Genomic DNA, 121,896 nt, shown 5'->3' with positions numbered 1-121,896 from the left:
TGGGGCGGATGGAAACCCAGTGGACCCTCGCAGTCGTTCCCGCGGCTGTGTGGTGGACTCAAGGTTTCGGTCCAAGGCCCGGTTCGTGAGCGCCCCCTGCTGGAAACCGCTTGTCGGGCGCAGAGGCTGGGGCAATGGTAGCCGGAGGCTGGAGCGCCGCCCTAAGCCCTGCGCTGTCCCTGCTCCGAGGTCCAACTGGCTAGGGGCTCCTTACCCAAGGCACAGAACCTTTCCTTCTCACGCCCACCCAGTCTGCGTCTCAGGAATATGCAAATTCCTCTCCTCTGCCCAACACCGCCGCAGCCCCCACCCCCCCCCCCACCCCGCTTCGCACCCCAGTGTGTTCCCTGCACCCAGGGCACAATAGACAACCTCAGAGACCCTCCTGGGAGGAAACCTTCCTGTGTGCCTTCCTCACCAACAACCGACCCACCCACCCATCCCGGGCGGGGTGAGCCCTTCCTCTTTGAGACCTGTAGGAGGGTTCTAGAACACAGCCCTTAAGTCTTCTGATTTTGTCAGGAACCTAAAATGTCGAGATCTTGAAAAAGAAAATCTGTTGGCTCTAAGGTGGGGAAAAAAAAACCCTGCGAAATCGGAAGTCATAGATGCTTAATGAAAAGTTCCTGACATACAACATTGTGTGAACGATTCAGTTGGCGACTGGCATGTGGGTGATTTCAGGGATGTGGGAAGGGCCTCGGAAAGTCATTACATGGGCATCAAATTCTCAACGCTTGGCAGCAGGCTCAGGAGATCCATCCCACAGCTGCACTCCCACAAGATCTCTGTAACACTCAGAGCTCCCACCTTGCAGCTCTGCACTTTGTCCCCTGGCCTCCCAACACACCTTTATAGTGTTCCCACCTCTCTCCCTAAGAAGCTGCTTTCTTTCCTAATTTTCAGCAGAAAGCTCACCCTTTTGGGAAGCCAGTGTCAGTTTATGATAGTACCCCCACGCCAACCCATCCATCTCTCCCTCCCCTCCTACACACTCAATGGAGTGTTTAGGAGGAAGGGTTTTAGCATCAGACTTCACCAGGTACTAGCTGTGTGACCTTTGCCAAGTTACGTAGCCTCTCTGTGCCTCAGGGAGAAAAAGATCATAAATAAGAGTATCTATTTTATCAGGTTGCTGTGAGGATTCAGTGAGTCAATGCATGCAAAGCACCCAGTACTTGGCACTTAGTGCTCGGGAAGGAATTATTATTTTTTTAACAACAACCAGAATTAGCCATTATTATTAGCTTCCAGAATTGGGTACAGATATGATGAGAGGTTCCTTGTGTCCTGCCTCCCCCACAGGGAGAAGGACCTTGGCCCTGCCCCCAACATGTCTCTCCTTACTCCCTCCCTGCCCCACCCTCCATGGCATAGGCAACAATCAGAATACTGAAACTCAGATTCTCACGCTTGTAGCTGTCACCAGTGTGCCTTTTTGGAAAGAGAGACCTGCAGCTGCAGCCCTGGTGGAAGGTTTTTAATTAAAACCACAATCTGTTTAAGTATTTATTGGGCACTGTGACTTTAATTATTTTCCAGGGGAAACCGACAACAACAAAAAATCCACATTTGCATTTGGGAAGGCTGTGGATTTCAGAGGGAAGTAGCAACTGGTGGCAGTTTGCTGGAGGCAACTGGGAAGAATTTCCTAAACGGTTCAAATGAAGCTCGACATTATTAATAATCTGGGATCCAGTCCACAACCTTCCTCCTAGTGCTTTCAGGAAATTAGCTTAACGTGCCGGCAAGGCCCTTTATTGCCATCAAAATTAACGACAGCTCTTCCAGTGGCATTTCATGTAATTATCTGGGTCTGTGCTTGTCTTGCTGAAGATGGGGAACCCCTGCCTCGAAGAGGCAACACTCCCATGGGTGAGGGGCAACATGCTTAGCTGTTCTGCCTGGCCCAGGCAAGAGTGGATCTCCCCAGAGTGGGGAGTGGGGCCGCCAGCCCCTCCATAGTAGGGTGCAGCGGGTGAAGAAGGGTTTCAATCTGCAGATAACAAACTTCCCATCATGAAGTGTTTTAAACTCTGTGGGTATCATCTTGCAGGGAGGAAGCAGAGCTGGCTTCTGGTCTGGTTGGTTCAGTGGCGCAGTGACATCAGCAGGCCCAGACTCTCTTTCCTCTGCCACCCCTAATGGGGCTTCTGCCTGAGACTCATGTCCCTTGATGCACTGGAAGGCTTCAGCAGCAGCTGGGGTGACATGTTTGGTGGTAACAGACTCGTAGTGGAACAGAGAGACTGGATTCCCTTTCTAGAAGCCATAACCTCTCCTTAGGTCTTATGGACACCTATTGGCTTAGGACTTCTCATCTCTGAGCCAATCAGTGGTCAAGGGGATTGAATTGATTGGCTGAGAGTAATCATCTAGCCCTGAAATGTATGTTGAAGAGTCAGTCCCAAGATTATCTATAGGCAAGAAATTCCCTTTAAAGAAAAGTGCTGGGGGGAGGGGTGGCATGAGAGAGTAATCTACTATTGTGTTAAAATGAATTGAAATGAAACTGACCATAACTGTAATCAACCATATTGGACACCATGTTAGACAATAAATCGCAAGAGACACCTTATCTGGAGATCAGACCGTCTACGTCCAATGTCTGTGGCTAAGATCAGGGCACAGTGTATGACCAGAATATAGGGAGCTCTCTGGCGGTAAGGATCCATAAAGCTAGAGAATTCTCTGCTTTCACAGAATTCTTAAAATGATAAAAATTTGTTCTTGGAAATGCCTGTGCTGGGATCCAAAGCTATTTTGGGAGCCGTGGAAGCTTGAGTCTTCAGTTGGATATTTATGAACAGGAGACGTTTATGAACTCAGAGATGTTCCTACATGACTTCACATCCTGAGTACGTTGCCCAGTCCCATGGCAGGGAAGACAGGCCTTTGCTGTTGAGGTGGAAGACAGGAGGAAGAATTGTCCCCAGGTCTTCTGAAGAATGTGGAGGCAGTGGAAATCTTCCACAGACTCCTTGTATGACCTTATGTGACTCCTGTCCTCTCTCCTGCTAGGTCTCCATGCTTGTAAACGTAGGAGCTTGGGCTGGGTGAGCTCAGAGGCCCTTCCAGTGCTGCTGAGTTCTGAGACTCTGGCTTCCTGCAGGAGGAGGTCTTTGGAAGGTCTGGGAACCACTGCTTGCCTTCTTCCTCATGTCATTGGACGATTTCTTTGTTTTCCCTCCCATGGTACTGCACCTGCCTCATCTTTCCAGGTCATCAGCACACCTGGGCCAGGAGCTAACTGCCCCCTCCCCAAACAGCTACACATTGTTCTGAGGGCAGGGAGAGTCCTCTTGCTACAAATTACAGCTTGAAGGCCCTTCACATTGTAGGGTTCAGGGCCTGTGTGTATGTGTGTGTGTGTGTGATCATTAGAAATTAAATCTGATCACTGAATATTTCAGAAGCCTGGTGTGCAGGCCCAGGAAGAAATGCTAAGGTTGCCAGGGGCTCCCTGACCAGTGGGTGCATGTAGAAGCAAGACCAGGACTCTTCTTCAGTTCTGGCCACTCCTCTCTGCTCTGCGGCCCTCAGTTCTCCATTGCCTGAGGCCATCAGTGGAGAGAGGTCATAGTAAACACCTATTTTGAGACCCCCTCTTGAACACCCATCAGAGACCACAAGGGCAGGGTCCGGGGGGTGGGGTCTCCTCCTCCTTCACCCTCCAGGCTGAAAGCTTCTGGAGGGTCACCCAGAGCCTTCTCCTCTATGGTCCCCACCAAAGTCAGACCAGCATGGATGGGGCACTTGATAGCACAGAATAAATTAAATTTCCTCCTGGGTATCTTTAGTCTCTCACTGGCAACAGGCTCTTCCTTTGTTTCTGGAAAGAGTTTCCTAGAAGCAGAGCTGCAATGGGGATTCATGCACAAGCCATGATTGAGGAAATTTCTTAGCAGAGACTGGCAGGGCTCGAGAAGGGAAGTGGGAGATGAAGGGGAAGAAGCCAAGCCAGTGTGTGATTTCAGGAAGTCTCCGCCACAGAGGCCTGATCCCAGGGAGTTCTAGGCATAAATCACACCTCAGAGAGATGCACAGCAGTCAGACATTGGCTAGGGGCTGCCTCCAGGGATGGAAACTTCCAGGCACTTCCTCCTCTCTGTGTCTGTGGGGAGTCAGCTCCAGTAGCCGAAGGGCAGGCCTAGGAAGAAAGCCACAGATGTGAGCTGTCAGAAGCCAAGCCCGCAGAAGCCAAGGGAAGGACGTGCAGAAATGGGCCTGCTATGTCCTTCATCCCACCGGCCAGAATCCAGCCTCCCCCATGTTGCCAGGCGCTCTGCTTGGCAGAGGGACAGCTGGGAACCAGGCGGATTCTGTCTCTGCCCTCCCCAACCCAGCAGGTTCAGGTATCTTCAGAGAGAGGAGGTTAGGAGGCTGCTTAGGAGGCCCTTGGACCTCTTAGGCAGAGGTGGCCTCTCTGATGGCTGTTTCTGGGTGGGAAATGTGCCCCCATGCAGGTCTCCTATACTCCGCTCCAAGGCTCCTGGGCACCCAAAGCAGAGCCCTACCGTGTCTGGGAAAGCCTGAGATTGTGCACTTGACTAGACCATGTCCCGATTACTGACAGCATGTCCCAGAGAGGGACAGCACCTCCTGGCAGGCAGCTGGCTGGGGCAGAGATTGGGAAGAAGGACATCCCTCCCTCAGGTGGGTCTTGGCAGGTCTCCTTTTGCACCCAGGCGAGGCCAGTTCTAATGGCCATGTCTTGGGGACAGCCAGGTACAATTCAGTGTAAGGGGGTCCAGAGCAGGAAACCAGGGAACAGGGGGCTGACCCTGCTTTTCCACTGACTATCTGTGAGGCTTTGGGAAAGTCTCTCTCTTCTTGGCCTCAGTTTCCCTTCCTGTGCCATGGGACTAGACATACCTCTCCGCCTTCCTGTCTCAGCTGGGACAGGAGGAGCTTAGATCTGTCACATTCTTGCTCCCAGCCCTGTCCCTACCAATCTAAAAGGAGGAAGCATCATCTTTCCAGAGCAGCGACCTCCCAGGAGGGACAGCCCCCTCCCTTAGTTCCTAGCAGAGTCCTCTTTGAAGTGCCTCAAATAGGTTTTCCCTGGAGTCAGTGAAGCCTCAGTCTCATCTCCCTGAGCCCTTATCTCCAGCCCCAGCTGGAAACTTGATGTATTTATTTGCTTCTCCCAGGACCTCTTCTGTCTGACCCATGTCTCTGCTGGTGCCGCAAAAAGTGATCTTCCTGCAGACGGCTATGTCTGGTGACCAGGTGGGGGCTGAGGAGGGAAGGGAAGGCAGTAAATCCCTCCAGACGCCAGCCTGCCGGTGACCCCATTGTCATGGTCATCATTGTTGTCGATCTGTATCCCAAGGGTAGAGGAGGCTTAGAGAGGTGGGGACAGAAGTACTGAGAGAAGTAGTTGGGGACAGGGTCTCTCAGATCTTAAATGGGTTGGAATTAGGAGAGGGAGAAAGGGAGAAAAGGGGGGAAGTGAAGGAGAGGGGAGCAGGGAGGGCAGGAGAGAGAGGGAGGGCGGGAGAAGGGAGGAGGGGAGAGGGAGGGTGGAAGGGAGGGAGGAAAAAGAGAGAAGGGAGAGGAGGAGGAAGGGAGAAGTGGAGGGCAATGACAGGAAGAAGCCCACAGGACTTTCTGGGGGTCGGCACAGGGTCTTCTCTAGGGTACTGGAGGTATATAGACTTATATTTCATTCAGCGGTGACAACTCACAAAGTTTAGGGCTTTATGTATATTACCTCATTAGTCCTTATGGTTTCCGAAGTATGTATTATCACTTCCAGTTTGCCTATGAGACCCCAGAGGCTAAGTAGCTTGTCCAAGGTCACACATAGGATTCTGAACCAGGTCTCTCCAAAACCTGTGTCCTAACCACCTGGCACCCTTCCCAGCTCCCGAGTGGACTCAACCAGGGCTCCACCTCTGGCCCAGCCTCCCCGCCCTCTGCCTCTTCCTTGGGTGATCTGATTGACTATAGAATCAGTCTGCTCTGGTGTCGGCCTGGGCCATATGGCTATAGAACTCCAGAAGAGAGTCTTTTGGGAAAATTCTATCCCCAGGCCCTCTGTACTCAATCTGGTCAACAGTTTCAGACACTCAGACAGGTGACATGGGATTTCTCGGTTACGTCCTCTCACGCTTGTTGGGCTGCCTAGCTTCGTGGAAAATTTCCGAGGTTAGCAAGCTAGCTTTTGTGATCTGCTTGGCTATCAAGTTTGCGATATTTATATTTATAAACTGACTTTAGTACAGTCCAGGCAGCTGGTCTTTAAAGAATTCCTCAGGGCTGAGTTTAAGGAAGTTCCCTGAGCCAAGAATGAAGGAATTTACCCTCCACTTGTCAGTAAATGTGTTTCGTAAGTGTGGGTAGAGACTTCAAACTTTGTTTTGTTGTTGTTGTTGTTGTGTTTCGTTTTTTGTTTTATTTTGAGAAGGGATGTCTCAGTTGAAATTCTAGACCCTTCTCTCAAAAGAATCACCACCGGCATTAGCTTTATTCAAGTCTGAAAGGTCAGGAGCTGACCTCTGGATTTGGATACAAAACTAAATGATGGGCCTGCCCTCATTTCCCCCAAGCCTCAGGCTCATCCCAGTACCAAGGCTACTCCAGGGAAGTATGTCCTTACAGATCTCTGCTGTGTTCCCTACTGGTTTCCTGCAGCCCCTTCCCACCTCATTCCCACCTAGGAACTGAGCCACAGGTGGGGTTAATCCACCCCCCCCTCCAAGGACACTTCCCCATTGTAACTGGGGCTGGGGCCTTACCCTAAATCACACATTCTCAGCAGAGGAAATATTACCCTATAGAGGAGTTCCCACTAACAACCTTAGATATGTTAATGGTTCCTGACCCTCCAAAGGACCACGGTATATAAACAAATAAACAGTACATGCGTGTAAGGAAAAAGTAGAATGATCTTTATTTGCAGATGACCTGATTTTGTATGTAGAGAATCCTAAGGACTCTATAGGGAAACTGTAGTATTAAAATTTCACTGGGAGGGTGCGTGACTAGGTAAAAATATGTCTAAAGAGGTTCCTTATGGGGGTAATAAAAATAAAAAGGTTTGAGAAGCACTGCTGTAAAAGAAAAAAATAGAAGTAGTAGATATTTAAGTGCTGGAACCAGAATGTTGGGATGTTGGCTTTCTAAAGGTTGAGTTTCACATCTTGTCAGACCAACAGACCAGGAGGGTGCGGGAAGGAGAGGGCAGAGAACCGCCTCCGCTCCTCTCCTTCTCCCCCCACTTCCCCCCCCCCCCAAAGAGGCAATGCACCAGGCAGCTGTGGGTCACAGATGGCTCCAGTCTAGACACAGGTGCCCCGCTGGGCCGACCCCAACTCAGCATGTACAAGTTTAATGACCTTGAGCAAGGTGCGTGACCTTCCCGCCCCCCACTCCCACCTTGTGTTTATCTGCAGAAAGAGGGCGATGACATAACTGCAGAGGGGTGCTGGCGAGACTGCAGGAGGTTACTTGTGCTGGGAAAGCATTGGGAATACACGGTTACCTTCCAATTGTGTCCGCTGGGGGCAGTTATCAGCTCCCGGCTGGAGGCTCTGGCTCCCAGATTGGCCATGGTTGTGCCTCTCCACCCAGGGGTTCAGTGAACTCAAGAGGAACCCCTGCGGTGTGCTTTTATTTTATTTTAATTTTTAAAAAGATTTTATTTATTTATTTGAGAGACAGAGCATGAATAGGGGGCACGGCAGAGAGAGAGGGAGAAGCCTACTCTCTTGTTGAACAGGGAGCCAGACATGGGGCTAGGACGTGGGGGTCCAAGGAGGGGCTCCGACATAGGGCTTGATCCTGAGACCCTGGGATTATATATGACCTGAGCTGAATGCAGTCGCTTAACCGCCTGAGCCACCAAGGCAGCCCTGCCGGGTGCTTTTAGAAGAGGATGCTGGGGAGGGAGGCAGGCCACACTTAGGGTGCCATATGAGAGTTTCATGGACTCTTCAGCTGCCAAAGTGACATAGGGAGCCTCAGGAGGGACTCTAATTCTGTTCCTTTTGATTCTTAACTCCGTTGCTAAACTTCATCACCAAATATGCCCCTAAATTTGATATACCCCCAAATCCTAACCCGAGGCTTTACTCCAGCTTCTTCTTCTTCTTCTTCTTTTTTTCTTTTTTAAAAGATTTTATTTATTTATTTGAGAGAGAGGCAAGCATGAGGGGAGTAGGGTCAGAGGGAGGAGCAGACTCCACCAAGCAGGGAGGCTGATGCGGGGCTCCATTCCAGGATTCCAGGATCACAACCTGAGCTGAAGGCAGTCCCTTAACCAATTGAGCCACCCAGGCACCCTTTACCCCAGCCTCTAACCCCAGCCCATCCTTACCCTAGTTCTAACCTGGGCCCTGACCTTAGCTCCAAGCCTCATCCTAATTGCACTTGTAGGTAACCCAGGATTTCCCCACATGAAGCCACAAGTTTTGCTATACCTGTGACCCTCCTCAGCTTGTGGTTACCTAATTTTTTTTCTTTTCTTTTCTTTCTTTCTTTCCTTTTTTTTTTTTTTAGATTTTATTTATTTATTTGACAGACAGAGATCACAAGCAGGCAGAGAGGCAGTCAGAGGGCGGGGAGGGGGGCCGAGGGGGAAAGCAGGCTCACCTCCGAGCAAAGAGCCCGATGTGGGGTTCGATGCCAGGATCCTGGGATCATCACCTGAGCTGAAGGCAGAGGCTTTAACCACTGAGCCACCCAGGCGCCCCCTAATATTTATCCTTTAATTAGACCTTTAAATAATTTCACTTTAGCCTCATTCTGAGCAACTATATTCCAGAGATCACCGTTTTGATAAGCTGGCTATATTTTTTTCTGATAGATGTTAAAATAAACAAAACAGGGTTAAGGTTTTTGAACTGCTTCTCCACTCACGATCTACCTGAGGCTACTTCCCATACCACCCGCAGCATGCGGTGTTCTCGGGAAAAGATGGAGCGCTATGGGAGCCTAAGCCTCACGCTGCTCCACACCTCATCTAAGCGGAGCAGCCGCCGTAAAGCCCGGCCACGCGGGGCTGCAGCGCCCCCTGCTGGCCGAGTCTGAGAGCAGCTCCAGCTTGGCTCCCTTCCCGGGGGGGGGGGGGGGGTGGGGGAGATAGACACAAGGGCTGGGGACACATGCGGTGTGGGGTGGGCATAAACCTGAAGTCAGAGGAACCAGGATCAGGGGCTGGGCCTGCTGGGAGCTGTAGGGTGTCGGGTAAACCCTGAGAGAGGGAGAATTGTCTGGGTTGGGACTAGCGGTCAGGGCGAGTATGGGTAGGAATAAGGATGAAATGGGGCGCGTGGGGACTGGAGGAGAAGGAAGGATGGGGGAGGGGTGCCAGGTAGCAGCTGGGTGTTGTACAGGTAGAAGGAAGAGCAAGGTTGGAGTTAAAGCAGATTTCTGAGCAACGTTCCTGGGGATGTGAGCCCTTGGGCCTCAGAAGGAGGCACCAGAGCAAGCAGGGCTGGCCAGGGCTGAGCTGAGCTGTCACTAGAAGGCTCTCTAGTGACAGAGAGGCTGAAGCCGCCCCCCCCATTTGGGTGCGTTGGGGACACAGAACCACCCACTTCTCAGCCACTCCAAGGTCAACTTCCCTGCTCTCTTCCCTGACTTCCTTGGACTCCCACAATTGTCTGCTCAGCTACAGATCTTGCTTTTTATTCCCCGAAGCCAAGCCCATGTATATTTCTTGCCAAAAGCTAAGATCTATTAATTTCTTGTAACTTATGAAGAAATAAAATTGTCATCTGGTTGTTTGTGAAATAAGATCCTATATTTGTGTGGTTCTTCACATATTAAAAACCTATTTCCACATTATTTCTTTGGTTCATGCAAGAGCCTGTGAGGGAAAAATGATCGATGAGATCCCATTTGACAGAGTCAGAGCCTGTGCATCAGTGAACACCAGACAAGTCAGAGGCTGTATCGTGAGGACTGAAACTCAGTTCCCAGACTTTGAGCCCAGCAAGTTCATGGTTAGCTGACATGGGTGAATCTGAGATAGCATTCTGAGGCACAGAGGACACATTTGGATTTGGTTCTTAGAGACGAAAACTCCCCGAAGAATTTGGGTATCTGCGGCATGTAGGTGGAGTTGGGGTGGTGGCTCCAATCCAACGACATCACTGGGGTGCTCACTCAGGCCAGGCGAGGGCCACTTCCCCCACACTGCCTGTGCCGTGGGAATCGCCAGGCATACTAACGTGGATTCCATCGGTGACACCCTGGACAGCGGCACATTAATTACAGTTAATCACACATGGCTAATGTCCTGGGCTCCCCTCCCCCTTGCTGGGGGTTTTTACTGTCTCTGACTCTGGAGACACACACAGAGATGCAAGATTACCCAGCACGGGGCAGAGGTGAGGTTCTTAGTGACATCCCTCTCTGGCTCCAGACGCCCTCTAGGGGGTGATTCTTGAAACTAGTGCTTCTTTCCCTCCATGTGGCTCTCCTTTGGGGAGATGATCCTTGACAGGCCCACCCTGGGTCTCCCCCTTTGGAACGGGGGAATTCACATCTGTGAGGCTCTCAGCACTGAACAACTAGGGGCTCTCAGCTCTGCCGAGTCCTGAAAGGATGCGACAAAGGGCAGCTCTCCTATGTCCAGGAGTGTACCCTCTTCCCCAGGCAAGAGGCTGCTTGGTGGCTCCTGGGGTGGGCTGAGCAGCACTGGATTGGAGCATCAGACTTCGAACATTCACATCTTTTATTAGAGACTGTGTAAATGGAGAGAGGGCAGAACGGCCCTTTGTTATAAACCGTGTGGTCAAGAACTCTGCAGGTAGCAAGCACGGTAAGGGCTGAAAGCCAGTGGGTGCTGCCCAGGTCAGGGCAAGGTTGAAAGCTGAGGATCTGAGCAGTGGCCCAGGTGCTGCCTTGCAGGTGCCAAGATGGTCACCACAGCCAGGCTGTGGCCCCACCAACCTGCTCCCACAGGAGCTTCTGGGCCAGTACTTGCTTAGAACATGAATCCTAGTTTGTTTGTTTGTTTGTTTGTTTGTTTATTTATAAAGGTTTTATTTATTTGACAGAGATCACAAGTAGGCAGAGAGGCAGGCAGAGAGAGAGGGAGAGGGAAGCAGGCTCCCTTCTGAGCAGAGAGCCCAATGCGGGACTCTATCCCAGGACCCTGAGATCATGACCTGAGCCGAAGGCAGCAGCTTAACCCACTGAGCCACCCAGGTGCCCCCGAATCCTAGTTTAAATGCATCAGAGTTCACTGGTCGACTGGCATTCCCACTGTGGTATCCAGTTCCCATGCAATTCCTCGGGGTATCTCCAGGGCACCTGCTGGATGGGGGTTGAGCTGTGGGCGCACAGACCTCATCCCTGTGAAAGCTCAGGCAAAGAATGTTGGAGGCCTGGGCTGTGTCCCAGTGGCAGGAGCCAAGGAAAAGGGGAGAGGGGAGCAGTGTGGGGGCAGTGGTTCTGCTGGTCAGAGGGCAGGCCCTGACCTGCCTCTGTTCTGCTCCTGACCTCTGATGTGACCACAGGCTGGGGGCCTTGGCTTAGGACTGAGAGCTAGGGTTTAGTTGAGAACCGTCCTGCCCACTGTCTTGGTGGCTGCAGTCCTTGTCTAAAATCCCAGAAAGGCAGAGCTGGATGGGAGCCTATTTAGCAGGTGGGGGGATGCCGGAGCGCAGAATGGGGTCTTTTCCTAGGTTACCCTCCATTTGCCCAGTCAGGACCAGGACTGGTTCTGCCATTCCAGCCTGCTGCGTGTTCGGGGAGCAGTCTATCAGAGCACTGGTTCTAAGTATTAGCAGGCTTCAGAATCATCTGGAAGACATGCTAAGGCAGCCCGCAGGGCCCACCTCAGAGAAGCTGATTCCAGAGGTCTGGGCTAGAAGCTCTCAGGGGACGCCAACGCTGTGCGTCCCTATGTAGCAGGCAGCACTGGGTTAGAGGACAGTCATCGGTGGGGCTGAGGTGGGCAGCGCAGAGAAAGTGAAAGCCATGCTGAGCAGGGCTGGTGGCTGGAGGACGGAAGAGTGTGACTGTGAGGAGGTAGGTCTGCGTGGCTAGAAGGAACACGGCAAGTTTGGAAGAGGGACAGATGTGGGACAGAAGCTTCTGTCTCTGCAGACAAGAGGGGTGAAAATGCATTTGTGTCCCCAAAGAAGTGACCAGAGAGTGGCCTTCAGATGGGCAAAGGGTGGGAGAACCCAAACTCATGACAGCGGCTTGGTTTAAAAGGCACTTGGGTACCCGTGGGGTGTTCTGGGCAGTATCTATGGGGCCTGTCAGTGGGCCCACTAGGGCAGTGAGCAGGGGTCAGGGAGGGGCTGCAGGGACACTCATGGAAGTAGCAGGTTGGGTGGCTGGGGGCTACTCAGCCCAGAGGCTGGGCCTTCTTTACTCCTTGGTTTTGGCTCCTGGAGAAGAGGGGCCAGGTCTCGAGGGAACCAACCCACGGTGCTCCCAAGGCCTGAAAGGGGATCTGGTGCCCCCCAGGGGGTTAGGACTTGGGACTTGCTTGGATTCAGAACCTTCTCTGTGGGGGTTTTAGAGCAGGGTAGTTTGGTCCCAGAGAACTGATTTCAGAGCAAATGACAGCTGGGTGCTGGGGAAGAGGACCCACCAATGCACTGAAGGGCAGTGGGGCAGGGGGGCTGGCTCAGGGACCCCATGACCTTCTAACCCCAGAGATCCCGAGCCAGTCTGGGCCTCCTCTCAGCTCTGCTGGCACACCCGCCCCGCCAAGCTGCGGCCAGCAACAGGGGCCATGAGGCCTTCTGCCCGTGCCGGGCTGGGCTCCCTGGACAGGCTTCCGAAGTAGGTGCTCAGGGCCTGCAGGGGGCTGGTGCCCTGGATGGGGGGCGATGAGGCAGCAGACGGGCTCAGGTAGCAGCTGTACCGGCGCAGTCCCCACTGGGGGTCACGGCGGTGCACGGCCAGCAGCTCGGTGAAGCTCACTTTGTGCAGGGCCAGGAGGCGGGCCTGGGCACGGGACAGGACGGCCGCCTGCACCAGCGGCTGCAGGGATGCGAAGCACTGCAGGCTACTGAAGCAGTAGATGTGCTGGGCTAGCTGGGGGCTCGGGAAGATGTCCAGGAGCCGGAACAGGTCCCGCAGGGCCAGCACGGCGGCCAGGGCGCTGCGCTGGCTCATGCTTCTTGCCAGGTAGGTCTCTGCCAGACTCTTGAGCTTGAAGCTGCTGGCCCCGGGCACCAGCTCCTGGAGGAGGGGCCGTGCGGCCAGGAAACCCGAGATGACCTGCTCAAACTCCCATAGCCTGTCCATGTCCTCCAAGACCTGGAAGAGGTTGGGGAGGCCGGGTCCCCACAGCTTGTAGCAGGCCAGGATGGGGCGGTGCAGGGAGCCCAGAAAACCAAGGAAGTGCTGCAGCCCCACCTCCAGGGAGACAGCCTTGGAGTTGGTGCCGAAGAAGGCCTCGGGCCGGATGAGCACGCGGAACTCACTCTCCTGGTTCACTGCTGCCAGCTGGCTAATCTTCTGGGCTGGGCAGGAGAGAAGGGCAGGGTGAGGCCCCAGAGGCATGGGGGACACAGGGCAGGAGCAGGGGGGGGGGCTGTTGTCCCGCCACACAGAGAACCCACCGTGGGACCTGCTGGTGGGAACCAGACATCAGCCTCTGAACGGCTCTGCCCTGGCTCTCATGGGGACAAGGGTCAGAAGGGGAGGGCTGGCTGCTCTCCAAATACACCCCCCCCCACCACCTGCTGGGAGTCCAGCAGTCCCCTGCCCCTGCCACCTGCCCCAGACATTGCCAAACAGTTTAGATCCAGGTCCCTCCTGCCTGCCTTCGGTTACCCTCACCCACCAACATCAGGGCCTCTCTTTGTGTCCACTGTATCCTCCGCTCCCTGCCCCAGCCTCCAGTCCCATCGGTCACTGAGCCAAGACTCCTGGCCAGTCACAGCTTGGGACACACGGCCCACTGGCCCAATCTACTCCATTCAGAGCTGCCCTGTGGTCTGCCAATGACTTCCCTGTCCTAGGGCAATACACTACTTCTGCCTGGCTAGGCTGGCCCCACGCTGGGGCTGTGCCACAGGGCAGCGAAGGGCACTGCAGGGAAGCACCGTGGGGAGCTGATGGGCTTCCGGGAGAAGGGGTCCTCTTTCCCCGTGGTCTTGGCTGTCAGCCTCCGGGTGCGGCCCACCTGTGGACCGGGCTCTGTACTCAGAATTCTGCAGCCATGGCCTAAGGCCTTGCTTGGATTGCTGGCCTCATCATGGTACTTCCCACATCGTGTTGTTTCTGTTTAGAGGGGCACTGCCAGGGTTCTCTAAGAGAAGCGCTGGTCAAAGAGTTCATGGAGGCACATGCCTCAGGCTTTCAGGCGCTGGTCGAGACAGAGGTCTTTATTCCATCAGCCAAGTGGGACAGCCAGAGTCCCAGGGAAATGCAGCACCCTGCCTGCTCTCAGGCCGCGGTCACTGGCCAGAGCTCTGGGCTCTCCCGGGCCCAGGACATAGCTCTGCCTGCACTTATCTGGGGGACTTGGAGACTAAGCTAGAAAAGGGTGCGAGGGGCCAATGGAGAACCCACTTTCACTGTCAATCTTGAGGTCAAAGAAAACCAGGGGCCTGTCTTCTGCTTGGGGGTCGGCGAGGCTCTCGTTCAGGACCCTGAGGGAGCTGGGGCCCTCCAGCTGGAGGTCACTGGACCTGCTGCTGCTGTCATCCAGCTCTCGGGAAGACTGCAACACAGAAAAACCAACAGGTTAGGGGGCCGGAGGGCGATGGCGCATGTTGGGAGCATGAGCACATGCCCGTGAGCAAGTGTGTATGTGTGCATGCGTGTGTGCGTGGGTGTGCGCAGCGTGAGTGTGGGGACACGAGCTAGCTGGTATGGCTGGGGGCATCTGCACGCACATGGGAACAGCAGGATATTGGGAAGGGGAAGGCGTGTGTCTGAGTGTGTGTGCAGGGGGACGTGTGCACACGAACGGATGCGTGTGTGTGTGCGTGTGAGGGCCACAGGTGAACCATGCAGTAGTGAGTAGGAGTGAGAGGTTGAGATCACACAGGCGAGTGTGTGTGTGTGTGTGAAAGCACGAGTATGGGAAGAAATGCAAATGTCAAATGTGTGTATCACGTGTGAATTTGTGAACCAGTGCTGACAAGTGTGTGGGCACGTGAGCATATGTGAGTGAGTGTGCCCATGGGTGCGTGGTGCTGGGCCTCGAAGCTCAGGGAAGGGACCGCTGCTGAGGTGGTTGGGGCTGGAGGGGTCTGCTGCTCCCTTCTCTCTGAACACTCAGAAGAAACACTATGAACTTGGGACGAGAGGAAGGAGGCTCATCTCAAACCTCAAAAGTTTCTCTGGAAGGAGCCAGGAGCCTGGCTCTCATCCCCATGGCCAGCCTGGGCCCTAGTGTCCTGCACAAAGTGGGAGAGGAGGGCTGCACAGCCTCAGGAATGACACGCAGAGCCGGGAAGCGAGAGCCATGGAGAGAGAAGTCTCAGGGCCTGAAGGCCCTTTGTCATTTGGTATTCAGGAGCCAGCTGCTCCGGGAAGCCTCAGGCCCAGGGCTCCTCTAGCCTGAGCACCCAAGGCCCTGTTCTCTCCAGCACCCAGGCCAACAAGTTTCGAAAGGCCTCGGGTGGGAGAAGGGCTCCAAGTCTGTGGGGCTCCCAAGGGGCTGTGGCTGGAGGGTGGGAGAGCCTCTCCCTAAAGTGGACAGCTCATCGTCTGCCGGCTGCCTCACCCAGAAGATGTCTTTGGTGGCCTGCTCAGAACTTCCTGGGAATGCCACCTGGGGCGGTTAGCCAGAGCCCAGGAGGAAAGGACACGGCCGATGCCAGGTGTCACAGGGCTGGGGTACTACTGGGACAGAGTCTAGAGCAGACCTCAGGTCTGTCCTACTTCTGGACCACCTCTGGCAAGGCGATGATATTGGCCTCCTCTGGGGCTACCTGAAGCCTCCAAGAACAAACTCTGGCTTCTGGCTAATGCCCCTGGCTTGGGAGAGAATAAGCGTGGGTTTAGGCCCTCTTCCTCTCCAGGTGAAACATTTTAACAAAACTTCAGCCAAGAGCAAAGTCATTACTAAACACTGGTACGATGTGTGGGATTTTCCTAGGAGTGCCTGATTTCTTACTCTTTTTGCTTTTCATAGCCCTACCCCCAGGCTCACCAACTTCCTCCCGGTCACTGATTAAAAGAGACATTTACTATGTATCCATCTAAAGCTGGGCTTGCTTACAGAAGCCTGGCAGTGAGGGGATTCTACACATAAGGTCCTGATTAAAGTCTTCGTCAAACGCCTGGCACATCCATATCCCTGATTCCACCATGCAGCAAAGGTTTCTTTTGCATGCCTTGCCTCGCCTCTGAGTCTTCTGACTCCTGATCCCAGCTCCCTTTCCTCCCTATAAGGAGCCCTCTATAGGTGTCCTCCTCCAAGTTGCTGGCTGGTGAGCCAGAGACGCCGCCTTCCTCCCCCGAGGGAAAAATCCAGGTGTTTTTTTTAATCTTCAGCCTTGCAGACCTTGCTCTTGTCCTTGGGCTGGTGGAAAGAGCTGGACTCCTCTTGCTGTGTCCTCCCCAGGGCTGAAGAGCTCTTTTCCTGAGTCGTCTCTGTCACCCACCGACATGGCACACCGAGCTTTCTCTTCTTCCTTCCTCTTTTGCTCCCAACATAATTGCAAAAGCCCACGCAGTGGCCCTGAGTGCCTCCACCTGTCTCCTTTCTGGAATGACTTCTCAGGCCTTAGAGCCATAGTCACCTTTTCGGATAATCCTCTTCCAAGATTTGAGCTCCCCTGGAGAGCAGCAGAGCTGTCTTTGGGCTAAATCCAACTTCATACCAGAGTTATTTATGATGGCCATCAGAATCTCATTCTTAAGGCCTCCCATTGTCCTGGGGTCATTTTTTCTCTTACAGTGGTGCAACATCTTTCGTCTGGCTCCCTTAAAGAAGGGACGCTCCCCTTATGCTGAGCCAGTCAACGGCGGGAAGGCTGGAACTTCCAGCCTGGCCTCTTCTTCAAGTTCTTCCTCACCCTTGGGGACTCTTGCCAAATGCAGCTGGGACACAGAAATGATCTTGCCAGAATGCCTTCTACTGAACTCCAGCCGGCCCATCCACTCAAGCCCTCTCCCTGCCTTAAATCCCAGCAACGTGGCCAGGAGGTACCGGCGCGCTTGCAAAAGGTGTTTCTAGAAACCCAGGTTTAACAAAAGGACAATCAGCACGAGAGGCTCTGGTGCAGATGTTCTCCTGCCCCCCTCCTGCTCACTAGGGGAGCACCACTGCTGGGCTTCCATCCACAGTCCGGGTAACTGAGTTGTGCGGGTGGGGAGCATAGAGGGATAGTAGCAGAGAGCCGGACACAAGCCAGGAAGAGGCTTTTTGTTGGAAAAGGCTTGAGATCTGCTGGGAAGGGAAAAGGAATGGTGGAATGGGAAACGGAGCGGGGAAGATGAGAGCTCACGTGCACAGCCTGGAAAGCGAGAAGGAAGAAGCTCCAAGGAACTAGCAGGTGGGCAAGAGGGGAGCCGAAGAAAAGAGGAAGAGTGCTTGAAGATGCGCTGCTGGGCCGGGAATCAAAGCCCCTTTGATACTGCTTGCAGCGCAAGGACACACTAGGTTTTATTTCTTCATTACACTCGGTTAATGGACTGTGTTTCTTTGACTGCAGAACGGCGCTCAGACGGAGCCACGGGGAGCCCACGAGGTTTTCAGGATACACCTGGAACTAGGAGACACATGCAGTCCAGCTCGTGAGCTACAGTTCACTGGTCTCCAACACAGATCAACTCAGCGTGACAACTGCGTTGCAAATCCACACAGCGGGCCTCCCGACCGCACCAAGCATACCCGCAGGAAATGCGGCTTGACGTTTTCATCACTTTCCACCAGTGTAGGAGGTTTCTCTGGGGAAGACCCCGCGTCCCCCTCTCCCCTGCTGCATTGCATCCCAGGATGTACGGGTCACCTCGGTTCAAGGCTAACACATACGGGAATCACAGATGTGCGATCGAATCCCCAATTCTGGGGTTCTCCCCTTTCTGGCCATGCATTAGCGATCTCAACAACTCCAGGTGCCCGGGTTGCACCCTAGACCAGTTCAATTACAGTCCCTGGGGGTGGGACCCAGGAATCTGTCATTGGTAACAGCCGCCCCCCCCCAGCCCCCCATTCCCGGCCCAAAGACTCCAGTGTGCACCCAGGGCTCAGAACTACTGTCCTCCTAACTCACTCCACGCCGGGTCAGCAGCCACTCCGACAGGAGTCAGACTCTTAGCATCCGGCCACCTGAGGTTGTCTAGACTGTACCTGCCATTCATTCTTATCAAGAGTCTCCAAGCTCCTGAGGAACTTTCTCAGCACCCAAGCTTCAGCGACAGGTGGGATCAGTTTGGCAAGACATGTGTATTGCTCTCTCATGCAGACACAAAGCCCCAGCTTCCATACTTTGCTTCCCAAAGCAAAGTATGGAAGCCCCAAAATATCTCCCACGTAGCTGTGGGCTGGGTCATCCTGTCCGCTAGCCTGTGGCCCCTGCTGCCCTCCCACTCCATCCCCACGGATCGGCTGTCCCCTCGAGGCCTCCCTTCTACTGCTGGGCACCACTGCCACGTCGGTCACGGACCACCCCCTCCTGCTTCCACTTGGTCCTGCTCCTGCTGGACACTGGGGCCAGTCACCTGTCAGAAGAGTGGGTGGGAGCATTCTATTTTTTCCTGCCTCGGACCCTAACCTGGGGATCACGGCAGAGGCACTGTGAACCCCCCTTGTATTCAGTTGTGTGCCATCAGGCCTGGCCTGGGCTCTCCACCGCCTCTTCCAGCTCCCAGATGGCTCTTTTCGCATAAGCAGTATCTCCCTGAGCTTTGCCCGCCCAGCTGAGCCTGCATCGAAGTCCCCAGGCATGTCCCGCTAGCTTCCAGCAACTAACACAGGGGCAGCCTGCAGTGGGCGCCCTTAGGCACCTCGTACGCTTGGAAATGTGCTGTCCTTGTAGGCCAACTTTCCCACATGGCAGGTGGGATGAAGGCCATAGAGCAGGAGTTCGGGGGGTATTCAGGAGCCTGGAGCACCTGGCGAAGGATGCCCTGTTCCCCGACCAACTTGCTGTGGATACCCTAGGAGCACCAGGGACTGGAAGAGGGCACAGGAGGTAGGTGAGCCATGCACGAAGGGGGCCTCATTGGTTTTCTTTTTAAATATATGTTTTATAAAGTTTGGGACTCGTGATGGTCAATTTAGAAAACAGCATTGTCTAGGGATGCCTCGGTGTCTTAGTCAGTTAAGTGTTTGCCTTTGGCTCAGGTCATGATCCCAGGATCCTGGGATCGAGTCCCACATCAGGTTCCGTGCTCAGCGGGGGATCTGCTTCTCTCTCTCTCTCCCTCTATCTGCTGCTCCCCCTGCTTGTGTTTTCTCTCTAACAAATAAAATCTTAAAAAAAGAACAAAAAAAACCATGCCGACCGAAGAATACCAACACAGAAGCAGTGGTCCTCGGGCTCTCCCCCGACTCCACAGCTGGTCTTCAAAAGTGAGTGGCTGCTTCTAATTATTTTAACTCTTCACGACCTAAAATGAGCCTCCCCTTCCTTTCTTGAATAACTGCAGACATCAGCGAGCACTTCCCTGCAGACAGCTGAGGCTGGACTGACGCCCGCCCAAGACTGCTGGTTTCGATGCCTGCACCCAACTCCCGCGAAGTCTGGCGAGCACTGGCACGGCCATCCTTTCTCAGAGTTTCCTTCCCAGGCTTCTACCTCTGCCCCGGGTCTGTTCTGTTTTGGGGGGGTGGTTCCGGGATAGAAAGAAGTGCTCAGGGTTCAGAGGAACGTAGACTATGGAAAGGTTAAGACTGAAAAACTGACGGGCGCTGAGGAACGATCGGGAGGGGCCTCCGCTCAGGTAGCCAGGCTGGCAGTGTAGTGGGCTGAGAAGCACACAGATGAGTGTGACGGCTCTGTGGAGGCAACCAGTGCAGACACTGCAGGGCCACGGGCTATCTGTCCTAGTCTGGCAGCGAGGGTGCCTGGCTTCAGCAGCCGCGGGCATGGCTGACACCACAGGAAAGGACACACTAGGAAGAGAAGAGGGGTTGTCACTGGAAGAACAACATGGAAAAGAACAGAGGCCTGAGAGGAAGGAGGACAAGGAGCAGCCACCAGAGCTGTGGAAACTGGGGTGAGGAGGGCAGGGGTTCCCGAAGTACCTGAGAGCTCAAGAGACAGGAGGCTGTGGTCGGAGACCCTGTGGGCCAATTCTCAGTACGGTGAGGTGCAGGGGGTGGCCATGGGGCTGAGGGCTGCAGTGGGTGGGGTGAAGACCCTAGAGAGGCCGGGGTGCTGGCTGTTGAAGTCACCCAGAAAGAAGGCTGGCCCTGGCTCAAGAGAGGACCCCTGGGAGGCAAGGGCTGGCGGCTTCCCTATGTGGGGGGAGGCAGGAGGAGGCATGAAATGATCTGGGGAAAGGGGCGTTCCCCCCTCAAGACCTGGAACCTCAAGGCACAGGGGACCTTTCCAGATGGTGGGACCAACACAGCCCAGGGGGCACAGAAGGTGTTGACGCACTATGCTGAAGCTCACAGGCGGAGGGAGAAGGGGGGGACGTGGTCACCCCACCAAAGAACCAGTTGCAGCGCCAGGAAGACATAAAGCCATCGGCAAGAGAAGAGCTAAGTCCCCCGGGGAATGTGATTGCCATGGAAGAAGGGTTTGCAAGGGCAATATTTCAACACATATTTATTGAGCAGCTGTATCTGCCGGGTCTTGGGATCGACGCGGTCCCTGCCCTCATGGGTTCAGGTCCCGGCAGAGGGCCCGTGGAAAGCCCTGGGGTGGTGCAATGGACAGTGGGAGGTGCAAAGGGCGACAGATGCTTCCTAGTTTTGGGAAAAGAGGCGTGGGAATGGGAGGAGCGGTGACCCAAATCTCAGTTGTGCCCTTTCTGGGGAAGAGGGCTTATGTCTCCCTGCTGAGTCCATGCAGCCTTTCCTTCCTGGGTCTGCTCCCTGACTACAATACACAGGATGCCTGCGGTGCACAGGGCCTTGGGTGCGTGGGCTGGGCCAGGCTGCGGGGTGGAGCAGGGGCCGCTGAGTGGCTACACAGTGCCGGGAATAATTGCATGGTGGCCAACAGCTATAGAGGACGGAGGTGCTCGGGGCTCTCAGAGGCCTGAGGGAGGCCGGGCTGGCTCGGGAGCCTCTCCAGAGGGCAAAGGAGGGGGAATGCAACGGCAGAGACCTCCAGTGGAACCTGGGCTACCGGGTTCTCCAGAGGGCTGTGTCAGAATCCCTGGGGGAGATTCCTGCCCTAAGAGTCCAGGGGACTCTGTCTCCCTCCATTCTCCCCGCTGACAGAGGGGTCAAGCTGGGCAGCCACAGAGGAGAGAGGAAGGGCAAAAAAGTTGTTGAGCCACTGGGCGACAGGGGAGCCCCGGAGGGAGCAGCCGACAGAGCGCACTGCTCCTCGAGCCCGGCGGCGGTTGCGCTGGCCCATGGCCCTCTGGAGACGGCAGGGACCCTCCTGGGCACTGGCAGGATGGCTGGGAGGCCCTGTGGTGGCAGGGGTGGTGGCCTGGACCTCAGGGGGAGGATAAGTCCACCTGGGTTTACAGTACACTCTGAGGGGCAAGCGGAAGATGCGATGAAGACGGCTATTTCTTTGTGCTCTACGTGGCAGGAAGCTGGTCCCACGGCGGTGGCAGATGGCGGCGTCCTCCTGGTGACTAGCAAGCTGATGGGGAAACTCGGCCTCAGAGACTGCAGCTTGCTCGGCGGGATGGCGGGAAGACCAAGCTGGGGGGCGGCATGCGCCCGGTGGCAGACGGGAGGCCCGGTAGAGGCGGTAAGCTCCTTGTGCCCTTGGCAAGGGGTGGGCTGGCGAGGAATGCGGTACAGCAGTCTCCGTGGGCTCCGTGCACTTTCCAATACAGAACCTCAGACTGAGGGCTGGAAGGGACCTCGGGGGCCACCCAGTCCAACCTTTCACTCTGTTCACATCCCCTCTGCCCCAGCCTCCATTAACCAACCTCCAGGGACGGAACAGTCGCAACCCACAAAGATAGATGTTCCAACGGGGGACGGCTTTAACGTTTTTGCTTATGGAGTGCAAACTCGCCTATTTGGGTCCCACACGGTGCTTCCCATGCCCTCATGGCCCTGCACTGACCCTCACTGGCTGTGGGTTAACTGGGGTATGAGCTCTTGGCCACCCTCCTCGTTGAGGACTTAGAGGTTAGAGAACACAGAAGGAAGCTCCAGACAAAGGCATTAGCTAGTCCAGAGCGAGACAGGGCTCTGGAAGGAAGCACACTAGCAGCATCTCAGAGGACGGATGGTCAGTGAGGGCTCCTGCCCCCGTAGGGAGGGAAGGAGGAATGGGGTGGTCCAGGACCGCAGCTGGCATCTGGAGTCTGTCCTCAGGACAGCTCAGGACTCACTGCCTCGCTGGAGGACTCCTCAAGCGCAGGACAAGTCTGAGAGTCACCTGCTGTGGCTGTGTCCCCTGGGACATAGAATAGGGGGAGTCAGGAGTCCAGGGCCGAACTTCTGGACCACTCACCGAGTTTTCAGCATCTGAGTCTTCCGAGCTGCTGATCACCACGACTCGTTCCTCTGAAACCGGGTAGAGGGAACAGTGTTAAGGCCCTGCCAGAAGGCCCAGTGGGTGGGGCCCGGGTGTGCTCCGTGGGACTCCCTATAGACCAGTGGATGAGGTAGGCCATGTGTGCCCTGCGAGGGGGTGGATGGGAACATCCACCGAGCATGCCGGTATGGATGTATTCATTCAAAAGGGCTTTCCGTCACTGCCCACTGTGCCCTGCAAGCACTTAACTCAGTTGTCGGCCCTGAATTCGGAATCTGCTCCCTGTACAGGCTGCTTGGCAAACAGCCCTGGTTTAGAACCTCCTGCCATCCTAAAGAAACACATTGGTTTGTTCCAAGCCTCAGCCTCCTGAGCTGAGGTGTTCAAATTAAAAGATACTTTATTTGGTTAATCAAAATCTTTTGATTACCAATAGCATTGTGAGCAAGGAATGTCGGTCAGGGCTCAGTGTGCAAGAAAAATCAGGGCCCAGTCTGGGACCTAGAATGAAAACAAAGGGGGCCTCTGGGTGAAGCAGATCTCGGAAGAATGGTCTTGACCATTCCAGAATTCCATTAATTAACTTGAGCTCATGCCTGAGGACTCCCTATCTGGCAGTGTCCGTAAGAGACACCCAGGAGAAATGAGCTCTTTCATGCAGGTGACCTCTGCAGACAAATTTGGGAAGTGGTAGATGTGGACTTTCCCCCCCAGGTCTCTCTGGGCCCGTGCTACGGTCCAATACACACTTCCTGGGGAGACTCGCCTTGGGTGGGAGTGCAGTGCTGGGCATTGCAAGGGTGTGTTGGGGGAGGGAGCTACAGAGCCCCTCAGGCTCCTCGCACTGGAATCCCAGCGAGTCACTTGGTGAACTGCACCATTCTCACCCCCCAGGCAAACCGCGCACTTTCCCTGCCCCACCTGGTGGCAGCTGAGAGCCCCACACACAGGGGATGCAGGGGGTGGGCTGGCGAGGAGTGCGGTACAGCGGTCTCCATGGGCTCCGTGCACCCCGGGCACCGGCACTGGGCTCCCTGGGAGGGGTGAGGATGTAGAAGAAGGTTCCCATCCCACCCCCGGAGGAGAGCTCGCATGCCGCAGCCCCTTCTGCCCAGCTATCTCCCTACCTGCCTCACCAGCGTCGCTGGCTGCGTGGTTGTTGTTGGGCAGAAAGCCCTTGCTTCCCACAGTGGGGCCTTCGGGGCTGGAGGGCCCATCCAGGTGGGGCGGCGAGACTGCCTTGGAGGTGCTGGGCCTGGGCTGCTCCGGGGAGCTCTGGGCCAACCGTATCTCCCTCTCCTCCTCAGACTCCATCTTGATGGCCTTTCTGGGGCACTCAGTCTGGCAGGACTTCCTCTTCTGGGGCGGGACTGTGTTGCAGACCTCCTATGCAGTGGGGAGTCACAGGGCCAGGTTAGCAGCTTTGAGGGGTGCTGGGGGGTGAGCGGAGACGCGGACCTGGGAGGCAGGGGCCTGTGGCACTTCCCCTTTGCTCTCCTGCCATGCAGATCGCGTCTCTCTCCACACAGGACGCCCCCTGGGCCACCAGGCACACTGGCTGGCTGCTGACCACGGACTCTGCCTGCCCTGGAGTGGCTCGTGCTTACAGGGGAGCTTCCTGGCAGCGTGGCCCGGGCGAGGGAGAGAACAGAGTAACAGAGTAGGTGTTGATTAAGGCCTGGATTCTCAACACCGCCCCCCTCCACCCCTGCCACCACCCTGCCTGCCTGATGGGATCTGGGCCTCCAGGGATGGAGGGGGGTGGTAGAGAGACCCTTACCTCTCTGCAGGAGTCTTTGATGGAGTAGGCGTGAACCGGCACTGGGTGCACCCCAGGCACCGGCTGGACCAAAGTCATAGGCTGGGTCTCAGCCAGCTCCGAGTCCTGTGCCAGTGCCTTCTGCACCTCCTCTGGCTGTGAGGTCCAAAAACAAGAGAGATGTTAATGAGCAGGTGGCGGTGAGCCCTGGGCCAAGAACCTATGCCTGGGGTGACCCAATCCCCAGGGCCCCCTGGGGACCAGGAGTCCTCCTCACGCCCTCCATGACTTCCCCTCTTCCTGACCTTGAGGTGCTGGCATTCAGGGTCACTTCAATTCCTGGCATCCTAAGTCCCCTCCTGAGACTGTAGGGACCAAGAATGCCGTAAGGCTTACTCAACAATAGCTCCCCACATAGTGCTTGCTCCTGACGGAAACCACTCCCCTACAGGTACAAAGTTAGAATGGTGAGGAGACCCTTCCAGGGCACTTCCCTGTGACCTGCACTCTGCCCCTGAGCCTTAATGCCACCTGGGTCAGAACAGCAACTATACACCTTGGACCCATCACTGAAAACTCAGGGCTTGGTCCCCCTCTACAGAATGGGAATACCAGTAACCTCTGTCACCGGTAACATCTGTCTCATGGGAACATGCGGATGAACTCTGCTGTGCTTGGAGGAGCAGCTGACACTTAGCGTCACCAATGACACTGATGGTCAAGACTGCCTTTAGAGTTATGCTGTGCCAGGAGCCGTGTGAAGCACCTCCTACACCCAAGCCGAAAGGAAGGAGGGAAGGGGCAGGTCCTCAAACACAGAATTTCCATATGACCCACCAATGCGACTCCTAGGCAGAGGCCCAAAGGGCGGGAAACAGAGGTTCCGATGGAAACATGGCACACAAGAATTCACAGCAGTCAAAAGGTGTCTATCAACCACTGAGTGGATATGCAAACGTGGGACAGCCACTCAGTGGAGCATTATTCAGCCGTAAGAAGGAACGAAGCTCTGTATTTGCAACCGGGATGAACCTTGTACGCTACGTGAAATGAAAAGAAGCCAGCCCCAGTAGAGGGCACGTTGTAGGGGTCCATTCAAATGACTATCCGCAAGGGCTGACCGCATATGGACAGAGAGCGGGTAGGATGCCGGGGAGGAAGTAGGGGAGATGGGGAGCGGCCACAGCATGGGGACGAGGTCCCCTTTCCGGATAATGGGAATATTTGGGAACTAGGTGGGTGGGGTGGTTGTGTAAGATTGTAAGCATACTAACTGTCCCTAAACTGTACCCCCTAAGATGGCTCAAATGGGGCATTTTCCTCTATAAATTTAACAGAAAAAAAAAATTATAGTTAAAAGAAAGAAACAGGGACCATCCTTGATTATTGCCAATCTACAGAGAAGCATCAGAGGCACGAGAGGTGAAGTGACTTGTTTCCCAAAGTCCTGGACCAGGGTTGGAATCTCATGTTTCTGAAAACAGCTGGAGGGGGGTGTTTCCCCGAGCCCAGCTGCACTGGAGAGAGCAGGCGCCGGGCTGTGGGATGAGGAGGCCAGGGGTATCTTTCCTCACAGGGACAAGCTCCGTCCCTCCGGCGTAGTAGAAGAGGGGTCAGGCCCACCTGCACAGGGGAACCTGTGCTAGGGGCAGGCAGGGGAAGCCCAGCACAATGGGGACCCCCTGTACTGGGACGAGAACCCCCTAGAAGGGGCTCCTCTCGGTATCAAGCACTTTGATGTGGGATGTGGGCTTCCACATCATTTGCTATAACGGATTGACTTCCTTTCCCCCTCCTTCCCTCCTGGGTTTCTTTCCCTTGACTTCTGTGCAGAAAGGAAGGAGGGTTGTCTCTCTGGCTCTGAGCGGAGTGGAGCTGGGAGGGAGGGGGGAAAACAATGGAGCTCCTGGGCCTCTAGGAAAGTATACAATCTCTGCCAAGTGCTCCACGCCAATGGTTTTCAAACTATAGTCTGTGACCCATTAGAGGATCAGGAAAGCAATTCAAGCACGACTCATGTAACAGGTGTAATTTATCCTGCAAAACTTCCATTTCAGCTACAGTTATGCATGGGCATATCCTGTAGACTAGATTCAAAATGTATTTCTTTACAATGGGTAGTGGTCAAAAATCAAAGCCACCTCACACCCAATTTGGACGGTTATTATTGAAAACTGGGGTTGAGATGTAGAGAAAATGGAGACCACTGTTAGTGGGACCATAGCATGGCGTAGCCAAATGTGGGAAATTGCATAGTGACTCCTCAAAACGTTAAAAATAGAATTAGCATATGATCCAGCAATTCCACTGCTAGATAAATTTTATGTTATGTGTATTTTATCACCATGAAGAAATTTTTTTTTTAAGTTGTAAAGATCCTTTTGTGTCTGGATTTACAAGTCCCTGGTAGGTCAAAGACTATCTCCACATGGGCTATGGACTCCCCACAGGTGGGCCTGGGTTCCTCTCTCTGCCTCTGTCCCATCCATGACACCCCCAGTCCCAGGTTCATGAAGCAGGGGACACACAGGAGGGCTCAGTAAAGACAAAAAATCATGATGACTGACTTTCAGTTGTTTTACAGCTTTAAAGTGTTTTATTTATTTTTTTTTCATTAAAGTATTTTAATGTCATTATAGAAAGAGCCAGTCCTAGTCAAGCCTACTGCTGTTCTTCTCATCGCCTCTGTGTGAGCGCATGACCCCAGTGAAAGTAAACCAACCATTTCAAGAAGGATCAAGGGCTGATGCTGGAAGCCCAGCTCCTGCCTCCTAAGGCGGGGCTTTGGCCCAAGAGTGGCCTTTCTCCGGGCACAGCTGATGGACCTTTCTCCGGAGACTGCCTAACCACGCCTGCCTCCCAGCCTTGCTGGAGCTGCTCCACTGGTCCCTTGGGCTCACAGTGTGAAACCTGTTCCTCTTCCCCAGCTCCACTGGCCTGCATGTCCCCTCCTCCAGCCGGCTACCAAAGCGAAAGCAAGATGCTTTGCAAAAAAAGGAGCATTCTTCTCATGCTCCAAGTTCAAACTGCATAGTAGTGGATAGGATGATGAGAGGTAACAAAGACCTGGCAAAAAGCTGTTAATTAACCAGCGACTGGCACCTGGAAAGACAGCCCCTTTGCACAATTATTCAGAGGATTTTTTGGGGGACATTATTCATCCTAGCATTGTAATACCAAACAACCTAAATATGCGTTGGCAGGAAACTGGCTAAGTGAAGATGCTACATCCATACAACAGGCCACGGTGCACGTGCAAAAAGGCAGCAGGAATCTCCCTACTACCCATAGTGTAAGAATTCCAGAAGATTCCAGAATACTTCCTTGGGTGAAAAAGCCCGGGCACAACACTCTGAATATAGGGTATTATGCTACCTTTGTCCCAAAAAAGAATGGAAAAACCGATGACCTGTGATCATATTTGCTTGTAATGACATAAAGAAATTCTGGAAGGATACATAAGAAATAAATAAAGATAGGTATGTGGGCATAAGAAGTGGGAAAATAGGGATGAGGTGGGGGTGAGACATCATGTATCTCTTTCTTTCTTTTTCTAAATCCAGATCATGTATGTGCAGGTTCGGGGCAGCAAGGTGCCACATGTAGTGTAGTATGTGGAAACACAGGTTATGCACCATTAGTCTTTTTCGCATTACCTAAATTGTTGCAATGCTGACTAATGGGAGAGCTCAAATGAGGAATGGGCTAAGGAAAGATGGTAGGTGAGTATCCTTCCCACCTCAAAACAGTGGTTCTCAACTGAGCCACAAATTATTGTCACCTGGGGATCAAAAAAATATTTTAGGTCCAATTTATATACAGTGAAATGCAGAAACTGTAAGTGTACACATCAATGACATTTTAAAAAACTGTAGTTTTCACTTCCTTATCACTTTGTTTTTCCTTCTGACCATGTGATTGTATGACTTATCCAAAAACCAAAATACAATGTCCTTCTTTACTTGTCAAGCTATGTATACAGGGATGCAGTACCCAAAGCAGTTAGGGGTGGGCTTCTAGTCCTACCCCTCGCTTGCCGTGTCATGTGGCTCTGAGTTAAGTCACCCTCTCTTTGGGCCTTAACTTCAGCCTGTGCAAAAGGGCTCCCTCATAGCTCCAAAACTCTCAGAGCCTAAATCCTGCCTCTTCCAGGAAGCCTGTCCAGATTGCCTCTGTCTCCTCAATCCTAAAGGCCATGTATGGTCAAGCCAGGAAGGCTCACCGCCTGACTGCTACCATCAGAAGATCTGCTTTCCATGGAGGGCTGATCAGTCCAGGGCCCACATCCTTGACAGGCAGGCACATACAAACCTGGATGACCATGCCTCTTGGTCTAAGGAGGAACTCTGGAAGCTTAGTCCGAAGAAGACAAGCACCCAAGAGGGCAAGTCAGAGGAGTGCCACTGCAGTTTCACCCTGGCAAGCAATCTAAGAGCAGTCCAGAGATGGGAGTGGCTGCCTCAAGAACTAGTGAGCTCGGGGCGCCTGGGTGGCTCAGTGGGTTAAAGCCTCTGCCTTTGGCTCGGGTTGTGGTCCCGGGGTCCTGGGATCGAGCCCCGCCATCAGGCTCTCTGCTCCCAGGGAGCCTGCTTCCTCCTCTCTCTCTGCCTGCCTCTCTGCTTACTTGTGATCTCTGTCAAATAAATAAATAAAATCTTTAAAAAGAAAAAAAAGTGAAAGAACTAGTGAGCTTCCTGTTCGTGGAGGTGTGTGTGTGTGTGGATAGCCACAGGTCAAGGGTGCTGCAGAGGGAATGCCATCATTAGAGGGGGCATGGACACCACCCAATCTTGAGAAATTATGGTCTTGCATCTATGCTGGTCCTGAAATCACACCAGTGAAACCCCAGGTGCTGGGACTGAGGTCTGACTCCAGGCCCTGTTCTCCTCTCCAAGAACCACGTGTTGGGGAAGAGGAGGAGAAGGCCCCTATGGTGATTTCAGGAAAAGGCTCACATGTCTGGGGTACAGAATAAGGGAGAGGTCATTTACTACATCTGTCAGAGCCACCCACCAGTGACCACCTTCTTGACCTCCTGTGCACCCCTTCCCGAACCCATTAAGTGCATTTAGGAGCCCAGAACCAGTCAGTTCGCCATCCCTTCCTATATTCCCTCCCACCAAAAGCTCCAGTCCAGCCACTCACTATTCCTCCTGGGCACTCTCCCTCTTCTACTGCCTGCAGACATAGGGACAACAAGACTCAGTTTCCCTCCTGCCAGAGGGGAACCTGACTACCCTGCTGGATCCTACCGCCTCCCCTTCACACCTCAACCCATCTCACCAGCTCAATGTCAAGAGAGTCCCTGGGAGAGTTGGTAGCCTCTGGGCTGGCTCGCTGGGGTAGAGTTGCATCTGGAGAACACAGAAAAGGTTACAGGCAGGTCAGGGACATCCCTGGTGAGAGGCATCTTGGATGGGACAGTGACCAAGGAAACATCCCTTCTTGTTTTCCTAGAAACTCTTGCTTCAGGGCCTCTCATAGCACTGGGGGAGCTCCATGGAGGGGCTGTCATTTGGAAGGACAGCTCCCCGACTGCAGGGAGCATGAATCCTGCCAGGGGGGAGCAGTAGAGTACAAACCCCAGGGGCACCCTCCGTCCATCTCCTGGCCACCGCCAAGGCAAAGTGTGAACAATCCTAAGGTTATCATTGCTCACTGACTTCCCTGCATACAGTGAGAGCTTCACAATACTCTTGTGATCTACAGCCTGATTTCTATTACATCTAATCTAAATTTTTCACGCTTTAGAAAAGACCTCCTTGCCCCTCCACTGCCTAGTTACAATACGGAAGACAAGCTGTTTAAATCTGTTGGTGTCACTTCCTGTGTCCAGAGTAATATTCACTGCCTAGGTGGAAAATGCACAAATCCATGTGCACTCTAGGATTATACTTTTACAAGACCACTTCCCTCAGCTCTGAGGGTAGCAGTGACGAATCCCTGATCACTGGCCCTTGCCCGGACACCTTCCGATTCTGTTGCTACCCACCCCTTTCCTGGAAAGGGCATCCTCACACCAGTTTGTCTATCTAGAGCTCAGAGTTCAGTTGAGAGGTTCTGTCAAAAAGCTTTTAAAGCTTCTTCACCCTGGAAGCCCTTTTGGGCACCCCCTCCCCAGGGTCTCTTGAAAGCCCCCCCTGATGTTACCAGCTCACACAGAGCTGCTACAACTCCAGCATTTGGACTGCAGAGCCGAGCACTACCTTGTTCTCCAGCTGTGTGATGTGCTCCCATCTGTGCCCTGGTTGGGCTGGACAGCTCTCGAGTTCAGGAACTGGTCTGCTGTCTACTTCCCAAGGGCCCAACACCAGGCAGGGCCCACAAGGGTGGGCAGCTGGTCCAGATGACTGGCCATGCTGGAGGCAAAGTATCTTCTCCACTGAGCCAAACCATGGTTTTAGGTAAGCATCTGACCACCCGAGGGGGTTTCCTCAGCCCCCTTCTGCTCTAACCTCAAGTTCCATTTGACTTCTCTGTTGCTAGATAGAGTGCTTAAGCGAACTTCCTAGAGTGGTTACCCTTTGGGGCTAAAATGCTAGTGGGTCTGGTTCTCTGCTTTGTATTTTCTTAACTTCTCCGAGGGTCACAAGATCACAGCTAATCCAAAGGGTCTTGCAAATTAGTAAAATACGCCCCCTCTGGGAGGCTGCAGACTCCACGTCAGGGCCTACCCTCCTTATTCCGCACTCCAGAATCGACGATGTGAGCAAACCCTAGACTTAATAAAACAAAACCCAAAAAACCCAGTTTCCTTTCCCGTCATATGTAAATGACCTTTTCCTGCCCCTCTCCCCCAGGGAGGAAGGGCAAAGCAGAAGTTCTTAAGTGGTAAACGGGCTGGTCACGTGGTGGCTCGGGTGCTTACCTGTCCCCTGAGTGATGCAGGAGACGAGTTCCTGCAGGCGCACTTTGAATTTGTCGAAGCTGTCGGTGCGCACAGAGGTCTGCAGGTTCTGGGGCTCCTCCTGGCGCAGGCGGCCGAGCGCTTCCCGCAGGAAGCCATGAAGGTCCAGCACCTCCTGGTCGGAGGCATAACGTTTCATCCTCTGCACCAGCGAACCTCCCAAACGGATGCGCTGCAGCACAGCTTCCAGGCGGCCCAACTGGCCCGCAATCTCCTCGTAGCTGCGCTGGTACTGCGCGCTCACCCCCTCTAGCAGCGCTTGCTCCTGGGCCAGCACGTGCGTCACTAGTTGGCGCACGCGTGTGTGGATCAGCTCTTCGGTGTCTGCGCGCGCGCGGTCCAGCTGGCTGACAGCCGAGCGCATGCGCGCCTGAGCCGCCCCGAAAGCGCGGTCCTGCTCCTGCAGCGCCTGCGCCATGGCGTCCAGCTCCTCCTGCCGCTGCTGGATCTCGATGCTGATGTCGCACTTGAGCTCGCTGTGGATGTTATCCAGGAGCGCGCACGAGCAGCACAGTGGCTTGGAGCAGCCCCGGCAGTAGATGCTACGGATACACAAGGCTGGCTTAGTTTTGGGCTCTCCTGTTCTCCCTTCAACCCCCCCCCCTTAAACTTCCGTAATTAAAACACCTCTTCAAAAATTACAAAACTTTGAATCACGGTATGTTTCTAGGTTCGTGGTCTTCCCGATTCAGAGTGTGTGTGTGTGTGTAGTTTTTAAAGATCTTATTTATTGATTTGAGAGAGAGAGAGAGAGAGCACAAGCAGCGAGGGAGAGGGAGAAGCAAGGCTCCTCGCTGGGCCCCATGGGGGTTCCATCCCAGGACTCTGGGATTATGACCTGAGCTGAAAGCAGACTTAACCGACTGAACCACCTAGGCGCTCCTCAGTTTGTGGTTATGGTGCTAGCCTCCAAATTACCAATAAAACATTAGAACATAAAAAGTTACTAAAGCAACAACAGCTAGCCTTCGTCTGTGGAACAAGGCACAGATACACAAAAAGTTAATCATCTTCTCACACCACTTCTGAATTTCTTTTCCTTTCTTCTGAGGCAACTAGATGAGCATCTGGGTGCATCCTTCCACAACTCTTCACAAACCACTTTACGCAAATAGCCAGACAATGAAGCTGCTTGCAGGATTTTAAGGACTCGATACATTTCATCCCATGTAAGTCTTGGTAGAGTTTCCATGGGGAGAATTATCCTTATTCTCATTTCACAGATGAAGAAACCTAGACATTCAGAGGTTAAAAAATTGGCTCGAGGATCCACAACAATTTTGGTGGGTTGATGCTTGTTCCTCAAAACAAAAACAAGATCATGCTGTGAATGAGGTCAGGAGTAATGACTTTGCAATTTCCTCCTCTAATTTAACTTTTTTCAGGACATTCCTGGAGGTTTAATAAATATAGATCTTACTGTATTCTTACATATATTCTTTTTTAATAGATTTTATTTATTTACTTGACAGAGAGACAGAGATCACAAGTGGGCAGAGAGGCTAGCAGAGATGGGGGGGAAGCAAGCCCCTTCTGAGGAAAGAGCCTGGTGTGGGGCTCAATCCCAGGTGCCTGGGATCACCACCTGCGCTGAAGGCAGATGCTTAACCAACTGAGCCACCCAAGTGCCCCTATGTATTCTCTTTACTAGCTCCTTTAAATTCCGTATGTACCACAACTGATCAGTCATTCTCCTGTTAATGGACATTCCAGGGATTTCCTATTTTTTATTTTTGAAGATTTTATTTATTTATTTGAAAAAGAGTGAGCATGAGTGGGGTGAGGGGCAGAGGGAGAAGCAGACTCTCCGCTGAGCAGGGAGGCCAATGCAGACTCAATTCTCCAACTCTGGACTCGTGACCTGAGGCCAAGGCAGACACTTAACTGACTGAGCCACCCAAGCATCCCCAATGCTCTCCTATTTGCACATTTTTTGTTTCTTTTTGCCAATACAGACAATGCTTTATGTGGCCTAACTCATGGATGCTTGTTTCTATGAAATAGGTTACAAATAATAGGAATGCTAAATCAAAGAATAAAAATAAATTTATTTATTTATTTAATAGAGTTTAGCTAACAGACACTTCCATAGCATTTACTATGTGTCAGACACTATTATAAGCATTTGAGAAATATCAACCCTTTTAATCTTCCTAATGCTCCTACAGAGTAGTAATTATTATATACTCATTTTAAGGATGAGGACACTAAACAAGAGGTACAATAACTTGTCCAAGGTCACACAATTCATCAGTGATAGAGTCCCAAGGCAAAGTGTGGTAGGCAGAATAATGTACTAATTCCCAGAACCTGAGTATGTTACCTTATATAATGATAAGGACTTAGTCCATGTGATTAAGTTAAGGATCCAGGATAGGAAGATTATCCTGGATCATCTGGGTGGACCCAATGTAATCACAAGGGTCCTTATAAGGAAAGAGGGGGAGGCAGGCAGGTGTGAGGAAGAAGATGTGATCACGGAAACGGAGGTCTCGTGGTGCTACCTGCTGGCTTTGAATATGCAAGGGGGCCATAAGCCAAGGAAAGAAGGCAGCATCTAGAAGCTGGAAAAGGCAAGAAAACAGATTGGCTCCAAGAGCCTCCAGAAGGAATGCGGCCCTCGATTTTATCTCCATGAGACCCATTCAGACTTCTGACCTCCAGAGGTATGTAGTAACAAACCTTTAATGTGTGAAGCTCCTGTATGTGTGCTAATTTGTTACAGCAGCAATAGGAGACTAATATAAGACCCCAGGCAGTCTGGCTCAAGTCCCTGGTCTGACACACCGCAACACCCCCTCTTCAAACGCTCCCAGAAAATATTGTTGATCACTTCCTCAGAAAGTTTGCTGTGATTTATTCTCATTAGCAGTGATAGTCAGCCCACTTGAAGCCAGGAGAAAGGATTTTAGCTGGAGCCACTCTGGCCTTAGTTACCGAGATCAGCTTGTCCTGTTGGCCAGCTAGACTCCAAAAACTGCCACCAGTTACCAGTCCTCAGCTTTGCCAGCTCCCAGCCTCCCCAGATCAGAAGAAGGCAGGGCCTCGAGCCTGAACCTCTTGATCAAACACAAGACACTTATTCCAGGCCAGCAGAGGTTTCTTGGAGAGCCCTGAGAGTGAGGGAAGCATGCGGGCTGCAGCTAGGTCAAGGGCATTCAGATCCACCAGCCTGAGGAAATCTAATGTAAGTGACAGATCCCCATTACCATGAGGCAGGGCCAGGGACTGAGGTTAATTGGCAGCTGAAGCTGAGAAAAGAGTCAGGCAAACATGGATCTGACCTGGGCTCTGTGCCCTTGGCAAGTCACTTAACCTCTCTACACCTCGCTTTTCTTATCTGTAAAACAGGGATAATCCCCAGCTCATACTGGAGTGCCACAGACGATCAAATGAGAGAGGTGCTACATAAATATTCTCAACAAAGGCTGTGATGACTGTAATTGACTGAACTATTAATACTCACCAAGATACTATTAACAAGAAATGCTGAGCAATTATGAAAAGAAATCATTGCAGAGGGCAGCTTGGCAACAGCCATCAAAATCAGGAACATATTTATCCTCTGACCCAGCAATCCCTCTCCTACGCGTCTATTCTGTAGCTCTATCTCTAATTTACAAAGTAGCATCTGTACAGTGCAACACAGTATGTAAGAGCAAAGAACAGAAACAAAGGTAGGCAATGAGTTTCATAAATTAGGATTGTATTCCATACAGTGGAATGCTATGCTGCTGTGAGAAATTGAGGACGCTCTTTATATGGAAAAATCTCCATGGCAAAATGCAGATAATAATAGGAGAAATAGAAAGATTAAATGAGTGTGTGTGTGTGTATATATATATATATATATATATATATATATATATATATAAATAAAAGATTAGACTAGTGATTAGCATATAATGAGTGCTCAATATTTATTATTATTATAATGCATATTTTAAATAAAATTGGGGTGTCTGGGTGGCTCGGTCTGTTAAGTCTGCCTTTGGGTCAGGTCACGATCTCAGGGTCCTAGGATTGAGCCCTGAATTGGGGAGAGGGGAGTCTGCAGCTCCCTCTCTCTCTGCCCCTCCCCCCGTTCATGTTCTCTCTCTCTTTCTTTCTTTCTTTCTAAGAAATAAATAAATAAGTAATCTTTTAAAAAGAAATAAATAAAATAAATAGGATGCCACCTATTGGGTAAGAATGAAGAAAAGTAAAAATACATTCACATTTGGTTGTATCTGAATAAAAGCATCTTAGAAGGACACACAAGTTAATAAAAGTGATATGGATGGGATGGGGGAGAGGTGGAGTGAGACACTTCACTGCAAGCCTTTTAAATTGGTATCATGTTTGGGGCACCTGGCTGACTCGGTCCGTTGAGTGTGTGTCTCTTGGTCTCAGGGCTGTGAGTTTTGAGCCCTACGCTGGGGGTAGAGATTACACTAAAATATGTTTTTGTTTTAATGAAATCCTGTGATTGCTTTCATTTTAGAATCTTTTGAATGTGTCACCTATTTTTTAAATGAAACAACAGAATACTAATCAACATGGGAAACTATATAGCATGTAGAAATATAGGAAGAACTAAGTAAAATCTGCAGTCACTTTTCTGGCTTTGGACCCTTCAGGCTGAGTCTGAAGGTAGCCCCTTCCTTAGAAAGAGTGTTCCAAGCCTGGGAGGGGTACACCTAGGATAGCCTGGCTGGCGGGAGAGCAAGACCTTCCGGGTTGACCACAGTCTCCGCTAGGCCCTATTCCTGAGCCCATCTGTCCTGAATGGGGTGTCCCTAGGGAAAGTGGCCACCGCTCCCCGACTGGCTGGAAGCATCCCTGTGGGATGGCTGGCCTAGAGCAGGGCGCTTGGGTCTGAAAGCCCCTAGCCTTCTAAGAAAACTGAGGTGTGGACCATAAAAAGGAGTGAGCCATCAAGGGGATCTCACCTGGGACCAGGACCCAGTTCCTAGGCCTAGGGTTCCTTCGTTCTCCCTCAAGGAACACTCATGGAGCACCAATGGTGTGCCTGGATGTGGGAGGCAATGGTAGGTTGGCATGTGCCCATGAGGAGCTCCATGACAAAAGCCCAAACTTACCACAGACATAGAGAAGACTAGCTCTAAAGCAAAATGACAGTTATTTGCTCTCAAAAGAATGAACTAAAAATAGTACAGAATTAACATGAAGTTGCTCCAGAAGGTGGCCGGAATACACCAGAATGAAGAGTAGAAAACTGCTTAATTCTATCCCAGCAGTACGAACAAAGAGAAATATGGAAGAAATTTCCAAGCTCTCATTCACAAACAGCAATTTTCAAATGCTTAAAAAAAATGTAGACATAATCTTACAAAAAATATACATATGGGAAAAAAGACAAAACTCCATTGAGAGAGAAAAGTCTAAAAAATAGAAAGATGTGGGGCGCCTGGGGGGCTCAGTGGGTTAAGCCTTTGCCTTCGGCTCAGGTCATGATCTCAGAGTCCTGGGTTCGAGCCCCGCATTGGAAGGTCTCTGCTCAGCAGGGAGCCTGCTTCCTCTCACCCCCTCGCCTACTTGTGATCTCTCTGTTAGATAAATAAATAAAATCTTTAAAAACAACAACAACAACAACAAAAACAGAGAGATGTACCCAAGGTCCCAACTGGAGAGGCTGAATATTAAGATTAACAATTCTTCTCAAGTTAATATGAAGGTTTAAGGCAATTTGAATCAAATTACAGATGAGAATTTGAAACTTCACCAACTGATTCTAAATTTCACAAGATGGGAAAAATAGGATAGGACAGTTATGAAAATTTTGGGAAATCAGGATCAAGAAGGGGAATTTTCTCTGCCAGATAACACAAGAGAGAATGACTGTTTTTAAAAGAGAATGTGTGGGGAACCTGGGTGGCTCAGTTGGTTAAACATCCAACTCTTGGTTTTGGCTCAGGTCATGATCTCAGGGTCGTGAGATCGAGCCCTACGGCGGGCTCTGTACTGGGCATGGAGCCTGCTTAAGATTCTCTTTCTTCCTCTGCTCCTCCCCCCAAAGCACATGGTCTCTCTCAAATAAATACATAAAACTTAAAAAAAAAAAAAAAGATTATATGTCATGCTAGCCTCAGAAAAGATAAAGATCAGCAGAACAGACCACATAAAATCTGGCATCGATAAGACGGTGACAGTTTATGGAACAAAGAAAGCATCCACATTAATGGACATTAAACAATTTCATTCAACAACCGGCATGGAGAAAACTGGCTACCAGGGCAAAAGGCAAGTTAGAGCTTGCTTCACACATCACACTACAACACATTTCTGATGGGTCACGGAGTTAAATGTGAACCGTGACACCAGGGATACAATAGTTGACTATTTACTTATGATGGTGAAGACCTTATAACCACTGAAGAAATGGGAGAAATCCCACAATCAACAGATGCAACTACTGAAAATTCAAAACCATGTATTTTCTGGAAAGACATTCACAGCTTCCTACCATGAGAAAAGCAAGTTACGGAATGCTACATGCTGTTCATTTCATTTTAGATGATTATAGAGATCGCAAGAAGGAGAGGAAAGTGTATATTGGTGGGAGTTAGTTACTTCTTTCTCTTTCTCTTTCTCCCTCCCCACCTTTTTATCCATTTAGATCTCCCCAAAATTTCCATAATTGCTTTGAAGTGAAGGAGTTCAGACTTTAAATGGGAGGCAATGGAGACCTCAAAAAAACATTCCATCTAGGAATTACAAAGTTCTTCCTCTTCCTCCCTGAGACTGATTGTTTCACTTATCTGTTTATGATCATTTGGTGAACTGACTATGTTGTTGGTATTTTAATAAAAGCCTCAACATATTTCCTAGGTTCTCAGTCTCCCTATAAACTGCTGTACCAAAGGCCATGTGATAGGAGGAAGGGTATGGGTTCTGGAAGTGGAGAGCCATGGGCCAGAATCTGAGCCGTTCCGTTCCTAGTGACAAAGCCTTGAGTAAATGACTTTCTCTCTCTAGAGTCTGAACTTCCCCATCTATAAAATGGGGATAGATAAGGACACCTCTCATGGACTGTTGCAAGGACAAAGATGGGCTTGTGTATGTGAACTCACCTGAATAGTGGCCAGGTCCACATTGGATATTCTGGAACCATGAAAGAAGGGGAGGCATGAACTACCCCCGTACACATGACAGGCATAGCCCTTCTATGGGTGTGTGAAGCTCTTAAACCCGAACAGTAAGGAAACATCGCACTGAGTGTGGTCTCTGGGCTGTCCCCTTCCCACTGTGGTGAGAGCATCCTAGTGCAGCCACACCTCCCACCAGAGACCAGAGCGGCATCCACTTCTGCTGTTCTAGGAAACAGGGTAGCTCGGAAATGCAGGAGGCAAAAATCCTATGAAAATGGGAGCTGTAGAGGAGAGCTGGCCCCAGAGCAGGACTCCAGGGCGGGGCCCGGCTTTGTAGAACGGCAACCAAAAAACTCTCTCCTCTACCACCCTCCCTCCACAAGAGGGTGGGTGGGGAGCTTTCCCTTGGGTAGTGTTAGCAAAAGGAGCAGCCTCCTTGGCAGACTCAAATGATCAGCTGGAGGGCAAGTAACGGGACCCATCAGTTATTTACACAGGAGTAGGAACTCATTTAATCAGACAGGTTTCCTGCACTCTGCTGGGGAACAGAGTTGAGGAAAGATTTCTGAAGCTGGGAGCTGGGTAATTGCAGAACCTGGGATACTGACAGTGAAAGCATTATTCCTGGTCACCTCCCCTCCTCCAACCCTTCACTGGTTGAGAAGGTGGTGGCAGAGACGGGAGAACCTGAGGGCTCAGAGAGGAAGATGCTAGAAAAGAAGGAGCAAGGAAAGGAGAGAGGAGAAAGCCTTGTCTGTTTTCCACTATGGTCTTACGCCAACCCCATACCCAAGAACGACGAAAAGGAAGTTTGTGCTTTTCCTTCCCCACTGGTTTCTAGGCCATCCCTGCTCCCAAGGCAGAGGGCTGGCATATCCATGGTGGACAGCGTTCTGAGAGGTCACATCGCTGCCCTACTTATCCAGAGAATGGCACTGCCATTGAAAGGCCACTCAAGCCAAAGACCAAAAAAAAGACTATTAAGCACCAACTGTATGCAGGCATTGTGCTAGGATATAAAGGTAGAATCCTGGTTCCTAAATTTGTCCCATCAGTTCCCATTGCTACCACCTTTGTTCTTGCGGCAGTCGCAACTTATCTACTTTGGCGCTGTCCCCTAAGGCCTTTCTGCTTCTGGTCTCTCCAATCAACCTTCCCCAGTGCCACCAACACGGTATTTCTACAATGTGAGGACCATCACACACTCAGAAGTACAGTCAAGACAGTATCAAGCACAAGTCATTTTTAAAGCATCTTATGAGTTATGTGTTAATAAAGGACATTCAATTTTTGGAACACTGTGAGATAACTTGGGGGAATTCACTGAGTTTTGTAACAACACACTAGAATTATACAGTATTGAATACTAGCGAACTTTGATGAAATAGGAATTTACGTGCCCAGAAATGTTGCAAGACAGCAAGACAAGGTTTATCACACAGACGAGTACGGTGGACATCAAACTATTTAAATCTGATCTAATTTGGGGTGCCCAGGTGGCTCAGTCAGTTGGGCACCCGATGTTTGGTTTCCGCTCAGACCAAGGTCTCAGGATAGTGAGGTCTAGCCCTGCCATTGGGCTCTGTGCTCAGCGGGGAGTCTGCTTCTTCCACTCATCCTCTGCCCCTCCCCCTGCACCGTGAGTGCTCTCTCTCTCTCACAAATAAATAAATACATCTTTATATCTGATCTAGTTTCAGTAAAGGAGATGGCAAAAGAGATGGAGATAGCTAAAACAATCGATTAATTAAAGCCATGAATGAGAAAAACATTATTTGATGATTAAGTTAACACTAACTTAACACCTGTTATTAGTTAGATGGCATATGGTATAAAAAGGCAGCTCTTTTACGGAGCCATACCGATCTTGAAATACTTCTCCAACTCTAACAGCTTTGGCAGAACAAATCCAAACAACAAAAGATGCCAAAGCAGGAATTTGTTACAAAATTCAAAGACCAAAGTTAATCATTAAATGTTAATAGAATCTGGTAAAATAGAAAACAGACAGTAACTCCTTACATATAGGAAACAATTTCAATAGTCTCAAGTACTTTTATCACAATGTGTACAAAGTGATTTTATGTAACTCTGAATGTATACTATGGTTCTGATCATCATTACTCATTCAATGATCATGAAATAAATCAGTTTCCCCCAAACTGTAGTAATACTGTTAAGATTATGAATTGGGAAAACCTGGAAATAATAAATTAATGATTGTAATACCATAATGGTGATAAAGGTAAATGAGGAGGAAAAGGAAGAGGAAAAAAGAGGAGTAAGAAAATTTCACTGACATAAAGAGACTTTAATTATTATTATTACTATTTTAGTCTCTACGATTTTGTTTATTTATTTATTTGAGAGAGAGAGAGGGAGTGACAGCAAGATGCATAAGCAGAGGGAAAGAATCCCAGGCAGATTCCATGCTGATTTGGAGCCTGACGTGGGGCTTGATCTCTCCACCCCAGTATCATGACTTGAACTGTAATGAAGAGTCAGATGCTTAACTGACTGAGCCACCTAGGCCCTCTGAAATAAATAGATTTTTAGATTGAAGGAGCCTGCCAGGTTCCAGAATAATCTGATACAAAGTGCTCAACACCAAGACAGTTTGGTTAAATTAATAAACTTCAAGAAAACATATCTTTAGTCATCAAGACAGAAAAAGCAAATAAATTTGGCTCAGTCCTTTCCTCATGAACATGGAATGCTGGAAGACAATGCAGCAGTCTACAAAATTCTACAGGCAATGGCGTGTAGATTACATTATACCCAACAAAGGTATCACTCAAGCAGAAGAGCAACTGATACACATTTTCTAGGAATTTGGACTGCTTACTGACAACATCCATCCAACTAAAAGCTTAATCAAAGTAAAGAATTTGCAAGAAGGAATGCCAGAGTAAAATGGCCAGGGCCATGCCTGAGAGCCATCTTAACACAGAATCAAGACAGGTAGATGGCAGTGGTCCATCCTATTTTTCTCAGCAGAGACTCTATTATAAAAACAAGCTACAATTACTCCAACCTCTTAATGTATTAGCAACATATATATAGTTTTTGCTTACTGTTAGATATTTTAGGAAACATTTTAGGATGAAGAAGTAGTTCTTTGAAGTTTAGTAAGTCCAATTTTACTTCCATATCTTTTGCTTGTGTTAAAGTCAAGGGAATTTACATTTATCATTGCTAAACAGCATGCTTCCTTTTAATAATCCACTTCCAAGGGAAAAAACACTCTGAGTTTAAAAAGCAACTTGCTGGGGCACCTGGGTGGCTCAGTGGGTTAAGCCTCTGCCTTCAGCTCAGGTCATGATCTCAGGGTCCTGGGATAGAGAGCCTGCTTCCCACCCCCCCCCGCCCCGCCCCTGCCTCTCTGCCTACTTGTGATCGCGGTCTGTCAAATGAGTAAGTAAAATCTTTAAAAAAAAAAAAAAAAAAGCAACTTGCAGAATCCCTTTTTGTACCTCAGCCTGGTTATGAGTTGCAGATTGCCTGAATGCAGAGGCCAGCAGTGCCAGGAAAGGCACACACAGTCTGCAGTCAGGAAGCCCTGCACCTGTTTGGGCCTTAGCTCATACAACATCTCCTATTCGGGTGAGCTCCCATTAGTGCACCGGACTCTCGCCTCATTTATACAATGGGAACAGTTATCTGTTCCTCAAAAATCTTTCAAGAAGGTATGAGAATGAAGACGACAACCCAGGGAAACCGGCTCAAAAGACAGGAAAGTACGGTTGTATTAACAATTTATGTATTAACTCCAACCAGAAGAGCCCATTCTCTGCCCACAGAGGAAAAGGGAAAGCTTTCTGTTGGAAGGGGACTGCCCAAGTGCCAAGGGGTTAGGGAGCTTCCCTTGAGGCTGGCTTCCAACCTGTCCAGCTGCACAGACAGCTAGCTGATCCAATCACAAACACCACTCAGACTAGGCTTAGAATTTGGGAAGAGATTTTTGCTCCTTCCCAGTGGATTTAAGGATGAGGGCATGTACAAGCGACTCTGGAACTGCTGTGTGCATCTGGCAAGCAGTAGGGAGAAAGCCTTCTGTGAATGGAGCTGACTGGGAGGAAAGCCACGTCCCAAGAAACACAGAGAAAATAGGTCCTGGTGACACAATTTGAATACCTAATCAAGTCGGGTCAGAAGGCAGCCACAACCTTATTCACCTCTTACAGAAGCCATTCATTCATTTTAGCTTAAGCCACCAGATAAAAATTTGTTACCGATTTACAGATTTGTTTCAGCTGTAACTCATACAGAAGACCCTCCTCACATGTCCCTGTAGCCACACATTCAACCAAATCTACTTTAGAGCTCCACCTCCCCTCCCACCTGCCTCCATGAAACGAAAAGCAGTTGCTGTCGGTGATGGAAACAAGTCCCCTGGGTGAGTTCATAGGAAAACATAGAAACGGAGTACTTGACCGTGCCCTTACTCCTGGCAGCAGCCTTCTTCCTGCCCACGTGGTGCTCCTGGGCCAGCTCTCGATCCCAGTTAAGACCATCATTCCCCAAGAAGATGCAATTTACTGATAACTTCTACAGAGGGTACCAGGAAGGCCCCAGGTAAGGCTGGGACTAGGAGGCCAGCCAGACACCAGCAGTGCAAACTTTCAGGAGGCACTTGCTTGGTTCATGAGGTCAAGGGGGCTCCTTAGAGGTGACGCCTGCAGCATCTGGCCTTCCTCCCCTGAGCCCTGACCCTCAGTGGGCCCATCAGGATGTCTCTTCCATTCCCTTCTCAGTTAGCAGCCCTTCCTTGCCATCAGCTCTGCCGCTGCACGCTGTCTGCCTCGGCCCTGAACTTTCCCTTGGCCTGTCCAGCCTGCTTCTCCCTGACCTGTTGTGAATCATGCTAACTTTCGGTCTTGGGAACTCTATCCCCAGTTTATGATCTCATCACACCTTTCAAACTGGATTAATAGGTCTTTCGGTTTTTTTCACTCAACTAATTCAAATGCTTTCTGGCTATAAGCTTTGATGGCCCTGGACTCCTTCCCCTACCCCATCCAGCCAAGCTTTGGGATCTGAAACCCAGATATGGGTCTCAGTTCCCACTCCTGGCCTAGACCCATCATACTCTTGGGTTGAAGGCACTCCCTAGCACTCCCAAATACACATGATGGAAAGGCTGGCAGTCACCTTGACCTCCAGTTCAGGCAGGCCCTGGGAGTGTGAGATTTGGACCTTTTCTCCAGCCTTCCATCTCTCCATTCTTGCAGGCCTCACCCCCGCCTGGACCATGGCCTCCATCTCCTAGTGAGGCTCCCTTTTCTCTGGTGCAGATTTGCTTCAGTCTCTGCTGGCCATTCTCTTCAAATTCTTTGTGGAATGGGGTGATATATAAAAAAGCATGTAGCCAAACAAACAAAGACGGCCCTCCAGGTCTCCCAAATTTACCCACTTTACAGAACCGTGGTACAGAGAGGGAATCTGATCCTCCCACCCTCTGCCTTAACATCTGTCAGTGGCTTCCAACAGAGCCCCAGAGCCCCCCCACCCCACGACCAAGAATCCCCTTCAAAGTAAGTTCTATAGGCCATTCACTGGTAAAACAAGGACTGCATGAAAAAGGAGCAAGCTGAGAACATTCTATGCCCCAGAAATGACAGGACAGAGTCCTAACTCCAAGCCCCCCATGTCTGACTCCAGCTCCCCCTTCCAGCCCCTGCCTTCAGGCATACTCTTTACTTACAATTCCTGAAATGCAGCAGACTTCCACGTGCCTCTCTGCCTTTGTACCTGCTGCCCGGCCCACCCCACCATGCCCCTGATGCCATTTGTCCTTTTTTATGTATCAGGCTAAATGTGACAACCTGTTGGAAGGAAGCTGCCTTCCCCAGCCAATGCCTTAGTTTCTAAGATGATTCGCTTTTGTGCCTGTGCGCCTCCTCCCTTCTGCCCTCAACAACGGACAGAGCATAAACACCAAGGTCAACCCTGTGCCAAGCAGGGACAGAGTTACGGGACCGTGTGAAATTATGCAAGCCCAGAGTGAGAAAGTTTCCTGTTTGCACTTGACAGCCCTGACGGTTAGTTGTAGATCTGGTTTTTCTACCAGACTGTGACCTCACAGAGTGCCAGGCCTCTATCTGTTCACAGTTATACCCCAGTGCCAAGCGGATGGCCTGCCACATAGAGGAAGCAGGCTGAAAAAATGTATAGATCAATGCTAGTGGCCCCAGGGCAAACATTCCCAGGCTGAGTTCTAAGTCTAAAGTCACCTCTGGAGCTGCTTCCCAGCCCGAGTCCTAAATCAGCTCGGCATCAAGGGATGGAGTGCTTATTACTGCACTGTGACCTGAAGAAAGCTGTGGGTTATTTATGGCACTGAAGTTTCAGGCAGAAAACAGAAGTTGAGGGTTTCCAGTAACCACTGACTAATTGTGAAACAATGTGAATTGTGAGTGTCTGTGTATGATGTTCAAAAAAAATATATATATCTTTTTTTATTTAGCGAGTGAGCGAGAGGGGGTGTGCAGGAGAGGAGGTGGGGCAGAGGCAGAGGGAAAAGGAGAAAGAAAATGCCAGGCAGATTCCACCTTGAGCGCAGAGCCCACAACCCCAAGATCACGACATGAGCCAAAACCAACAGTCAGACGTTCAACAAGTGAGCCACTCAGAAGCCCCTCTGTATATGATTTTTAGGCATTATGGTCAGGTTTTTGAAGCCATCCACATTGCTCAGGGGACTGGAATCCTGCCCTCTTGGCTGGACCAGCCTTGCCCGTTGTACCTAGAGAAAAACCCACTCCACCCCCTACCTCGGACCACTCATAAGCCACTAAGAAATAAGAAATAAAGGGGGCGCCTGGGTGGCTCAGTGGGTTAAAGCCTCTGCCTTTGGCTCGGGTCATGATCCCAGGGTTCTGGGATCAAGCCCCACGTCGGGCTCTCTGCTCTGCAGGGAACCTGCTTTCTCCCCTCTCTCTCTCTGCCTGCCTCTCTGCCTACTTGTGATTTCTCTCTGTCAAATAAATAAAATCTTTAAAAAAAAAAAAAAAGAAAAAGAAATAAGAAAGGGGGAAAAAAAAGAAAAGAAAAGAAAAGGGACATCATTACAGTTGTAAAGGAAATTTTTAAGAATGCAAGATGAACTGGAAAATTTTCCAGAAAATCTAACCCAAGACCTGTAACAGACCAATACCAGGGAGAAAATCTACTCTTCAAAAAAAGCACGAGTTTCAGATAGTTTTTTAAGAAACTTCTACAAACCCAAACTACGTATGTTCTTCAGTTGTTCTAGAACAGAGCAGAGAAATTACAGGAACTTAATGTTGACTTAGAACTTAATATGTGCCAGGCACTGTGCTAAACAATTTGTGTGTGTGTGTGTGTGTGTGTGTACCATGTTCAAAAAAGCTTACAAATTCACTAGAAGAGATTAGTAGAAAATAAGTCAAAAACCTTGAAAGAAAGCATATGTATTCATAAAATTTGATCACACTTATAAATACAGACAATAGCCTAAATAAAACAGTATTGAATGGAATTGAGCTATGAATTAAAATAATAGTATATCATGACCAAATAGGCTTTTTCCTCCAGGGAATTTAAAAAAATGGCTCAACATAAATATTGCTATATAATTCATTACACTGAAAGGTCAAGGGACACTTTCATAGAATCCCAAAGAACACCCATTCCTGAGTTAAAAATAAAACAAAATAGTAGCCACAAAAAAACTGTTAAGCTAGAAGTGGGAGGCAACTTTCTGAACGTGATTTTGTAAAGTTACCTAAAGGAAGCCAGCAATAAAGAGCACAGTATACAAGAAAAATTCTCAAGAAAGATAGGAATAAGATAAAGTAGTCTTTTCTTTTCTTTTTAAGTTGTCTTTTCTAACCACTTCCTCTCGCTCTTCAATGTTATTCTGAGGGTTCTAGCTAACAAAGCTACAAGGAGGTAATATGTATAAATCCTGGAGAGAAAAAAGTTTTTATTATTTGCCAATGACATGATTTGTTTACCTAGGAAATCCAAAAGAATCAATTGGAGAAACTTACAAGAATAAAAGAGCTCAATCAGATGGCTGATATAAAAAATTAGGAGGCTTAGAGGATATTAATGATAACCAGCAAGAAATGGTAATGGAAAAATTTTATTCACAGGGTCGTTAAATATTATAAATTTAACTATAATTTAAAAGTCCAAGAGGTATAGCTATAAAACTATAAAACTCCAAAGATATAACCAGAGATGACGACAACTCTCCCCAGATTTCATACAGTGTCAGTTAAAATCCCAATAAATATGTAAGTTCTTTTTTTTTAAAAAGATTTTACTTATTTATTTGACAGATAGAGATCACAAGTAGGCAGAGAGGCAGGCAGAGAAAGACGGGGAAGCAGGCTCCCTACTGAACAGAGAGCCCAAGGCGGGGCTGGATGCCAGGACTCTGGGATCATGACCTGAGCCAAAGGCAGAGGCTCAACCCACTGAGCCACGCAGGCGCCCCGGAATATGTAAATTCTGAAACTGCATCAACTCTAAGAACATAAGAAAAGCAAAAGCCCTCCTGAAAAAGAATGGGAATTTGGCCCACACAATTTCCTATGGCAGTAAGGATTAGCATAGCAATAGTCGAATCATCAGCACAAAATAGGTATTTACAAACATAGTGATTACTTGGGCATTTAGTACAGGATGGAATGGGCATTTGAGATGAAGGCAAGAGTGGATTATCCAATAAAAGTTGAGAGGAACCAGCTTTCCATTTGGAGAGAAAAGCAAAGTGAGGACTCCTACTTTATACCACCAAGAAAAAGAAATTCCATTCGAATTAAAGATTCAATTATAAACATAAAATCATGAGACTGTTAAAATAGAATATAAGAAAATATTTTTAACATTGGCCTGGGGGGCGGGGAATCTTCCCTAGCACAATCAAAGCAGGACACCATGCAGGAAGACATGAGGTATTGGAGGCTATAAAATGAAAAATTTAAACACAATCCCTCATTGGAAATGAAATGACCAAGGTGAACAAGGGAAAACTTTTGGACTGTTATTGGCTCTGAAATTAGAGGCTAATTTCTTGAAGAAAAAAACCCAAACAGGCAAAGGACCTAAATAGGCAATTCACAAATGAAGGAAAAAAACAATGGCCAAGAAACATAGCAAAAGCCACTAAAGCTTAACAACAAACAAGAAAAATCTAAATTCTAATGTCTGTCTGTCCAGGAATCTGCACAAGAGGCATTCTGGGAGAGCAGGTGGTACAAGTCCAAGCAGAGCCAGAAGCAAGCCACAATCAGTTTTAGGAGGAAAGCAGTTCTGAGTGTGTACCCAGTGGGCAAAGAATGTGTTAGCCATGCAGATCTCCTAAAGAGGGCTGCTAAGAATCTTATAGGAGCAATCTCCTTACAGCAGCAAGAGTTCATGTAGGTATGTTACCTTTCTGGCTAAAAAAGGGAAATTAGGATTTATAAGACAATATACCCCTACCTGTGCATATATTCATAAAGAAACTCTGGAAACATTCAAAACTGGTAACAATGGTGAACTGTGGGTAGAGGAGAAGTGGGAGGAATTCAGCAGATGGGGACAGAGTGACATGGAAACTTTGGCCCCTCTCTTTATAAACTGTGTAATTTTTTAAACCATACAAATGTAGTCTCAAAAATGCTGAATTAAAAATCCTGTACTGTTCAATAAAAATAATTTTAAGTGGATTCAATGGTTTGTTTGTTTTCCATATAGACATTCTGAGATGGCAAGTGTTATGGTTTTGACTTTTCAGACAGAAACTAAACTACCTGCATCTCATTGAGAGTCTAACCATATACCCACACTCCCTGGCGGTGACATGGGAAAATTCCACTTTAAGACTTTCTAAAGGGCAGTTTGGTAACATGTATCCAAGTGTAAAATTTTCATACCCCTGCACTGCAATAGCATTTCCAAAATTTACCCTGTAGAAATGACTGGATAAGTGTTAGTAAAGATGATTCTGCGGCATTATTTATTACAGGGGAAACGGTTAACGATTACAATCCACTTGCATGGGATAACATAAACCGTGGGCATGGCTCCAGATGCTGTCGATCTGCGGACCACACTCTTGAGTTGCAAAACCCTGGGAGCTCCTTATCTCACATTTCCAGCCGTATGACCCTTTGGATCTCTCTTCACCGCACCATCTACCCTGCTCTAGGAGGTGCCACCCCCACCCTGGACCAGCGGGCTCACCTCGTCAACATAGGGGGGCAGTGGATGGGGTTGGAGCAGAAGATGCTGTTGGACCTGCGCATGCCATCGAGGAACTCCTTCGCTGACTGGCCGCGGAGCTCCGCCAGGGGCCGGACCTCATGCTTGACGAACCACTCGTGCGCCTCGAAGCACCTGGCACAGAGGATCTTCTCACACTCGAAACACCAGAAGTCCGCGGATTCTTTGCAGCGGTTGCAAGTGGCCTGCACATCCACGATCTGCCTGTACACCGACAGGCGCCGCTGTAGACTCTCGAAGAAGACGTTATCCAGCACCAGCGAGTCAGCGCCTAAGGGCCCGGGCAGCTGGCAGATCGGGCACTGCATGTTTGGCGCCTCCAGGCACCCTGAGCACAGCGTGTGCAGACAAGGCAGCAGCTTGGGGCACTTGGCTTCTACCTGGCATGCCTGGCAGCGCAGGAATTGGAATTCCTCTTCCAGGGCTTGCTGGGGGACCAGAGAGGTTGGGGTGAGCTGAAATCCAGGAGTCCCCACCCACCAGACCGGCTCCTGAGGCTGGAGGCTGGGAGTGGGACTCCATATTCCATTCCCGGCAGTCATTGGATGATACAAAACCCAGACTTCCCAGGACCACACTCCCCCACTTACTCAGTTCTTCCTGCTCTCACTCCCCAATGGACTGAGCATCTACTTCCCATAAGACACAGTACTGGCCCTGAGATCCATGGATGAATAAATCCCTGCCTTCCTGGGACTCCGTGTAGAAAGGAGATCCTTTAAGTATATCTCATATAGCATCACATAAAGTGCATCCCGTGGTTTGGTGGCTCCTCAGAGAGTTAAATACAGGACTACCATATAATCCAGCAATTTCATTCCTAGATATATTTCCCCAAATAGCTGAAAACAAGTACCCAAACAGATACTTGCACACCCATGTTCATAGCACCGTTAGGCACAAGAGCCAAAAGGTAGAAACAACCCAAGTGTTCATCAAGGGATGACTGGATAAACACAAGGGGTCTACACGTGCAATGGACTATCATTCAGCTTTAAAGAAAGGAAGGTGGGGGGTGCTGGCTGGCTCAGTTGGTGGAGCATGTGACTCCTGATCTCCAGCTTGTGAGTTCAAGCCCCACCTTGGGTGTGTAGAGGTTACTTAAAAATAAAATCTTTACCGATAAATAAATAAAATGAAAAGGAAGGGCCTTCTCATACATGCTATGAAAACCTTGAAGACATTATGCTAAGCAAAATAAGCCAAACACAAAAGAACAAATATTGCACGTCCACTTATATTAAATATCTAGACTAGGCAAATCCACAGCAACAGAAAGTAGTTTAGAGGTTACCAGGACTTGGGACAAGGGAGTAATAATGAGCTACCACCTAAGGAGTACAGTTTCTGTTGAGGATGATGAAAAAACTTCTGGAAACAGATGGTGGTGGGTTACCCAACACTGTGAGATACATGTTATGCCACTGAGATGTACGCTTAAAAACAGTTAAGTTCTCGGGGCGCCTGGCTGGCTCAGTCGGTGGAGCAGGCAACGCTTGATCTCAGGGTTGTTTTTAAGTTTGAGCCCCACATGGAGAGTGGAGATTCCTTACAAAAAATAAAATCTTTAAAAACATGGTAAGTTTTATGTTATGGATATTTTATAGCAAAAATAAAAAGTGCTTACTATACAGTACCTGGCCCATGAGGAGTGTTCATAATTAAGTAATACTACTTCTAGTTCTAATAATGCAAATTATAAAAATCACTGCAACCTGGCTTTCACGAAGGGGAGCCCAAAGGGCCTGGGAGAACATAGAGCAACGGATCTAAGTAGCTCCTCTCGGGGAGGAAGGCAGCCGGGGAGTTTGTCGGAGAGAAGGCTGAGGCAAGTTTCCGGGAGGACCTTGTAAGCCCCTTGCGGGGGTGGACTGGGCATGCAGCATGCTCCAAGAAAAGGATCCTGGAGATACTCTAGCGGTGAAACCACCACAGGAGCTCTGAGGCCTTAGCCAGGGAACGTCTCTCATCTGGGCCAGTTTTCCACTTTCTGACCTGGGAAGTTGGGTTTTGGTTTTCCACACCTGGGACAGGCCCCCGGCTCCAGGCCTGCGCATTAGGGCTCCTCCCGCCCTTCTCCCGAATCCGTGCACCTTCTCCCGAATCCGTGCACCTTCTCCGGAGGCAGAGGTTTAGGGGGCGGGTCGCCAGAGTGGGCAGACAAGTCCAGTCCCAAGTGTCAGGGACCCTCAGCGTCTTGCCCCCTGTTCATGGCGAATCCCAGCCGAGAGAGGCTCCCCTAACTCATCCTGCTGCCCTTTTCTACTCTCATGTACCCTTACCCCAGCCAAAAGGGTCAGGACCCAATACCTGGTTTTCTCTCTGTGTCACTCTTTAAGGTACTTGGTCAAGTTGCCCTCTCCCTTCCCACCTCTACCCGCACCGTAGCGAATCAACGAAGCCTAAACCCCATCTCCCCAAACCCAGTAGTACCTCCGCGGGGCTGGGGCTGGGCTGGTGGCCTTCGGGGACGGACTCCGGGGGAGGCATTGTGGGCGTGTGGGACAGTGCGGGGTCTTGCTGGGGACCCGGAGATCGGGCGGGTGCAGGCTCCTGCTGCATGGATCACAGCACAGTTTCGATTCTCGATTTTGAGCTTGAGGGGCGGGAGGGGAAGCGGAACGAGAGGCGGGCGCCAGACGCGGTAGTCTCCTTAGACGGTCCGAAAGGGGCGGTGCCCGGTGAGGGCCCGCCTCCCGAGAGGAAGTGAGACAGAGCGAGGGGGCGGTTCTAGGGGCGGAGAGGCCGGCGGGGGCTTAGAGGACACGCCCAGAGCCGGAGGGAGGATTGGGAGCTGACGCGACGCTCAGCTGACCCGGGGGTAAAGGGACCGTGGCAGAGCAGAGCAGAAAGGAGGCAGCGCCGCCCTAGGCTTTGGGCCCCGTAACGGAGATGAGCCGCAGGTGGCTCTACTTTGGAGGAACTCCTGGTCTAATGGAAGAGCAACAGTTGCCCAAACAGAGGTTTTCACACAATAGAGGGACTGGCTGGAAAGGAGATCCTCAGCTGGGACTTGAAGGAACTTGGGGTGGGGCGGGGAGAGCTTAGAACAGCACGTGCAAAGGCCTGAAGGTTTGGAACAGGAGAGTCTGTTTAAAAACTAGTTTTCATTATTTTCAGATTTAAGAGGGGACCCATGAGGGGGAACACGGCTAAGAAATTGGACCAGGTCTGTGGGTGACAGTGAGTTTAGAACCCAGAAACATGACCCAACATGCATCTTGGGACGGTAACTCTGACAACCTAGGACCGTGGCCTGGTCTAGGACAATGGTTGTGAGATGCAGAGGAGGGATCTGAGTCAGAGACACTGGGAGGACACTTGAGTGGGGCTGAGGGGAATAGGATGGTGCCTTGGGTGATAGCTAGAGAGGTTGGTGAGTCTGAGGCAGAGGAGCAGGGAGGGAAGGGGGAGAGCTGGCGAGCAGATATGAAGACAGTGAGGAGAGAGCAGGTTAGCTCTTGACCAAAGGAGAAGCATGCCAGCTCCCAGCTGGTGAGGGGAGAAAACACCTCTAGGCAGCTTCACTGGGCCAAAGGCTCTGGCTTCAAAAAAATCAAACCATCTTAACCACTGTGATAACTTCTGGTACAATTCTGTGCTCAGTTCCAGCTTGCAGCCGACGAGGAATTGTGATGGAACCCTGCTCCTGTAAAGCTGATCTTCTGGCCTGTGTGGGGAAAGGGAATGGGAGGGAGAGCCAACTTCCCAGGACCCTGTTAGGCCTCAGGGGCCTTACCCTACCCTCCAGCCTCGGGGCTTTACAATCGGGCCCTTGAACTAGGAAAAGCCAAAGATGGTGAGCAGCAGCGGCAGAAGGGACCTGGAAGGGTCCCTGTTAGGTCCCTGTTGGGTCTGAGGAGGCAGGGCTGGCATGTGGCTGAGACAAGGAAAGCTTTATTAATTTCTTATTAATAACTTTCAAAGAGAGCAACATTTAAAACTCCATGTCGAAAATCATTTCTTCTCAGAGTAAATTTACCATTTGCATTTAGATTTTCTCAAGCCATGGAGAGGCAAGTTACCTCTAGGTCAGCTTACCTCTGGATCTAGGGGTGTGCTGTTTCTGGACTTTTGGGATACTCTAGAGGGCCTGCTCTGGGATGCTCTGTGCTGTCCCCTCCTTCCTCACTCTGCTGTGTTCCCTGAGGTCTGCACATGAAATTTCTCTTTTTGTGCCAAAGTTCAGGCCCTCCCGCCCCACCTTGACCACAGTGAGGCTGGCTACGAGCTCATTCAACAAATAAGTGTTGCGATCCATTCTGTGCCAGGCTTGCCGGGCTGTAGGGACACAAGGAGGAATAATTTGCAGGCTGTGCCCAGGAGAAAGCCTGATTCTAGATAAGACATCCCACACACTTCCACCCCAGTATGTGACTTTGGAGCGGGAATGCTGAGAAGGCTGGTAGCATTTCCTCGATTTTGGAGGAAATTCGGCTCTGAAATCCCACTCGCAAAGCTCACCTTGCCTTCTAGCTCCTTTTCCAAGACCAGGCAGGAGCACGACTCCGGCGGGCTCGGTCCTCCCGGCGCAGGGGGCGCTGTGGGACAGCGGGAGCCGCCCCAGCTAGCCGCCGCCTCCTGAGCCCGTGGCCAGTGAGACCGGAAGCTGCGGCCGGCAGGGGCGGGCCGGATAGCGACCGGCTTCTGTGGCCTGGCACCGCGCGGGGGCGCGGGGCGTGCCCCTGTCAAGAGCCATGCTTGGCAGGTCCGGGTACCGGGCGCTGCCCCTGGGGGACTTTGATCGTTTCCAGCAGTCGAGCTTCGGCTTCCTGGGCTCGCAGAAGGGCTGCTTGTCCCCGGAGCGGGGCGGCGTGGGGCCGGGGGCCGGTGAGTGGCCGCCCAGCACAGCGGACCCGGGGCGGGGACCGGCTGGTACCCTCAGGAGTCAGCCGGTCTGGCGCCCTCGCCTCCTGAGAGGAGGCACCGAGAGTGGCTATGGCGTGGAGAAGGGTCTGGACCAGGCATTGGGATGCTAGCGCTCACCCGCCCTCCCTAGGGCTACTGGGCTGTTAGCCGGAGCACTCTCATCCTCTAACAGGCCTCATCCCTTCATTTATCCTCTCGGCTCTTATCAGCCCTTTAAGCCTGGGAAGGGATTTCAAATTCTCATTTTGAAGATGTATTTATTTATTTGAGAGAGAGAGAGGGCGGGAGGGCGGGCGAAGGGACAGGGAGAGGGAGAGAATCTCAAGCAGATGGGACCAGATCTCAGGAACTGAGATCATGACCTGAGCAGAAACCTACAGTCGGCAGATTCACCGACTGGGCCATGCGGGAGACCCCTCAAATTCCCATTTTGACCAGAAAGACCCCAGAGTCTAGGCGTGGGAGGTCACCAGAGCTCTAAGGGTGCTTGGCTGCAGAGAAATGGCAAAATCTTGATTCCAGGGGGTACTTCTAGATGCCTGGAGTTTAAGCATCTGCTTATTTCCTGGTGGATATGGGCAGGCCCTTGGCTGCCTGTGGTGTCAGCTTTGGTCATCTCTTGCTCCAGAGCCTCGAAGGATTCCCTTGGCCCCAGGGCCAGATCACACATGATTCAGTCTGACAGGCAAACCCTGGAGGATTTGGTCTCTCCTGACCCTCCTGTAATGACAGCTGACCCTCCCCAAGGCTTCCTTTCCTGCAGGGACCACAGGGATCAGAGCTAGACAGGAAAACATCCTGGGGTTTGGAGAGCCCAGAGGGCATAGCGTTCCTGGAAGGACTGAGCAAAAGCTCCTATCTGCTTCCTGCCCAAGCTTGGGAGGAGAAAGATACCAGAGGATAACCGTGCTAGATTCTGGGGCTCTCAGCTCCATTTTCATCGTGGGCTCTCGGTTCTCCAAGGGGCCAGGACCTCTGATCTCAGATGAGCCTCATCTTCCTAGTTCCCGCCTCCTACCCGAAGCCACTTCAAGTATTTGATAGTCCTTAGGGCATTAAAAGGGGGCGTGAGTTGTGAGCTAGAGAAGAACATCTTCACCCTCACCTATGGTTCCTGTTGAGCCATTAATGCTTTATCCTAAGCATTAGGATAGCCTAAGGCCTTATCTCCAAGAGGATGAAAGCACACTTCTGGGGCTGATGGTGGAAGAGGAATGTGTTCTACCACCAGCATTCAGTTCAGCCCAGCACAGTGTTTACAGATGCCTGGGTGCTCCTGGCTGTGTGCCAGGTATGGGAGGCACTATCTATCAGACAAGAGAATTGCTCCAGATCCCTGGTGAGGAGAGCATCACATGGATTGGCTTCTCAAATCTAAAGGCTGTTGCCTAGCAGAGACTCGGCCTTGTGGAGGTGGAACTCGAGGCAGATTAGTTTTGATGTGTGGGAGGAGGGAACGTTCTTCACTAGCATCTGGCTAGAGACAGAAATGAGGCAAGGAGGCAACCGAGAGCTCCGAGAAGGGACTAGCTGCTGAAGGGGGAGGTGGGCAAAAGGTGCACTTGACCGACTTCACTCAGCCTGCTGCTGTCCTGCCAGCACTGGTTGGTGTTCCCTGACTGCCTCTGCTCTCTTGTCCCCAGACGCGCCCCAGAGCTGGCCCTCCTACCTCTGCCACAGCCTCATCAGTTTCCTGGGGTTCTTGCTGCTGCTGCTCACTTTCCCCATTTCTGGCTGGTTCGCCTTGAAGGTAAGGCTGGCTGGGTCAGACTCTGGGGGACTGGGCCCCCACTTTCCATCCTCTGTCCCCTTCCCCTGAATATTACATTATCACATCCCAGTGAAATGGGCTGGTCCGGGATTGTTCATTTGTATCTTTCAGATGAGGAAATAGGCTCAGGCTTGCCCAAAGTCATACTGGGAGCCAGTGAGTGGCAAACAAGCCTTCCCAAACACCCAAGTTCTGGGGTCTGGACGCTGGCTTTAAGGTGCACACAGATGTCTTTGCCACATCTTCCTTTCTTTGGGTTAGGCTGAAATTTGAACTGAAAACTACTCCACTTGGCCCAGTAGGTAATGAGTAATAGGAATTCAGGCCTGGTTTTTAACAAGGGCTGGTGCAGCGGGGAAAGCTGGAGCTGTACTTAAAGATCACATCTGAGAGCTGCAGTGAAGGTGGAAGCCCAGGCAGGCCGTGCCCTTTGTGTGGCCCTAGGAAACAGTCAACTTTTCTAGAAAGCCTTCGGGTTTGGTGTGGTCTGGAAGGAAGTCTTTAGAAGGTGCTAAATTCTAGTCCTAAAGCTGCCACTGAAACAAACACTATGTGACCCTGGGCAAGTCACTTTGCCTCTCTGGGCCTTCATTTCTCAATTTGGACCTATTTACTTCTGAACTTGACAAAGCCCTTTTTTGGGGGTTGGAGTTATTCAGAACTGCATTCAAATTTTCCTGTTTCACTCGGAGGCTCTGTGATTTTTGAGCAAATCATTTAGCCTCTCAGAGTCTTGGTTTTTTCTTCCAAAAAGATCTAAGGATATCTGACACTGACCAAAGCAAAGGAGAGAGAGGGGAGGGGGTACCTGGGCAGATGCCATTGTGAGCCTAGGCCCAGGACTTTCACCTCTCTCTCTCACCCTCGTGAACAGATTGTGCCCACCTATGAGCGAGTGATCGTGTTTCGACTAGGCCGGATCCGCACCCCTCAGGGGCCCGGCATGGTTCTGCTCTTGCCCTTCATTGACTCCTTCCAGCGGGTGGATTTGAGGACACGTGCTTTCAATGTCCCTCCCTGCAAGGTGAGGATCTTCTCGGCTCCCCCAGACAGAGGGAGTGGGGGCTTGTGCAGCATGATTGTGGGAGCCAGTTCCATGGTGTATGAGTAGCCGTCAGGGGCAGGGTGGTGGAAGAAACCAGAAAAGTTGAGGATGGAGGCTGGGAGGACATCCTTGCTCAATGTACCTACTGACATGCCCTTGGGGATGTGATTTTCCCTTTGAGGAGCTAGGTACCAGGAGGGGGGGTCGTCTTGGTGGGCCAGAGCTCCACCAAGACGACTGCAGCACCAGTCCCTTGAGTATCTCCTCTTTCACGACCTCCCCCAACAGCTGGCCTCTAAGGATGGGGCTGTGCTGTCCGTGGGGGCTGATGTCCAGTTCCGCATCTGGGATCCAGTACTGTCTGTGATGACTGTGAAGGACCTGAACATGGCCACGCGCATGACGGCCCAGAATGCTATGACCAAGGCCCTGCTCAAGAGGCCTCTGCGGGAGATCCAGATGGAGAAGCTCAAGATCAGCGACCAGCTCCTGGTAGGCAGCTGTTCACATGGTAGAGGTCAGTGGTGAGCTCCTGGGCCTGGCTTTACCTGCCAGGGCACTTTGAGCAAAGCATCAAATTGCTCTAGGCCTCAGTTTACCATATATTCCAACCTTGGAAGAGCCAGCGGTCTGGGTGGGACTGAGCAACAGAAGATGGGTGCAGAGCATAGTGGTCTTGGGCAAGCTTGTCTTGGAGAGGCACGGGGGCCCTGAGAGGGGCATGGCCTAATCCAGATTCTAGGGCCTTCCCTAACTGCTGGGGTTCTACCCTTCACCACTCTGCAGGCATTGCCATGACAACACTGGGCTTCGGAGACAGGCAGTGGGGGTGAAAGGAGTGGGGGCCCTCCTAGCACAGTCACCTGGGGAATTCCAGGCTCCACGGGGCAGCATGTGCGCTTGGGGGCTTTGTGTTCCTAGTTCAGAACAGAGCAGACACAAAGGCGTTTGGACCTTTTTCTTGTCTCTCCACGTGTGAGTCATTATCTACGCCAGAATTCCCCTCTCATCCCTTTTGTGACAGGACGGGGTGGAAATGTGGCATGTGTCACACGTGGTGGCATATCCCCTGCTCCCCAGGCTCTCCTTGGGCTTTCTCCTGTGTCCTGGTGGACCCTGAGGGAGGTTTCCCCTTAAGTCCCCTTAGCTGTGTTTTCCCCTGGGGACCTGGGGTTTGAGGACCGAAGTGGGGGGCAGTAATGCCAGTCCTGGAGATCCCAGTCCCTTCTGGAAGTGAACCAGCCCCATGGGGGAAACTCCCAAGGAGATGCGGCTGTGCTGGGGACGGCAGCTCTCACGTGCAGAGTGTCTTAGGGTCTATGAGTCCTTTTGCTCCCCACGTGTATCCGCTTCACATTCTGCTGCCAGAGGGCTAATATTATGGTTTTATTTTGGCGGAGGAAACTAAGGGCTCAGAAGTTATTGGTTGCCCCCCAAGAACCATGGTCAAGGGCAGAGCCGGCCCAGAGCCAGATCACTGGCTATCCCACCCCCCACCCTCAATCCAGTGCTCCATCTTCTACAGTTGATAACAAATTGATAACAGCTTTTATTTATGAAACCACATTCCATTTTAGTGTACTTTTCAGAGGAGAAAGCTGATCTCAGCCTTATTGCTGTCAGGGGCGGGTGGGGAATGAAACCAGAACACCAGGCGTATTGTGCAACAAAGCTGAGAGAGGCAGTTTGGGGGAAGTCAGTCCCGCACCAGGATGTTAGTCATTTAGGGCCTGTTGCCCAAACTGGGTTGGCGCCTGGTAAAGTGGGGTCAGTGCCTGTGGTTACAACGAAGTCTCAGGAACACTAGCTTGCCTCCCGGAAGCCCTGGGTGAGGCATACATTTCTCATTCTCACTTCCTTCTCTGCCTCTTCCCTGGAGGGACTCACACTCTCCAGTCTCCCTTGCTGGACCCTGGTGAGCTACTCACTCCTCCCCCAGGCAGGTTGCTTGCTTCCATTCACTGCCGCTACACACTACATTCCCCTGCTGCAACCTGGCCTCTTCCTCCTCAGGGGGCAGACCCCCGGGACAGTAACCCTTTCGCTCATCGGGCATCAGCCCTTCAACCTCCGGGTCTGTGCTGTCTCTCTGCTCACCGCAAGCCAAGCGGTGCTTCTTCCTCCGAGGCTCCTCCCTGCATGGGCAGTGCTCTGGGCTCAGGGCTCAGCTTCTGCTTCTGTTAGTCCTCTCTCCGCTCCTTTCTGCGTGGGCGTGGGCACAGACTCTATTCTGCACCCCAGCCCCTGACAGCTCTCCCCTGTCTCCCCCGCCTCTCTCCCTTGCTCACCCCATCCTCAGTCTAGGCTTCCTCTAGACTCCTAAGACCGCAGCATGACCTCCTTCCTGCTAGCTCCCAGCACTTCTCGGTCCCACGCTTGCTTAACATGGGGGGAGCCTCTGACTCTGTGCACCCTCCTTTCTCTCTCTCTCTTTCTCTCTCTCTCGGATCCTTTGCTCCCTTGGTTTCCATTATTTCACTTCTGCTTTTCCTCCTTCCAGCTCACTCCTGCTTACTACTTGCTCTCCTGCCCTTCAGTTTCCAAGGTTCTGCCAATGGCCTCTTCTTCTTGCCTAGGACCTCCTGGGAGGGCTCATCCAGCCGGGCTTCATGCTGCTTCTGGACACTGATTATGTACAACCCTCTGCTCCAGCTCCCCTCCTGTGCCCTGGACCCCGTTTATCCAACCGCCTGGTGGACACTTCAAGCTGAATATGTTAAAAAAAAAAAATAGTCCTCTTCCCTCCCCTAGCCTTCGCCGAGCAAGTGTCTGCCTGTGTGCTCGCTCCCGGTGAGCACCGCGCTCGCGCTCTTGCAGGAGCCCACGCCGGAGCCGGCCCCTCTCCGCCCTCCGGCACTCGCAGGCAGGTGGCCACCACGCTCCCTGCTTGTTTCCCGGGTGTCTTGCTGTAGCTGCATCTAGTTGACAGAGCTGTGCTCTGTCCTCTGCATGTCTCCGCTTCACGGCCACCTCTCCGTCTAACACCAGAGCCGCCTCATTTCTGCCTGCACTTTGAAACAGTGGCCCACGTGGTCTCCACGTCCCCACCCTCAGCCCCATTCAATCCGGTGTCCACGGAGCAGCCAGGAGGAGTTCCCAACGAGCAGGTCTGCGGTCACCCCCCTGCCGAGCTCCTCTCACAGCTCCTCATGTATCAGAATAAAGCCAAGCTAGCGGGACCGCCCACCTCAGAGCCCTCCACTTGTTCCAGTCTCCCAAGCCACACTTGGGGGTCTAGCTAAATGGAACGGTGGTTACTCACACTTCCTCAGACGTTCCAGGTTCTTCTGTCAAGGCTTTTTTTTTTTTTTTTTTTTTAATTTTTTATTTTTTATAAACATATAATGTATTTTTATCCCCAGGGGTACAGGTCTGTGAATCACCCGGTTTACACACTTCACAGCACTCACCAAAGCACATACCCTCCCCAATGTCCACAATCCCACCCCCCTTCTCCCAACCCCCCTCCCCCCAGCAACCCTCAGTTTATTTTGTGAGATTAAGAGTCACTTATGGTTTGTCCCCCTCCCAATCCCATCTTGTTTCATTTATTCTTCTCCTACCCCCTTAAGCCCCCATGTTGCATCACCACTTCCTCATATCAGGGAGATCATATGATAGTTGTCTTTTCCGCTTGACTTATTTCGCTAAGCATGATATGCTCTAGTTCCATCCACGTTGTTGCAAATGGCAAGAACCTAGATGTCCATAAACAGATGAATGGATAAAGAAGATGTGGTATATATACACAATGGAATACTATGCAGCCATCAAAAGAAATGTCCAGGCTTTTATACATGTTGTTCCCATTGCCTGAAAGAGTCCTTCTTGTGGGGTTCCCGGACCCAACTCCAGTGTGGGGAAGGGGGTTTCCACACACACAGTACCCAGCAATTTTCAGACACCAGTAGGGTATCCCTAGAATTCAACTCACTTTTAACACTGTCTACCAAGAGATAGCATCAGATCCCGTGGGTTAAAGGCTCAGTCCTACAAGACTGCCCCCCATCCCTTACTAAAGATGCCAGTCACAAGCCCCAGGCTGTTACCTGTGCTTCTCACTGACTGGCTCCGGGTGGGGGTTCCAGCCACCTCCCTGGGTCCTTTTGCTAGAGCAGCTCTCAGAACTCTGGGAAGCACATTTACCAGTTTATTAAAGAATGTGATAAAAGCTATGAATCAACAACCAAAGAGAGACACAGGGCGAGGTCTGGGGAAGGTACGTATGGAACATTCCTGCCCTCCCCAGGCACCCCACTCTCTGGCGTTCACCAGCCTGGAAGCTCTGGAACCCAGTCCTTCTGGGAATTCTCTGGAGGCTTCTTTGCGTACTGAGGACCAAGTCATTGGTCATCGCTCAGGGTGGGACTGAAGGTTCCAACTCTCCAATCACATAGTTGGTCCTCCTGGCAGCCAGCTCCCGCCCTTGAGGGGGTCCAAAAGTCACCTTTCTTACCTTCATAGAAGACCCCTTTATCACTCTTCTCACAGGCAATTCCAAGGGTCGTAGGAGCTGAGTCAGGAACAAAGACAAATAACGTAGAAGTATATTTTAATCAGTTGAATGATCAAATGGAAACATATATTTCTTTTAGGTCACATCACAGTCTTCCTTCCTGATGTACTCCTTGGCTGGGGTGACCCCGATCCACCCAGCATCACTGCCCATTCCCTGGGCCTCCAGGGGGTCAGGCCTGGTCCTAGTTACTCACACCAGTTACCAGCTCCTGGGTTGTATGTACTTGCTCTCTGCCTGTGTTCCTCAGGAGGGCGCCTGGGCCGGAACAGGAGGCGCGGTGCCTCCAGTCTAAAGGAGGTGCTCCCAGAATGGCTTGTCGGCTTAATTCCATTTCTCCGCCTACACTCTTTTTCAGCTGGAAATCAATGATGTGACCAGGGCCTGGGGGCTGGAGGTGGACCGGGTAGAGCTGGCAGTGGAGGCCGTGCTCCAGCCACCCCAGGACAGCCCAGCGGGGCCCAACTTGGACAGCACTCTCCAGCAGCTGGCCCTCCACTTCCTGGGAGGAGGCCTGTCCTCCGTGGCAGGAGGCTTGTCAGCCCCAGGGCCAGGTGAGGAGCTCTAGAAAGAAGGGGAGGTGCTTCTGGGGCGCTCAGCTCAGTGTTCTGCACAGGCTCAGGGCCCATTCTCTTAACTGAGCTGAGCGCGTTTGTGCAGTGCTCACCTGCCCAGCTGCTCAGGCTGTGCCTACTGCTTGAGCTGACGGGAGCTAAGGCGGCGAAGAGAGCTGAGTGGGTGGAGGCCTTCGGGAGCCTCCATGGGAGGAGGGGACAGCACCCAGGGGTGAAAGCTGAGGGGCTGCTTCTTAGCGGAGGAGGAAGTCAAACTCAGGCTTGAAGGGCCTATGAGAGGGAGCTGCCATGAGAAGTGCAGAGGTCACAGTGAGCCTGACCTTGGGAGCACAGTGACTTTCTTCCCTCTGCTTCCTTCCCCAACCCTGTCGGCCACCGCCAGCAGACACCTTGGAGATGGTGAGTGAAGTCGAGCAGCCTGCGCCTCCTGTTGGTGCTGGGCCCAGCCCAAAGCAGCCCGTGGCGGAGGGACTGTTGACTGCTCTGCAGCCCTTCCTATCGGAGGCCCTGGTCAGCCAAGTTGGCGCCTGCTACCAGTTCAATGTCATCCTGCCCAGTGGTGCCCAGAACATCTACTTCCTCGATCTCACTACAGGTGCCACTGCCTTCCCTCCTCTTGCTCACCTTCCCAGCCAGGTTGCTTGTAGCTGCCCCTTCCCCATGGTCCTCTTTTAAATTTAAATTTAAAATCCTTCTGTTCCTGCCACAGTTTAGAGGGACCTCATAGCAGTCCGGGGCTCAGACAGCACAATCTGGGGGTTTGTCTCCCTGCCTGTCTCTGTGAGAAGGACGACTTTGATGATTGCAGCCCGAGCCCCGCACACAGTACAGACCAACTGCATGCCAGTCTCTGTGCTGAGCACGTGCAATGCATGATCTCCCTACAACTCACCTCAAGTCTCTTTTCGGGGATGATTGTCCTTCCCGTTTCACCAATTTGGAAACTGAGGCCCCAAGTGCTCCTACAGCCAATAAGACTTGAACTCAGGGAATTAGAACCTGAACACCTGACTATTACTTTCTACTCCTCCCGTGGGCCATGCTAACCAGTCCTTCCCCCTGCTGCATAGCCATCCCCCTACCAGTGCTCAAGTTTTCTTTCCCTCCACAGGGCACGGGAGGGTAGGACATGGAGTGCCTGACGGCATCCCTGATGTCGTGGTGGAGATGACCGAGGCGGACCTGCGGGCCCTTCTGTGCAGGGAGCTGCGGCCCCTGGGGGCCTACATGAGTGGGCGGCTAAAGGTGAAGGGTGACCTGGCCGTGGCCATGAAGCTGGAGGCTGTCCTCAGGGCCCTGAAGTAGCGGCTTTGGCTGACTGTCCGTAGCCCAGATCCAAGTCTGGCATCAAGCCAGGGAGGCATCTTAGAGAAGAAGGCGGCACTGGTGCCACACCTTGGATTGTTGAGGCCTTCCTCAGCCAGGAGCCAAGGGATGGAGACTGGGCCGACACCAGAGCTGGGAGAGACTGTGTCAGGCCGCCTTGTCCTCCTTACCTGGAGTGCTTCTCTGGACAAGCCTTTGCCCATCCTGCTCCCCGGCTGAATGCCCAGCCCTGAGCCGGGTACACCGTGTGATAACGAGAGCCAAGCCGGCCTGCTCTGCTGGCGACCTGACTGGAGGGAAGGGGCCCGCAGACATAGCCTGGCTGCATGGATTTGGGCTGGTGTGAGGGAGCCAAGCATGTGGCTCAGGTCCCAGCTCCAGGGTGGGGATCAGGGAGGTTGAGTGTGGAGAAGGAGGGCAGCCACCAAGAAGAGTCACTTCAGGGCAGGGATTTGGGGATCGAGCTGGGCCTGCCTTCCCAGTTGCTCTCTAGGCCCAGGCCATGGGCAGTGGGGATGGAAAAGTGTGGGGCCTTCTCCGCTCTGGCCTTGCTCCTGAAGATGTCTTGACTCGTCCCCCAGCTCCGTCTTGCATGCCTGACGGGCTGGAGCCCAGGGCAGCATGTAGGAGAGCCCTGCTGTTCTGTGCTTTTTACCAGAGGTTGGCAAACCACCAATAAATGTGCTGTTTACAATGTATTGAAGAGAGGTGGGGGCATGGGGTGGGTTGGGGAATCCCCGAGGCCATGCCCCTACTGCCACCTGGGCAAGGACCAGGGCTGGGAGGCTGTCACACCCTTAATATATGCGTGTGAATCACCCACAGTTCCCCTTCTGCCAAGGGTTTCAGAGACCCTGGGGCAGGTATGGGCTCTTCTGTTCCTCTTTGGGGTAAAAGTTGGCTAGGAAAGAGAGGATATGGGTGTGTCAGAGCTGGTCCTGCAAACACCCTCCCTAGGGTTAGGGTTGGGGGGGTGGTGTCTGATCACGTTCAGGAGAGGAGTCAGAGCTGCTCTCCGCTCCCTGGCCTCTCCACACCCCCACCCCCGGGGTCCCTGTTTCTCCACCAGCAGAAGGGGAGGAAACAGAAGGAAGTGGGCCTAGAGGCCAGGCCAGGTCTTGGGAAGCTGGGAGCCTGGCCCAGCTTTCTGCTGCTGTGCTCCAGCCCAAACCCCAGGGAGCCCAGGGAAGGGGCCTTTTACGTCTTCAGCCCTAAGAAATGAATCTCACTTCCCAGAAAGTCTTGTGAAAAACGAAACTCTGAGAAATTGGGACCTCCCCTTTATGAAACAGTCCCGGGCTTGTCCTCTGGCACCAGGCTGTTCCCCTCGGGGCCTCTCTAGCTCCCCTGGCACAGTCTAATTTTCCCCTTTGTTTCTGCCAGTGCCTGCGTTTTCCTCCTTTGGGAAATCCTCTTAGCGTGGACTAGGTGGCCTTGGGGTTCAGGTTTCAGCTCCCGGGCTCTCACCATGGAGGGCCAGAGGCCAGCCAGCTGCCCCGGCTCTGCCCTCAGCTGCAGACTGCCTTCCCTGCAGTCCTTCCCGCCCCCACCAGCCACCCTCCCACCACCCTCCAGGCCTAGTGGGGCATGGTCCTCCGCCCTCCATGGGGCCCCCCTCCGTGTTGGGGCTGTCCCATCCATTCCCCACTATGTGTATCACCATTCGTTGCATCGGTGCCTGCCCTCCCTGCTGGACTGTGAGCTTCATGCATGAGCTGCTCATCAATTCCTCCCCCCACGGCAGCGGCACCCAGTGTACCGGCAGTTTATGGGAAAGCCCCACGTCTTCCTCATGAAAGCTTAGGAGAAACTGAAACTCAGATTGTCTTTGTGGTTGTGGGAGGATCAACTTAACATTTACAGGAAACCGAATCTCCCGGATGTCTACATAGGAGGGGTGTGAGGCCTGCCGCTCCTTCCCTGTGTTGAGGGGCTCTCATTCCTTGGTGGGGCCGGTGCTCCAGGAATGGGAGCCCACAGGTTCAAGGGCCCCTGGGCTTTGAGGACTGAGCAGGCCTTGCAGTCTGCTGGGGAAGGCAAGGGACACTTCAGGGAGGTAGTGTGTGAGGAGGGAGGGAGAGGGTGTCAGTCAGAGGAGGCTTATCAGAGGAGGTGATGCCCTTGCAGCCACAGGGCAGGGGAGGAGAGAAGCAAAGAGATGGGACAAAGCATGCTACAGAGGAGACAGCCCCTTCGAGGACACACCCGGAAGAGGCAGCTGAGCGCCTCTGATTTCAGGAACTGGAACCTGAAGTATGGTGGGGATGGCGGGGGCGGGGGCGGGGGCGGGGGGGGCGGTTGTGCGTGGATTTGGGGAGCAGGGGATAGAAACAGTAACGCTCTACCATGTGTGTACCTGCACTGAACTAGATTTGCTTAGTGTGGTTACCACAAGGTAACCTTGTGGATAACGATAAGTAAAATGCTCACATTGACATGTGTAATGTATTATTTTGATATTATTTTAAAAAATAAGTAAATTTTGAATAGATGGTACAGTCACGTCTTTCAAAATTTTTTAGATTAAAAAGGCATACTGTGAAAATCGTCCCTCATGCTCCTGACTCCATCCACATATTTCCCACACCTTCCTCCTTTTTTTTTTTTTTTCCACGCATATATATACAAGAAAATCCAAATATATATCCTCTGGATTTTTTAAAAATACAAATACATGGCAAATATAATGTTGCTTTATTCACTTAACGTTACAGCCTTGAGGATCTTTCCATAATAGCACACACAGACTTTCCCCACTGTGTTTTGTAGTTACATAGGATTCCATTGTTTGGATGCATCATAATTTAACCTATCTGCATTGATGGACATTTAGGTTATTTTGGGGATTTTGCTATTTTAAACAATGCTGCAGTAATGACCTTTAATGTAGGATAAAATTCCAGAAGGGAAATAGCTAGGTTCAAGCATCTGTAATTAAACAAGTATTGTCCAAATGCCCTCTTTAAGGGCTTATTCCAATTTACACTCCCGTGATTAGTGATTCAGTGTGCGTTTCCTCACAGCCATGCCAGCACAGGGTGTTATTAAACTTTTGGATTTTTTGATAATCTCATAAGTGAAAAACTGCATCTCAGTGAAGGGTTTTTATTATAATTGTCCAGTTGTTCGTCACTCTTTAACTTGGATTTTCAAAAGCACAGGGTTTTTGCTGTCTTCCTCCAGCATTTACTTTTTTTTTTTTTTTTAAAGTATACTACCATGAGATGCACCTGGTCTAAATGTAGTGCTTGATATGTTTTGACAAATGTGAACACCGTGTAACCATCAGCTAATACAATCAAGATTCAGAAGATTTCCATCAACTCACAAATTTCCCTTCAGCTCCTTCCCCAGCCCCTGCCCCCGTCCCCAAGCCCCAGGCCACCAACAATCGGCTCTTCCATTGCTGTGGATTAGTATTTTTTTTTTTTAAGATTTTATTTACTTATTTGACAGAGAGAGAGACAGCAAGAGAGGGAACACAAACAGGTGGAGTGGGAGAGGGAGAAGCAGGCCTCCCTCTGAGCAGAGAACCCCATGCAAGGCTTGATCCCAGGGCCCTGAGATCTTGACCTGAGCCGAAGGCAGAGGCTTAACCCACTGAGCCCCCATCAGTCTTTTTCACGTCAGCCGTTGTAATGGGTGTGATTGATGGTGTCGAGCCTCTTTATATGCTGACTGGGCACGTGTCTTTTTGTCAGTATCTTTATTGGGATCCCATTATTGTGTGAAGAAATGCATGAAAAATCACAGTCGTGATATTGAGCCTATGGATCCATGACTGTGGCCTGTTAAGTCTTTTGTGTTCTTCAGAAGTTTTATAATGTTTTTCATATTGGTTTTGAACATTTCTTATTTATTCCGAAGTACTTTATCTTTTCTGACACTTCTCTAAATAAGGTCTTTCCTTCCATTATAATATCGATGAGGATGCAATTTATAGCTCTGTGGGAATTTCGCCCTTCACTAACTTACTGTATTTTTCTTCAGAGAATTTCACCTTCAGTACACAGTTGTCTGCAAATGTGAAACTTCATCTCCTCCTATCAAGGTTTTAAGATGCTTTCTCTTGTCTAATTGCATTGGCTGGCATGGAGGTGGGCACTTGAGGGACATGAGAGTTAAGATCCAGTAGGAAGAGAGAAAGAGGTGGGGGGGGAGGGAGAGAAGGTAATGGAACCTGAGCCTGATGGAGGGTTTAATTGTGGACAAACGGAATGATCCCTTACCCCAGAGAAAGATAGAGAAAATAAGGATGGAGTAAATATCTGGGTGAAGGTGAAAAACCATACTATAGTCCAAGGCACCCAGGGCCCCAACACATGGGTAGCAAGTAGTTGGTGGGAAGATCTCAGTCATTGGGTCACTCACTCAAGGCCCTGGCTTAGCCCCTGGTGGGGCCCCCAAAACCTTGAAATGAGAGTAATGAGGAGGTGGCCTTTGGGAGATTTGTGTATGGAAGGGATGGCAACTGAGAGAAGAACACTTCTGGCTCTTTCTGTTGAGTGGCTTTTGGAAAGAAGAGAGGGGAAGGGAGGGAAGGGGGGAAGGGAGGGGAGGAGGAAGAGGCAGTGGATAAAAGGGCTCACCTACCACAGTCCTTCTCTGCTGGGAGCTTCTGCCCCTACACTGGGACTCTGACTTGCCTTCACTGACCTTTCACTGATTCTCCTAGAGCCTGGCAAAGTGTCTGCCATGTAATAGTCACCAGCAGCTGGTTTTTTGTTTGTTTGTTTCTTTTGTTTTTTTAATTTTATTTATTTGAGAAAAGGAAAGAGAGGGAGAGAGAGAAAACACAAGGTGGGGGAGGGGCAGAGAGAGGGAGACAGGAACCCCAAGAGACAAACACAGCTTGGAGACTCGGACAGAGAGGGAGCAGGAGTCAAACCACAGTGGTGAAAACAGGTCATGTGGCTCACCCCAGAGGGCCAGAATCACCCCAGAGAAGAAGCCTGGGGAGTGGCCCCAGGGGGCCTCCTAGCTCTGGCTCCTTGAAGGCTGCCCACAAAACCTCAGGCTTGAGCTTGTGGCACCACCTGGTGGCGATGTGGGGGATTGCTGCTTCCCCCATTCCAGAAGCCATTCAGGGATCCTTAGGAGACCATGGAACAACCTGAGTTGGGAGCAAGCCGAGAGGGGACAAGAGCCTGGGCAATGTGTACCTTGCTTGACTGCACACACACACACACACACACACACACACACCCTGTGTGTGCTCAGGCCCAGGGTGGGCTTGTTGGTGATAGTGGGTAAGGGAGGGGTGGAAATAGGAAGGCAGGAGGACTTGGCCAGAAGAAACTGGGGAGGTTGACTAGCGTGACTAGGAAACTGCAGAGCACAGAGTTAAATCCGTAAAATGGGGCTAATTGTATCAAAGGCCACTTTAAGACGTCCCTAGGATGAAGTACTGTTACTTTTGGAAGTTCCTCCCCAAATCAATTATTAAAATCCCAGAATTGCTGCATTAAATATAACATATCACTGTAAAATAATATGAAGTGATTTTTGTAAGTCTGCCTTGGAAATTATTTGGCTAAGAGTAATTTGTTCACAGTATAATTATCCGCGAGTTCTCAGTGCTCTCTGGTATTCGTTCGCATTCTTGAAGTGCTCACAGAGTTTTAAAAAAAAATCTGATCCATGGGGCGCCTGGGTGGTTTAGTGGGTTAAAGCCTCTGCCTTCAGCTCAGGTCATGGTCCCAGAGTCCTGGGATCGAGCCCCGCATCCGGCTCTCTGCTCAGCAGGGAGCCTGCTTCCTCCTCTCTCTCTCTCTCTGCCTGACTCTCTGCCTAGTTGTAATCTCTGTCTGTCAAATAAATAAATAAAATCTTAAAAAAGTCTAATCCACAAATTATTTCCAAATGTAATGAAATTCTTATGAACACAACATTTAATAATTAAAGAAGTTGACACAGAATTAATGACATAAATTAGCAACTGATGACATTTTGTAGACATTTCATTAAACATTTATTAATTTGGGTTATTGTATAGTTTTTGCATTTTGGAACCAGACCTCTTCTTGGGCTTTAGACTTTCATGTAGGTCTCTGAAGAGCTCAGGGACTCAGTACTGCTTTCCCATGACTACCTTGGACAGGAAGTGACTTTGATGACATCACCTCCATAGGAAATAAAGAATAAAAGTGAGACAATATATTAATGCACTTTGCACAGTGCTCAGTAAACTCCAAGCACCTGGTAAAAAGTAGTAGATGTTATTAAATATGTCTGCACACATATACTCACGTATGAGTTCACTCGTTTTTGTTTTTGTTTTTAATTATACTGGGCACTCGCTCTGGGCTGGGTAAGGCAATGTTCTAGGTGCTGGGGTAGAAGTCAAGATACCAACCCAAACTTTCATCCTCGTGAAATTTCCACTCTAGCTGAGATATAAACAACGAGCATGAAAAATAAGAATGTCATACAGATATGAGAAGACCAAAAGTGCCTTGGGAGAGGGCCTGGCACAGCAGGGTGATCAGTGGGGCTGGAGTGGAGAGTACAGGAGAGAAGGAGGCTAGAAGGGGAAAATGCGGCCAGGTCAAGTAGGGCCTTAGAGACCATTGTGAGGACTCCGTGCAATGGGGACCCGCTGGAGGAATATGGGAGACTGAATATATGAGCCAACAATGGCCAGGCTACATATAAAAACAGAACTCTGACACACACCTGCAGCGACCTGCACAGGAAACCACGCCCTTTTCTACAATCATCAGCGCAGGAAGCCAGCCTGCTGTGCGTCAGGTTTGTGGGAAGCCACACCCCTTTCTCTAGTGATGATCCAGGAAGCCAAATAACAGTCTCTGTGACAAATGGCCCCCCAAAGGGTCAATAACCGACAGGTTCCCCCCTTTTGGTCCCTCGTCCCAACTTAGAATCAACCAGGAAAAAGCCAACCTATCATATGGGACATCTCACTTCTAGTCAGCCCACCTCTAGTGGCACCCCTGTGCCAAAAGCTTCCCTCGGGGGCACACCTGATGCCTCCCCATTTTGGTCCATAAAGCCTTCCCACACCTCTTCCTGCCTCTGAGTCTCTTCCAAAACACAAGTGACGGGGGCTGACTCCCTTCCAAAATAAGGATCCAATAAATAACTTTTGCTTTTCTCACCTGGCTGGTCTTAATTTATTTCTCTTTCCATTTTAGAAGCTGCTCTTTTTTTGAGAATAGACCGTTGCGATAATCCATGTAAGAGATGACCTATGTCGGTTTGGACCTACGTCGTAACAGGGCAGGTGACTGGAAGGGGGAATTGGATTCTGGGTATATGCATTTAAAAAGGTTTTATTTTGAAATAATTCTAGATTCACAGGATGGTGCAAAGGAATGCACAAAGAAGTCCCGTGCATCTCTCCCCCAGCTCCCCTCCCCATCTCCCAAAGCCCTAACCCAGCAGCAACATCAAGGAATTGACGTTGGCCTCCTCTAGTTCACTCAGATGTCACTATTTATATGGATGTGTGCAGCTCTACTCAATTTTTGTCACATGTGAGCCTGGAGTCACCACCACAACAATCAAGATGCTTGACTGTACCATGGCCACAAGACCCCTTGTGTCACCCCTTTTTAGCCACATCCCTCCCCTTCTGTTCCTAACCTCCAGCAGCCACCAATCTGTAGCTCTGTGATTAAGGTCCCCACAACGGTTACATACATGGGACCATGCCATATGGGTTCTGAGACTGGCTCTTCCACGCCGCACCATTGCCTGTAGATTCATCCGAGTCGTCGCCTGCATCACTGGCTCATTCCCCTTTGTTGCTGAGTCACGCTCCATGGTACAGATGTGCTGTCCTACGTTGAGCCACTCACCTTTTGAGGGACATCTGGGTGGGTTCCAGGCTGGGGTTTTACAAACAAAGCTACTTAGGAACAAGTTCCTTGCAGACAAGTCCCTCCGTGAAAACAAGTCTTTAGTCCTCTGGGCTAAATGCAGTTGCTGGGCCCTTGGTAAGTTCATTTTTAATTTGGGAAGGAAGTGGTTTTATTTTGAAGACAGAGCCACAGGGTCACCCAACAGATTAATTGTGGGTGTGAGAGAAAAGACAGGAGTTGGGGAAGGTTTAGAAGGAACGGATACACTTAGAGCAGTGCTGGGACATGGTGTTGGCTCACGTCGGCTAGACAGCAGCTACGCAATTGACAGCAAACAACAGCACGGCGTATGGGAAAATGAGAAAACTTGTGAGACACCACACGCCACGGGCACCAGGGAGTCCGTCAGAGGGCAGCTGTACATGGAAAGCCCTTTGATTATCCGCTTGTATCAAAAATGAAAGAGGGGAATTCCGCTTTCTCTTGTGATGCAGAAAGGCGCAAGAGAATGTCACTCCCATTCTAAAAAGAAAAAGCCAGATAATCTACAAACTGCAAGTTTTAAAACTCACCAGGCTGAGGTGGTTGTGAGCAACCAAGAGAACTGAATTCCTGAGAGTGCCAAGTGCCTCTTAGGAAAGACAGGACAGTTTGCTTTGGGAGCTCATGTGGGGGGGCCAGAGGGAGTTGGAGGAAGACTGGAGGCAGAGCGGGAGGAGCAGGAGAGGGGAGACCCCCCCCCCACATACATGAGCAGGACGTCATTAGCTGCTGCTGGAGCTAATGGAGCTAACAGCCTCACCTGTTTCTCAAGGAGGTTCTCTCAACCCCCTCGGGTGGGACGGGGGAGGGTGGGGCGCAGCCAGCTTTGGTCCCAGGGCTGCTGGAGAAGGGGCAGAAACTAAGATCCTCCGCTTTGGGGGGAAGAATAAAAATCAGACACCGCCTCTTGCCCTTGTGGGAGGTGCAGATCTACCACCAAGGTCGGGTTTTGTCAAAAACCCAGTAAAAGACACAAGGCGAAGGTCAGGAGCACTGCCAGGGCCCACCCTCTGAGTCACAGGTGCCCAAGTTCTGCGAGGCTGGGCCGGGGAAACGGAGAAACAGTAACAGCAGTCTACCACTAGGGGGAGAGCAAGAGCACACAGAGGGACGACTCGGTCGCGCAGGCAGTCAGGGACCTCTGAAGGCTGAGGCTGGAACAGCAAGAGCGGGACGCCCCCTCCCAGTCCCACCCCCTGCCGTGAACCCCAGGCTGCCTACAAGAAATCCACTTTAAATATAAAGACCTCGGTAGGTTAAAACTAAAAGAATGAAAAATAGACACGCCACGCAAACACCAATCCAAAGAACGATCAAGTGCCTAGATTAACACCACACGAAGGAGACTTCGGGACAGAGTCGAGTTCATCAAGAGGAAAACCAACCCGGGGGCGGGGGGAGAACAGGCCCCCCAGGGATAATTACAACGGACAGAACTGAAAGGAGACATAGACGCATTCACTTGTCTCTCAGTACATCAAAGAACGAGAGAGTAGACAATCTCAGTCTGGATGTATAACTCGAAAAACTGTTAACTGACTAAACCCGACTGACATTTATGGGACACTCCACCCAACAACAGTGGAATACACATTCTTCTCGAAGCATGTGGAACCGCCCCAACATTGATCATATTCTGAGCCATAAAACAAATCTCAAACAACTTAAAAATAATTAAAATCACACAAGGATGTTCTCTCATCATAATAAAATTAAACTATAAATCAATGACTGAGAGATATTGGGAAAATTCCTGGATATTTGAAAATCAAACAATAGGCTTTTAAGTAACTCATAATTCAAAGAAGAAACCACGAGACTAATTCAAAATACTGTCATTAAATAAAACAACACAACCTAGAAAAATTTGTGGGATAAAATTTAAAGCAGTGCTTAGGGGGAAATGACAACGTTACACATTTATATTAAAGAATAAAGGAAAGTATCTTGGTGACCTTGTGTAGGTAGAGATTTCTTCACTGGAACAAACAGTACAGTCCACAAAAGAAAAACATGATTATATTGGCTTTCACCAAAATTAAAAACTTCTGCTTTTCCAAAGGTACTAGCAAGAGAATGAAAACACAAACTCCAGACTGGGAGAAAATACTTGGATACAGAAACACATAGCTTATAAAGAACCTATGTTGAAAATAGATGAAGAAGCCTTCTGACTCAATAATAAGACAGGCAGGCCATTTAAACATGGGCAAAGGATTTAAAGAGAGACTTCCTCAAAGATGAGATATGATGGAAATACATACATAAACATATTCTTACCACTATTTGTCATTAGGGTATGACAAATTAAAAACATAATAAAAAAATGAAAAAAAAACCCATAATGAAATACCATTACAAACCTATGAGAATGGCTTAAAAAAGGCAGTCAAAAGTCCTGGCAACAGACACTTTCTGGAGCAATAGCCACTTTGGACAATAGTTTGGCAGGTTCTTGTACAGTTAAGCATGCTCTTATCATATGACCCAGTAATCTCATTCCTCGATGTTTACCCAAGAAAAATGAAGACATATGTCCACTCAAAGATCTGTTTGTGAATGATGACAGCAGTTTTCTTCATAATGTTGCCAAACTGGAAATGACCCAAACATTCATCTTCTGGTAAGGGGGGGAAAAAAAAATCTATGGTCCCTGGGATGGGATATTACTCCACAAGAGAAAGGGACAAGCTATTGATGCATGCGAGGAAAGGGATGAATTTGAAAAGCGTTCCATTGTCAAAGACGACAGACACGAAATAGTATGATTCCCTTTATATAAGGTTCTAGAAAAGGCTAACTGTAGGGGCAGAAAGGAGATCTGTGGTGGCCAGGGGCTGGAGGTAGGGGTAGAAAATTGGTCACACAGAAGCGTGAGAGAACTTTTAAGGAAATATTTTACATCTTGATTTTGCAGGTTTTTTTTTTTAACAAGTGCACATACTCATCAAAACTTATCTAACTGGGTGAATTTCACTGCATACAAATTATTCTTTAATATATCTGAATTAGTTTAAAAGTGAAAGAGACAGTTGCTGAGAATCAGAAGCGAGGTGGCCCTTGATGTCAAGTATCCTGGAAACAGAGTCGTGCCCCCTCTGGTGGTGTCCAGAGACAGTGAAGTCTGTTTTCTGGCTGAGAAGCTCCCAGCCAGCTGGGACCCAAGATGGAGGCCCAGACCCCCATCTCTTGTCTGGCCCGGGTGCACCTCCAGCTGGATCAAGTCCCTCAGGCTCAGGATTTGGTTGCCCTGGTCATTGCAGGCACTGCCCCCGCGTTTTTTGAGGGTACACATATTGGTATCGCAAAGAGGGAATTCCTTCAGGACTTATTTAATCAGATGTTAGCAAGCCCAGCAGGGAGAGGGCGGAGGACGTAAACGATTTAAAAGCAAACAAGCAAAGACTTAAGAACCTCTCAGAAAGAGAAAGAAATGACAAGTTGTCAACCTCGCGGGGTATTCTGGCTGACCGCACGTTTCCAGCCAGTAGCAGTGACTCAAGTTGTAGCCTTTTTGCAGCAAGCTCTGCGCGCTGTCTCTGCATCCCGAGTGGGTGCTTACGACTGGAAGGGACTGTCGCGTCCCTCTCGTTTGGATCGAGATGGGGGTCCAGTTTAGCCCCCCAGCACAGGTCAGGGGTGCGGGAAAGCAGGACGCATGCTGGGTGTTGGATAACTGTGGGCAACACTGACTGCGTTAGAGGACACAATGAAACAGGGTTCCATTTGCTGGTCTTATCCAGGTTTTATATCCACTGCCAAGAGTAAAATTGGTCTGTGGTTATCGTCACGCAGGCAGGTGGGGTGATACGGTTTTCTCTGTCAGATTTGGGTGTCAGGATTCTGCTAGCTTCATAAAATCCATTCAGAAGCACAACATCAATCTACATTTCTCCTATATGCTCTGGGAGAGTTTAGCATAGAAATGGCCTGCGCCCCCGGTTTGAAATAACTCATCCTAATACTCTCTACCTGTAGTGTCTTTTTAAGGGATGATAACCTTTTTTTTTTTTTTTTTTAAAGATTTTATTTATTTGAGAGAGAGAGAGAGAGAGAGATCACAAGTAGGCAGAGAGTCAGGCAGAGAGAGAGAGGGAGAAGCAGTCTCCACTCTGAGCAGGGAGCCCAAGGCGGGGCTCTATCCCAGGACCCTGGGATCATGACCTGAGCCGAAAGCAGACGCTTAACCGATTGAACCACCCAGGCGCCCCTAGAGATGATAACTTTAAAAAAATTTATTTTGTCGTTATTGGTCTTTTGCTCGTTGAGTCAATTTTGGCAATTTACAAATGTGTTCCTAGAATGCTCTGATTTAATGTTGAAACACTCTAACTTACAAGCATAGAGTTGTACATACTATTCTCTTTAATTTCCAAAATAACCTCCATGTGTTACTATTCCCTTTCTAATCTCATATTTTGTGTCGTTTTTCTTGACTAGACTCATTGATGGTTTGTCTGTTTTAATTTGTTCCTACCTTCCCCTGCTCGGAAAGAACAATCTAAGTATGAATTATACTGCTTCTAAGAGGAATTTTGCCTCCCACCTCCCAACCACTTTTTGAACTGCTGTTTCCAGGAATCATGATTCCAGAGAGCCGCAGAGGAAGGAGATGAAGGTTTGAACAGTGGTCTGGCTGTGCTTCAAAGCACAGGCATATGGCATTTTGTCTCTTTCCAGATGCCCACCTCTACAAATGTGGCTCTCCTACTTACCAGCTGGGGGAAGTGGGGCAAGCCACATGCCTTCTCTTTGCCTCAGCTTCCCCATCAGCAAAATGGGAATAATAATAGTGCTGCCTTCAGAGGGTCATCGTGAGGATCAAAGGTGAATATTTGAACAGCACTTAGTGGGGAGCCTGGCACATGGCTGTGTTCCAGAAGTTACCTTTTGTTAGCATCATTCCTGGTGTGTTCTCCTGCAGGGTCTTCCCATCCCCCCGGAAGATACTAGTGCTTCCCCACCCCAAGGGCCAGATCTGCAGTGGCTTTGTGAACCAATGCACAACGTGGGGGTGATGGACGGTTGTCCCAAAGAGGAAGAGGAAAGGAGGGAGGGATTGGGGAGGGCATGGTGGAAGCAGGCAGCAGGAGGAGGCTGGGAGAGCATTGCCCTGGACTGGGGAGACGGGACTGTGCCTCTGTTCGTAGCACGGACGGTGTCCGGCTCTGGGCAGCACCCTGAGGCTGTAGTGAGCCTCCAGGGACATGTGTGGTGTCCTTGTGCCACTCCATGGAGTTCAGCCAGTGGGCCAGCGTGCCTGGAGCGGTCTAAAGACAGAGGGTCCTGCTCTGTTCAGGGTAAACCAACTAGGAGCCAGCGGCACGAAGCAGGTTAAGTTTGAAGAATTAAAAAGAAGAAGACGTGATTTCACATAGTCAGGGAATGTGGAAACCCAAATAGATACCCGCTCCCCTGCCTTCTGTGTTTTGAGTTTATCTCTGAAAGCTTCTCGGGACCTTCTTAATCTCAGAAAGTTCTGCTCCAATGTCCAGGGTGATGTGTGTCCCCCACAGGCTCCGGTGAGAGTCCTGGGGGGTGGGCGGCCTCACTCATTCTCCCTGGCTGGCTGCTGCCGACCCCGTCCCTGGGCACCCTCTTCATGACTCAGTCTGGGGGGACAGCTGGGGGGCTTGTGGGCAGGCGTGTGGCACTTTCCAGCAAGTGCTGTGGTTGTAGGATGCACCCGCATGTAGACATAGGGAGGACCCAGCCCTGTGAGTGGCCACAGGGCTCAGAGGCTGTGGGTGGACAGCCCGTGGGGGGCTTTGGCCTCTTTTTTTTTTTTTTTTAATTTTTTATTTCTTTTCAGCGTAACGGTATTCATTGTTTTTTGCACCACACCCAGTGCTCCATGCAATCCGTGCCCTCTCTAATACCCACCACCTGTTTCCCCCAACCTCCCCCCCCCCGCCCCGCCCCTTTGGGCTTTGGCCTCTTGTCTTGAGCAGGGAGGGGAAAGAGAGGCCTGGAGGAGCTGGGAAGCAGATGCCCCGCCCTCCCCCACCCAGGCTGGAGGGCAGGTGTCATCAAGCTCACTCAGTCTGAAATCCTCAGGGCCCATGGGAACCTCCGTTGGGAGGCTGGCCTTAGGGGTATCATCAGGGGTGAGGTGGGCTTGTGGGTCGGGATGAGGGCTGCGGGATCAGGCAGCGGGACCTCCGATGCAGAGGGATAGGGGCTGGGCTCGTGTTCCCCATTTCTTTAGGGTCAAACATCTGGGGCTTTGTTTTCATGAAATCTGTAAATATCTCACAAGCCCCTTGCCCCTCCCTGGCCAAGCAGGGAGTGCTCTCTTCCGGTCTGTCCTACAGATTACGAAGCAACTTGCCTAAAAGTCAGGAAGGATGTGGGCCAGCTAGGCCTGCTCGCACTCTAGTTACCAGATGCTTCCATGACCCAGACCTAAGTAGCTTCTCAAAAGAAGTGGGGTTTTTGTCAAGTGCGGGGAGCTAGGAGGGGTAATGTTTTCTCTCTGACCCTACCCAGTAGGTGCTGCTGCTCTGGGGAGGGGGTGGGCGTGGAACTAGGTGGCGGAGAGGGGAGAGGACCCAGGCTGTGGCCAGGAGAGCGGAGGGATCTGGGTCTGAGCGGTCCTTTCATCAGAGGCCCCTGCACCCCCGCTCCCCCAGCCCAAGGCCCCCTGGAAGCCTTTATGAAGGTTCTAGCTGCAGCCTGGTTTGGCATCTGATGCCCTCACTTCAGGGCAGATGCCTGTCTGTGGACTCCACAAGCCTCACGATGCCCCAGGCCCTCCTCAGGCGGCTGTCTTGCCCCTGGTGCCCTGCTTGTGGTCCCCTGACCTGTCCCAGGCGTGTCACCACCTCTCCTCTCCTCTGCTCAGTTCTCTGGAAGACAAGCAGCAGTATGGGAGCCCAAAGTGCCTGGCTCCTCAGGGCACAGGTGGGGAGACTGAGGCCCAGTGGCCAGGAGCGTTAGGTCCACAGCCAGGGCGTCTGCTCTCTCTGTCCTTCCTGCTTCCAGCCATGCCTTCCCCAGACTGTTAGTACTTCACAGATCCCGTGGCCCAGACCTGTGAGGAGGCTGACAGGAGGGCTGCTGTGCCCTGAGATGTTTCTCACAGCGTGGTCTGAGAGAGAGGTGGTGAGCTTCTCTGCCATGGGCCTGAGCAAGCTCAGGGTGGGGGTCGGGGGGGGATACTGGGCAGGTGTCCAGGAGGCCCTTTGTGACCTAGATGCCACATGGGTGCCCAGACATGCTGGTGGAACCCCTCTGGGTCTGTGGGCCCTGGAGGGTGGTGCTGAGTGATGGCTTGCCCACCAGGCCTCTCTTCTTCCCCCAGAAGGTCCTGTGTGGGGCTGAGTGCTCAGCTCAGGGGGGCACATAGGACCAAGACGGACTCTCTGTTTGGCACTGAGGACCTCGCTGACCAGTCCAACACTATACTGTTTTCTTGGGATGGGAAGGATTCCAGCGAATCGCCCTTCTTGGTTCAGGCAGGGAAGATGGTCCCACTCTTCCCCCATTCTTCCTGCTGTGGTGTTGCTCTCTCTATACCCCCCACCCCACCCCAACACTGTGCCTCCTGGGAGGCTTCCTAGAGCTGAGGGTACAGATACGCCCCCCTGAATACACCAGCACACACCCGGCATTCAGCCCAGGCCCGGGACTGAGAGCATGGGTTCCAGCATGGGGTCTGTCTTGAAACTCAACTGGGCCCTCAGACAGGCTCCCATTCTGGGTTCCAGTTGTCCAACCTGGGAACTGGGGACTTTTGACTCGACCTTCTAGGCTCCTTCTCGTCTGAGACCTCCCTTGCTCACTCTGGGAGCACCCAGAAAGGAGAGGACTGGGGCTGGAATTGGGACAGCATCTCTGGGGTGCATATGGGCAAGGCCACAGCACAACGGGGAGACCCAGATGACAGGTTCCCACCCACACTCCTTCTCAATCCTCTAGACCGTCCTTCTCCAGCGCCTTACGGAGAGAGGAAGTGTCTCAGTGCCTGCCCTCGCCAGGAAAAGAATCCCAGCACGACTCAGTGAAGGGAGGTGTGAGGCTACAGACTGGCTTCACTGTAGCCTGTGGTCTGGTCTGGGCTGGGCTGGTGCCCCAGGACGCTTCTGGAAGAGCTGCTTGGCTCCAAACAGCCCTGCCTTTCCACCCCGTTGCTGCCAGGGGGCCCCAAGGCATGAAGCATGTGGGAGCCGAAGGGAGGTGGAGGGCTGGGCCCACCCCCATGTTGCTCCCCCGTGCCTGTCCCTGTCACAGTGGCTCACCGGCTCTCTGTGTCAGCATGTGAGCCAGGAACAAGGGCATTTCCATCTTATGGATCGGGAAACCGAGACCCAGAGCATGCCTGACCCAAAGTCATATAGCCAGTGAATGAGGAGAATTGGCCTTGGCCCCTTAGGGCCCTGGTTCTCGCCAAGAACCTTGCTCGTTCTCACTAGTGTTGGTCCCCTAGGAAGGAAGGAGGCTGGCAGGGGCAGATGGGTACAGAGATATTCCAAGAGGAGGGTGAGAGGTGACCTCCTTCTGCTTCTTCCTGCACCGACCTGCTGTCCAGGACCTCGGGGATACCCCACCCAGGGCAGGAGAGGGAGGGCTGCCCAGCCACAGGGCCTCCCTCCATCTCCCACTTGGACCCTGTTCAGCCAAGTACATTCTAGTCCCTTCCCTTCCTGGGAGATGCCACCCGCCTTCAGAAGTCTCTCCCACTTCCCATGGTCTCACTAGGCGTGGTGAACACATTCCTCCCATCCCTGGGAGCTCCCTCACAGCAAGACGAATGTGCAGCCCCAGCACAGGCCGGGCATTCAGTAGGAACTCAATATGTGAGTAAGGCCTTCGGTGGCTGATAGAGTGAGGGATGGTGTGAGAAAGGGAGGGGGTGGGAGTGTGAAGCTGCAGGAGGAGGGGAGGGGGGAGATGGGGGACCCTGAGTAGGGGTGAGTGGGCTAGAGCTACCGCTCCCGCCCAGGGTCCTTTCCGCAGGGCTGTGGGCCCCTGGCCACACAGCAGCCTTGGCCTTGGGATAAACCCACCGGGTTTCCACACTGGTCAAGCTGTGGTCCTGACAGGTGGTGGCTGTCCTTCCCACATTCTGCTAGGGGAAGGAGGAAGCCGGAGGATGTCCCCTGAGCCCGACCTCGCTCTGGCCAGCCCAGCCTGGCCGGCCACAGTGCTGAACCACAGAGTAGAAAATCCTTGTTTTATTCAGCCCAGGTCTGGGCAATCTTGCTCTGTGATATGGCCAAAATATAAAAAATAAAAACCAACAAACGACAAAATACCGTTGTAGAGAAGAGTTAAGTACAGAATTGGGCCTGGCATCCGGAATCCCTGTGGTTTCGGTCTGCGTTTGCTCCCTGAGGCCGGCAGGGAAGGATGCCTGTGGCTTCCAGCTGCCCCTGCCTGTGGGGTGGGAGTGGGGGGGCTGAGCCCCTTGGGCCGGGTCTGTCCTGGCAGGAGGCTTCCTGGGGGAGCCTGGCCGGCTTTGGGGAGTAGGGAGATTGACCGTCTGTCCATCCTCTGTGAGATCAGGATCTAAGGAAAGAAAGCGAGCAGTCAGTGGTAGGCTGCGGGACAGGTCTCCTCCCTTGAGTGTCGGCAAGGCGCCCCTTCCACGGCCAGGATCCCACATGGGAAGGAGGGCAGGTGCGGGTGGAACCCTCAGCCAGCCCCAACCTCCAGAAGAGGGGTGTCCCGGCCTCCCCCACCCACGCAGGGGCCATCTTGACACCACCCCCTCCTCGTGCCCCGCGTTCCACAGTGTTCTCTAGGCCATTAGGAGAGCTGCTACTGTCTGGGAACGCTTTCTTGTTTTTTTTTTCTAACAAAGTACTTTTTTAAAAAAGCCTCCTCCCTCCTCTTCAGAAACACGATCGCAAGCCACAGGCGTCAGTCCCGTGGCCTTTCTGGGAACACTGCGTCCAGCTTCCTGTGCCCTGGCCCGGCCGCCCACCTGCGGTCAGGGTACCACAGACGCTCTAATGAGACTTGAGCCTTTCCAAGCACTTATGTAAAGGGCTTGGAAAGGAGGGCCTCCTCCCTCCCTGGCCCATAGGCCCCCCGCGGGAGCCAAAGGGGCCACAGGACTGCTTCTCCGTCTGCCTTGTTGAGGAGCCTAGCTTGTGGCATGGCTGGGGATAGGGATGCTGTTTTATTCCGCCCTTCCCGGCGGCGGCGGGCAGGACAAGAGGGATGTAGGCTCCCTGCCTCCCTGCACACCCCTTGGCCCTCTTTTCCTCTTGTGTGCCCCTTCCTTTCTTCCTCCTTCTCCTTCCACGGAATTGCTTCCCAGAAACCCTCTACCGTTTAGGTGACCCCTGAATTGGGAATGGATGAATGAGACAGGCCCTAGGGAGGGAGGGGGTCAGAAAACCAGGCCTACAAAAGAGCCACCGTGCTGGGGATGGGGCAGGAATCAGTTGTTTTAAATATACTCTGTGACCTGGACAATCTGATCAAATTCAGTTTATGAGGAATCTAATCTCTATGCTGAACTAAAGACTGCTATTCTAATTTTTAATATACATGGGCTAGTGGTGGTGGCGGTGGTGGTGTGTGTGTGTGTGTGTGTGACCAGTTAGCTTAGTGATTGCAGCTAAAGGGCAAAAGGGCTGTCTCTAAACAGGTTCTGACTCTGATACACAAAGTGAGCCTTAATCCTGGTCACACAGTGAACCCTAATCCCGGTCTCACACTGAGCCCTAATGCTGGACATACACTGAGCCCTGACCCTGGTCACACATTAAGCCCTGACTCTGGATACACAGAGTCTTAATCCTGGTCACCCAGAGTCTTAATCCTGGTCACACACTGAGCCCTGACCCTGGACACACACTGAGCCCTCAGCCTGGTCACAGGCTAAACTTCATACCTGTCAATCATTAATAAGCATATGCTTTTGTCTCTCTGGGCCTTGAAATCTCTGCCATTTTCCCCCCAGCTGATGGACTGAAGTTCTAGAACTATGCCTGTTTTGTTTTAGTTTTTGTTTTAATGGCAAAGTGTTGATTTGAGCTGATCAAACATTTTAAATTCTCATGGAGTGAGGCGGGGGGTTTCTTGGTGAGTCTGTAAGCAGAAGGTCCCTCTGCAAAGTACTTCACCTGGGGAATCAGAAGAGAGGCTAAAGACGGGTAGCCTGGAGCAGTGGCAACCAAAGTCCTGCCCCGGAGCCATGTGCCCAAGGCCTGGGCCAGAGTCCTGCAGTTTCCAGTACACCCGGGCCCAGCCACTGGGGGAAGCTCGTCCCAACCAGAATCAGTTCTAATCTGGGGCTGTTTCATTGAATGCACTTGACAGAGACACAGCTGCCGTTCTCTGGGCACCCTCGGAAGGGTTCTCCGACACCACACAGCAGGCCTTTCAATCTTTTAATCTCTCAAGCCTGAATGGGAAGGGTCTCTTTTGTAGTTGAGGAAAGGAGTTCAGAGAGATGAGGGGACCTGCCCGATGTCACAAAATGAAGACAGCTCAGAAGCAGTACTACAGACTTTCCCCTAGTTACACTGCCCCTGCCGGTCCCCCGCTCCTCCCCGTCTGAGAAAGCTTAGGGAGCCACACCATCTGGGCCCAGAGCCCCACCAGGAGCACTCAGCTGGGGTTGGCACGGACAAGGCTCTTCGCCCTGAGTGGTTCAAGTGGCCCCATTTGTTCCCCAGGGAGGACAGGGACCGCATGGAGAGGATGACGGGTGAGCACTTACTGGACGATTTTGCAGTTTGTTGTAGAAACGTAGCGACCTGTGTAGTGAATGTTGCATCTCACCACATTGTTGGTGAAGTCCGACTCCAGAACAATGTACTTGGGGTTCACATGGACCTGAGGAAGAAAGGACACCAAGGGAAAAGGGATCTGGTCAGAGGGCCGCCCTTCACCTGTTCACCAGGGAAGGTGGTAGAGATGCAGACAGACAGACAGACGGATGCGGAGGGGCCAGAGGGAAGGAGATGGGAGGGCCAAGAACGACTACTTGAGACTGAGTGCTATGGAGACAGAGATATGCTGGTGCAGAGACGTGGAGAGATGCAGAGAGAGGAAAGAAGAGATGGTGCGTGGCTGAAGAAAACAGCACCAGGTCACTCCCACTGGAAGATGGGAGGCTGCCCCAGACCCAGAGCCTAGGCCAGGTGGGCCCTGAGGGGGGCGCTTAGGGTCAGAGAGTTTGAATCTCTGTCCCAGAGGACACAGCAGTGAACGAGGGGGGCTGAGCAGGGATCCTGAGCCTGGTCTCCCGAGTCCAAGTCCGAGTCCGACACCCTTTGACCACACCTGTCTGTCAAGATGACACAGGCAAAGGCTGTCCCCTGTCAGGTGGCATTTCCCAGCCTGGAGCCGGAATGTCTGACACGGAGTTCATGGCCCAGGTGTAACCTGTGCTTTTTGTCTGGAAAAGAGCTGTTGGGACACAAGGAAACCTTCAGAATGTTGGATTAACGGTGGGGGAGAGGGGGCGGGCTGTACCAGGGGCGGCTACACCCAGACTTAGAGTTGCAGAATCTCTAAGAACATGTTACTTTTAAACCCTTTACTCTCCCCCCACCCCCAGGGCAGGAAGTGTGGGCTACGGATGTGGTTTGAATCCCGAGTGCCTGGAACTCAGAGGGCCTGTGTACACATGTGGTGAGTGGCTGAACACGGGAAGGAGAATAGCCCCACCAACCCTGGCCCTGGTCTGAGGCTGAGCAGAGGGGCTGCTGAGCCCGCTGGGAACCACCAGGTTCTGGGCATGACCAGAGGCTTCTGGGTTGCCTGTGTTCCCAGTGCAGCTTTCCCAGCAGGCCGCGTTCACGTGGGTCAGCGTGCCTCCCAAGCCCCTCTTCACTGCTCACTGCTCTGTGTAGTGCTTTAGGGTGTGGAGCGGCAGGTCTGAGGGCCCACAGGAAGGTTCCCCGCCCTTGCTTCGCACCTGCACAAAGGAGGCCATGACGCCCTAGTCCCGGAGCAGCCTGCGTGGATGTACCACACTAGGCTATGTATCCTTGACATGCTTTTCTCCTTGTCCCCACCCCGTCCCAGGGGAAGTGGCACTGGAGCAAGCAGACATTGGAGAAGGGGTTCAGGCCAGAAGGGACTCTTGGTCCCAGGAGCCTTTGGCTTTGCAGATATTCCTGTGGGGAGCAGGAGGTCTCCTTCGAACATGGCGATGTCCTCTCGCAGATGGCACAGAGCCTCCCCTGTCTGCAGACAGGGGGTGCACCGTGTAGCTTTCCTAGTCCTCTGTCCCCTAGGGAAGACAGTGTCACTACCCCCTCTAGCATCGCCACACCTAGGCCAAAGGTTCATTTTCTTATAGAAAGGGAGGCTCTGCCTGCTTGAGGCCAATACCCTCCAATGGGAAGAGGAGACCTCCACGTGATGTCCAGGCTGCTCCACAGCCGGGGAGGAGGGAACGCCCTAGAGGCCAGAGCACATCCCCGGGGCAGGGACATGGAGCGGGAGGGGCATGCAGGAGGGAGCGCCCTGGACCAGGAGGCCCACCTTGAGGATGTAGTTCCCAGGCTGCACATCCGTTATGTCAATCCACTGGCAGTCGATGTCCGCATTGTAAGTGTCATAGCAGCCGGGGCTCAGACCCTGGGAAGAAGGACAGGAGTCAAGGCTGGGGTGCTGGGCCCTGCTCAGAGCCACCCCAGCAGTCTGGGCCCCTCCTTCTTCCCTTCTAGAGCCCACTGGGTAGATGGACCAGACAGAAGATAGGGAGGCATAACAGCCAGCTGGGAGGGACAGAAGGAGGGGGATGCCTGGGGAGTTGGACAGAGGAACAGATGAAGAGACAGACAGGCAGGATAGACAGATGTTCTGTGGATACCTGGACAGACTGACAGAAAGGTGCATTTGGGTGGACAAACAGGCAATGGAACACCATGCCATCTAGACTTCGTTGGAATGTTCCTTTCTTTCCACAGGCAGACTCGCCTGGGAGCGATGCAGGAAGGGACCCCGTGGTGACCCGATGACGGGTGAGAAGACCCTTGCTGCCATGGAGTGGAGTGGCCAGGAACCTTGGCACAGGCCCAGCTGGGCATTGCTCTCTGCTCCCCCTCCCCCTTGACCCTGCTCCCCTGGGCAGGGCTTTGTCCCCGGACCCCTGGGTCCCCGCCTTGGCCCTCTCGCCCGACCCGGACCTGCGTGTGAGACGTGCACGCGTAGCGCTTGAGGTTGCCGAAGTCACAGGTGCTGTCCTCCAGGCAGAAGCTGGCCTTGTGGCCCTCTGCCACCTTCTTGCCTGTGGCTGCATCCAGCAGGTCATAGTGGCTGAACTCATCCATGCTGTGGTAGTGTCTGGGGGCAGAGCACGGGAGGAGAGACAAGGGGGCCTAGTCACCCCTGTGCTTTCTGAGACGGGCCTGGAGAGCCTGCTGTGACCCAGACTCCTGACCATCTGGGCTCCTGGGGCTCCTTGGTCCCCTGTGGTCCCCTGTGTCCCCCAGGGCAGTGTCTCTGGGGCTGCTCCCAGCCAGATCACCCAGGGAGAGCACCTCCTCTGGAGCCCTTGCTGGGCTCCCACCTGGGCTAGCCTTCCTTGGACCATTCCCTGTATTCTAGACATTCCCCCTTAACACCCATCCTCCTCTGGGGAGCTTTAGCTAAGGAACTCTTGCCCGGGGGCGGGGGAGTGGTGTTGGTGGGGGAGTGGTGGTGCTGTGGATCCTTGGCAGGCCCTCGCACCAGCATGGGCTCCGCCCAGAGCACTAAGTGGGGGGAGGAGCTCAGGCACCAAGGCCCCGCCCCATGGGAGGGGCCCGACTTACTGATGGCAGCTGTGCCATTCCCACGTGTGCCTCGGCCGGTTGGGGAGGAAGTCCGCAGTGCCCTGGTTCTTCACGCGCTGGGGGAAGCGTAGCAGCACCCGCACGTCATAGTCGGTGGCCTCCGGGGTGTAGGCTGTGCTGCAGGGACAGGTGGGGAGACCAGAGTGGGGCTGGATCCGGGGGACACCGACGCCCAGAATGGGCCCACCCATCCCTGAAGTTCCTCTCCACCGACTCCCGTCCTGTGGCGGAGGCTCAGGCCTCTCCCCATCTCTCCTGAGCGCAGGGGAGAGGCTGTCTGCTTCTTTCTGGCTTCCAGCCTGTGGCCGGCAGCTACCAGGAAAGTCTTTCTCAAGTGGCATGGGGCCTAACCAGGACAACTGCACCTGCTGGGGACAGCCTGGGGGGGGGTGTGGGGTGGGGAGAGAGGCATATAGAAATCTTTGGAGGACTTTTTGAAAGTGGCCCTATCCAGGAGATTCTGATGAGGGAACAGAGCCCCAACTGTTGACCCAAGTACGCCATCTCTCAGGTGCGGCTCTTCAGTGTCAAAGCCGTTTCACTTTCCCAATCCTGTCTGCCCTGCTGCTCCCCCACACATCCTGGGGTTCCAGCTCCAAACACTGTTTCTCGAGCAGACTTCTCTCCTGGTAAGCTGTACTGTCGCCCGTGTTTGACCCAGAACTCACCCAGCCTCCTAGGCCTAACTCCGGTTCCCTCCTTCAGGAAGTCTGCCTTGATTGCCTCACTCACAGGCATCTTGACTGTACCTCCTGAGGCCCAGCCTGATACCACAGGCCCCCTGGGCTCTGCTAGTGACTAGGCCACCTTTCCCTGACTGCAAAGCTGCCAGGACTGAGAGGGACTTTGTAAGAAAAGGAAGGGATTGAGAGAGGAAAGAGGGGCAGCAGCAAGGGGAGTGAGACAGACAGCCCAACTCAGACACAGACACACATGTGTGCAGGGACTGACCAAGGATCCTCCCCTCCCTGGAGGCCTGCTGACAGCTGTCCTGGCTGGCCTCAGGGGCACTTCCTGGCACTCCTGAAGGTCTGGGTCCTGAAGCCAGAGGCAGGAGGCAGCCAGTTGCAGGGATTAGCTCGCTCTCCGAGAGGACGTCTCCTGTCTGCCAGGACATAAGGCCCTTGGCCTTGTCTGGGGGAGGCTTGGAATCCGTCTGTGTCTGGGTTGGAACAAAACATCCTCCTTCCCTCTGTTCAGTTCAATCCTGCCCTTCTGTTCAGCTCAGCACACCGTGGGAACCCATCAGGGCCTAGGTTCGAGGCCCAGCTTGGCCACAGACTCGCGGTGAGACTTGGAGCGAGTCCCTTTCCTTGTCTCCGTTCGGCGGCAGCCTGTGTGCTGGCTGAGCTCTGCGGCCCGTACTGTCGATGATCGCGGAGAGCCCTGCCAGCTCAGCCTCAGTTCTGCTGGGTCTGTGCCCCGCACCCTGCTCCCTAGCCCGTCTGGGAGCTCAGGCCTGGGCCCGCAGGATGCTCCGTGAACATGGGATGGTAATTTGTCTTTGACTCAAAACTCCTCAAAACTCAGCCTTGGTGGGCTGCCACAGAGGCTGTGAGGTGCTCCCTGCCAGAGGGATTGCAGCGGGAGTGGGATCACGATGCCCTCTTCCCGGGGACAACTGATGAGACCAGACCTGAATGCCCAGGCCAACAGAGTGGTATAGTGGACCCCCTTATCTGCGGTCTCCTTTTCCCTGGTTTTGGTTACCCGTGATCAAGGGCAAGACGTTCTGGGCCAAGGAAGCAGCGAGTGAAGTCACATTCTGGTACAAGCACCTTAGGTCATGATGGGCAGATAACACCTTGCAGGTGAGCTACCCGGAACGGTGGCAGTTCTGTAAGCGGGGAAATGCTGAGAATCTGACAGCCTTCCCGCACACTGAAGAGTAAAAGTCAATAAAGCACTCAAATGCAAAAACAAAAAAAAGGGCAGCAAGTAACAAAGAAAAATAGGTGCTCTCCAGCATAGAGGGACGTCAATAGACGAGGCAGGACGATGTCATCTTTAACAAATTCTTTCAGCACAGGGAGATGGCCCCTCAGTGCAGGTATTTGAACAGAATGGTCGTGGTTCATACATTGGGAAACAAGCTCGGCGGGCGATAGGGTCACCCAAGAATTAGGGAGAGCTGGCGGGGCTCCCCTTCCATAGTCTTGCAAACTGGTCTCCTTGCCCTCTCTCCCCACTGAGGCCTCTGTCATGTGTGCCCTCTGCCCCGGCTGGAGAGCCACACCTGTCCTCTGTGGGGATGGCTCCACACTCCCGCCCTCTATCCTGAGGTCTCATTCCCCCCACTGGGCTTCCCTGCATCCTTGTGGGAGCACCTTCTCATGAAGGAGTGGGAAGGTTCTAGTCCTCTCTTTGCTCCTCGGCCGCCTGACTGGAAAAACACATACCTTTAGGGCTGGTGTGAACATTCAAGGCCATGGTAAAGTTCCCTGTCTCATGACCTCTATGGAAATGCTCGCTTGTCCCCTTCCCCTCTTGGCTCCCTGGGGGTAGGTGAGACTCCCAGATGAAGAGGTCAGGGTCCCGAGAGGCTGAGGGGCTCGGCCAGGGTCATTTAGCTTGTGGGCAGCCTGACTGGCACAAGCACGGGCTCGGGGGACTCCCCAGAGACCGTCCCCATGTTCCACACTTCAGCCTCAGCCCCTTACCTGGCCAGGCACTTCTCCTCCGCAGCACAGCGCAGGGAGTAGAGATGGGCTCTCTGCACATAAGTGGAGGCTTGTACGTAGTTGGGGTCCGGGACCAAGTCGGGGAGACCTGGAGGTGGAGTGGGAGAGACGGAGGAGGGGGAAAGAGTCGGCGTCGAGGGGTGTCAGGCTGGCCGCAGCTAAGGCCCAGAGACCCCTTCAGCCACAACTGCCCTTTGCCATGCTCCTTCCTCCATATAGGCTGTCACCTCCTCCAAGAAGCTACCTAGCTGGAGCTGGGGGCATTGATTGGAATAATTCCCCCTGGGCTCAGGTGTGGGCCGGGGAGGTCAAGGAACTAGGGCTCATTTCTGGAGCCCCGTGCTGTGGGAACTTCTGAGATCCCTGGAAGACCTGGGATAGGAGCGAAGCCTGGGAGGCGGGCTGGAGTCTGGTGAGCCAGAGAACAGGAAAGGGTATACTTGGCGGGAGAGCTGCATGAACAGGGGCCTGGAGGCAGGACTGAGCAAACCAAGCAATTTCCTGACAGAGGCACTCCCTCCATGTCCTCGTTCCCCAGGCCTCTGGACACCAGCCTCCAGATGCCTTCTGCATTCTTCCCAAACCACCAGGAGAGCCCTGGGCTCTGGCCCCAAGTGGCTCCCAGAGAGCTCACGGGCAGAGCCAGGTGAATGGTGGTTGGCGCAAGTGGGGTGGGCAGGAAGGGAAGGGCGAGTGGGAAAACACATCCCCAGAGTAGGCTGCTGACGGGGCACGATTCTCGGCCTGGGCACCTAGCCTGACCTTCTCAGGATTCCTTTCTTCTTGCCATCGGCCCCCAGACCTGACCGCACCCTCCTCTGTCTGCAACCCGAGGGGCCTGGCAGCCTCCTCTGCAGGGCCCAGGGGAAGTCTGGAGTCTGCTCAGCCCCTGTGATCACTTGCTCCCCAGGACAGGCAAGAGCCAGGGGCCTGTCCCTCCGCACCTCCCCCACCTCCGTGCCTGAGGTGATCCCAGAGAGCGGGCGGATTATTTGGAATTAGCAGAAACCAAATTCAGGTGTCCAGACCCTGTCCGCATCGGAATAGAGAAGGAATGATCTGATGTGGCTGCTGGGAGCACAGGAGCTGGTGGGGCCCCGGGGTGGGCTGGGAGGTGGGCAGGGGGACCCCGAGCCCCTGGTTCTCGCCCAGCTTGGCCGTGGACTTCAGGGTGAGTGAGCCTGGGGCTTCTCCATCTCCTCCACCCCCCTCGCTCCCAAGATTCCAGTAGTTAAGGGAGGACATGAGGCTACAGGTCGCTCTTCAGTTTCTTTCAAGCCCTTTGCTCTTGAGGGACAAGTAAGGTGCAGGGATACGAGTCCTGCCAAAGCATTCCGGCCCCTCTTCTTGCTGCCAAAACCTTCTCATCAGCTTTCGGGTCCCGAAGGTGAGGCAGACCCCCCGCCCCCGCCCATCCCCTGGGCTCTGAGCCCCCAGCCCACTCACCCCAGGCCTGGGCCCCATGCGGGAGGCCGGCCCCGCAGCCAGCGTGATCTCACCTACTCGGAATGAAGAGGAAGCTTGGAGCACAGGGTGGGTGGGGATGAGGTGGCTCCTGGCTGAGGGGGGCTGTCTCGGCCAGCCGAGGTCCCATTACTCAAGCTTCAGGAATGCCTGCACTCATTTCCCAGGGGACCCTTGGGCCCTCAAAGCAAGGGCCCACCTCGCTGCCAAGCTGTTTCTCATCCTCTGGTACCCAGAAGCCTCTGGTGCGGGGAGGTGAGGAAGACAGGAGCGGTCCCCTTCCCCATCATCAAAGTGCCTCTCCCGCAGCAACGTGTGGGGGTGGGTTAGCCTGGCCGGAAGCCTCATGAGACCCAGTATTTGGCACCAGATGGCCTGCCTCCCCCACCCCAGGCCCGGTTTCAATAAACAGTGTGCAGATGGCTCCTCAAAGCTTTTCTGGCCCGACCCTTCCCCTCCAGGCCATTCCATGAGCTGGCTGGGCAGTCCAGCGAGGTTCCAAGAGCCAGCTGAGTAAGAGGCCAGAGGTACTGAGGCCCAGCAAGGGCTGGTGCCCCTTCTGGCTTATGGCTGAGCCCCGACCCTGGTCCTATACTGAGCCTGAACACACCGCAGTTAGATCCTATTAGCAACTCAGAGCCTCGAACTCATTGTTTGTCCCCAGAGTATGTATTAAAAACTCTGTATTTGAAACACTTCTTAAGGAATTGCTTTGACATCATGAATCCTTTTTACTGTAACTGAGTGGGTTTGGTTTGGTTTTGTAAGCTCCAAAGCCATGGGGGAGGGGCCTCTGTATTGTCTACATGTGGGGATTTGGAAGGAAGACCATGGACAGACCCTCAGAGCTGGTCCTCACAACCTGAGCTCTGGCCCTGGCCCTAGATACCATCTTCCTCTTATTGTTGAAGAATCTCAGATTCACAGGTGCCTCCTGCTCCAGGAAGTCCTCCCTGACTGGCTGTGATATTCCAGACCACACATAATGTCTGTCTCACCACTAGATGTGTCTTGATCTATAGTGGATTTCATTGTATTTACCTGGATTTACTTCCCTCCAGACTCTGCACTCTCTGAGGGCAGGGACTGGGTCCCACTCACACTGTTAGCAGGCAATGCACCATGCTTTGGGGCTGACTGCCTGCCCATCATATTGGCCTCTCTCAGGCAAGTTTCTTTCATCCTAAGTGGCTTTACTGTTCCAAAGACTGGGTGTGCTCTGTAACCTGTCCCCTGCAAGGCACCAGGGCACAGAGAGGTGCTAGAGGGACCAAGGATCAGAGAAGGCAATGAATTTGCCCATGGTTGCACAGTGAGTAGGGGGTAGCCCTAGGAGAAGCTCCACACCCCCTCCTAGCTCTCCACCTATCATTCTTTTTATAAAAATGAGCTTTCTGGAAGTGTAATCTAGACACAGAAATGCAGACTTAAGGTAGACAGTTTTGGTAAGTTTTAACAAATGGTGCCCACTTGGGACCACGCCCACCATCAAGCTCTGCACTGTTTCCATCATCCCTGAAAGTTCCCTGCTGTTCCTTCCCGGTAAATCCCCCTTTCCTCCTCCACCACCCCAAGCAACCATTACTCCTCTTTTTCAATCACCGTAGATAGTTATGCCTTTTCTAGACCTTAAGTGGAACCACTCCTACCATTTTCTTTTCTTTGTTCCATATCTCTGACCAGCTCAGGGGTCCCATGTTTCCCCTAACAGGCTCCTCCTGGCCACGCTCCACCTCTGTCACACTAGGGAAGCTGCTGGAAAAGAGAGTAGCCTTGGGAGTTCAGGCGGCCTCTCCTTACTCCTGTCAGAGGAGAGGACACCCCCTCTCCCCCTGCAGAGGTCCCTGGGCACTGCAGGCCCCTCCCTCAGCTGGAACAATGCCTCCTGTTCCGCCTGCTCTCCTATGAGGCACTGCATCAGCTTATAGGAGCAGTGGGCCCCCAGGCTTGGGCTCTCAGCCCCTGGGGGTACTGAGGGGGTACCCCTGTGTTGTTAGAAGCGAGGGAGGGAAGGGGTAAGCAGGGGCTTGTGGATGTAGGGAGAGGGGACTGGCTTGCTGTTTCTGGCTTGGGAGGTCCAACTGGGCCTTCTGGGCATGATGGCCCATGTTGCCTGAAGTGTCACTACAGTGGAACCATGTGCCCATCTCCCATCCCAAGAGGTGTGCGCAAGATCCCCGGGAGAAGGTAAGAAGAACACTCAGTCGTGAGGATGTCATTCTGAGGAGGAGCTGGGATCTTTTATCCAGAATATATGGAATCATCCAGCACTGGGACCTGGCACTGGAGCCTCTAGAAAGTGGGTTCCAATGAGAACACCTACCAGAGACCCCCATTTCTCTAAATGCAGACACTGAATTAATTACAGTTCTAACGTCAGAGCAAACTAACCATTATTGCTGGTCTGGGCAAGGCCCCTCTCTTGGAATAACATTTTTTTTTTTTTTGCTTTTCATTGTCACCCGACCCCTCTGACATGTCCTCGGACATTTGTGTTTCTGTATACAACCTACAGTGTATTGGAGGCAGGAATGCATTCTTGAAACATATAAATGAGATTGTCTTAGAATCTCATTCCACTTCTTGATTTTTCCATCAACGTATAAACTAGGGTCTACCTAGCTCATGATTTGTCATGGCTAAATAGGGCTCCTAGGGAGTGCCCTCTGTGGCCCACTATGGCCAGTCTTCCAGGGTTGCGTCCCAAGGTGGGACCAACCATGGACAGTCTCAGGGTATGGTTTGCTGAGGCTACCCAAGGGGTCCCTGGTCACCATCAGCATCCCGCCATCCCCTCCCAAGAGGGAGACAGGAGCCTAGTGGCTTACCCTTCTCTGCCACAGAATTTCTGTGGGACCCAGGGCCAGCCTGCCCCCTCTCCAGCCCCCACTGCCTCCATTCATCCAGCTCTGCTTGTCCTCTGTCCTATGCAAAGCCTGGAAGGGCTCTGGCCAAGGCCCCTGTGGGCACTGTTCCCCAGAAGCAAAGTGCTGATCATGGGGGTTGGACACACAGGGACTCGGGCTGTAGAGTCCAGACCAGGGCTGGACGAACACAGAGGTAGAGAGCAGTACAGGACCCAGGGATGGCTGAAGCCAGGCTTCTCTGCAGGGAAGGGGCTGGGTGTAAGTGAATCGGGGTCCCAAGGCCATTCTGCAGGCCTTGGGTGCAGAATGGAGGCACCCTTGCCCCCATCAGACCCTCCTGGGCAGGGAAGACCCAGAGCCTGGGATAAGGACATTCTGTGTTCCCCATTCCTGCTCCAACCCCGGTGCTTCCTCTGAGGGTGATGCAGGCCCCTTCACTAGGCCCTCGGGACCAGGCTGCCATGCTCCCCACCCCAGGCTGGCCCCTGGGTCAGCCTGCAGGAACCTGAGGTCTATCTCCCTTTTCCCTGGCAGGACCCGGCTGGGGCCTTCTCCGGAGAAGACACCAGAAGGCAAGTTTGCCCTCTCATTCAGTCCCTGGGTGGATAAACCCTAGGTCTGGTTTCCCCATCTGGACGACGGAGAGAGACTATGCTAACCTACCAAGGAGCCGTGAGGAGGAGTTCGATGGCTCCCCAAAACACCTGGAGATGAAGATACTTTTCAGGAGCTCTTCAGTCTCTTCCCCAGTCTCGGGCAGGAGCCCAGACCTCTTACAACCTCTGCAGACGATTCTTTAGCAGCCAGGAAATTCTCCCACTGTCTGACCTAAATCCTTCCTGCTTCAGAAGAACTCTGGTCCCTCCCGCCCGGCAGCTCCTGGACACCGCCCCGTGCAGAGGGCCTGTGGTTGCGTTCCTGCCGCTTGCCCACACCTCACCTGTTTCCCTCTTGGCTTCCCCCTTTTTGTGGGTTCCATAAACCTTGGCCCCTTTGAACGCTTTCCTCTCCAGGCCTCCCGCTCCCAAGCCACAGAGGAAGGAGCAAGGAATGCAAGAGGGCCCTAATCTCTTGAGTCTCGGGGGGCTGGAGGATAAACAAGGTCCAGCAGGAACTGGTCAGCGGGCGGGCGGTGAGAGCTGTGCAGGGCGGGATGTTTTGGCTCAGCAGCCGGACTCTGGAGGAGCCCTGAGGTGGGGAAAAGGGGCAAGCTCATAGAGCTCAGCCTTGCATAAAGAGGAGGCGACCGGGCCTACAGACTGGGAGCTGGCAGCTCCGAGCCCTGTGAACTCGTCCTCTTGTAATCAGGCCATGAGACTGTCTGGGCTGGCCCGGAGGGGCCGCACCTGTGTGATAATCGGGTGGGCAAGGTGGCTGTGAGATTCCCTGCATCCTGCCGGGAAGGGGCAGTCCCAGCCCAGGCAAAGGAGCTGGGAAGGCCTAACGCCAGGCTCAGAACCTGCAAGGGCTCCCCGCCGCCTACAGAATTGGGTCCTGACTTCTCAGGGTGGCAGCTAAGGCCTTCCGTGGTCTGGCCCTAACAGAGCCTTCCAGATCTCACAGCCTGAAGGGTCAGGAGGCAGCTCCCTCGCACACCAGACCTCTCCTGCCCCAGCCCCTGATGCCATATTTTGGAATTCTGCACACACGAGGGCACACGCTTGCACACACGCGTGCGCGCACACACACACACACACACACACACGACCTTGCAGGGGTTCACAGTCTTTAGGCCTCAGACCCTACCTTGTCAGCGCTGACTACCCTCCCGCCAACACACATCTGCCCCCTCAGTGGGTGGAGACAGTCCAGGGGCCGTGACCACCTTATCCCTCCTTTGAGGGCCCAACTCTGAGAAGGGGATCTGTGAGGGTTTGTTCGTCTCACCGACCACGCCAGACGTGGGCTGGGGCTGAGCTGGGAGCAGGCTGACATAAACCTCTGGGGAGGTCAGCTGCCTCCTTGCACACCTCACTCCCTCACACTCTCCCCGCCCTGTGAACACAGGTCCCTGCTGCTTTCTGCTCACCTGCATGTCTGCAGGGGCCCCCCCTAGCCCTGCCTCCAGGAGCCTTTGTGGATGCTTCTGTCCCCCGGGTCTCTCCCTGCCCCTCAGGCCCTTCACATTGACTCGAACTTCCATCTTTCTTATAAAACCTGCTCAACCCACTGCCTTCCCCTCTCAGCCCATGGCAGCTTCATCCTTCCACCTGCACAGGCTACAAACCTTTGTGTTCATGCCTGACCTCTTTCTCTTACACCCCGCATCCAACCCATAGGGAAATCCCAACAGCTCCATCTCCAGACTAGATCCTGAACCTGACTTCCTACAACCTCAATCGTTAGCCTGCCTGGTGCCATCACCCCTGCCAACATCTCTCCGCCAGGCTCCCCACTGCCTATCCCAGCCCTGCGGTGAGGGGCCCTGTTTAAATGTCACTGCCCAGCTCAAAGCCTGCAGTGCTACCTAATGCAGGGGGCATAAAAGCCCAAGTCCTCCACGGTCCCGTGGCCTCTCTGCTCTGTCTCTTATCACACCCCTGACTCCTGTCCTGCTCTGCTCCAAACAGACGGGAACACACTTGAAACTCCCAGGGAATTCCTGCCTCCGGACCTTTGCACCGGCTGTTTCCCCTTCCTGGAATGCTATTCCTGATCATTGCGTGCCTCACTCATTCGACTCCGTCTCTGCTCAAATGTCACCTTCAGGAGGCATACCTTAACCATCTTTGCAACCTGCTCCCCCCACCCCCCACCCGATCTTAGTTATCTCTATTTTCCCACAGTCCTTAGCACATTCTATTATTTCCCTATGTATTATTTCTATGCAGGAAAATATGTCCGCAAAGGCAAGGGTTTTGTGTCTTTCTTTTCGTTAAGGAAGATTCAGCTCTGGCCTGTGCCCAGCACACAGTAAGACACTCAGTAAAAGTTCCTGAGTGGATGAATCTCCATTCAGGGGAAGGACTGCCCTTTGCCTGCTACGCAGCTGTGGGCCCAGGTGTCTGCGCATAGCAGGTGGGAGCAGGAGAGATCTGTGAGAGGGTGGTGGGTGGGGGATGTCCTGTGGCCTGGTTTCTGGCCGCTGTGCTGAGGCCTTCGTAAGGACAGGTCTGGCTCTGGCACACCCCCAACTTCTCTGTGCACAGCCTGGGGCTGGCCCCTGTGGGCCCTGACGACCACAGGCACAAACTGCAGGGCCTTATGGCATCTGTCTGCGTGAGCAGACTTCATTACCAAGCAAAGGTTGGCACTGATTCCAAAAGTTCTTTCTTTTGAAAGAGGATTAGGGGCGCCTGGGTGGCTCAGTGGATTAAAGCTTCTGCCTTTGGCTCAGGTCATGATCCCAGGGTCCTGGAATCAAGCCCCGCAATGGGCTCTCTGCTCAGCGGGGGGTCTGCTTCCCCCCCACCTCTGCCTGCCTCTCTGCCTACTTGTGATCTCTGTCTGTCAAATAAATAAAAAAATCTTTAAAAATAAAAAAAGATTAGCTTTAGGATTGGAAAACCCATGGTTGCTGTTGGTCTACAAGCAGGAGAGGTGGGTTGTCTCCTGAGGCTTCGATGGCAAAGGCCTGTGGGACCTTACATTCCCCACCTGAGACCCTTCCTGCTCTGGTGTTCGGACACCAGCTCATTTCCAGGTGACAGGGAAATAACCAGTTCCTGAGTGCTCGTTAGCAAGGGAGAGAGGGACCCAGGCCCAACAGTGGCCCCGTAATTCTGAATCCATACAGAAAGGCCCTCTGGGTCCAGCTGCCTCTGGAGAGGAGGCTGGTAGGTCAGAGCAGGGGAGGGGACCAGACCCAGCCTCTCCTTCCTGCTTCTGAGCCGATGGCTGCTCTGCAGGAATGCCCCGCAGGGGAATTGGAAGCAGGTGTGGGCTTACGGGCGAGGACCACCCACCTCCTCCCCCGATTCCTCTCCTGCCATTCCAGTACGCCCTGGGGAGTTTTCCATGTGTTCTTGGCTTGGGCAGGAGTGGAGCGGACTCAGGCTGGGACTGCTGGCAGTGTGCGTGTGCGTGTGAGTGTGAGTGGGTGTGTGTGGGTGTGTGTGCACCTTCAGAGCTGAGAGAACACTGAGATGGGGACCCCTGGGGTTAGGAGAAGAGGGACGAGGCAGGATGCCCCTAAGGTCCTAATGATTCCCACCCTGCTCTGCTACCACCCCAAAGGCCCGTGGGGCCTGCAAACTTAAGGCAAAAGTCCAAATTTTGGCTTTCTGGGGTTTTAGATCTGAGACAAACAAGGAGACAGACTTTCCCTGAGGGGCAAGAAGAGAGAGGCTTCGGCCATCCAGCAGGAGAGAGGGATGGCCTGGCTCCGAGTCTGGCTCTGATCCATGGAGACCTTGGATGGCTTATGAACTTCTGTGGCCTCGGGCTCCTGGTCTGTGGTCGGGGAGAGGGGCAGGCGGGAGGAGGCGAGCAATAACCCTATCTACCTGCCGCCCTGGGTTGCTGGCAGCACTAAATGAGAGCATGAAAATCCAATGCTTAGCATTGTGTCTGGTGCACAGTCAGTGTTCAAGAAATACCAGCTTTGGTGACTGTTACTTAAAATAGGAGCCCTCTCTTTTTGCGGGGATGGTCCAGTTTGGGACCCGGGGAGAGAGGATGTGGCCTTGCAACCCGATGATAACAGAGGAGACAGGAAGTCCGCCTGAGAGGAGACTGCTGGGGACACAGCTTGTTTGTTCTGACACTAATGGCTTTGGCCAAACAAGGGAGGAGGAAGAGGACCCAGGTCCCTCCGTGTCCACAGCCTGTCCGACCCCTCTCACAGCTTCCTTGGACTGAAGGCTCCATTTCTTTCTGAAGGAGCACCCAGGACAACCTCAGGGAAGGAAGAAGGGAGGCTGAGCTGAGATCCTGGCTCTGCTCGTCACCAGTGATGTGACCCTGGACAGGCCACTTAACCTCTGAGAACCTCAGTTTGCTTGTCTGCAAAATGCGGCTGGTGAATACTACCTAGGGTTGCCTTGAGGATTAATGGACTTGAGCCGTAAAGTTCCAGGAAGGGTAGAAGACACCGAGAAAGCACCATATAAGCGCTTGTGACCAAAGTGTTCTGGAGTCCAGAGTGAGAACGGCAAGCCTTCGCAAACACCACACTGGGAAGGGACTCTGCTTCCTAAGCCTCGCAGGTCCGCTGGCCTGACTCAGCCCGTCCCAGCCAGGGCCTGGCACAAACTGGACAGTCAAACAGCTTAGGAGTGAATAATCCAGGTGTGCAGCAGAAGCAAGAATACATCAAATTAAACAAAATTAGGTCTAGGGGTTAGGAACTCGGGATGGGGGTTCATGCAGGACCCACAACCTGGTTTCACAACTAAGAGGCTGTGTGAACAGCAGCGAATGAGCCTGTCGCCTCATCTATGAGATGGGACAAAGATTGGTACCTGGCTCGTGGGGTAGCTGCAGGGACTAAGGGTGGCGATGTGCAAAGTGCCCACAAATGCCAGTGTCAGTCTCCCTCCCCTGGTTGCAGCTGGGGAAACTGAGGCCCAGAGAGCCACTGGAGGAGGCCGAGGTGCTTGGCCTGACCCACCTGGCTCGCAGGTGGCATGTGGGTCCTCCTGGGGTCATCTGGGTGCCGTGCAGAGATGACAGGCTGGGCCTGAGCTCTGGCTCAGCCATGCGGGCGGGGAGGCTGCACTGGGTGCCAGAGGAGCACTGTGCCCCCTCTCCGGGAGGCCGTGAATGACGCTGCACAGTTTAGCCACCTGGCTCAGTGGGTGCTCCTCAGCAGATAGGCTGCTTGTTATTATCATCCCTGACCTGGGGCTTGAACTCTGGATGCTTTGGGGATAGAGGCCAGCTTCTACTTTTCTCTCCATCTACTCCAAGCCTGAGGAGGTACGGAGGTGACCTGGAGAAGGGGAGGTGGGGGTCGGGAGCTGGCCCAGGTGTAGAGAGGGGGGCAGGGAGCCAGGGCTACTGTCAGGGATAAAGGGGTCTTGTCTGGCTTCTTGGGTGCAGGAGACTAGATGGAGAGGGGAGGACACTAGGAACACCTCTGGGTGCATGGGGAGGTGCAACCTCCAGGCGGGGGAGCGATCCGGTTCCCATGAGGCTGTGGGGGTATGAGACTGTGAAAAAGAAAGGAAGGAGGTGCCCCTACTTTTGAAGCAGGAGGCTAAGTCATTTATTTTGACCTGAAGGCCTTCAGGAGCCCCAGAACTTTCTTGAGCAGAATAATGTGGTCAGCTCTGTAGAGGGACTGGCCAGGGAGAAGCTGGGAGCAGGGGAGCAGGGGAGCAGGGAGGAGGCAGCCAGGGCTTCCTCCTGGGCTTTGATTGGTCGTGTGGGGATAGGGTTGGAGGGCCATGCCAGGCAAGGCTGGTGCAGCTATCCATCCGCGAGGCCCAGGAGAATGGCCAGGGAGCCTGCTCCATATTGCTTTCACGGGGTTTCCAGGACCAGTGAAGCAGGCCAGGAGTGGGAGGGGGAGGCCTGGGGAAAGAGCTGGGGTCTTCAGGGACCAGGAGTCACCTTAGTTGATCCAAAGACCACCAGCTCAGAAAAGCTGAGGCCATGAGGGGATGGGGTGGGGAGGGGGGGTGGGCAGGGGCAGGGATAGGAGGCCAGGAAGGGAGGGCCTGGCCATGGTGGAGGGAGAGGCACAGTGCAGGGGACACAGCTAGGCTTGGGAAGCCGCCGGCCACCCTCCAGGCGTCTGCACGGATTTGCTGAGAGCCAGGCAAAGTATGTGACCCTCTCTGGGCCTCTGTTTCCTGGTCTCTCCAGTTACAAGTTTCAGAGTTGGAGACAATGGTATTGCAGGAGGCCCGGGCAGCCCCAGCACTGGGTGGGAGGGAAGAGGGTGCAGGCGCCAGAGGAATAAACCCGGGCTCTGGACAGACGCTTGGAAACCGCCCAGACGTGGAGGGATGTGGGCGGAGCGCACATGTGTTTGGTGTTGTGAGGACACATCCACGCCCACACACACATAGGCTGCCAGCACCCAGCCTCAGACCCCTGGGTGTGTGGCCAGGAGAAATGAGGTCAGTCCCAGAGAATCTGCCCTGGACTCCCACACCAGGCCTGGGGGTCTGATCTCAAGCACAAGGCTTGGCCTTCTCTTAACTGGGATTTTCCATGGTCTGGGCCTAGCAGGGTGGGAAGGGGGAATCAATGATGAGAGAGAAGGTACTGCTCCTTCCTTGGTCTGTGAGCCCCAAAGTAGCTTGTGCCCCCACACTCCCTCTCACCCCACACACCACGCCCTCGCTCCCATGACTAGGGGAAGAAGCACATGGAGGGTGCTGATGGCCATTACCTGCAGCAATGCACAGGTACCTCCTCCTCCGGGACGTCCTCCCTGAGCCCCCAGCCCCTGACCAGGGAGACCCTTCGTCTGGGCTCCCCGAGCTCATGCCTCCAATGCCTGCCCAATCACAGCACTCGTGTCCCTTTTGCTATGCCTCCCCTGACCCCCAGCAGGGGCAGAATGTGATGCCTACTAGCACACTTTTAAGCCCAAACCAGCTATGGGGCTCAGGGTCAAGACCGGAGACTCTGATAAGCACCAAGTGCCCTCACTCCAGACATGGCCTTAGTCCTGGCCGGTCGCCTTTGAACATTAAGAACCATCAGGCCAAAGAGGGTCCCTAGAAAACCCCACTGGTTTGGCACACAGAGGCTGAGGACCAGGCTTAGCTCTGCCGGTGGTGCTGTAGCACTGGAAACCTCCAATTTCTCCCATGCCCAGAAGTGGGTCACTTCCAGCCGAGCCCCACTCTGAGGTCACAGAGCCTAAAAAAGCCACTGCGAAAGCTTAGTACCCTATAAGGTGGGATGCCCTCTCCTCCAAGGAGCTCTAGGAGCAGATGATGCCCAACTTAGAGCACCCTGCTGCCAGGATGCACAAAGTCTCAGTGAGGACCAGATGTGGGTGGGGCCACAATGGGCAGGAGGACACAACCTTCATCACATCCCACAAGGGCACCCCCCATCAGGCTCCTGCCCTGAAGCCCCTGCAGGTTCTGCAATTGGGATTCAGCACCCAACTTGAGTGCTATGCCCTGGATGTGAGGCAGTGGGTGCTACCAGTGGGGACACTCCTCTCCCCTAGCCTTGGGCTCCAGCAGCCCCACAGAGACAGAACCACGTTGCCCCTCTCCCCCTCGTCCCCTGTGCAGCGGCCTCTCACCGAGGTCGGTGTGGCTGGAGACAAACCAGCAGTCCCTGAGCTAACCGAGGTAGAGAAGCAAAGGTTGGGGCTGTGCCCCTGTGCCCCTGGGCCCTGCCGGGTTTAGCCCTCACCTAGTGAGCCTGGCCCGGCAACCTTGGAGTCAGGCAGAGAACTGGGGCACTGACTGCAGCCTGATGGGATTGAATGGAAAACCTTTGCTGAAGCTGACTTTGGGCTTGCAGATACAGAGGCAGAAAGGGGAACTCTAGGACAAAAGAGGATGGGCCAATAGCCATCTAGCCTTGGCCAGGCCCCTAGTGGGTCCTTACCACAGTAGCCCCCCTGTGTGTGGAGTTCTCTGTCTGAAGATGGAGAGTTTCCCCTTCGCTGTGTTCTTATGTACAGATGGTTTGGGCTTTCCCAAGACCAGGTCATATCTTCACATCCCCCCTTCCCCCAGAAAATACCAGAGGGAGGCTTGTCTACAGCTCCCTCCTGGGGCTCTCCTCCAGGACCGGCACTGCAGTGAGTGAAATGAGGGAGCTACTGGCCTGGGCACAAAACACTCAGTGACCTCGAGAAGTAGTATTTGCGGCAACACTTTTAAAAATCAAGATCAGTGCCAGAAAAATCTGTGATGAACCAAATATCAGAATCTCACATAAAGACAGGATCAGTTTGCTTCAAGCTCCAGTATGGCTTTGTATGGCACCGTTACTAATTCTACGTAAAAGCTGGATCTTTTGTTCATCACAGGTTTTTTTAGATGTTTGCATTCGTTTTTGACCTAAAAGGCATTAAAACATTACTTTTCTTGATTCCTGAGCTTTTTGACATCCCCTTAAATTTTTCACCCCTGGCGGGTGCCTCACTACCTCTCCCATCTGGCCCTGGCAGTGTCCCCTGCGGTAACTCCTGTCATCTAGTCTGGATTCCTGCCTTGAGCCAGAGCGGCCTCCCTAACCTTCTGCTCATCCAGGCCAAGCTCACAGATGCTAGTGACTGGGACCTTGCCACACCTCCAGGGGCATCCCCAAGGCCTTTCTGACCCTGAAGACCCAGGTTTCTGATGCTGATACTTCCTGCTTCCCCCTGCAAGGCTGGCATAGGGGCATCTCCAGAGCTGGAAGTCAGGCCCTACTGAAATGATGGAGGGGCAGGGAGAAGCACTCCTTCCCTTTGTCCCCAGAGGACCCACTCCAGGTCTGGAAGGTGCCTCAACCTCAAGCCCAGCCAGTCCCTCCACCCCCGACCCCTCCAGCCAGGGTCGGAGCCCAAGCCTGCCTGGCCAAATCCTGTAGCTAATGATGCGTGGACCTGGGGAGGTCGGGAAGTGGGACGCACGGTAACTGTCGTGGTGGGGGGCCACTTAGCTCGGGGGAGGCCCACGGACCGCGTGGCTGTGGCCTGGCCGTGACCGCAGGGCGGCCGGCGAGGCACTGGGCGGTACTCACCGCGGCCGTTCTGGTTCGGCCGGTACACGCTGCCCACGCTGAGGCGGCCCTGCTGCGCGCCGCTGCGCTCCCCTCCTGGCGGGGGTGCGTCCGAGCTGCGCACGGGCAGGTAGGGCGGCTCCAGCACGCGAAAGGGGGGCTGCGGCTCCACTGCCCGCGGCGGGACGTAGGCCTCGGGCGGCACGTTGGCGTAGGGCGGGTACCAGCCGAGGCGGGGGTCGCCGGCGTAGGCACCGCCACCGCCTCCGCCGCCTGTCGCCGGCGGCGCGTCGGGGCCCGGCTCCGGGTAGGCCTGCTCGAAGCCGGTGGTGCCCTCGTGGTAGAGGCTGTGCGAGTAGCGGCGGTCCAGGCCGTCGGCTGGCTGCGGCGGCGGCGGCGGCGGAGCGTAGGGCCTCTCCGGCGCGGGGTAGAAGGTCTGCGGCGGGTACTCGGGCTGCTCCTCGCCGCCGCCGTACTCCTCGTAGCGCGCCCGCGGCTGGAAGGGGTAGATGACCCCGGCCGAGGCCACGGCCGCCGCCCCGGCGCCGCCGCCACCGCCGCCGCGGTAGTACACATAGCCCTGGTCGTAGGTCCGCGACGCGGGGTCGTATGTCTCGTACTGGCTGACGAAGGGCGCCTGCGGGTAGGGGAACTGCTGAGGGAAGGAGGGCGGCTGGCGGTAGGTGGTGGCGAAGGCCGAGGCCGAGACGGAGGAGGCGGAGCCCCCGTGTCGTTGCTGGGAGACGGAGGTGCGGACCCGGGCCATGCCCGTGCTGTCCCCGACGGCCACCTCGCGCCAGTTGTCGGGCACCTGGCCGAAGCCGAACGGGTGGCGCGCCTGGCCGCGCACGGTGTCCGAGCCGACGCGCCCGGGCAGGGGCAGCGTCGGGGCCTGCCTACGCCGGAGGCCTCCTTGGCTGCGCCGCTGCGGGGCCTGGGGAGCGCCGGCCAGCAGCACCCGGGAGCTACTGTCGGTGCGCTGTGGCCCGGCCGGCACGTACTCTGAGCCAGAGTTGAGCAGGCTGTACACCTGCCCGTTGTTCTCCCACTGAATCAGCTGCCGCCAGCGCCCCGCGTCCGAGCCCTGTCCCGGCCGCGCCTCCTGACCGTGCACCAGGACGCAGAGGCAGGCGCCCCACACCAGAGCCCCCAGCTGCCAGCCAGCTCCGGCTAGAGCCATCGTGGCCCCTCTGCAGCGGCCTGGTGGACCGAGAGGCTCTCAGGAGTGTACTCCTGTGCGTGCTTCTCTTCCCACGGCCTCGAGGACAGGACGGCTCCTTGCCTGCCTGGGCTCTAGCTTTGTCCATCCTGGCCTTGTCCCGAGCGGGACGGCTCCTCCGATGACAGCATTTCGAAGCCAAGGGGTCAGGGCAGGGCAGGGGCGGTGCCCAGGGCAGCACGAGGCTCTCTGCAGGGCACCGGACAGGCAGGACTGCCTGGGAGACTTACATGGCCAGCCCGGTACTGGCTGGCCGCTGGGCAGGCGCTTTCCCACTCTGAATGAATAAGCAACAGGCTGGGAGCGTTGGGAGGTTTCAGGCAGCCTGGTCCGCCTGCTGGGGCCTCCTCCGCGGGGCCCTACGGCCCGCCGGGTTTTAGCTATGCTGCTTGTCCCACAGCTGCTGTGCTCCCTCAGTCTCTGGAGCTTCCAGCCAAGCTGCAGACCTACCTCTGAGGAAGGGAATGAAGCAGGGACTAGAAGGGGGCCTCTGGGGGTGCAGGCAGAACGTGGCTGGGGTGTCAGCATCCCTAGGGCCCTTTCCACTTTGGACCCAGCATCCCTGGTCTCACCTTACCTGCTTCTCTGGGCTTGAATGAATGAACCCCCAGCCTCTCCCCAGGACCCCCTGAACTCCCCTTCCCCAAAGTTAGTGCTAAGGGCCACCCTCCTTGTTGGTGGGCCTCCCTGAGGAGATGCTGAACCTAATATTGGACCCCAGGGGCAGCTCAGTTGCTTAGGCCTGAGTACAAAGGGACTGGAGCTTCAGCTTTTTCCTCTCTTGGCACATCTCTTGTGCTTACTCTCTTAATCTGTAGAATGGGTGTATGCCCTTGTGCTGACTAGAACTTGTGAAATCATGGGAGAGGTCAGCCTCTTATGCATCACATCAGGGAGGTTTCTGCTCTGTGTCTCTTGAATCCTGAGTATGCCCATGGTTAAAATGCGAGCCAGGGGCTGTCTTTGATATGGCACAGCATAGAACAGCAGGAAGGGGGACTCAGGAGAGCTAGTCCTGATGCTAGGATTAATTCAATGGTTGATCTTGGGGAAGCCCCTTCTTTACTCTGATCAATGGAGGATTAGACCAGGTGGTCCCCAAGAGTGCTTAGGGAGTTTCTCAGACCTCTCTGACCACAGGAGAGATAGGAGGGATGCCAGAAGTTTGGACATCTTGGTATCCAAGAAGTCACCCTCTGAATGACTTCCCTGGGCTGCCTTGTCCTACCTTGTTCGTGAGCTGGAGGGCAGAAATTTCCCTCCTGTGCTTATACCCCAAGTAGGAAGAACTTGCCCTTAACTTGGCCCCTGCAGATTCTCCTCTACTTTGGAAACTCCTGGAGCCCACCTGGGAGAAGCCTCCAGAGTGGACATTCCTCAGAGACCCTGGAGCCCCAGCCCTCACCCTTGCCAGCTAGCATTTTTTTGCCCATTTCACTGGGCCTCAGGATGAGGCTTGATTCAGGTGATTGTCTACCCTCATGAGCCAGAGGGCAACCATTCAACAGGAGCCCCTCAGCTGCCCTATGTGGGGTTAGGTTTCAGACTCCAGGCAGGACTCCTGCAAGGAGTGATGGGTTTGCTGCCCCCCCCCATACCCCTCCACCAAGCTAGATGCAGATCTGGGCTATGGAGGGGGCCGGGACCTGGAGAGTTAAGTCTTCACTGCCTCCCGCCTGCCCCCTGCAGCGCTGGCCCCAGCTGCTTGGAATCCCTGGGGTCCTGTAGGGCCCTCCTGCCAGCCAGATGGGCAGCAGCGCCAGGAGAGGAGGAGAAGAAGTGGAAACAGGCCTCAGGGTACCCCCAAGTCGGGGAGGGGAAGGGAGGAGGATGGATGGGGAGAGGACAGAGGATGGCCATGAGGTAGGGGAGTCCCAGGGGCTGAGACTGGAGAAGGCAAGGACCGCTCTTGGAGAGCCAGGCCCAGGGCAGGGGCTGCCTCAGGGCTTTGGGGCTGCGGGGAGATGGGGGCACAGGCTGTCGTTCTCAGCTAGACCCTGCCTCAGAGCCAGCACTTGGCGTGAAACCCTAGCCAGCGCTGGCTCCTGCTCCGCTTTCTTTTTTTCTTAATAAGGTCGAATCAGAGTGAGTCAGAGGAGCCAAGTTTCCTGTTAGGCTCTGTTTGAATAAACTCTGCTCTGAACAGAGCTTGGGCCTCTGCATCAGTTCCCTGGGCCAGGGCCATGGCCCTGCCAGCCGTCCCTGCTGAGACCAGAGAGCTGGGGTCCCCAGGATGACCCGGCCAGGGACCTGACTTGGCCCTTGGCCATTCCCTGGGGAAGCCCGTTCCGCTCTCAGAGCTTCGGTCTTCATCTGTGTCTTGGGGTGATAATATGTTTCTTGTGGTAGAAGTGGGAAGATTATAAAAAGTGCCCGGCACAGAGCCAGGCACACGGCCACTATCTTTCCTCCTCTTGCACCAGTGGCAGGAGGCGAGGCTCCTCTCCCATGGGTGTTCCCTCTCCCCACTTCCCCCTCCATTTTCTTGGTCCCTTTCCTGTTTGGATCTGTCTCCAGCATCCTTCCTAGTCCAGGGGAGCTTTGTGCGGAGGGGGCCTGGTGCCACCCCTTTCCACCTCTTCACTTCCTCCCTCAAGCTCCTTCTCCCTGCCTGCCTGCAGCTCTGTGAGCCCAGGGGAGCCTGCCCAGCTCCCCCTCTCCAGACACCGTGCCGGGCCTTGCCTCAGCAGCTGGAGGTGTCCTGGCATCCTCCCAACTGAAACCTTCAGAGTGGCAGCTCACAGAGACCTGGCCAGGCCGCAAAGGGTGCTGAGCTTGGCTTAAGCGAGGCCCTTGAGTCACCAGGCTGGGCTGGCCTGAGTTGTCTGGATGTAAAGGGATGGCATGGGGGCTCCTCTCTAGGCCTTGTCCTTACAGGCTGGGATTCACAGCCACATTTTAAAGATCTAGCCCTGTGGTTGAGGTTTGTTGCGCCGGCCCTAGGAACCAGGCTCAGGGGACCTCGGGAGGGCCAGCGATCCAGGGCTGAAAGTTTGCCGATGGCATGTGACTTCATTAAGACCTACTGTGTGCTTGAATCTGGGCTTTGTTGCTGGCGCTCTCATAGAGCAATTAGTGTCCTGTGACCCTGGGATGGAAATCCAGTTTCTAGAAAATCCATGCAGGAGTGAGGAAGCATCAGGCCTGACCAGCAGAGGGTCTGGGGAGCAGAGGAGGAACTGAATGTGGGACTCCTCACTGCTTTGCAGAGGGAAGGACCAGGAGGCCCACTGGGGGGGTCTGAATGTTTCTTTGATGGGGGGTGGAGTGGGGTGGTAGGGGTGAGGCAGGCTCCGGGAGCTCCTGTCCTGGGTCTGCCCCTCCTCCCCATGATCACTGGCTGCTGAGCCCAGGGCCCTGGCACCTGGGTGGATAGCTCAAGAAAGGGCATTGACGGGATCTGTGTTGAATTGGGAATGGAAGCTGCAGCCCAACCAGCCTTGAACTACGTATACCCGGCACTGTTTCCAGACAGTGGGCTGAGGGGAGTGAGGAATGAGGAGGGCTGGTGAACTGGCACAGAATTTGTGGACTCTGCAGGGAGAGGACCACCAAGTGACCACTGCCAGCTGAGGCCTGTGCTGTCCCCTCCCAGGCAGCAACATCTGGCGCAATGGTTGGGAAAGCAGGGGGGCTTTGGTCCCCAGAGCCAAGAAAGCCAAGGGAGGGGCCCATGGAGGGGACTGCGGCCCTTTGGTTTGGAGCAGCTCTCTCTAGGGCTGGAATTCTGGAGAAGTCCGGAAGTGGGGGAGGTGAGGTCAGGACCTTTTCAAGGGACAGATGTGGGGGGAGGGGAGGGAAGGAACCCACCCTTCTCTAGGACCCAGAGGAATTCAGTGGCTCTGGCTGCCTCCCACTCTGCTTTTCCTCCCAGCTTTCTGCACAACCCCCTCCCCGTTCCCTGGGGAATTGGAAATACCAGAGCTGAAATAACAGTCTGGGCACCGAGGCAAGTTTCCATGACTCCACGGAAGCAGGAAGCCCCCTCGGTCCCCCTCGGCCACCAGCCTGGCCAGTTTCTCCCTTTCCTGACTTTCTCCCCCACTCAAGAGGCAGGCGTGACTGGGGCCTGCTGAATGGAAACCTTCCCTGTTCCCACCCTCAACCCCTCCAACCCAGGGCCCAGAACTGGTAGAGGCCAAGCTGATCCTCAGTACCAGAAGGAAGAGAGGAGAGCTCCTCCCAAGGCCTTCCTCAGTGGAGGGGTTGGCTGGGGCCTGCTGGGTAGAGAGCCCCTTCTGTCCAGGTTGGGGGGCAGGTGGACCTCAGCCAGCGTGCAGTGGGAAGAAGGAGGGAGCAGAGCCCCCTGTCCAAAGGAGAAAGACCCAGAGGGGTGCCAGTCCCTTGAGCTACAGCCCTGTAAACCCGGAGGAGAGAAACTGAGGATGGAACCCAATGATGCTGACTAATAATGCCCTGGCAAGGCTAAGGGAAACCTGTATCCTCTCCTTTTCCTGCCTCTTTTAACTCTCATTTGGGTCTCACTGGGTTTCTCTAGCTTTTGTTTCTTTTTCAATAGACCCCCCACTCCCCAGCCATTCACTCATTCATCCCCACCTCCCACCATCTCTGCGGCTGGAAGTCTCTTCCATCTGTCTGTGCTTTCACGTGGCTTACCCACTCACATCCTCTCCGCTGCCAGTGTTTTCCCCAACTAGTCCATTTGTCTGCGCATTCCATCAGCAGGCCCCCTGCACACAGGGCGGGCCGGGTGACAGTAGGTGCATCTGGCCCGTTCCCCAAGACCTTGAGTCTGATACTTGGGCTTCTACTAAGACGGTGTTTTGCAGGCGGTTCTGGCTAAGAGGAAATGCTGGTCATGGGATGGATTAAGCTACTGTATGTCGCAGGACTGGACAGAGTTAAGGTTCTTCACTGATCGTACTCTCTGTAGTTGAGTGTATGTGACCCCTGACCCCGACCCCAGGAGTCCTTCAGGAATTCAGTTTTACCCACCTGGGTCCTGGAAGTGGGGGGCACAGGGTATGAAAGCGGAGTGGAGACAAGATACCAGCAATCTCTCCCTTAGTTCCTACAGCTTTTTAATTGCAGATTACAAAGGAAACATGTCAATTACAGAAAATTTAAAATGTAGACTAATAAAAAATTGACTTACTCTGTAACGTAGAGAAAACTACTCTCTTAGGCTTCCCCCTCCCCATCCCTTTAAAAAATTGAGATCATACTGCCTACGTTGTCTTATAACCTGCTTTGTTTACGTAATATTTGGTGACCATTTTCCCACGGCAGAGTAACAGTCAAAACCTGCTTCCCTTTCCAAGTATTCTCATTGCTCACTGGAGCTCCTGTTTGCCTAGAAGAAGAGGTGGTCAAGCTTTCATTCCCTCTGGGTAGGACCCCGGGGGACGGGGGCTAGCTCCAGCACCCACCCCTCCCCTGTGAAGCCCTCACCCCCTTCAGGGCTGAGCCTGGACCCTGAGGCCATTATTGTCAGACCTTCCATTTCCCTCAGACAGGATGAACTCAGCTCTAACTGGGGAACATCCTGACAGAGTGAGGATGGCAGGTGGAATGGTAGGGGTTGCCTTAATTTCTATCTGCCCAGGAGGCTGGCCACCTCCTTCCTTTGTGGAGCAGGTGGTAGTTACCAGCCTTAAGCCTACATAACCAGGAGGGACTGCGGGGACCCTAGAAGACCTGCACCACAGACATTTTTGTGTTTCCCAGAAAGAGAAGCATCTGGCAACTTAAAATTCCAAAAACAGCTGTAACATTTTTTACTATAATATATACATAGAAAAGTATGCGACGTGTACAGCTTGATGAATGATCGCAAAGTGAGCACACCCGTGGAATTACCACCTAGACCAAGAAATGGAACATCCCAGCAGCTGGCCACCGCTAGCAGGAAGCAGGAAGCAGGAAGCTCCTGGAAGTTCTGCCTGTGTCAGCACTCGGCCGCATCTAAAACAATTTTTCTTCAACAGATTTTTAATGACTGAATTATGTGCATAAATCATAATAACCTCCCTTGGTTGGTTTCATTTCACTTTCTTAGCTCTTCTCAATGATGGTGTAATCAGCACCCTCGCACAGGATCCTTTGTGCCTGCCCTGCCGTGTACTGGCCTCAGAGTGCCCCGGTTTGGTGCCAGCCCTCCTTTGTGCACTGTAGGACTCACTCTGCCTTTTTTCTTTCTGTAAAATGGGAAGAACGATAAGGATTTAAATGAGGTGACATATGAGATGTGTTTAGTACATGGTCTCATGCGTACAAACACTTAGAAAACAGCAGGCTTTATTAGTGCCTTAGATGAATTAGAAGTTGGATTTCTGGAGAAAAGGTTTGAATATTTCTAAGGTTATTTTATTTTATTTGTCAGAGAGAGAGCGAGAGAGCAGGGGGAGTGGCAAGCAGAAGGAGAAGCAGGCTCTCTGCTGAGCAAGGAGCCAGATGTGGGACTCGATCCCAGTATCCCAGGATCATGACCTGAGCTGAAAGCTTAACGCACTGAGCCACCCAGGTGTCCTTATTTCTAAGGTTTTGACACAAGTTACTCAGCTGCTCCCAGAAATGTGGTCTCCATTTACCTGCCCAGAATGCCCTGGCTCTTATCAATACTGGGTACTGTCTTCTTAAAAGAGCATTCAACATTGGGTGGGGTTACAAACACACAGTGTATTTTTTTTTTTTTTTCAGTTGTCTTTCTTTGATTACCTGGGTGAGTGAGCCTTTTCTCTTGTGTTTGTTGACCTTCCTTATGATTCTATGTTTGTACACAAGTCTGTTCTAGGACAGTAGCCAGAATGGTCCTTTGAAGACATGAGTCAAAATTTCTCTCTTCTGCTTAAAACCCAGCAGTGGTTCCCCATTTCACCAGGAATAAAAGCCAAAGTCCTCTTTGTGGCCTCCGGGGTCCTCACTGTTTGGACCCTCACTCTCCCTGCTCCACCGCACCTCCGCCCCCCCCCATACCTCCAGCACTGCACCCTGCCCCACCCCCCACAGCGCTCTGAACTTGTTCAAGGCTTTGCTCAATGAGACCCCAGTCCCTCACTCCTGATCTCCTTATTTATTCTTCTTTTACCCATAGTACTTCGAAAATACTGCACAATTTACTCCTTTGTTTGCTGCCTGTCTCCCCCTAGCATGTAAGCTCTATAAGGCTAGGCACCTTTGTCTTGGTCACTGCAGTGTCTCGAGTACCTAGAACTGTGTCTGGCAGGTAGGAGGCACTCGGCAAAATATTTATTGACTAAATGAATAAACGGTGAATTTCCTGGTTATAGTCTTCGACTATTGGTTTTTTTTTTTTTAATTTTTTTATTTATTTGACAGAGAGAGAGAGAGAGATCACAAATAGGCGGAGAAGCAGGCAGAGAGAGAGAGAGAGGGAAGCAGGCTCCCCAACAAGCAGAGAGCCCAATGCGGGGCTCGATTCCAGAACCCTGAGATCATGACCCAAGCCGAAGGCAGAGGCTTAAACCACTGAGCCACTCAGGCACCCCATTCTTCAACTATTTTCCATCATCACAATCATCTGTGTAGTCTGGACTTATAAGATGTGATATATTTAGCACTTTTCCATACAGAACTCTGTCACATCTTACACAATGAATTTTTGAAGTTTGTTGTTCATATTAATATTTTTTATACTGATGTGTCAAAGGGCTTTGTTTTTTCTGCTGTCAAATTACTTGTTTCCCCTTACGATCTCAGACTTCATCGTGTGACTTTTGCCTTCACCAAGCATATATACATTTTCTTTTTTTTTTTTTTTTAAGATTTTATTTATTTATTTGACAGAGAGAGATCACAAGTAGACCGAGAGGCAGGCAGAGAGAGAGAGGGAAGCAGGCTCCCCGCTGAGCAGAGAGCCCGATGCGGGACTCAATCCCAGGAGCCTGAGATCATGACCTGAGCCGAAGGCAGTGGCTTAACCACTGAACCACCCAGGCGCCCTGCATATATACATTTTCAATTAAAGTTTCTTTCATGGTTTTATGATTTCACTTTTTTAAAAAAAGATTATTTATTTTAGAGACAGTGTGTATGCATAGTGGGGAGGGGCAGAAGGAACCAGAGAATGTTGTTAGGCTCCCCGCTGAGCATCATTCTCATTCTCGCTGGGGCTCAATCTCAGCCCTGAGATCAGGAATTGAGCAGAAAATCAAGACTGACTGTGCCCCACCCCCCCAGCCAGGTGCCCCCATGATTTCATGTTTTAATTCTTTAACCTCTTTGTCTTCATGTGTGCTAAGAAGTAAGATCACAACTTTAAAACAAATGAAGCAACTATCCCAATATGGATCATAAGCGAATCACTCACTTTCTAGTCATCTGAAAGGCCATTAATCATATACGGAATATATTTTATGTGTTTGGGCTTTCCATTCCATTGGCCTGTCAGATCATTCTTACACTGATACTGCCCATTTTAATAATCGTGACAGTTCCCTTTATCATTTTGAAGTTGTGTTTTGCTGTCGTTATTATATGAGCTCTAGATTTACTTGTTATTGCCAAAGTAAACAAAATCAAAACAATACTCTGGGAACTGAAATATGATTAAACTTTTAGATTAATTTAGTGACAAACAACTTTACACCATTGAGTGTTTCCATCCAGAAACATAGTGTATCTTTCTACTATGAAGGTCTCTATTCTTGTTATTCTTCAGTGAAGTTTTGTTTTATAGATGAGTCTGTTTCGTGCTTCTTTTCATGAAATGCAGAAATTGTGTCCATGGTGGGCGGCTTCTGAAATGGCTCACGGTGACCCTGGAAATTCTCACTTGTATGATCCCCTCCCCTCGTCTGTGGGCTGACCCTAGTGACCCGCTTTTAATGAGTAGAATTCAGCAAAAAGTGATGGGATGTTACTTCTGTGATTATGTTATAAGAAACTGTGACTTTTGTCTTGCTAGAACTCTCTCCGGCCCTCTCACTTGTCTGCTCTGATCACACCAGCTGCCATGTTTGTGAGCCACCTTATGGGAAGCCCACGTGGCAAGGAACTGAGGGTGACTTCCAGCCAAATAGTAGCAAGGAACTGAGGCCCTCAGCCCCACAGCCTATGAGGAACACAATCCTACCAGCAACCATGTGCGTGAGCTTCCCCGAGTGAACCTTCAGATGAGACCACAGCCTTGGCTAAGAAATTGACTGTAGCCTCGTGGAAGACTCTGAGTCAGAGAACTCAGCTGAGCCACACCCAGACTCCTGACCCACAGAAACTGAGATGATAATGTTTTAAACTGCTAAGCTTTGGGGTAATCTGTCACAGAGCGATGGATAACTAATTTAGCATCTTTTATTTGGTTTTGTTGTGTGTATTGTGTTTTCTAACAGGTTAGTAGGCAGTAGAAAGGACATTAATTTTTCCCTAGTTGTTCTGTAACTGGCCGCTTCACTCAAATCTTCTATTCTGATAATTTTTTATTTTCCAAGTTTTTCAAAGAAGACTGTTGTATTTACAAATGTATTATAATTTGTTCTCTCTTTTTTTGGGGGAGGTCTAACTGCATTAACTAAGATCTTAAGAACAAAGTTGAATAACAAAACAGTAGAAATCTTCCTTGTCTCCGTATTTAATGAGAATGTTTCTTGACTTCCACTCTTTTGGTGTTGCCTGTGGGTTTAAAAGTTTAGTATTTTTTTTTATCATGTGAGATAAGTATACTTCAATTTCCAGTTCACTATAGCTTTTAAAAAGAAAGTCAGGAAATGGATGTTGACATTTACCGAACATCTATTGGGCATGTGAAATGATCTTTTTCTTCTCTGACCTGTTGCTGCGGTTAATCAGCTCACTGTGTTTGGGATAGAACATCAGCCATGCATTCCAGGAAGGTTTGCTCATGGTGTATTATTTTAATATATTGCTGGACTTACTTTTGACTTCATCTGATTAAACTTTTATTAGGACTTTTACATCTATATAAATGAGACTAGTGTATGACTCACTCATGTATCCCATCTTTCTTCAGTGCCAGCTGTATTTTAATACCAGGGTTGTTCTGGTTCTACAAAGAGGTGTGTGTGTGTGTGTGAGTCAAGGTCCTGGCTACCTGTCTCCCAAAATGGCTTAGATAGAGACACCTGAATGAAGGGACGACATGCAGATGTGTGAATAAGGGGAAGGGAATAGACAAGGGATGACAAGGCACCTGGAGACTAGCGGTGAACAGGAGCCATTACCATGTCTAGAGCACAGAGAGAGCTGGAACCGAGGCTGGGAACATTAGTGCCTAGAGAGAGGGCACTAAAGTAGGGAGGGAGCAGGAAAGGGTATCCCAAACAATCCTGCCCCCCCCAACCCTCCAGTCTCCTGCCCATGCCTCCTGTGGTCAGAAGCCAGCCAGAAGCTGGCAGACCAGGCAGCCTCTGGGATGAATGCAATTTCTGGGGGTCAGTTCTCTGGGGCCTGGGACAAGGCAGGAAAGGGTGTGGTTTCTGTCTCATGATGGGACCCCGATGGATCTGTCCAGAGCCATGTGTCTAACTGCTTTTAAATATTCACTCCCAGGTCTTTTATACAACTTCCTCAACAGATTTTTTTTTTTTTTTTTTGGATTCCTATGATTTTGCTTATTTTGCTTCTCTCCTGCTTGCTAGGAGTGCATGGCTGAGTATTCCCCACCATGGAAAGAAGAGCTGTGTGTGATGTGTCCTAAGTTCTGGTGTGTAGGAAAGTCTTTCTCTCTTGTCTTCATGCAAGAACACACCTGGAAGATGGTTGCAATTTTAGGTCACAAACGTGACCTCTCAAAGCGCTGTAGAAGAGTGGTTCCCAAATGTATTCCATTCAGCACCCTCTGACTGCGTGGGTTTTATGGGGCTCATGGGGTTTCATTGAGTTCGTGGGTTTCAAGGGTTTCATTGTCAAGTAAATGTGGAACACTGTGCTCTCTAATCTTGCTAAGTTAATAAGATGCACTAACACTTTAAAAGTCCCGAGAAAGCCTCATCAGTCTGGGATTTGTCTTTTTTTTTTTTTTTTGCTTCATTAAGCATTTCTTAAGTTTGTTTTATGGCAGAAGCTCTTTTCTCCAACAGAAGCATTTCTCAACATTCCATGGAATCTCTCTTCCAATTATACATTTTCAGAAATATTGTAGATACTCCCTACATCTCTCCTCCATGGGTGCTTATAGGATTATTTCTTTATCCTTAAAATGAAAAAAATCCTGGGTGGTATTTCCAAAGATGCCTTTGTTTTTACTAATTTGACTTAGATAAGAAGGAACTTTTTTTTTTTTTTAGATTTTATTTATTTGACAGGGAGAGAGAGATCACAAGTAGGCAAAGATGCAGGCAGAGAGAAGGGGGGAAGCAAGCTCCCTGCCGAACAGAGAGCCCAATGTAGGGCTTGATCCCAGGACCCCGAGATCATGACCTGAGCCAAAGGCAGAGGCTTAACCCACTGAGCCACCCAGGTGCCCAAGAAGGAACCTTTTAATCTTATCGGCTCAGGCTTTTCATCAGCCTTCTTTCTACTTTGATTCTTGCTTTTGTATGGTTTCTTCTTTGGGTCTTGATGTCTGTTATGTTCTCTCCTATTGTTTTTAGCCCTTTGGGCTTTTCTTCTGCATTCTCAGAGAACCCCTATCTTCCATATTTATGGATTCGATTTTAGTTTTAGTTTTGTTCTTTACCATCTAAATTCAGTTTTGAATTCTGCTGCTGCTTTTGGTTTCTTTCTTTCTTTCTTTTTTTAAAAAAAGATTTTATGTATTTATTTGACAGAGAGAGAGATCACAAGTAGGCAGAGAGGCAGGCAGGGGGGCGGGGGAGCAGGCTCCCTGCCCAGCAGAGAGCCCAATGTGGGGCTCGATCCCATGAGCCCGAGACCATGACCTGAGCCGAAGGCAGAGGCTTAACACTCTGAACCACCCAGGTGCCCCTGCTTTTGGTTTCTTTACAGACCTTTTTTTTTTTTTTTTGGTATGGTTTGCTCTTGATTCCCACCTGCTTCTCAACCAGCAACTTTCTCATTTCATTCTTTCCATTTTGTTTCCAACTCTCCTTTCTGAAAGTTCACATTTTAACTAAATGACTTGAGTACAAAGTGAGTGTGACCTGATAGTCATTTACGTTTCTGTGATAAACAGAATAAAAGGATAAAAAGGTTTATCCTTTTCTCTGCCTTTCTAGAGACATGATACAGAATCTTTCCGAAGACTGGGTTTGCAAGCCCGTGTTTGCATGTGGGTGTTGTTTGCTTTTACTCCTCCTTAAAAAAAAAAAATGAGTATTTTGTGAAATCTTATTTTTTCCCCCAAAACAGGAGGGAAAGAAGGAGATTCTCTTTAGCGCACCATCCATCTGGGTGTTTTTCAATTGTCTGATCACATTTTAGGCTGAAGGACTGGTTAATGCAAACGTGTGTCACCGGGTGGCTAAGAACACAGACTGTCTGTGACATATGGCCCCCCACCTCATTGCCGGAGTTGACCGTGGGTCTCCCTGGCTCTGGGGTATCTATATGTTTGTGTATTGTGTACATATACCCGCTGTTTTCCATTCAATGTCTTCCAAGGGCCATTTATAAGCTCAGGGATCTAGTTGAGGGAAAGGGGAGGGCACTGGCAGAGGGCAGAACGAGTGGGGAACTCTGTGCATCAGGGCAAGCTGTATGTCATGCCCCACCTCTAGGTAACTGACAAAGCCACGCCAAGACTTATGCGCATCCTGTAGGGACAGGAGAGAGGTGCCATCTGGGAGACACTGGTCAGGGAAGAGCTTCTCCCAGTTATCTACTTGGCGTAGCAACTATGGGCACCCCAAGACCTTGCAGTGACCTCCCAAGTGCTGTTGATCCCCAGCACTGACACATCTTTTTCTTTTTCTTTTCTTTTCTTTTTTTTTTTTTAGATTTTATTTATTTATTTGATAGACAGAGAGCACAAGTAGGCAGAGAGGCAGGCAGAGAGAGGAGGAAGCAGGCTCCCTGCTGAGCAGAGAGCCTGAGGTGGGGCTCAATCCCAGGACTCTGGGATCGTGACCTGAGCCGAAGGCAGAGGCTTTAACCCACTGAGCCACCCAGGCGCCCACTGACACATCTTCTAAATGACACACTGTCTGCAAGCCCCATGCTTCCCACTTGCCCTCCAAATTCAGAGGTGGTCAGCAAGTGCTGTCAGGATCTCATCTACTTGCTTCTCGTGAGGGACGTTTTTGCTTTTGCAGAAAGTAGAATTGTGATCCAGCTCCTGGGTGGGGGGTGCCTCCCTCCAGTCTGGATCTTGCCCATTTCCCATAGATTGATAGCATTCCTGGCCCAGGGATATGCCGCCCCTGGCTTCGAGGCCAACACAGGCTTTCCCTTCTTCATATTCGTCTGATCAGTTCCGCTGGGATCCGGGCAGGAGGAGAGCCCTGCAGCAGCATAACAGGAGGTTGCGTGGGACTCTTCCTTCTGTTCTGGAATGCAGCAGAGACCCAAGCCTGAGTACAAACAGCACAAGGGATCCTCTGTCCCTACACTCAGAGTTGCCTGTGAGTAGCGGAACTGTATCCTCTCCCTCTGGCAGGGCTCTCGGAGGGGCTGCACTGGCCCCTCTCTCAACAACCACCACCGCCTCCCAAGGGGAGTGCGAGGGGCAGGGGTTGGGAGGAGCCATCTGCCATGAGGGGAGAGCGGGGTTTATGACAGGCTATTCTCTCCCGTCTTTGGGGGTGGGCTGCTGCTTCTCCCTGAAGCCACAGGGAATTTTGAGTAAGGCAGACCAGCACGGTCATAGCCCAGGTGGGTGACTGTGGACTCGGGGAGCCCCCTCTGAACCGTCTGAGCAGGGAAAGGGCAACAGGAGAGCGATGGCAGGTGGAGAGAGCCGTGTGTGCTGGCTGAGCTCACGCCTGTGCGTGCACACATGCTGCTGCCCAGCCCAGGAGGACCTCGGGCAGGGCTTCAGAGGATGCCTTCACGGGTCCTCCAGAGGGAGCCAGGTTTTGGACAGAGAGTGAGTTGGAGGAAAGATGGAAGCCCTGATGATCCACCCAGGAGAGGACAGTCTTGGGAGATTTGCGTCCACATCCCTCTCCTGGACCCCCAGTCCCGGGGTCCCCAGAAGAGAGAGCAGGAGGTTGGGTATAGCCAGATTCCCCTGGCTTGGGCCATGCCACTGGGGCTCGGCGCTCTGTCTGAGCAGAGGTGGGGATGTCTGAAGGCAGTGAGCAGGAGCCCGTCTCGGTTCTGGTTTTGGAAACTGGAGTGTTCCCAGAGATGCAGAGGGCGGGGAGTCGTGCCCTGCAGCCATCACCAAGAGTCCTCCCACCCAGCAGCAGAGGGGATTTTAGCAGTGGCCAAAGGTAGTGAGGAGGGTGGCGGTTAGAAAGCAATTCTACAGGAGCCTGGGTGGCTCAGTGGGTTAAAGCCTCTGCCTTCGGCTCAGGTCATGATCTCAGGGTCCTGGGATCAAGCTCGGTGTCGGGCTCTCAGCTCAGCAGGGAACCTGCTTCCCTTCCTCTCTCTCTGCCTGCCTCTCTGCCTACTTGTGATCTCTGTCTGTCAAATGAATAAATAAAAAATCATTTTAGAAAAAGGCGATTCTATGCCTTAGCACATGGAGACTCAAAGAAATGTGCTACACTTGAACAAAATCTGTCTTTAAAAGCAAAAGGGGAACAGCCCAGCTTGGGAACATTTTAGGGTAGGGGAGGTACAGAACCATGGGATGCGAGCCATGAGCAGGGGACTGAGGGGCTGGAGGAGCACGTCCTTGCCCCTTGCCCTTTTCCTTGCAAGTGACAGAAGCCCCTTTCACACCAGCTTCTGCAGAAAGTGGAATTTAATGGAAGGTTCCCAGAGCATCTCACAGAATGTAAGTAAGAGTCCAAGAGTTGAGCGGGAGGAGGGGCTGGGCTGTTGGTGGGCATGAACGACATCAAGAACTGGAGGTCTGTGAGCCCCAGGGCCTTTGCACACCCTCCTGTTTTACTCGCCATATTGTCCCCTCACGCAGACTCGTCTTCCTACAGGGCAGAAAATGCGACCACTGACAGCTTCCAAGGATTCGTCACAAGACAGGACTGCCTCTCAGTGGGCCCAGAGGAGGCCTGGACCATCAACCTCGCTGAGCAAGGGCCACTCTGCAGACAAGCAGTGAAGGACCGTCCTGGGGGAAAGAGGGTTGGTGTCCATCATGTGGTAGCTACTGGTGTTTCTGGCGGGAATCTGATGGTCTGACGCGGCCTCCTGCAAAGACAAGCCTCCACGGTGGAGGTTCTGATGCCCTCAACCCTCAGGACCCAGGGCAAGGGAAATGACCACAGTGACAATAGCTCACATTTATTGTGGGTCTACTATGGCCCTGGGCTGCGCTCCGTGCGAAATTTCACTTCATCCTCACAGAAACTGTATTATCTCCACCCATTTCAGGGATGAAGATGCAGCAGCTTGGAGAGGGTAGGGGCCAAGGTCACAGGGGCAGCGAGGGGCCGTTCTGGCACCTGGTCTGTATCTAACTGGCTGCCAAGCTCAGCTTCTGCACCGTCAAGCTCTCCTGCCTCCAAGATTGAACACTTGGACCCTGGCACTGGCAGAGAGGGAAGAAGAGTCTTTCTGGTCCGGGCTGTAGTTCTGTCTTGTGGACTTGCAGCCTGGGACACTCCCTGGAGCCTGGCTGTGTCACCATGAGCTCTCAGAGGGTCGTTTTGCACATCTGAGATGATTCTACCATAAGCTCCTGCTGTGGTCGGTGGGGAGTGGCTGCGTAGCCCATCCTCCGTCCTGCCAGCTTTCAGGGCAGAAAGGTCCCAGGCTTCTGGTTTTCCCTCCTCCTATGCTAGATGGAGGGGAGTCCTTGTCTCTAAACCCGCCCCCCTCACCGTGCTTTGCTACTCAGGCTCTAACTGGGTTCCGTGTGGACTGCAGGTAGCGCGATCCCCGGCAGAGGGCGCCAGAGCCTCTTCACACACCCAGGGCCGAGAGACGGGAGAGCAGAGAGGCGGGTAAGCTGGATGGGGCCTGCAGGCTCCGTGCCCATTCCTCTGGCCTCAGGGGGTCTGCGGTCCGTGCCCTTGGGCCCCTAGCTGACAGACAGATGTGCGCATGAGTCTGTGTGTGTGTGTTTGTGCGTGTCGGGGTGGGGGTGGGGGGGATTAAGTGAGGGTGGGGGGGGATTCTTCCAGGAACCACATGTGGCAGCCCCTGCTGTGTCAAAGAAGGTCAGAGTCAAGGCATAGGGACAGATACTGATTTTAGGCACTGATTGTACAGATCCCAGGAAATCCCCATTTTCTGGGCAGGCATTTTAGTTCCAGTTTCTGTCCTACTGTGGGGCAGGCAAAGAATGACTTTGCATGAAGGGAGGTTACCACCCCTCTAGGTCTCGGCCAGGTAGGTCTTGGCTATTAGCTCACACCTGTCATCCTGGCTGACCATCCCAATGGTCCCGTGAGACAGAGCAATATTAGCCTCACTGTACAGCTGAGGATGATGAAAGCTCAGAGAGGTTAAGTAACTTGTCTGAGGTCACACAGCCTGGAAGTGGTAAAGCTAAGATTCAAACCCTAGCCGCTCTGATTCCAAAATATGTGCTGGTTTCACATCTTTGAAACTGGATTTCTCAAACTCATGTTTTCCCCACATGCAGACCTTACCAAAAATGGGCTTGAGGGCAGCCCAGTCAAGTTTCGGGAGCTGTAGCTGGCTCGTGACTGGAATGACTGAGCTGAGGAATGAAAGCTGATGGACAGTTTGCGGCCCGTTTTTAGGAGTCAAGGAATAGAGAACTATATTTAGCTGTTTGCTGTGGACTAGTCAGCTGAGTGAGGGCCCAGGTGGGGAAGGAGGAGGGAGAGGCAGAGACAACGAGACAGAAATGACAGAGACAGAAGGAAAGAGAGAGTGAGAGAGACAGAGACATAGAAAGAGACAGAGAGAGAGAGAGAGAGGGAGAATGAATGCGAGGCAGCCAGCTGCCTGGCCAACTTTCCACCTTCAAGATGGGTCTCTGTTTCTAGATTTGCAGGGAGGTGTGCTGACAGGCTGAGGTCTCTTTATGACAGGAAGGCCTGACACTATCACCAGGCTTGTGGGACAGAGAACAGGGCTTGTCAAAGAGAATCTTCTAGGCCCGAGAGTGTCTTCTGCACATACATGACATTGGTGTATGAGCCATCCCAGCTCTGGAGACCAGCACAGGGCACAGCTCAGATGCCAAGAAGAGTATCTCAGCACTGCAGATGTGTTCTGGAAGCTTTCAGGGGTTAGATGTGTCCCTTTCACTTACCGGACCTCGGTTGCCCCTCCCTGTGCCCCGGGGCATCTCTCTTCTTCCTCATATGAGGAAATGCTGGATCTCGCCCCAGCCCTACTTGGACTTGGCTCTCCAAAGCAGTCCGCTTCTGGAGAACAGAGAGAGGACCTCTGGCCTTCTCGCACAGAGGTCCGTGGTCCTGCCCCCTCCTGCCCCTCAAGCAACACTTGGCATGCTTTTGGGGTATTTCTCCCTGGTCCCCATCTCCACTCTTCTCCCCACATAATTCTCCCACTTCCTCGACTACCCCCCAATCCCTCAAGGTGGGGAGCTCAAAGTCGCCGGTCCACAGGACTCAGCTTCCCTAGAAGCCAGTGGAGCTATAAATAACAACAAAACTGCCCTATATATACTTTCCGGGACTCTCTCAGACTCGCAGAGAGGACCGTACATAGGCTGGAGCCCAGGAGACCACCAGCCTGGCCCATCCCATCTGTGTCCCTGCTGGCCTAGAGCCAGCCACTTCCCTTGCCCGGCCTGGGTAACCCTGACTGAATCGTAGAATTCTCTAAGGCGGCCTGTCATTCAGGCCAGCGCTCTTCCCTCCAGACCACCCTGCCTCGAGCGGAGGCATGAGGATCCAGCGCGCCCACCTACTCCCTGTGCTGCCACATGACCTCCCCCAAAGGCTTTCTGCTCTCTGCCCCTTGAGGGCGGGTCACAGCTGGGGTTGTGAGCCCCAGCTTTGGCTTCAGCACACCTGGGAGCCAGAGATTGGTGGGGGGGGGGAGGTGTGTGAGGGAAGGCACCTGAAGGAAAAAAAAAAAGAAGGACCAGTTTGTAGATGCTGCCAATTTTCCTGGTGTAAATACTCCCCCTATGACCGATCTCAGGCTATCAACGCACTGTCCCTGCATGCAGAACTGGGAGACCGTGTGTGAATGATTGTCCCTGAGCCAGCACAAGCTGACTTGGGCACAGCGCTGTCTAAGAGGAAGGGGGTGGATCTGGGGACCCTGCCCTCAAGGGTGCGCCCAATTCCATTGGGGAGAACCCCCAAGCAGATCTGTAGCTCTATGCATCCCTCTACCAGCGGATTTAGGAAGGGGGAATCAAAAGCCCAAGGGAGCGTGGTGAAGGAATTTCTTTCAAAAACAATTAGATCACTTCACAGTTTAATTGCCTAAATATTTTTTTTTTACCTAATTTCAAATCACTCGTCATGTGAGTAATTGGGCAATGCATTATTGAATTACGGAGGAATGCAGAGCGTAAATGGAAGAGGCAATCGAACATTTGTGTCTTTGAATCAAGTCGTTGATGGACACACGAGGAGGGGTCCATGCTGTGGCCGTGGCCTCCTCTGTGGCTCCTGTCTTTACTGCACTTTGTGCCACTCCCGCTCCCTCCCGAGCTCCGCTTGCTGTCACTGTCACTCTTCTTGCTGCCCTCAGCTGCTTTCCCGGTTCTGTGCTCTCCCTCCATCAAGCTGTCCTCCTATCTCTCTATTCCCGCCTTTGTCTCTGTTTGCCTCGTCTCACTCTCTTCTATCCACCTCTGTGTATTGTGTTTGCTTTGTCCGTTCGCTTTCTCTCTTCATGTCTTTCTCTTCTCTCCTGGGCACTTGCTTGCCGTACCTGTTTCTCTTATGTCTCTGTTTTACTTGGAGTCTCTCTTTTCTACGCAGACACACGCAGACACACAGACACAGAC

The 121,896-nt window shown here is 52.4% G+C and overlaps 3 protein-coding genes and 1 long non-coding RNA gene across 13 annotated transcripts; 1 reads left to right on the top strand and 3 right to left on the bottom strand.

Annotated features, from left to right (window-relative positions):
- Positions 1 to 11,098: 11,098 nt before the first annotated feature.
- PML (PML nuclear body scaffold) lies at positions 11,099 to 51,141 on the bottom strand. 7 transcript variants are annotated; one of them, XM_044232262.1, is made up of 9 exons: positions 50,938 to 51,141; positions 48,466 to 48,932; positions 31,136 to 31,716; positions 29,551 to 29,621; positions 24,289 to 24,423; positions 23,636 to 23,894; positions 22,485 to 22,537; positions 14,497 to 14,647; positions 11,099 to 13,442 (listed from the first exon to the last, which is right to left on the bottom strand). In XM_044232262.1, exons 1-9 carry the CDS (start codon positions 51,064 to 51,066, stop codon positions 12,655 to 12,657), a joined length of 2,634 nt encoding a protein of 877 aa, XP_044088197.1. In that variant the 5' UTR covers positions 51,067 to 51,141; the 3' UTR covers positions 11,099 to 12,654. The 7 variants fall into 7 exon arrangements, with proteins under 7 accessions (XP_044088197.1, XP_044088203.1, XP_044088202.1 ...); XM_044232267.1 differs by having other exon boundaries at positions 13,348 to 13,437; positions 50,938 to 51,139; XM_044232268.1 differs by lacking the exon at positions 14,497 to 14,647 and having other exon boundaries at positions 13,312 to 13,442; positions 50,938 to 51,139.
- Positions 51,142 to 53,149: 2,008 nt separating this feature from the next.
- STOML1 (stomatin like 1) lies at positions 53,150 to 63,304 on the top strand. Of its 4 annotated transcripts, none has more exons than XM_044230601.1 (7): positions 53,150 to 53,334; positions 55,017 to 55,123; positions 56,019 to 56,168; positions 56,478 to 56,681; positions 61,064 to 61,259; positions 61,666 to 61,875; positions 62,392 to 63,304. In XM_044230601.1, the coding sequence occupies exons 1-7, from the start codon at positions 53,202 to 53,204 to the stop codon at positions 62,583 to 62,585; spliced, it is 1,194 nt and encodes a 397-aa protein (XP_044086536.1). In that variant the 5' UTR covers positions 53,150 to 53,201; the 3' UTR covers positions 62,586 to 63,304. The 4 variants fall into 4 exon arrangements, with proteins under 4 accessions (XP_044086536.1, XP_044086535.1, XP_044086538.1 ...); XM_044230600.1 differs by having other exon boundaries at positions 61,663 to 61,875; XM_044230603.1 differs by lacking the exon at positions 53,150 to 53,334 and adding an exon at positions 54,795 to 54,918 and having other exon boundaries at positions 61,663 to 61,875.
- LOC122893542 lies at positions 59,860 to 60,671 on the bottom strand. Its single transcript, XR_006381646.1, has 3 exons — positions 60,646 to 60,671; positions 60,239 to 60,318; positions 59,860 to 59,887 (listed from the first exon to the last, which is right to left on the bottom strand). It is a non-coding gene; the product is annotated as an uncharacterized LOC122893542 (long non-coding RNA).
- Positions 63,305 to 79,632: 16,328 nt separating the features above from the next.
- On the bottom strand, positions 79,633 to 103,285 carry LOXL1 (lysyl oxidase like 1). Its single transcript, XM_044230923.1, has 7 exons — positions 101,822 to 103,285; positions 87,879 to 87,987; positions 85,198 to 85,335; positions 84,571 to 84,727; positions 83,924 to 84,019; positions 82,149 to 82,264; positions 79,633 to 79,981 (listed from the first exon to the last, which is right to left on the bottom strand). The coding sequence occupies exons 1-7, from the start codon at positions 102,978 to 102,980 to the stop codon at positions 79,975 to 79,977; spliced, it is 1,782 nt and encodes a 593-aa protein (XP_044086858.1). The 5' UTR covers positions 102,981 to 103,285; the 3' UTR covers positions 79,633 to 79,974.
- Positions 103,286 to 121,896: the final 18,611 nt, after the last annotated feature.

This window comes from Neovison vison, chromosome 13, assembly GCF_020171115.1.
Source record: "Neovison vison isolate M4711 chromosome 13, ASM_NN_V1, whole genome shotgun sequence".
Classification (NCBI taxonomy): Eukaryota; Metazoa; Chordata; class Mammalia; order Carnivora; family Mustelidae; genus Neogale; species Neogale vison.
Note: the sequence above shows the minus strand (reverse complement) of the source record. Positions and strands in the feature narration are given on the sequence as shown.

What these genes read in the sequence shown, in the direction of transcription:
- PML (XM_044232262.1), bottom strand. Translation starts at nt 51,066, where the DNA reads ATGCAGCAGGAGCCTGCACCCGCCCGATCTCCGGGTCCCCAGCAAGAC. An exon ending in TCAAAGACTCCTGCAGAGAG is followed by an intron (nt 23,895 to 24,288) that starts GTAAGGGTCTCT and finishes CCCACTGCATAG; the next exon opens with GAGGTCTGCAACACAGTCCC. An exon ending in ACTCAGATGCTGAAAACTCG is followed by an intron (nt 14,648 to 22,484) that starts GTGAGTGGTCCA and finishes TCTGTGTTGCAG; the next exon opens with TCTTCCCGAGAGCTGGATGA.
- STOML1 (XM_044230600.1), top strand. Translation starts at nt 53,202, where the DNA reads ATGCTTGGCAGGTCCGGGTACCGGGCGCTGCCCCTGGGGGACTTTGAT. An exon ending in AGATCAGCGACCAGCTCCTG is followed by an intron (nt 56,682 to 61,063) that starts GTAGGCAGCTGT and finishes ACTCTTTTTCAG; the next exon opens with CTGGAAATCAATGATGTGAC. An exon ending in CTTCCTCGATCTCACTACAG is followed by an intron (nt 61,876 to 62,391) that starts GTGCCACTGCCT and finishes TTCCCTCCACAG; the next exon opens with GGCACGGGAGGGTAGGACAT.
- LOXL1 (XM_044230923.1), bottom strand. Translation starts at nt 102,980, where the DNA reads ATGGCTCTAGCCGGAGCTGGCTGGCAGCTGGGGGCTCTGGTGTGGGGC. An exon ending in GAATGGCACAGCTGCCATCA is followed by an intron (nt 84,728 to 85,197) that starts GTAAGTCGGGCC and finishes CTCTGCCCCCAG; the next exon opens with ACACTACCACAGCATGGATG. An exon ending in CGTGCACGTCTCACACGCAG is followed by an intron (nt 84,020 to 84,570) that starts GTCCGGGTCGGG and finishes CCTTCTTCCCAG; the next exon opens with GGTCTGAGCCCCGGCTGCTA.